Here is a 112,351-nt window from a genome sequence, read left to right as displayed (position 1 = left end):
CATGTAAAAAATAAGAAACATGTATATTTGTATATGTGTGTGGATGTATGTATATCTATAAATACTGTGGTACAGTATATATTTATATAGGAATACGACTGTAAAGTATATACACGGTATTAATGACATTGATTTTATTGATATTACAGTAATACTGACATCTAATAAGAGGAGTGTGACTTGTGTTGTCCTGTGTGATTTGAAACAATATCAATATTAACAAGATCCGAGTAAATGGGAAATAGGAGTCTGACTAAGTGAGTTTTATACTTCTTCCTACTTCCTTTTGAACATATAAACCTCATTGAACTGCAAGATATGCTGACAATTTATTTTACTTGTTTTAAAATTTTGAAATGTGCTTCTTACAGGTTCTATAAAATAATAAAATCAAATACTATGGGGTATGCTTGTCAACACCATGTGGTATGGGAACAAAAGCAAAGGTTTTAGCCTTTAGCCCACAAATTTGTTGTGTGCAAGTAGTTTCAAACGTATAGTATGTGAAAATGTTTGAACATATTTGAAAATGTTTTGAGTGTGTTTGTTCTTATAGTGTCATATTTGTATCTTACAAAAAAAGTAATGGCAACAAGGTATCAAAAGAATCATCTTTTAATAAAATCTCTGGCAGGTATTAGATGTATTAAATACATATGCTTCCAGTTTTTAAAACTTTCTTTTAACCAACTTAATTAGACCATTTAATATTAATTATTTACATGCTGTACAAAAATATATTTCACAATAGTGAGCAATAAATTCACAATATGAAGCTTTATAAAATTACAAATATATTCCTTTTTCACAAAAAAGCCCTGTCCCGTTATAGTTTTTCAGAGGGAGTGAACTGAAATATGCAACAAAAACAATAATAATGTTACGATAATAATAACATTCCAGTGTGGATAAAATATCCAGTCCCCCCAACTTCTAAATGTTTCTAATCACATGACCGGCAAGTGTTCCAACTGCAATGCTAGTTCGAATGAGTCCTTTGAGTGCCACTCGGCAGGTGACGTGGAGCAATCCGAGCGCCGACTCGACTGCAAGACAACCTGGAGCCATCGAGCAACTGAATCCTGTTGGGAGCGTGGGGGGCAGGTGCAGCTTGGCAGCGGGTTTATTGACGGGGGGGGGGTCCAGACTCCTTCTCCGTCTGTCTTCCATGGCTATGATCCAAGATGGCCGCGAGCCGCCCATGTCACATGCCTGAGACCAGACAGGAAAAGACAGACCTGATTCGACCCGGCTTCTTCTAAAAACGTCATTTTACTGGCGCTGCCCTCGTAAACACCCGTGGCCCCAGTAAACATACGCTACCCACCCACACTAACGAGGGCCTGGCCGCCTGCCTGCCCTTAGCGCCCCGGTCGTCCAAAGTCCAGCAGGCGCTATGAAAGAGCAACATTGAGCAAGGCAAACATAGACAACTCCCTCTTGCCGCCTCCTTAGCTTGTAGGGCGCACATTCCTCATGCACAAATGCAAGTTGTGACATTCACAAGCCTGCGGTAAAACGATTGAAAGCTGCCCGGCTATAGCTTCCAAGCTAGCCTGTCATGTCACACTTTATGCTACGCTGCTCCTCAAAGCCTCTTTTCACACAGCAATCATATAAAATCACATTGTTTTGCCTTCATACAATTGTTTTAAAAACACAAACTAGATCTAGTTATGCTAGATCAACCAAAATAGACTTTACACCTTAATGGATAGCAGCATATTAGCATTGCTAACGTTCAAGCGTGGTAACAAAGTCGTCACGCAGGGACAGCTGGATTGCATTGGTGCTTACTTTCCAATGTCTTGTCCAGGTCGGCGATAAAGTCCTCCAGTTCTTTGGTGTCGCCCAGTTTGGCTACCAAGAAAACACAGATGGTTTGCATTGGGTCATTTTTTTTAAACTTGTATATTCCAGTAAACTGGGAAGCAAAAGTTAGCCTTGTTTTTATGTGACGTAATTCTCTAGTCTATGTATATTTTTCAGCTGTAAAAATGCTACTATCATACTGCTGATGGGTTTAAATCTACCGAAATAAGGTAATATGACAAACCCTCGGGTAATTTGAGTGCTTTGGTTACGTTGGATACCGGCTTAATAGTGTACGTGCACATCAGGAAAAAATGTCAAGCCAACTGCAGCAAAGGTTGTTAATGCTCTCCGTGACAGTAAAACACCAAAGGAATGCAGAAGGTCAACTTAAAAATAAACCTTAGTTTACCAAAGAATGTATGGTGACAACGCTTTTATTTTAAAAATGTTCCCTGCATTTTGGCGAGGCATAACAGCGTGACAAATCTTTCTACTGCAACATTTGCTTAACTCCCAATCAACGCCACTTTCAGAGCTTTAACAAACGACTGAATTATGCTGACATTGACATACAACATATGTGTTGCCAATGTTTCCCAGTGCTTCAAGCTCCATTATTGCTGTGTCTGGCACAACGTAGCTGGGAGCTAGCAGCGTTGGTTGGAGCGCTCCATTTAGGCTGTCGTGAAGATTCCACCAATACCGTATAGCCGAGAGAGAAAGCTTTTGATTCATTTTCATTTGCCGGATGGAGGGTATTGATGATAAAAACATTGTTGAATCCTTGAATTTCAGAATAACCATGAGACCTTAATTCAATATGGACACATGAAAGCACACTCACGTTTTGGCGACATCAGTGAAGGTGAGGATGAAGTGGTGCTCATTGGGGACATCACCGTGGGTGAGTGGAGCCTCTCGTCGCTCAGGCTGAAGCTGTTTCTGTTGAGCGAGTCAGCACCTAAGATGACACAAATACATTTCCTGAAAACTAATTGGGCCAACTCCAGCTATATTTAGCTTCCCAGAGTCTTTGATGTGGCCCAACACAATTTCTGCAAACAAATAAAAACCTCAAAAGCATTTGAGCCCTCAAACGCTTATACACAATAATTTCATCAAAACTGAAGAAGTAGATCACATTTTCAGACCGTGCTGGGATGTTGGAGTACAATAGTAACATGTCATTGTGCTCCAAAAAAAGAGTGTGACCAGTTTTAGGCATGCTTAACAAAAAAGAAGAAAAAAACTTTTTTTTAACCCTCGAAGGTATCTTTAATGGCCTGGAGTCATGCATCTAGTTTTTCTCTCATACCACCAGAAAGCGCAAAGCTGACTCTTTGATGCTAAGGGATAACGTCACCACAAAACCACGTGAAAAAACATCAGGCAGAACAGGAATCCAACCACGCTCACTCCCCACGTCTTTGGGTAAATGTCCACCAGAACTTCTTCATAAATACGTCTTTAAATTATGTGAGTATGTTCATAGAAAGACATTTGTGTGTGACGCAAAAAGTCTATGACTATGATTCTTAGACTACTTCAGGGATGGGCACGTTAACACTTGACCACAATGAGCGTGCCTCTCCCAAAACACACTCAGACGAACACAAACACACATATATGCAGAAAAAGGAGAGACAAACTCGAGACGAAAATATTAAAATGTGTTGAAGAAATAAAAAAACTCAGCAAATTTGTGAGTCTTTGTGTACATAATCACAAGTATGCCAGGGTAAAGGGTCAACCTAGATTTCAGTTGTAATATCAACATTCACTACTAGATGACAGTATTTCTTTCTAATAATATGCAGGACAATTATATGCAGGGCAAACATAGTACCTCAATGATATACAAATTGAGTAAATTGATTTTTGTGCCCCCCCCCCCCCCCCCACACACACACACACACACGCACACACACACACAAAAGGCCCAGACTGAGTTATTTCACTTTATGTTGGTTTGCTGTTGAGCAGTTTTCTTTTTTTTCTTTGAGTCTTTTGTCAATGGGTTAGAATAGTGGATCTTATATATACACGCATTAAACTTTGAACACACTTAAAGCAGTTATGCCCATAGTTAGAATGGTATTCTTGCCATACATCTGGTTCATAACTTTGTGGTCCAATGTGGATCCCCAGTGGGACTGTTGAAAAATTGAGACCCCCTCCGGCAATTACCGTAAGTTTCCTGTCCATGCAAATGTTGTGTAACGCTCGTCTGAGTTCTTATTTAGTACTTATAGAGTTTGTCAATCATGCACTCATGCACTCATTTTGAAACGAACTATTTTCATTTAGAACAGTGGTTCTCGGGGTAGGGTCCGTGGTATAATTTGTGGTATTGATAAAAAATATATATATTGTGTTAATTTCATTTGATTTTAGATTAAATTGTGGAACGATTCGTGACTCTTTATTAAAGTAATCAATTCAAACCGTTTCTTTTTTTTTTTTTAGAACGTAACAATTTTGAAATTTTTCAAAATGTGTTTTGTGTCTAAAATTGCTTGCTAACGAGGCGATGAATCCAGCAAAGATAAAGCGACATTTTATTTTATATCACTGGTTTTGACTAAATAAATAAATAACTAAAGAAATTGTCCCAATTGCTTATAAGGAGGCATGTGATTTGCAAATTTACTTTCTAAACTTCAGTATAGCTGAACAGTAAAAAATATATCCGTTGTCAAATTGAATCTGTTGGGGAATGAAAAGGGCACTTATGTTTGGCTTAAGGTTTTTTGTTTGTTTGTTTTGTTTCTGCATTTGCAATGAGGTTCCTTGGAAAATTTACTTTCCTAAAGGGGTCCCTGACTGCAAAAGGTTTGAGAACCCCTGCTTTAAGTAACACCTGAGCTGATGACTATCCTCGCTGTCTTTAGGCAAGAGGCAAGACATCCTAATCCTTATAATCAAAACAGAATTTTTGAATAGTTAAAATACTTCGAAGTAGTTGTATTTGTCAGCCATCTCACTGATGCGGATGATGCTTCATGAGTTCACAGCTACGCGCATTAAGCTTGAATTTCTTGGAACTCTTTGGCACCAAATGAATTTAAAAGTGTTTGCCAACTTTTGACCGTTGCCGTAAGTGGAAAGCACAGCAGTTGGTTTTGAACTCACTCTCGGTGTCGCTGATGCCGCTGTCGCTGACGCTGGCGCTGCTCCGCCTCTTGACCGTGCGCAGGTGCTCATCGTAGCGAAAGTGACGCTTCTCCATCGGGGACGTGAAGTCCTCGATCACGGCGTCGAACTCGCATAGCACGTCGTCCAGGTCGTTCACGTCCACCACCAGCTTGGCTGCACGTTGGAAGAAAAGGTTAAAGTAAAGTTGAAAAGGACCAGGGAGAACTGGGCTAATGTACCTTTGCGCGTTAGTTTTGGAGACTTCATGGTTCCCTTGGTAATATCCAGAAGCTTGGGCTGTGTTACGCGCCTCTGTTTATATCCCGCGCAGCTTTGCCGTACTCGGACTCAAAGTTCTTGCACTCGTCGGAGTAAAGTGCGCGCTCCTGCTTTTGAAGAGTATTGCAGGGGATGGGCGGGGTCAAGTGTGCGCGCGTGTGCCACACACGGCTCAAGTATATTATGCTGACGTCTTCTACATGAAAAAAAGTGTTAGTAAACAAGTGGTGTGTCACACCGAGTGATGCTGCCAGATGTATTTATACTTATCAACTTGTCGCTGTGCAGATTTTAAGACCACGGGTCAGTAACAATAATAAATAAAACCAGGCTGATAAGAATAATGAAATCATTTGCTATAGTTGTGCACAATTCCGGTTCTTAACAGGATAGGAGTCAAACATAAGGTTTGTTTAACAGATTCAGCCCATCTTCATGTTTTTGTGACCCACAATAGACAATAGAATGTGCCGTATTTCATGTTTTTTCCCCAAATCGTTGTAGTTATTTTTTATCCCAAAATATAAATCACTCTTCATTGTCGACAAAACTATGTCAGCTTTTATAGATTGATTGAAATCACAGTGTTTAGACGTTTTTCGTCATTAATGATTACGAGATGGACCTTATATATATATATATATATATATATATATATATATATATATATATATATATATATATATATATATATATATATATATATATATATATATATATATACACACTGTACACGCACACACGCAATTACGGTAACTCTTGTATAAACTCATTCATTCATTCATGCAATGCCTGTCCATTCCCATACATACGCATGTCTATCAATTCTAACACACGTAAGAGTCTCCCATGTCTGTCATGCCACACGCATAATATAAACATGAAACTTGAATGATGAATACAAATTTGGATGTACGCTTGTTTCTCCTCGGGTTTCTGCCTTGTGGAATTCAGGCGCCTGCTAACTACAAGCCTGATAGTGTGACGTTAGCACGACATCTGCTGGTAGTTTGTAGTACCGCAGATTCAAGAACCTGGCCTCTCATCAACGTATACCTGGAGCAAACTCACCTTGAAGAGCTTGTCAACTATACACAGAACCGCAATTTTACACTAAGACCAATATTATTGTGTTGAATACCACACAAACAACCAAATGACTTACATGTAAGCTTTCAAGAAAGATTTTCGAGTAAAAGAGTGTTTCACTCCTTGACCCTGACCTTGTAACAATAGAAATCTAACTTCTCCACAAAACCTGGATGGCTTTTTACATTTCTACCAAGAAGGGATTCGAGGTGGCCAAATGCTTCTTTGCAGTCCAAGTGAGGTTCATTTTTCTCTCAAATCTTAAACCTTCATGCTCAGGCTTTCACACCTCTGGTGCTTCACACTACACCGCCAACAAGTGAATAAATGCGCCATCTGTTTGCAGTTGCATGGGACTTGCCTTCTTAAATGCTGAAGTGCTCAAAATTACACCAACAAAAAAGGGCTCACGGAAAGTCAGGGTTGGGTGTGTACTCAGGCTTTCACATTTTGCTCTCTTATTCAAATGTTGACATTTATTTGATAACATTTTTGCAGATGGAGTTTGCTGTGGTGTAAAATTACACTGCATCATTCAAAGAGCTGTTAATGTTTTGGTCACTATAATAAACTATTAGGGGGCTACATATTTTGATCATCAAAATTGAGACTTTATTTGTCATTGGAGAATCTTTGGACTTATTAGGCGGTGTCCTGTGACTGAGGATTGGTTGATGTCATTCGAAGTTGCAGCCCAACAGCTCTACCCGCAGTGTGATGGAGCCCATCCAGGTTCTAGGGATGATTCGGATGAAGCGAGAAAAAATGGGAGGGTAGATGAAATTCTTGACATGTTCGTTGTTGTCAGTGTTCCCAAAGAAGATCTTTGTTTGGGGAAAAAAGTAGATTAGACTTCTGTAGAGCTTTTGTCCACCACGTTGAGACGAAATACCTTTGCAGGTCGGTCATCATCTTCGGTGTAGTCCTGCCAGTGTATTCCATTGTCACTATACTTTAGCGTGTACGTAGTGACGTACATCTCTTTCCCCAGAGACTTGGCTCCTTGAGTGACAATACCTGTTATTTTCATAACATTGGGGAGCTCCACCTCAAGCCACTGTTTCATGTCTTTGTGCTGCATGAACAGAAATAGAACAGGTGTTACTATTTGAGGTTCTTGGGGGTCATTGAATTTTGGATGCCCCTTACTTTTGCTTGCCATGCATTGACGGCTCCTTGTTTGTTAAGGCGGGCAAAAAAGGGACTCCAGGGTCCAAAGTACCAATTGGAGTTCACGGAACTTGCCGTGATGCGCCGGTCTTCGATCAGTCCGTTCTCCATACCAAGGGGAACTGAACAGCCTGATCAATGAGTAGCATCCCACAAAAGTCACATTTACCTTACCCCAAAACATGTCAAATAGTATGTCTGAAAATCTTACCATCAAGTTCACATCCGTAATATTCCATGCGCACCGTAGCCATGTTGTACCAATGCACGGGATGAAGACGAATGAACCGTGCAATCAGCGGTGGGGAAAAGGTGTTTGTTTTTGTCACATAGGGTTCTTGGTTCCCAGGAAACACCTAGTGATACAGCAATGTTAAGATGTGACACCACTCTTTTCTTCTAGAATTGCAGTTTAAAAATGTTTGATAAAAAAAAAATGCACCAGGCTACTGCTGGGTGGCAGAAAAAGTGAGTGATGACTCAAGACCTGAGCTGAAACAATGACTAAAACTTGTTGTGCCTGGGGTTCTTAAAATATAAATTATGGCTGCATTTGAAAGCACTTTAAAAAGCCTGATGTAACAATACATTTCAGTCTTCATTCTAATCCATCACTGTACAGTCATGTCTGTCACCATCACCAGAATGGGTTATCACCCCATCAAGTTAAATCATCCAAACTTCTGAGGAATGTTTTAACTGCCATATACTTTTGAGCAAGGGTACTCATTGAGCCAATCGCGCTTGACTGGTGGCCCACCTAGCTATTGTTGGTCACCCGCATGACATCGCACTACATGGAAAAAAGCTCATCCGAAAAAAACAATGCCAATCGAGAAAAAAAAGAATACCACGCTGTTTATATTGAATGCTGCTTAAGATAGGAGTTAAAGATTATCAAGTAGTCGACCATTAGCACAACCTTGCTTCCTGGAGGAACTTCAAAATAAAAGCATACCAAGGCAGTTCATTTAATACATTACTTGATATCCTAAAATCTATTTTGAGGCATTGGATGGCTTTTTCCACAATGTGTGGCTACTTTACCATAATAAATTGTCTTGAGAGGCAGTGCATTCTCCATATGTGTCATGGCACTTTAACATGGCCCAACAAGCAAAAAAAAAAAAACAAAAAAAAACGGAGAAGCACTAAGTACTAAGCATGCTGAGAGAGTAAGACCCTGTCTCTCACTGCTGTTGGACAAATCTACACACATTAGTAACACACAAACCACATGTGTATTTTCATTCGTATAGTGTTTACTAAACTGTGATATAACTAAACATTGTTTGGTAATTTCACTACAAAAGCGGAAATATTAATTTATTATATTTTGGTGCTGAGCTGTACTTGCATCACTGGTTTCTGGGATACCAACAATAGCACCTTACAAAAATTCGGGAGTACCCCCCATGGGTATCATTTGCAATCCTTCCAACCTTTATTGGGAATTTGCTGTCTCCCTTGTAGATGATCCATCTTCTGCGGTCATTGCTGTAGGATATTGAGTAATTTGTGACAAATTGGGATTGGAAAAGCTGCTTGGCTCCTTGTGTGGCCACCTTGCTGATCACCACGGGACGCTGAAAGTCCACCTATACCCCAGCAAAACATAACCAAGCAGCAGATGGTATCTACAATCGCATGGACCGGGTCCCTTTGGGCTTACCTGAATAAAACTGTTACTTTGGTCTGTGCTCCAAGCATTGTATTTGCCTTTATTGTCCAATCTGGCAAGATGTGGCTCCCAATATCCTTTCAGGTTAAAAATATCGTGTGAGATCCCATTTTTGCTGTAAATCCAAAAGACTGCTGTAGATCAGCGGTCGATGTGAGTACCTCGAGTGTTGTTGGCCGTGATCTGCTCATCTTTCACACTGCCCGATTGTAAGCCCAGGGGGTGGGAACAATCTTGGAGAACACGTGAAAGAACCATGTCACAATCGACCAACAACATTCAGTGTACTGGATGAGGTTGAGCTTACTGAGTAGTTAGTACCGCTATCGAGGACTAGGAAAAGGGTCTGCATCCCTCGCTGCTGGTTGAAGCCAATTTCTGTCTCCAGCTGCCAAAGGCCAGGCTTGGATGCATTCATTTCCAGGGTAACAAAACTTCCTGAACATAGCAGTAATCATTCCACTTGTCTGATTCAAGATACTTCAGTAGAAAAATGTTGTGTACCAGGAAGCAGCGGATATACTGCGTGTCTGTTGCTGGTGGTCGTCCTGTGGAGGAATGTCTGGCCATGGAAGTGGATACTCTGGAAATCTTTTGGAGAGCCCATGTTAATCAGGTGCCAATGGACAAGCTGGTTTGTATACATCCTCAGGCCCTTAAGGCTGTATGTGATACCATTGATGGCTGTAGAAACATAATACATAGACATTTTCATGAAATATTCATTGAATTTACTGTATACTATTCGGAGGATTTGATTAATTGATTGACGGATTTGCAATTACAGTGAAATTGGAGGTTCTCTTTCAGGATAGGTTCTAAAGCTCCTCTTCGTCTTTTCCGCTGCATGATCTCAAGGTTCTCCTCATAGTACCAACTCTGAGACTCATCAAATGTCATGAAGAGCAGCGCAAACTCCCTTGTGTTAGTCACATTATCAAAAGTACCCTCTGGACACACTAACAAAGGTCCAATCAAGCCAGAGTGGATGTCTTTTTCCTAGGGAAAAATACATTTTTTAACATCCATCCATCCATCCATCCATCCATCCATCCATCCATTCTACCTCTACAGTTTCAACAATGTGTAATCTGCCTTAGGTACAAGATGATTGTTGGTGAAATACTTTGCATTAGTCACCATTCACTGGCATCGAAAACATGCAATAATTCACAATTTACATCCACACCTAAAATCGCTCTGTGGGAATAAAATTTACCCTTCACTATCATTTTCCCCTTCCTCCAGGAGCAACACATGCTATGAGGTACTCACGGGATTAACGCCAGAATAATAGGTCCAAGTCTGACAGTGAGGCTCATCTGGCCTATGTGCTGGCTTTCGGGGGACCTTCCAAATATATGTGAAGTTGCCATTGGGTGGAACCTCATTATCATCTCTGTACCAGGGCTTGGAGCTGTCCTCATAGGAGAGACCTTCTGTCCACTTGGTATAGGTAACCCCGTTTGGATGTAGCGAGAACGGACGTTTGGCTTTGTTTTTGAAAACCACCTACAGGCCGAATAATCATACATGAAAACATAAACAGCTGTAATGGATGCAAAACATCACAAGCACAACCACATAGCATTTAGTTTACCATGATGCTTTGTCCATATTCGGCCTTGATGATGGGCCCCAGGATACCAAGATGCTCTTCCTTCTCGCCTCGGATTTCAGGAGTTCTGAAGAGCCCGTCTGTGTAACCCCGGAATACCACCTTCTTGAACTTCGTGTTCCGAGTGCTTTGGTGTGATCTGTCCTGCCGTCTGTTGCAATAGAATTTGATTTTGAGCATTTGATTTTTATTGAAGATGTGCTACTAATTCTGAGTTTAGTACCTCTGTCCATTGCCGGCGTAATCCCACTCGACCTCCTCTGCAGCGATGAAGTACATCTTGAAATTTGTCCCAGAGTGCTTTAAGTAGTATTTAGCCATCTCTTCTATATTGAAGTTCTTGATGTCTTGATGACTGCTGTAAGGGTCTTTGTAGTTCACATACTCATATTCATCTGCCTTTAAGTCTTCCTTATCCAAAGCTAAATGGTCAGGATCATCTCCCGGAATATAAAACTCATAATCGCTGAAATCTGGCCGCGGCACGCCTATCACTACAGGCATGTTAATTAGCTCCTCTTCATCTACGATGACCTGTGTTGAACCCGGGCGTGATCCCCTTGGGGTCACATCGGGGTTGAATCCACGAGGAGTGAGGGGTAAACCGCTTGTGACCTCCGGCTTGTATTCTTTCCTCTTCCTCGTTTTCATACCTTGACCCCTCTGTGGCCGCTGTCGGAAGTTCACCTTTTTGATCTTTGTTGTCTTTTTAGGTGTCAGGATTCCCTTCATGTATTTCATCATATGGTCTGGGATCTCAATTGGTACCTTCTTATGAGTTCCCTCATAAGTCCAGTTTTCACTGCCTGTCCTCACAGAGGTGGTTTTAATCCCCTCTGTGTGGTTTTTGTTGAGGAATATGAACACTTCCTCAATGCTTTGTGAATCATTTAAATCATTCAAGGGGAGACCACCGATGGGCTGCGAAATACCCAAGATCTGAGTCTTGTTCAAGGGAGATGTGTAGTTTGAGTGCTCAAGAACAGAGTTGGCACTGTTTGCTAACTTGGATTTTGTTGAATCCATCAGACGTCCATACTTGAAGACACTAGTTACATTAACTTTGTGGGCAGTATCCATTACAGTCCTGTTCTGGCTTTCCAAGCTGGTTATGTTGCTTGTGTCAGAGAATGGAACTACATCTCCTTGTGTGAGTTTTTCTTTGGATTTTTCCTCCAAGCACAAAGAGGTCAGATTGTCATTTGTTAAAGATTTATTCAAGTTTTCAACTTCTAATGCTGACTTTACAAGTGTTGTTTCTGTTCCATTGATGACTTTAGTTGATATGTTCTGAGACATTAATGAAGCTGTTGCGTTACAAAGTATTGTTTTATCCGTCTTGGAAGCCTTTTTATTTTCAAGCCCTGAAGATAACCTAGAAGCATTCTTATTTAGGCCTTCATCTTGTGGCGCGCCTGTAGTATCGTATATTGAGTTTTTTGTCCTAATTGTCAATTTTCCACCTGGGACATCAACGGCATCATAGTCAAGAAAAGACAAATCAATCTTCTCCACACTCTCCACTGGTACTCGATTCTTCACTGACCTAAGGCCTAACTCAGCGGCAAACTTTTCTGTGTCGTAATCAGTTACCGTTGTACTTGGGTTAGGCTCTCTTGGTTTGTTAATTTCCTCCTCCTTATTTGGGATTTCCTTCCTGGTTGGGGGCTTCCACAAATCAAACTCCATTTTTCCCGGCTCGTCATAATCACTGTACTCATAGTGGTGGTCGCGGAAGCATTCAACATCCTGGAACTTCAAGCGCATTCCTTTGGTTGTCTCATGGGAATTCAATGAAGCCAGGAGCCAAACACCTGGTAGGAAAAAGAATAAGTATATATTTAGTGTATATTTTCCTACAAACTTATAGTAATTATTTAACAAACCAATGTTTTCCATCCTCATTGTAATAGTATCGCCTGTCATGGGGTAGAGGCTGAGGATGTCTTCCATTCGGTTATTCAGTTCAAATGTGTGGCCGTAGACTGTTGCTGTCTGGATGTAGTCCTGTGCGCCAACGCTGGACACGTGCCATGTTGCCACTTCCCCGTTGCAGAAGCCCAACAGTGGCCCACTCTCATACACATAGCCGTTAATAGCTGTTGGAAAATCAGTGTGAATCACCTAACATCGAACGCATCCGCTAAGCCTACACTTGACGTACTGTGCATGACATTGGACTTGTAAAACTTGGGATCTGCCTTGTTCACTCTGGACCGATCACAGAACTGTCGAATGTTGTCATCCAGGTACCAACTCTTGTTTTCATCAAACACAGCAAACATGGCTTGTTGCTCCTTATCTGATTTGACCTATAAGACACCAAATTTTTGCCAACACTTCATTTTTCGAATTTGACAAGTCTGAGTAGAGCTACACTTTAATGGAGCAGCACAGTGCATTTGGGTTTGGAAGAATGGTTTGAAACAGTAAATACTGATCTTGGATTTTTCTTTGCATTTAACCAGCTTTGAGCCAGGAGACCAAATCCAGATTCATTGGTTGATTGGACACATAAACACATTGCAAAATTTAAATACAAATATGAGACAAACAAATAAAGGAACAAACCAACAATGAAACGATCATGAATCCAATTAATTATGTTATATGTGCACCTAGTGAATGGAAGTAGCTGGAAATAAAATGAACCTTTCCAAATTCTCTGTTGACAAATTAATGCACTGTAATGAATTTAGCTACTGTATAACACTGGGTTTAGTAATGTGATGATACCCCTTTTCTGGAGCATGGTGGAAAATTGCTTCCTGCCTGTAAAACCTTCTCTGCTCAGACTCAAGGATTGACCACTCTTAACACCATAATTTGGGGAATTCTGTGTGGAATTTTAATGTTATCTCATTGCCTCCATGCACTTCATGACAGTGATGCTGGATTCAGTACCCAGTAGCTACTGTTTTTTGTTTTTGCGTTCAGGAGATGGGTTAAATGCAAAGAACAAATTCTCAAAAACAAGATAAGTTGTGAAAAACCTGGATTTGACAGAGAGTTTACCTGTACATTCCTGACATTGAGTGACTGACTCTTGCAGATGAGGAGGGGTCCTATTAGACCTGAGGCTATGTCACGTGGCGTGTCCACGGCACTGTGATACATGCGAGTAAGACACCTCGAGTCTCCTTTCAAAGGTCCGTCCTCCTCGGCCACTCGCCAAATGTACGTGTGCGTCTCGCCCGGCTGAACAGCATGCGTCTTGTTTCCTGGTAAACATGAGCAACTTTGAATTGCAATCGTCTCATAAACATCTCACTTTAACTGTGTAATCACCTCCTGTAGGGTAGTTCACGCCTTCCTCTGACTTCGCGATCGTCAGTCCATGTGGATAGATGCTGTACGGCCTGGAGGCCATGTTTTTGAATACTACCTGTCAAAGGAAGACTTTAGTGAGCTCCCAGTTGAGTTAAGGTCTTTGTTGTCCTACCTTGATGACGTCTCTGACTTGGGCTCTTATTACGGGACCCAAGATTCCAAGCTCGCTTTTCCTTTGCTTGTTTTCTATTCGTTCTGTGAAGGATTCATTGTACAGCGTGTACACCACCTTCTTGTACTTTCTGCCGATGCGGGTTGAAGACTGTTGCAGGTACTGGAACTTGTAGTCCCTACATAAAAATATTAGGAGATCAAAGAGGTTGACACTTAAATATGAATCCACTTTAAACAAATTGTAGTATATTCAGTAGTCGTTTTCTTCAATAAAGTCTATTTTCAAGAATAATTGTCACAAAGAAGACAAAGCTAAAGGGACAGTCCTCAAGTGTTTATCTTTTTTGTTACTTTTTTATCTTCTAAACTGATGCTCAAAAACATCAGGTTTGGTTTGAATTCAGTTTTTTTCAGTTCAATCTTGAATTGGACAATACTATGTTGTTTTTGTAGTGCTGGTGCCCTACGTACTCATCGATGTGTTCGGGCATATTTGGTGCGTAGTCCCAGACGACCTCCTCAGCAGCGATGTAATACTTCCACTCTCTGCTTTCACGTCTTTGCTCGAAGGTCATCCTCCGTTGTGGTGCTTTGATGCCCTCACACGTCTTCACATCCAAGAACGCATGCATGCCCTCTGCAATATGTTTGTTTGTCAAGCCGACATCACAAAAAGAAACAAAAAAAAAACAAAAAAACAATGCTAATTGTCATATTGACCTTCAATGTGCCTGAGCACGTGCGAGGATAGCATCCAGCGACCTATGTGGACAGGCACCATGCTGGCAGTGGTGGAGAAACCACTGATGAGGCCCAGGGATGACACCTTGTGGCGCATGTGTTGCAGCACCTGCCCCGTGATGTGTACCGAGAACAGCTCAGGCTTGGAGCTCATGGCCAGCAGGTAAAGGTTCACAGAGGAATAAGCGCAAACACTCAAACCTGCAGAACAAATGGTTTCATGCTGATGGTGTTTACAATCTCAAACAATTTGGAAATCAAAGATTTCAGGAAACGTGTCTCAAAAGATTAATCGACTCTTTTTTAGTAAACACCTACAGAAGAGGATTTCCAAAGTACAGTCTCGGAGTCCATCTATTGTTTTATTTACCTGCTGCAGATTCGAATACAGTACTAAGAGTTAAGGGAAGAAGTTAGAATTTTGACAAATAGATTTTTTTTTTACATAAAGATGACTAATTTAGCCATTTTTGAAAGTAATAGAAGTTTCTCTACCAGAGGTTAACAAAGTCATTGTTCACCAAATCCTACACAAAATATTGTTTTGACACTTTGACAATTTGTATTGTGTTGGATTTGAGTTTTTCCACTCTATTTACTGCAGTACATGTAATGCACTCTGATTGAATATCATACACTTATGGTTACCCCCATCAAAAAAATGATCTTGGACATTTAGTAGTGTGAACCTGTTTGTAGCAACACAATAACTATTTTATGGTGGATTTAGAACTGGTATATCTTACCAGGTAAGGATCCCTTAGTGTAGCCATTAATTGTGTAGTGAACATGATTTAAGGAATGGTCCTTTGGTTTATAAATGCTTTCTCGCTCGTCAAAGACTCCAAAAAGTAGAACCAGCTCTCGTTTGACGTCAGCTTGCATCCCTGAATCCTCCAAGGTCCCTGCAACAAAGAAGTCGTCCTTTGTGTACTTTTCCTTCAAAATTTGACTGTTCTCACCATTCTTGCAGATGAGTAAAGCGCCAACGAGGCCGGAGTTGAGGTCCTCCGCCAAGTTCATGTGGGAGATGTACGAGTAGGTGAGGCAAGTGGGGTCATCGGGCTTGGGTGAGACTTCAGCTGTCACCTCCCAGTAATATACATGCTCGCTGCCCGGTTTCACCACGTCATCCTCCTTTTCTTTTTGAGATGTGTTGTCAAAGTACTGTGCTCCTGCAATATCACATTGGTGTTACTCCTCCACGTCTCACCAATTTTGGGCAAGCAAAACCTTTTGTTCTGGACTAAACACTCTCAGAAGCATCGACCGACAAAGAGCTACTGGTATTTCATTCAAGTTGGGACAAGCAATGTACAATGATTTGGAAATCTTTTTCAAAGTATTTTGAACAGAATATACTAAATATACAAGATATTTAGAGTTCAAACTAAGGAGCATTGATGTTTTTGTTTATTTGTGTTTTAGGAATATTCTCTCATGTACAATTGTATGCTGGCAACACATTGCTTTAGAGTAATATTGCTGTCAAAAAGACGTATGCGTGTTTAACAATTCGTATGAGTATGACTCTAAATTGTGTTGAGTTTGAATTGTTTTCGTACGAGTACGATTTTAAATTGTGTTGAGGTTCTGAATTGAAGACTTGCGATTGCAAAGTATTTTGAATCCAACTCGCCTTTGTATCACCACAATGACCACGTGAGACACAAATGCGAGTGATCCGCACCGCCATTAGTCATGCACGCAGATGTCTTTTTGACAGTAACATTACCCCATACATCTACGGCTTTTAGTTTGCAACGTGAAAGTCCAATGTATTCATTAATTAGGGTTAGGGTGAAATTATGAATGAATTTAGCCTGACAGGCTTTTGACCATAGCTTGCAAGCTAATGACCTGTGCCTCCAAATTCATATATTGTTTAAAAATCATTCGTATAAATTATAAAATGGTCCATCACAATGTTTTTTCAGAGTTTAACAGCCACGTAACCACAATGACAAAGAAGTAAGCAATAACTAATATAAAAATCTTATATTTATTTATTTATAGTTAATTAATCTTTCTTTCTTGATGGAATTTAACTTCTGCGTCCTTGTGTGCAGTCGAGAGGAATGGATTTTTCCAAATCTTCAGCAAGTGCTTGTTTTCTGCTGGCAGAAGCTTTCTCGAATCTTCCCAAAATTACATGATTTTCCAAAAATTGGCCCTAAATGGCCACAAATGACCCACAAAAGTGTCATTTGCGCTTTAACTAAAATGAACATGCTTTATTCTTAAAATTGAAGACTGATAAGCTATTGAAAGCTTCTGTTTGGCGTTCAGTTTGTGTTTGAGGCGAATGACTCGCAGATCGACTGTCTTTGCCTGGTAGCTTGGCGTGACATCATCTTAATTTGGATATCCACATCCACAAATGCAGAAGCAGAGCCTCAAATCCAAAGGAGAGATTTGTGAATCCAATTTTCTATATTCTATTCTATTCTCTATTTTTATTTCTTTTATCAAACAGATGCATTTTATTTTTGTTTTATTTTATTTTATACTATAGAAGTTATACAGTTTAATGCTAGCTTCAAAGAGAAGCAGTTGTCCAAATGCTGTTTTTGCGAAAAAAGGCATGTTCCTTACAAATCAAAACTTAATGAATAGAAATATAGCCACACTGTCTCCTTTTGTTATCCTGTCTTGCAAAGCAGACTTGATAATTATGATAATGTATGATAATTCTTTGCAAAACTATGGGTTAAAGCAGGAATACCATTTAATTGAATGGTTATACAGCAATTTTGAATTGAAAATCATCCATCCACCCATTATCTGTAGTCGCTTATTCTCACAAGGGTCGCAAGCTTGCTGGTGCCTATCCCAGCTGACTTTGGGCAGTGTGTTTGGTACAAATTGTAAATCGCAGTGCGTCAGAAAAATACGTTATTTTTACGTTATTTACCTGCCCCTGCTTTGGTTTGTTTTAGCACTCTACTGACCGTAAAATTTGAACCAATTATATCTCAGGTTTCACATGTCATCTCCTTGGAATGTTTCACATGAATGCTTCGCTCGGTGAGCTGACATTAGGTTTAATTTCCTTCCCAGTGGCTCCCCAGTTTTGCGTGTTTGCTCAGGCTGCCTCATGTTGGACTTCAGTACTGCCTTGTCTGATCATTTGCCACAGGTTAATATTTTAAAACAAGACAAACAACTTTGTTTGTTGTGCTGATCAACTTTGCATGCTTTTTGGAACTATGACTTAACATCATGAGCAGCAGAGACACAAACACACATGCAAGCAAGCGCAATCCCGTCCGTCATAGTGGTCCACCACATTTGTTTCAACAGAAACTCACCCTCAGAGTTCTTCCCGTAAGCAATGCCGTGTGGGTGGAGATTGTGCGGCTCTGACGCCATATTTCGGAAAGTAACCACAAGGATCTCGCCCTGCTCGGCTCTCAGCGTGGGTCCAAGCAAACCTGCAGGCATGGAAATATTTAATGAGAAAGTTCATATTAATCCCATCCTATTCATTTTTCCTGCAATATAATTGCTGGCTCAGTGATGTCTCCTGAGACGCTTTCCTATCAGAGACCTCAGAGGGCTGCATTTAATTCATGAAAAAAATCATCCACTGGGCATCACAGGAAGAAATTTCACTTTAAATTTAGGATTTTGTGATGTGGTGAAATCAATAATAATAGCGTTCAGGAATGTTTATATGTGTTACCTAATGAGGGGTCGTGAACCTTCGGCCGTGCAAAGTCTTTCTCATACTCCCGGAAAACCACTTTCTTGTACGTGGGATTGAACCTGAGGAATAGTACAAACCAAAAAAAACTCAGTGGGAAAAAGTCATACTGTCCCCACATCTGGTATCAACAGAAGATACGGAATCAGCCACAGACAACATCGCACAATGAAATCTAACCAGGACAGAGTGTATTGTTTTCATCACTTACATAGTCATCATTGCAGGAGCCTATACGACAGTAGACCTTAAGCGAACTTTAAAAAGTTGATGATGATTAAACATTCTGTTTTGTATATACTGTATAAGGACAGATAATTGAAAATGCAGTGGAACGTTCAAATTGGAGATTGACAAGAGTTCTCTGGGGATTACGGTTTCTCAAAATATCAAGCATCATTATGATGGAAAATTTTTGAGACTTCAGTGAGTATCGAAAGGAAGGACAATAATGAAAAGAGGACCAGGATTAGTTCTTTAAATATTTTGTCAATTTTTCATTAGATTTGTAGCTTTCACTAAGACTTTGTTCGTTGCTCACTCCCATCATAATTGCTCCTCCTCCAAAAATTAAACCTCTGTCATATTACTAAAACAACAACAAGAAAAAAGATCTCTGCAGAAGGACTATGAAACAGTACTCTCTACAGTTTGGCATTAAACAAAAAGCAAAAAAACCAAAACAAAACATTACAGTCTGAACGTCAATCATTCATATTAAGTAGACATGCATAAATCAAAATAATCTAATCACACACACCACAACACCTTGAGTGTGTTTCCATAGCCTAGTCCTTCACAAATAGTGAAGGACTATTACGTACGTCGATGACCAGGGGAAAAGTCTATGTTTTTTCTATGTGAAGTACAATTGCACCTTTTTTTCTTTGCAGCCCCTTTGATGTACTTGTTTTCTTATTTCTGTTTTAGACTAACTTGTAAGCTGTATACTCACAGCAAATATATTGTTACGTTTTTGAAAGTTGATTTATTTTGCTTTTTTCTTTTGTTAATGTTAAAATGGATACAGTTTTCTGAATACTGATACCATTTTTATAGGTAATATTCTTATTTATAGTCGGCGCAACAAATTAGGGGGTGGGGGGCACAAAAGGTTTTCTCTGTCCCAAGGGGGGCTTTGCAAAATATAAATGAGCAGTGCCTTAGTCCTAGAATGGAATAGACAATCATGTCCGCTCAGAAACATCCACATTATACAGCACCTTCATTTTGTTCACTAGACTGCAATTAGTAATCATGTCCACTAAGGAGCAACCGCAAACCATTGTGATTCAGGCACACTTATCTATATCAAAAATGGTAACGTGAATTGAAAAGAAACGTGGATGATTTCAAATGTGACATACACACAGTATCTTCTGTCACAAACACTGCAAGTAAAAAGCAAAACAACTCAAACGTGGACGATTGTGCATTTCAGTTCATGAAATAATGACTGAAATGAAGCACAAACATTCACACCCACACATCTTAGCCGGATACCTTCATTCAGGAAAAAGTGTCGCTCAGTGAAATACATGAAGCACACTTTCTCTCTTGGCAGTAGCAACTACATACTGATGCTCTAGCACTCAGCAAGTCATTCTTGGGTGCATGCATCTATACTTGCTGCTATTTAGAATGTGTTTACACTTCCATGCGCCGAAGTATATGGCAGTTTAAACATTGCTCCAAAATTTGGAAAATTAAACTAGGTGAGGTGACAAACCCTTACCAACACTGACAGTTGACACGGGTGATAACGATGACAAAAATGGATTAAAATGACGGACAAAATCTACTCTTCCGTTTGTCTTGGACTCTTGGTCCACCGTTTTTAAAATGTTCTCGTCATTTGGTGGTCTGTCAGCAATTTGGGATGAAATATAAATCAAATATGAGATGTGAAAAGATGAAACTTGAAAGTGAAAAGATTATCACCATTGACATTCAAAGCCAGTTTCCCTGCCCAAGAATAAAAGCGGTGCATACAGTATTTGAGGCACTTGTAATCCCCACAATGTTGATGTGTCATATATGATATTGAGAAAAAAAAATCAAAATGTACTTTACTTTATATGGCCATATGCTTTATTATACGGGATATGACATCCATGATAAAAGGTTCTTGTTACAATGAGGTTACACAAAATGGCAGTTTCGATTGACAAAAAAAAAATATTCTACACAATACCCATCAATTTCCAGATTTGATATTTAAAAAAAGAACACTTACACGTCGCAAATACAAACCAAGCAGACTTTGACAGATGATGTGCCAGGAATTGAGTGTAAGCATAATGGGAAATTTATTTTGGGGTTGACAACAAAAAAACATTTTTACTGAGATGGTCTGAGATGTCAGATTTCCCCCAGATTTTGAAGTGTTCAAATCTCCAATGATGTATTTATCTGCTATTGGAATTTACTCTCTGGAATTCATTCAAAACATTTAAAAAGTTTCAGGTAAATATCTATTTCCTAAGGTACTGCTTGCTATGGACATATTTGAAAGATGAATTTGGCAAAACTTTAAACACGTTTTTTCCCAAAACTAGGGATTTCAACATGGCAACTTACAAACAACTGTAATATCATCCATTTTTGAGCTACCACCGTGTATTATACACCATTTTGAAGCAAATTTTGTGTAGAATTAGAATTTCCGTCGGCATTCGCTTCAAAGTCACAAACACACGCTTTAGAGGCACAGAAAAGGACGCTTTGGAAATTTGACTTTTTCCTAGATTTCTTTAGTAATGCATTGGAATTTCAAGTGTATATTGTGATTTTTACCATGTTTGATCAAGTGTGATAATGACCATAGAACAGAAGGTTCAAAATAAATGTCTGTAAAATAGATTTGAGGTGAAAGTGTCACTCTGCAGTAACCTTCGTCCCATGTCTATCAGATGATAAATAGTTCTACTTTATTTTTAGTTCATGTATTTAATTTTTCACTTCCATAGTTGTGGTTAATGTACTTTTAAACTTTCAGTAATTTAATACGGTTAAAGTTTTTATGACAGGGACACTATTTTTATCTGATGTCAATAATTGTCAACCAACATCATGGAAAAGTATGTGCTTTGCTTTGTATCTTCCAATATAATAGTGAAAAAATGTAATGATGACTTAGAAACAGTTGTTAGCACACCTACCTGCTCGTGTCATTGCCATTGTAGTTCCAGTTTATTTCCACAGCAGCTATATAGTGATGTCTTTTTCTGGCTTGACCCTGCTGGTTGGCTCCCACGTGGACAGAGGAGGAGGCAAGAAGACCTAGCAAGAGAATGGGAAGGACACTTGCATCTCCCGTCCGGATATCAAGCCTCATGTCTGATTGTGATCCTCTCAAAAGTGTGTCTGTTCCGTTCCAAAATTATCCAAACTGTGTCCCGTGTGTGAGTGTGTGTATATGTGTGTTAGTGTATGACACAAGAGTCCACCAGGGGTTTTATCACTCCCCACTGCACACACGCACACACATACACACACACGAATACACGCACACACACACGCACACACACAGACACACCAGGGCAATGAACTACATATGTATGTTTAGTCTCTTCTTCAATTGAAGATTTGTGTGCACTGCAGTGACTCCTATACTTTACATTTGTACATATATCCTAACAATTACTTACATTTTTTTTTTACCGCCTAATAATTCGTAAAAAAACGAATTTTAGGAGTGGACGTTTATTCTCATTTCCGAAATGAATTGGGAAAACAATCCTTCTTTATTTATTTAGCCATTGTCAACAGTAGAGAGTTAATATATTGTATTTTTCGGACTATAAGCCGTGACTTTTTCCTCATGATTTGAGCCCTGCGTCTTATAGTCCAGTGTGGCTTATATGTTGTTGTTTTGTTTGTTTGGTTGGTTGGTTGTTTGCCACCAGCAAGCAAATGTTGTTGGAGGTTCCAACTTATGGAACAACTATCAAATACAACTGAAAATATGTTATTTAATGGCTGTGTAAGTTTTGAAAAACATATTATTAAAAAAAATGTCTAAATTAAATAAGAGAATGTATAAAATTTGGGATAAATTTGTGACGTGTAAATTTTATATACAATAAACAGTATTATTTTATTTATTTATTTATGATTGTATATATAAATTACGTGCAATGTGTTTTTATGTTCACTAAAATTAACTATCAAACAAAGGGAGACAAAAAAGATCCTATTGAAGTATTGATTTCGATTTTGAACTGCTATTTAACTAACATATCCATCCATCCATCCATCCATTTTCTATAAATCCATTTTCTTTTTTTATTGGCAAATATTCACTGAATTTTTCTGCATGTGTATTATCTTCAACACATGCAGCGGCACTTAAATTGAATTTACGGTTGTTGTTTTTTTTTAGATCGCGACTGATAATGGGTAGCGCTAATGAGCTATTCCAGTTCACAAACTGCCGTTGGGCACCAAAGAAGAGTTCTCAAACGCGCATGCGCATGCGCATGAGGTGGCTGAGTACGAAGCAAGCAACATCTGTCGAGTCCACCATAACGATGCAGGCCGGTATAAATTGCAGCGAAACTGGTTAGTATAGTTCCATATAATTTTAATGTTCTGAAAAATGTGTCTCATTACACCTTACCACTACACCTAGCCATTAATTTTAGAAAGGCATCCTTTTTTTTCTGGCGCTTATTAGCTAAGTAGTCTCAGCGATAGTGTCTGATATGAATCACGACTGCAAAACTATATTTGTCATTGCACATCTAGATTTTCATGTTTTGCAGGCTGTACACCCGATATCGAATAATTATGAGTTTTGCATTTATATTTGCAACTCTGCAGTCAAAATACTGAAGGCACATTCACCCGGTCTGTGGGTTTGTTGTGCAATATTCGCTTGACTTTCAGGGACCATCTGCAAATAACACGTTTCATTGTGAAACTGTTTTCGCAAAAAAAAAAAAAAAAAAAATAATAATAATGATAATAAAATGACTTTTCACCATTCTTTTTGGACAACTGACCCCCTACAGTAAAAAAAAAAAAAAGTAGTTTTATTGATTTTTAGTGAATAGTTGTACTTAAATACATACAAAGTCCATATAAAGTGTTTTTTCACAATACCCTCACCTGTAGCAGTTCGGGCATTACAAGTATGCTCTACAACAGTATAAAGAATGGTAAAAAAATAATTTTATTTATTTTGTTGTGAATATTTTTATTAAGTAAATACTTTTTTTTTTTTTAACAATAACCTTACCTGTAGTATTTAGGGCATTAAAATGATGATCTACAACAGCAAAGAGAATGGTAAAAAGTCATTTTTTTGTGCGTGAATATTTTTATTTATGAATTACATACTATGTCCATATACAGTGTTTTTTTTTTCTTTTTTACAATAACCTCACCTGTAGTAGTTTGGGCATTACAAGTATGATCTGTAACAGCAAAAAGAATTGTAAAAGGTAATTTTATTGATTTTTTTTTGGTGAATATTTTATTTATTAAATACATACTATGTCCATGTGAAGTGTTTTTTCACAATACCCTCACCTGTAATAGTAGGGTATCACAAGTATGACCTACTATAGCAAAAGAATGGTAAAACATCATTTTATTGATTTTTAGTATATATTATTATTTATAAAATACATACTATGTCTGTATATACTGATTTCGTTTTTTCTTTTTTCCAAAAACCTCACCAGTAGTAGTTAGGGCACTACAAGTATGATCTACTACAGCCAAAAGAATGATAAAAAATTATTTTATTGATTTTTAGTGATATTTTTACTTATTAAATACACACTATGTCCAAATAAAATGTTTTTTTGTTGTTTTTGTTTTATTTTTATAATAACCTCACCTGTAGTAGTTAGAGCATTACAAGTATGATCTACTATAGCCAAAAGAACGGTATAAAGCCATTTTATTGATTTTTAGTAAACATTTTTCTTGACTAAATTCATATTGAAACGTGTAATTTGTTGATGGTCCCTATTATGGACCACTGTGAATGACGGTTGACCAAGTGGAGTCGCTGTTTTCTCGTAAAACTTGAAATCTTGAGGACAGTTAACAGTAATTCTATAGTATAAAAAAGTATGATGATTATGCTATAAACTACACTCTTTAATTACGCAGCCACTGCCGTGGTCTCCGATTAAAAGCACAGATGAAACCGAATGTCAAGCAAATATCGAACAAGAAAATAACTTTACCCCTGTCACCCACTCTTATGTTAAGAAGTTGAGAAGGAGGTCATTTGTTTCACATGTTTATTGAAGAACAGACAAGAGTTTGGCACTTGAACAATTTCAATGTGGCTTGTGACGAATCTGCAGTGAGGACACAAAAACATGTCAACAGTCGACCCACGTCTGGAATCGGGACCAATTTACTTTGGGAGCCAGTTGAGCTGTAACAGCATTCAACAGGTGTGTTACATACTATGTACTGTATTTATGAGTAAGAATTTGTAGTGTTTAATGTTCCTTCAAATTGTTGTATAGTTATATTTGCCTCGGGGAAAATGGGGAAACAATATTATGTTATTGTAATACTATGGCAATACCTGATGCATTTGAGGTCATATTTATTTTATTTATTTTTTTTTGGGGGGGTGGGGGTTAAAGTCGTGAAGACATTACTACATCAAAAATGTTCAACATAAATGTCTATTTGTGGGTATAGTTTGTTTACCACAGCTTTACGCCGGCATGGCGCGCTGCCCTTCTTGTCCCCGCCTGTGCTCCCGCTCGTCGGCCTACACACTGGCCCTGGGCTTAAGTTTTGTCGCACTCGGCAGTAGTCGGATCCTGCTGCTCAAATTTGCCTCTAATGCAGGTGATGAGACTGTTCTTTCGCATGTTCTTGAATCATTGAAATGGCCATTTAAAATACTGTATTTTCCGTGGTATATGCGCAGACAACAAATACGACTTCCTCCCAGCCTCTGTCAACATGCTGGCAGAGGCTCTCAAGCTACTCTTCTGCCTCATGATGTCTGTCAGAGTGTTTATCCAAGGTAAACATTATCTAATACACCCCAGCCCCCTAAACATGCTCTTTATTTTGGCATTCCTGCAGACAGTAAAAGTTAATTCCACTAGGGAAACCAGTTCTACCTCTGCTCATGTCATAATAAACTCTCGTGACTCTCATCTCAGAGGGACGGGATTTCCGCTGTTCCTCAGCCTCCTCGCTCCTCACCTCTTTGAAATGGGCCCTCCCAGCATTCCTCTACTTTCTTGACAACATCATCATTTTCTATGTGATGACCTACCTGCAGCCTGTAAGTCTTTATCTTACGTGGGTGGGTAGCTTCTAGGAGTGGGCCCAAAAATCTATTAACATTAGAATCAAGCTCCTCAAATTCTACGATCCAGAATGGATGTAAAATGACACAAAATTGATTTTATAAAACAATCAAATCAGTCAATCAATCAAACAAATGCACTTGCTGTTGCCTTCTGTGTAACTACGCCGAACACGCATTAACAAGGAAGAGACAACAAGCATGTCGGATGCCAACGGCGTGCTGTGAAGGTAAACTTCTCAGTCAAGTTTATTTGTACGGCCCTGACTCACCACAGTCTCAAAGGGCTTCAAAGGTGAAAAGAAATCACAGACAACTAAACATGACAATGTATATAAAACATATAAAGATAGTTAATAGCACCAGACAGAACATCTTAAACACACGACGGCATCTCCTAAACAAAGATTCCAAAAGAGGAAGAAAAAACTCAAACTTTCTTTATAATTCAAAACTTATTGAATGTAAAAAAAACCAAAAAAACTTGATACTTTGTCTCCATTTTTCATTCTGTCTTGCTAACGGATACGAGTAAATCCTGATGGTTCTTTGCACTTCTATGGACTGAAGCAGAAATCAATGTTCATCAAATCATTGTGAGTGAAAGAACATTTTTTAATCAAATATCACTTCTGAAAGGAATCATAGACCCAATCTCAGAATCAAAACCAAATTCTGAGACAGAGATTGCTACTGCCTCCACACACACACACACAATTCTGTGAAAACTAATACAAATCTTCGATATCTAAATTTCTTTTGGTAAAGTTGAATACTCATACGAGATTGTGCTGTCTTTTTCCACCTGATTATTTCACTTTATTCATACTTGCCCCATCAGGTATTTTTTTTCCGATAGAGAAGCTTAGGTTATACGTCATATTAATAGTTGAACAAGTTTTTTAAATGACTTCTCATCTCATTTTCTTTATATCATTCCACTGTATGTTGATTTTCTCCGTTGTTGCCTGATTTATGATGTTGTCTCCAGGCCATGGCAGTCCTGTTCTCCAACTTTGTCATCCTCACCACGGCTATTCTCTTCAGAGTTGTCCTTAAGTAAGCCACTCGTTCCATAACATCAGGCTGTTTTGGGTTTTTTCGCCACTGATATTTGTTCACACTGACTCAAGTTGTTAAGCGATAAGCAGGATACTGAATATAAGCTAGGCCAACTAAAACTAATAGGTAGAAACCAATGTATAGTACTCTGCATTTATGGCTATACTCATCTGGTTTATCTTTTTTTTTTTAAAAACAAAAACTTGCAGAAGCAACAAGCACAAATAATTTGAGCAACAATTCTTATCATAAAACACAGTGGTGTTTGTCACTCTTTTGCCACCAGGAGGCGCCTGTCCTGGGTGCAGTGGGCCGCCTTGGTCGTCCTTTTCCTGTCCATTGTCTCTCTGACTACGGGATCAGGCGGCGACCAGAAGCCAGGCAGCTTGGTACCCGGAGTCCGCTTGAAGCCCCTGTCCACGCCATCCAACTCCTGCCTGCTCTACACGCAACTGCTAGAACAGATGAAAAACAGCAGGTGGCGTAGTAGCATCATGGAAATATTTCTTCCAGTCTATCTGCCCTCTAATCGATTTATATGAATTCAAGCTTTCAATGTGAAAACTGGACTTCAAAATTATTGAGTGATAATTTTGAATGATTTTTTTTTACAGTCAAAAAGTAGTCAAAAATATAAAAAGTATAGTCCAATTTATTGAAATTACATTTGCACATATGCATATAAAAGAAGTTAATTTTTCTGGCACTAACTTTGATTAAAAAAATGAATAATAATTTATGAGGTCCAAAATCATACACATACATCATTTGTATATTTATTACTCGAAAAATCAGCAAAGATCACCACCATTCAAAATAAAAAGTCTGAAATTTAATGCATATTAAATATTACCAAAGAAATTAATTTCCCCATCTTACTCGATATACAGGAATTGCTTGAGACTAAAATAGCACAAAAATACCCTCCCAAAAAAGACTGACAATCCACAATTAGTGAGCCATAAATGCACAGGGAATTATATTTGATCATCTGCATGAATTTGCAGTTAAGTGTATTTTAAAATAAAAGCTGCATTATCATCTTTGCATGACATGACTACTTTGGGTTGAAAAGTAGCATTGTACATGACTTTTCAAAATAAGAGCTCAAAATCAGATCATTTTTGGAATTCTACATGTTATCTGTGACCTTGACTTTTCGAAGTAAGAGCTCAAAATCAGATCATCTTTGGAATTAGACATGTTATCTGTGACCTATGTAGAAAGTCACCGATCAGGATTAGATGGCAATCTCGTTAATTTACTTGATGTGTATATCCTCCCCCAGCGCCAACGACTCGTGGGTGTCCATGCTACCTGGCCAGGCCTGGCGGGACAGCCTGGTGGGAAAACTTCGCTCCCTGGGCGTGGGCCACATCCTGCTACTGCTGCAGTGCTTCATCTCAGCCATGGCCAACATTTACAATGAGAAGATCCTAAAGGAAGGAGACCAGCTCACTGAGAGCATCTTCATTCAGAACAGCAAATTGTGAGCCCGTCATCCGGTTAAAGCGACAGAAAGAACGCCGATGACGTCTTGACTCGATCTCCTTTGTAATGTCACAGGTATACATTTGGTGTGGTGTTTAATGGGCTGAGCCTCGTTACCGGACAGGAGTCTCGAGGCCTCACTGTCCATTGTGGCCTCTTTCATGGACACAACGTCTACTCTCTAGCCCTGGTGGTCGTCACTGGTCAGTACATGTGCACGTGTGCAGTACAGACAGGCTTGGGACTCACACCTCAATATTAATTCGGCCACACGAGCTAAAGAAATCCTAATGATTGACACTGCTCAATAAGTTCATTTTTGCAAAGCATTTTGATGTTTCTTGGAGTTAAAGTGATCAAAACAACTTTCGCAGTATAACATAAGTAGTAAAGACCTACATCTTGTTTTTGGGTCTTATTCAGTAGAAAAATGAAACTGACGTATGTAATTAAACTAGAAAGGTGCAGGGGTAGGCAACCCATCCCAACACACAAGTTTCAATGGGGATATTTTAAGGGATCGATATTAAAAAAATACTCAAAATTATTCACGCTTTCGAAACATAGTTAACGTGTGATTAATTAATTGAATTTTAATTGCGATCATGATATTGTTGATAATTGGCCCTCTTTCTGGGGCTAAAGATGGAAGGCCTTCACCCTAACTGGGAAGGCGCCATAACTCTTTCTAGAAAAATAGATTACTGATTGAAGCTTCCATGACTTCTCACATTAGAGCATGTCCGCGGACCCCACTTTGAGAACCACTGGTTTACAGCGTCGTAACACTTCAATAGATGCTGTTTGCTTTCCCGTCTATGTGTATGGTGTTTTTCATTGTTACCATTCAGCCAGGCAAACTCTTTTGACCAATGTAGTTATTTTTCATTATCTGTAACACTCAATTAGCTCAGCCTAGTTGAACTGGATCTATGCGTTAAACAACTTGAATTCTTCTTTTAGAGAATGCTGAATGTCACATGTTTGCTCACAAGTCAAAGTGAAAAATCAACCACTCAAAACATGTCGTGCCACTCGTATACTCAAGGCGTTTCTAAGACCCGAAATACTGAAATAGCCAGTGACGCTACAGGTGAAACGTTGACTAAAATGCATGTAAAATAATCTGTGTGTTGCAACAATCAAGGAAGGAAGGCCTTCAAAATAATGTTTTTAACCCCGCACTTCCTGCCCACCAGCGATCCTGGGCCTTTCCGTGGCCTTTATCTTGAAATTCCGGGACAACATGTTCCACGTGCTGACCAGCCAGATCACCACCGTCCTGGTGACCGCCCTCTCGCTCTTCCTTTTCGATTTCCGGCCTTCTCTGGACTTCTTCCTGCAGGCCCCCGTGGTGCTGCTGGCCATCTTTATCTACAATGCCAGCCGGCCCCGGGACCTGGAGTACAGCCTCCAACAGGAAAAGCTGCGGGTCATCAACGGAGAGGTGTTAAAAAGATCCAGAGGGGTAAGGGCATACATGCATGCACATGTCAAGGTCCCTGCAACGGCCGTGTTTTGTCTTTAAAGGTACACTGTGTAATACAGCGTTTTTCTTTAAAAAGGAATAAATGAAATGATTGTCCATTTCAAAAACTTGCAAATGAATGTGTTCTTAATGACTAACAGTCTTTTTTTTAAATATAATCGTAGGCCTAATTATCATTAAATTGTGTTACATGGGGGGGTGGCACTTCTCCAGAGGCAGCCATGTTTGTTATAGCTACAGGCAATGGTAAATGCAGCACCTCCTGCTGTCCGTAAAGAAAAATGTTTGAAATCTTACACACTGTCCCTTTAAGGAATAACACACACCCTGCACCGGTGCTGTTACTGATTGAATGCTTTACAAGCGTTCCCAATAATGTTATGATCATCACTTTCGGTTCTTGTTACCCATCTTCAAACTGTGCTTAAAAAAAAAGAATGATTGTTTTTTGTGTGTGTATTTTGTGTGTGTGTTTGTGCATTTTGCTGTATTTTTATTTTATTATAGTGGATCTCGCTGTGTAAACATTAATATTTTGAATAATTAGATTGATAATGTACATTGTAGATTGTTGGTTTTGATATATTTTGTAATTTTTTAATGAATTATTGCATTATATTTCAAAATAATTCCGTTATAAATTAAGGACTTTATTGCAACAAGTAAAGGAACTGAATTGTTTTTTTGGCTGGGAACATGGTGCAAATTCAGTACACTTTAAAACATTATTTATTCAACATAACTTTTCAATTATATTTTCCTTAGAGTTGGGCATTGTTTTATGAAAATGTAATTGTTTGATATTTTGAGTTATTACATTTAATTATCTAGTCTGTTTCTGCTCTGCATAATTATTTGTTTTTTATTTGCAATCAAATTTTAATGTATTTTTAATTTATTTTTTGCCTGTTGCAGAAGTGAATATTTGAAATTTTGTTGAGGGAAGGAAACATGCCATTTGAGCCATTTTCAGACTTTGATTTATGTCAATGATGTATTAAATATCCGTTACATTGTAATATTTGTTCTTCTACTTTCAATTGTTTTTGTTAGTGGTCGTTGTAGAAGTACTACAAATTATGTATTATTAGGTGTCAGTTATAATTCATCTTGTCTTAGCCCCTCAAGTGCAATGTTTCATCCACCATTTTATGTATTGTATGACTCGTGACTCGCCTTCTCCCATGTTTCAGGATGGTGAGGAGTTGGAGCTGCTAACCAAGACCAACACAGACAGCGACTCTGAGGAGTCGTCTTTGTAGTGCACAGGAAAGCCAGTTGCGCGCGGTGTTTACACAGGACGTACATTGTACATGCGCAAATGTTGTCTGCAAAAGGTTATTTTTTATTTTTATTTTTTTAGCCGCCCCTGGAAAACATAGTGACAACGTTGATGCTGTGTCTGCAAGTTGAGACTGAAGCGTTTGTTATTCCTGTGGTCAAATCTCAACACATCCTGAAAGCGTGGTTTATGTATGCACGGAATAAGTCCTGCTACTGTATTTTTTTCCTCTGGGTATCAAGTGAATTATTTTTCCCTTTTCAACGGCTGGAGGAAGAAGATTTAAATGAGTTTCATTAGCGAGTCAGTTTATCAGGATATTGAAGATTTACAGTATTTATGCAACTCAAAATTTGGGCTCCATTAAGTTGGACTCTTTAAAAGCACAATAATGTATCACTTACGCTTTGTCACGTTGTAAATATTTAGAAACTCTGTCATGTGTGTTTGACTGTAAATTGCAGGTGGTTGGAATGTGGTGCAAGAAAGGGAAATACAAAACCATGGAAAACAGAATGAAATCAGACATCATTGAAGTTTAAACTCCACCCAACTCATTTTTTAAAATAGTCTTACTGTGTTTTTCAGTACAACCTATAGATAAAATATAGATGTATATGCTCATAAGCTGGAACAATAGGTACACCGTTGAGATCTGCGCAGTTGAGATCCAGTCAAGGAGCTGGATTTAAGATGTAAATCTCTTTACAATTCATATACGGTAGATGGTGCATGTGTGCCTTTTTGTGTTAAATGTTATTCCTCTTTTTTATTCCGCCCATTTTTGACGTGTTTCAGTGTCAAAATCAGATTCACACTTTTCTAATTTCGCTGTTTTCATTTTAATTGGCCTTTATGAAGAACAAGGGGACTTAACTCACGTGTGTTGACGTTGAAGGACGTCAGACGTGGCGGCATATGTGGCACGAGGATAAAAGTGCGCTTGCTGGGGACAAAGCAAAATATGAGTTATAGCCAGCGCTCTATACAGCAGGTCCATGACCACGACCACGACCACGCTCTCTCTTACTTCAACTGCCGTCAGCTGGTTTTTCGGAAACATCTTGGGAGAACTCCTTGTTGAGCTTCTGGTTCAACCAGTAGATCACTGACGATAACAATGTGACGAGTCACGCAGCTGTGCACTTCAAACAAGCTGGACACTCCTCACCTTTCTCTTTTTCTGCGGCAGCTTGTCTCTCTCGGCAAGCTTCTGCATGTTTGAGTCCAGCTGCTCCTTTAGGGTTGCAAGCTGACAAACAAGATTTTGTGAGTAGGTGTGGCATCATAAGCAGGCCGTCCTGTTGCTTCAGCGTCTCACCTTCTGCTCCTTGTCGTGGAACTGTCGCTAAGCATCTCCTGCTTCTTCATAGGGTCGCTCCAGCTTGGCTGACGTCTCGCTTAACAACTCTTGCTGGTGCAGCACTGCTGCGCTCTTCAGTTTGTCCCTCTCTAGATGAACTCCCAGGTCGAGCTGATAGTTCTTGATGATCTCATTGCCGTTCAGCCGGCAACAAATGTCACATACACACCCTGTGACATACCAACTGTCTTCTAATATTAGCCCTTTTTTGCTATTTTCCCCCCAATTTTACACAAATCTCTGTAGTCTCATGAGACGGTAAATGCTGTTCATTGTTGGGAGTAACTCAGATATCCCAAGTGCACTGATAAAGCTCTGACTCCCATGTATGGCTCATGTGGAAATGAAGGACATGGGTAATACATCCACCATGTATTGACTGCTTTTTGTTGGCCTTTGCGTGATTGCGGAAAACCTTAACGTCCCCCAAATAAACTGCCACGTCGGCTTCAAATTTCCGTATCTCCTTGAGGGATTCCTGCACAAAGGAAGGCAGCGTGATGCAGCCTTCTCAGTTCGGAGTCGGGCGGCACCAACTTCCTTTTGCAATGCGGCCTTTTGCTCCTTCTGGACTTGATTTCTTGTGTGCCCCATTTCTTGGGAATCCTGCTCCATCTTGGCCATGCGCGTCTGCAGGTGCTTGTCCAAGCGTGCTGAATCTTGCTGCCCTGCATTGAGGGAGTCTTTCTGGCTATGCAGTGATGCCAGCTGCTGCTTGGCACGCTGGCGCTCCTACACACACACGTGCGGTGTGCACGCACACCCTGCATCAGCCGCAAGGACAACATGGTTATATCCTTGAAAGAGCTGGTCTCCATCACATTCAGGTGGGCGGGGCCATTCAGGGATGCCGAATCACACGTCAGCAGCAGCTGGAAGCTACAGATCAAAAAAAATAAATGCTTAGCTGTTCGTATGGGGCAGGAAGTTAAGACACGTTATTCCGGAAAGCAAGACAGCGGACGGCGTCAACCGTCTGCGTCGTTTTTGCAAAGCATGTCAAAATGATTCAAAACACCCAATGGTGGTGCGACTTCAGGGGAAAAATGAATTCAGACCTTTTGAAGTATTCTTGATTAATTTTCTCAAGTGAAGATAAACTACTGCTGTTGCACTTTCTTCAAAAGAAATAATTCCAGCTGCTACATGTCTTAATGCTACTTGCGCTCATTGGAATCCTGATTGCCTTGACTGTTTAAGCTCTCACTGTTGACTTGCCAGCATTGTTTTATGTTTTTAATAAAAACTAAAGATCATTTCCTCTGTTAAAGCTTTGAGGTGTTTTGGCATTATGATTGTGTGATTGTTGCATTTTATTCAAAAGCCAATCTACTGATGTTGCATTTTCCAAAACAGAAAACATTGAAGGAGCTGCCTACCTGACCACTTCTTTTTAAACTTTACTGTCTACATCCTCTTACTTAATTGAAAATCTTTTTGTCTCCAGATTTACTAAACACCCATTAATCTTTAGCCTAGTTTTACGACTGTTGTGCTATGTGGCGGTGGATCGAGACAAAGGTGCGGTGGTGAGTGCTAGGCAAGTGGAGTACCTGCAAGGGACAAGTGAAGCATCTCAGGGAAGGACGCACATTCAAATTGTAGTGCTTGCTGGGCTTTCAAACTGTAGCTACACCAAAATGAAAAAAAAATGTTCATTTTTTTTTTTTTTTTTTAAATCTGACAGTGTAATTGTGCGCCTTTCTATTTGGGCAAACCTTGGGAAGACGTCTTCGGATTATGTGAGGCAGAAAAGAAAATGTGGATCAGCATCATCCATGAGTCTCACCAGGATGTCCTGATAAGTAAAAAACATGGAAAATGGTTTTCAAATCACGTTAGTGACGCAGAGTATGGAGTCTTTTTTGTGTCACTTAAAAAGGGTGTTATACAACTCCCATTTCTAAACAGTGAAAGTGAAAGTCTAAAGTTTCTACGGGTTGTGCATGTAAAGGAAAAGGATAGTTAATATGTTGCTTCAACTGTGTGAAAGGGGCTAACTACAGACAGAAAGATAGGAAATATACTCACTCCCTTGCGGATGGCACTTGTGCCCGACTGGACCTCAATAGCTACACGGATGTGTTCCTTTCTTTAAAGTAAGAACAAACATCACTGTGCTTTACTTTCATGTTTACTTTATTAATCGAGGTTAAGGCTCTGAGAAAGGATTCTTTCCAATGCTGACATGACAGCTTTAAACAAAAGTAAATACAAGACAGATACAGCTAACTGTGCAGAAAATAAAACATATCCACACAAATAATAATATAATCAGAAATAACAGGACAAAAAATTCATAATAGCTCCATTCAGCCATGGTCTCCTTACAAACAATGATAACACCTTCAACCATATTTCACATCAATACTGGCATGACCAAATTAAGATTTTTTTTTAATTAATGGTGTCATTATAGATTTATATTAATCAAATAAACAAATTTACCTTTAACTCGTGTGATATTTTGTCAAATCATTTGATCTTTACCTCAAAAGGAATTCACTTCAAAGAGAAGGCGTCACTTAAAAGAGAAGGCGTTGAAAGAGGACACTACAGAGCTGAATTTTCCCCAGACAATGAGAGCATGTCAAAGTTCAATATGTATACTGTGAGAATGGTGTTGAAAAATATTACCCCAAAACGGTCAAGATACTGCAGGTTTAACTAAAAATTGATTTTGGTATACAACTCGAGCAACAACGCAGGCATACCAACGCACATGAGGACCACAGTCTGAAATGCAACTTTGTCAGTTAACCGTGAATCTTTCAAGCAGGACGCCGACGCGGCCATGACATTGTAAAACTGAAGCAAATACAACATATATAAAATAAAGTGTACAAAAAATAAAACATATACACACAATTATTAATAATATAATATCCGAAATAACCAGACCAAAAATTCACAACATAATTCTGTTCAGCCAAGGTCTCCTTACAAACAGTGGTTACACATTCAAATGTATATCACATCAATAATGGCATGACCAAATTACGATTTTTTTTAATTAATGATGGCTTTATAAATTAACATTCATTAACAACAATCATGGCTGATTATTAATTAATTTCCTTTTAAATTAACTTGTGCGCGATTTTGTTATATCGTTTGCTTTTTAAATTAAATTAAATTAATTTACTTCAAAGAGAAGGCTGAAATTTCCCCAGACGAAGAAAGCATTTCAAAGTTCAATATGGCACAGCTACTTAGCTGTCACATGTACATCACATCACTAACGGCATGACCAAATTACGATTTTTTTTAAATTAATGATGGCATTATACATTTACATTCATTAACAAAAATCCTGGCTGATTATTGATGAATTTCCCTTTAAATGAACTCTTGTGCGGTTTTTGTCAAATCATTTGCTCTTTACATCAAAGCCATTTTATTTCGAAGAGAAGGCGTTGAATGACAACACTAGAAGACTGAAATTTCCCCAGACGAAGAAAGCATTTCAAAGTTCGATATGGCACGGCCACTTAGTTATCACACTACCAGCTGTGTGCCATGTCTGGGCACAATAATGCAGGTTTAAGATCAAATTGATTTTGGCTTGCAACTCAAGCAACAACGCAGGCATATCAACGCACATGAGTACCATAGTCTGAAATGCAACTTTACCCGTGAATCTTTCAAAGAGGACGCCGACATGGTCGCATTACTAACTGCCAAAGAGGCAAATGTAAATAAAACAAAGAAATTTGTGCCTGTCCGACACCTTTCTTCGTTGTGTCGACATCTAACGATACCTCGAAATACTTGGTTGAAAATTGTCTCCATTGTGGACCACCGAAACAATTGTATTTCTTCTTCTTTGGTGAGGTTCTCTTCTTCGTCGTCCTGCTTCCTCGGCCGACTGTCGGAAAGATGTGCAATTTCGCTCTCTGTGGAGAGAGCCGGCGGTGCAACAAAAACGTCCTTTTGTAGTTGTACTGAATTTTCCGGTAACTGATTTAATGCGGGTTGTTCTTCTTCTTCAAATTCATATCCATATTTTGCAGTGTTGCCAATTTACCATATAACATATAGCCAAAAAATGACAAAAAAAATCTATACAAATATAGCTAACACGGTACAACTTTATATGTTAAAGATTGTTCTTTGCACGGCTATACACCCCCTTTCACCATTAATTGACACTTTTGCCATTAGAATACCCACACAATTTCCACTTTTTTCTGTTTTTACCCAGTATCATCTATTTTTTTGCCTATTCAAACCGTTCAAACCTTATATGTTAAAGATTGTTGTTTCCACTGCCTTCAGCTATTAATTCATGTTTTTGCAATTCGAATTCCCACACACAACTTCCACTTTTTTCAGGTTTTCCCTTGTATCTTCTACAGTATTTGGCCCATTCACACTGTTCCAACTTTTAATGTTAAAGATTGTTCTTTCCATTGCCACTCACTTCCTTTCACAAATTAATTTATCTTTTTGCAATTTGAATACTGACACAATTTACACTTTTTTTCAGTTTTTCCCTTATATCTTTTACATTATTTTGCCCTTATCAAATCGTTCCTACTTCATATATCAAAAGTTGTTCTTTCCACTGCCATACACTTCCTTTCACCGATTCGTTTATGTTTTTAGAATTTGAAAACCCACGTTATTTTTCAGTTTTTCCCTTGTATCTTCCACATTATTTGGCCTATTCAAACCGTTCAACTCATTTCCAGTTCATCCGATTTACACTGTTCCAATTTCATATTATTCCCCTTATTTGTGAGAAGTGTGCTTCAATTTCTTTCATTCCATTTATTTATCGTTCTTCCGCAATTCCTTGTTTTCCACCCCACAAATCCCTATGACTCAACATTGGGTGATTTTACATTTCATATTCACAGCGTTGACATTTCATATTTTCAATATTTAGCTCATTCATCTCACTTTAGGGATCATTCTCATCATTCGAGTAACTCATCATTTCCAATATTTTCCCATAATTCCATATTTTTCACCCTTTCAATAATGTGAAAGCTTCCCATTCATTCCCATAGGGAGATTTAACATTTCATATTTTGAGCTGTCCCATTTCATATTGACATTTAACCCATTCATTTCTGCTTAGGGACCGTTCCAATATTTCATACATATAATTATTTTCCCATAATTCCTTATTTTTACCCCAATATCCCAATATTCATATCCAATGGGAGATTTAACATTTCACATTTTGATCCTTCCCATTTCGCATTCACAACAATGAACCCATTCATTTCTTCTTAGGGATCATCCCCAGATGTATCAATATTTTCCCATAATCCCATATTACATACATGTATGTTGCTCAAACATTACTGGTTGTGTATCCTGGTAATAAGGTCATAGTGTGATAAAAGATTAAGCAAAAACACGTAACCGTTTCAGATTAGCACCGTTGGAGCATGTATGTTTTATAATTAAATTGTGTGTTTACAATATTAAAAAAAAGAAGAAAAAATTCACTATGAATCTATATAGACTTTAAGCAGTCTTAAAGTCTGCATCGATAAGAGTAGGAATAAATGAACCTGCAAAATTGTCTGAGGAGGATTTTCGGTAATTTATTTTATGTGCAGGATTGGTATTTAAACCCTGGAGAACCTATGGGGTCAAATTTGGCCACTTTAAATTCTGCTACTCAAATAACAAAGACATTTTTTTTTTAATTTATTGTATTTTTTTTTTCTTACAAATTTAACTTCAAAAATCTAGAGTGTCACTTTTGACCCCTGCAAGGGGCCATCTAGTGGATTAGTATTTCACTTACATGAGCCAGAGTGGCGGTGACAAGATGGCTGCCAACATGCTGTTTTGTTGAGCTGGAATTCAATCCAAACAAAACAATCTTATCAGAAAACCATCCGATGTGTCTTTTTTTTAAATCTATTTTATGACATTTTGCAGAATGCCAAGGAGTATGTTTTATTTATATATTTTGATAAATTAGCAACTCTGAGCTGCTAATAATTTCCCCATGATTCCATATTTTTCACTCATAACAATTCATAGTTGATTCCTAATGGCAGATTTAACATTTCTTTTTTGAAGCTTCCCCATTTCACACTCACATTCAGCTAATTCATTTCACATTGTCATCATCACTCATATTCACATATTCCAGTAATTCATAATTATTGTATTAATTTTACCCATAATTCCTCATTCCCCTTATTCTCACCAAAACTTTGTACCCTTCTACCTTCGCCATTCCTCATTTTCCCCCGCGATTTCCACTGTTCCAAATTTAATCGATTCCCCCAACTTCCGCCATTCCATTGGTGTATCCATTTTTTCTTCCCACAATTGTATTTTCCCATGATTCCACTTTTTTTAGTTTTCCCCTGTATCTTTTACATTATTTGACCACTTCAATCTGTTCCAACTTTAATCAATTCAGCCAATAACCGCCATTCCATGAATTGCATTTTCCTCTTCCCACAAATCAAAATTTTCCCACAGTTCAACTTTTTTCATTTTTTTCCTTGTATCTTCTACATTATTTGGCCTATTCAAACCGTTCCAACTTTGTATTATTCACATTTCTTCACATTGGTGAAACCATTCAAACATTCCACATAATTCTACCATTCAACACCTCTCCCTTCAGCGTTTTCGCCTTCACACACAATTTCTTCAGGAATTGCAAATTTTCTAGTGAAACTATAATATTGGATACTTTTTACCGTTGGAATTGTTAATGCTTTTTTTAATGACTAAATTGTAGTTTTACATTTTTTTTCTAAAGATTTAAATGTATTTTTTGTGTGAGGTTACAATTTATAATGGTGGAAGTCCAAAATGTAGTTCACCATCTTTATTGTGGAAATGTTATTTTTAAAACGTTATTTACATTTCTTTTTCTGTCAAATCTGCCTACAATAAAGCTAGCCTAACCACTATGACCACCGTGCTGCTTGTTTTTATTTTAATGAATTATTTGTTGTTGAATTGATGCAATAGGATGTTCATTTTAAGGTATTAACACACCATTTAGGTTTTGCTGATTATCAAAATGTACTTCTCTTTTTTGCATAACTTACAATCACACACACACACACACACACACACACACACACACACACGCACACACACACACATTAGCAGCTGGGTCTAACCGTACTCGTCATTTGAATCAGGTGTGAACCTAGCTTATGTATTGTCATTTTTATCATTTTTATTGAAGGCTTTTGTAAATTACAAATACATGACCACATAAAAGGCCACACTGTAAATTGTACTCGAATATTACCGTAGTCGGATTTTACTTGTATTTCAAATAACGAGAACCACAAAAACAAGCAGTAAAATCCAGAAAAAGAATTTATCATAAGGCACATAAGAGTTTAAACAATAAAATGTAACTTTCAAAAATGCAATCATGCTTCAACTGGTAAACAACAACAACATCTGGGAATGCAACAGAAGTCCAATAAATACATGTATGACATATTTGAGCAGGATTTGGTTCATTAAAAAAAAAAAAAAATGCTAACATGAAATATGTAAATTGGGTCTAAAATAAACCTCCCTTTCCTTTCGGGTCATCTACAGTATGTTTATATTGGCTGCAATTAAGATAGAGCCTCCTTCAAATTAGCATTAAGTGTTGCCATACTGGACTGTGTATGGAGGAAGTGGCTAGGTGAAAGCTATCATTTCAAAGCCTCCACTTATAGTGCTACAAAATTACCCAATGACCTAATCTGCTCAGATGGGAGGCAAAATTAGAGGACCGCTAACCTCTAACTGAAGGGGCGTTAGCTTGTGCGTCGCTAGCATTCACCCATTCATCAAGAAAGCTGCTAGTAACCGTAGCCCTGGTGATAACCGTCCTGATAGCCATGCTCATACCCGTGCTGGTGGTAGCCATATCCGCCGTACTCATCCTCGGGACAGCGCATTCCTAGTGACTGCTGGATAGCCATTTCCTGCCGACGCAGTTGCATGGAGTCCACCAGGTCGTAGATGATGGCCATGGACCACATGGGCGAGGGGTACCAGGACTTGACGTTGCCGTCTTTACCCACTAGCAGCATTGAGAAGTACTCGGGGCTAATTTGGAAGTAGTTCCTCATGTCCTTGACCAAGGTGGCTGACAGGCCTTCACGCTCTACTGTAGCGCTCCCTGGAAGTTACGCAACCGTAAAAATAAGGTTGTACTTTCCATCAGCTTTTGGTTCACTGCAGAATTAGGGGACATTTTCTGTTACCACCTTACATTTCAAGTAATCCAGAAACATACTGTACAGTTGTGTAAATCATAGTTATCCGGTGACAAAATGAACGCTAGCTGTAGCAATAGGCAACACTAAATGTTACAATACCAAAAAGATCTTTGTTGTTGGGTTTTATTTTTCTTGTGCCTCCTTTTGATAACTGATGTATGCATCAACTCTAACATAAAATATGTTTCTAATTTGCGAAAAGCATGACATTGGAACTGGAGGCTATATCATATACATGTGCTGCAAAGTCATTTTAACGTTGATAAATTATTTAAATCATAGTGGCAAACTCATTCAAATGCATTTGGTAAAGTTGTTCGAGCGCATTGGTCCAACATAGTCTAGATGCTAAATAAATAGTAGTTTTCCTCTAACACCCCATTGTATTGATTTGTGCATGTGCAATTGTGCATACAGGTTACTGAGTGCAAATTTGTACATGTCAATATCATGGCATTATTGGAAATAATGATGTGACATTCACCCTAAATTTTACAAGTACCCTCCAAGACTTTATCAATACGCTTAAATGACTAATACGTCTACTCCACGCTGGCGGTTCCATGCTTCCGTTGTTGCAGCCTTCTGTTGACATGACATGACAATGACATCTCCAGGTATAGAACGTTTACAGTACGTAATTTGTAATTCACTACGTAATGTTATGTAAATGCATTACGGGATAACATAACACTGCTGCTCATATTATCAGCTGTTTTTGTTTAGCATAGCAGCTAACACAACGCGCATAATATTGAGCATAAAACATATTGAGCTCCTAAAATGTAATTTGTTTTAAAATATTGTATAGCTGTATTCTATCATACTGTATGAAGTATTTTTTGTTAAATGAATCGTATAATGACCCTTATTTAATGGTGTGTTATAGAGAGAGGTTTTATGGAGTGAATCACAGCAGCTAAAGTGGGCCAACATCTGAGGGGGTTCTGTTTAGAGAGCCGGTCGAGCAGAAAGAATTACAAAAATAAAAAAGTAAAAGTAGCGGAAGAACAGCTTGATGGAAAAAAGTCATTCTAGGAAGTCAGCCACCTTGCTGGGAAGCATACCACAAGGTTTTAAACCGAGAATTGGTACAACAGTGCAACTTTTTAGTTTTACAGAGCTTTTTTTTTTTTTTTTTTTGCAGGTTAATTGCAGAGACATTAAGCAAGGGGTTTTAAAACAATAATAATGCAGTACGTATTACATTATTAACAATTGTTTACTTTGTATTCTATTTATAACATTTTTTTTCTTAAATTCACTCTATGTATTAAAGTAAAAATGTTCTTGCATAGAACAATATCTAAATTGTTAAAGAAATTATAATAATAACGATGTGTCAAGGGTATTGCTTCCTATTGAGTGGGGATACAGACGTTGCTTTTTTCCCTTTCCCAACTGTTTTTTTTTTTGTTTTGTTTTTTGTCCTTGCTACCCCAGCTCAATGCTCGAGATCGGGAAGCTGTGCATGCGCTTAAAAATTGAACACAAATAAACATTGACAAATTAAGTTTAAGACTTAACGAATTGTATGTTGTCCTTAAACATCGCCAACATCTCCTAATTTTTTGTCAAAAGGCTATATCTGATCTAAGGTGTATTATAAGGTCCTGTCAAAGTCCTTACCATTAAAAGGATAAAGTTCCAAAACTCCACCCATGTCTGACAGCTCTGTCCCAACCAGTTTTAGAATGGATATATGCCTTAAACCTGCAAAAAGAGAAAATACATTTACAAGACCCAAAAAGAAAATCACAAATTTTATAAAAACCTCATTGTGCCTGTTTAAACCTCAGTGCAGGGACTAAAGGATTGTGCGGAATGTTGGCCAAGGAGGTTTTTCATCCAAAATGAGAAAAGTATCTATACACATTGTTTGATAAATGTGAAAAACTGCTGAATACCAAGATGAATTCATTTTTTAGGCATTTAGTCTAATCAGCAGGGTAGGTCTTTGTTTGGAACCAGAAGGGAGGGGTGCAGTCTTGACCCCTAGCCAAGAACAACATGAAAATGTGTACAGAATATCTCAACATGCTGATGAGACGTTTTCCTCTTGAGCAACCAAATCTGATATTATTAACGGCCATAACTTTTCAGGGATATACCATGTAAGAATTACCCAGAGTATATTTATGTATTTTAAAGGATTTACATCATCATCTCGCAATGCTGAATCAATTGCTACATTACTAAATTGTGTTACAGTGACTTCTTTGCAAAAAATTGGATGCCTTTAGTTTGTTAAATTTTATATGAATGCTTGTTGTCTTTAGTGACGCAATTTTTGAGCATGAGAGTCAGAAATTAATCTATCTTCTAGATTTGCTGAATAAAATATGGATAAAAGATACCATAAAGATACCACTAGATATGTAATTCCAAAGTTTCATAAATAAGACATAGATTGCACAGCACTCGGTTTCAAATCTGTTGTTTCATGTTTTTTTAATACATAAAATAGGCTTTGTGCTGGGTTGGAAGCATAGAAAATAAGTAGTTCACATGGTGAATAGCTGAAAAAAAAGTTGGGAATCCACAAATATTTTCCCCGACAAGACTACCTGTCCTTTATGATAACTATTTTCACTTTCCAAAAGGTCTCGCAAAATGTTGGGGTAATGACAAATTTTGATACTACAGCTTATACGTTGATGGACCACAAAATTCAATCGACTTCAATTAAAATCAGTATAATGTAAGATACTCCTATAAATATACTGCAAGTCAAAAGAAACACCTTTGTGTGCGTGTGTGTTTGGGTTGGGCAATATGTGTGTCGCTGATTGGGCAACAGAATTGTAGACTTTCTCCATATAACAAAGGATATCATTTTGTATTGAATAAAATAGAGAATCCCACTTTATGTCATACACTGGCGGGCCATGCATATTGGTACTTTTGCCTGCAGTGAGGATTTAACTCTCGCCCATAAAAAAAAAAAAAAAAAAAAAAAAAAAAAAATCACCTGTGTACTGCTTCCTTGTCTTATATCACTTGTGGAGCTACTCAGTACTCACCCAGGTTGCAGGCCTGACTGCCCAGGCCGTAAAGCTGCTGCTGGTAGGCCCATTCCTCATCGTTGGGGGTCGAGATGATGAAGAGACGTCTTCTCCAGCGGAATCTGCGATCATGACAAAATTAGGTGCCATTTGAGGCCACGGATCATGCTCTGTGTCTGGTACTTGTCCACAACAAAGACTGTTAACAAGAGATATGATAGTTAGGAGATTGTTAGTTGATGTCTCATAAACCAGACAAAAACCTCAGGGGAGTCCAAGTTTCCATGGCAATCAAAGTCAGGAAAACGCATAACCTCGATACTTTAGTTTAAATGACTTTAAATCGGCAGAACATAAACAGGAAGCTGTCCCAATCTGCCAATTGTGGCTTTATTGTAAATTGTGGTTGAGTTCATTGCACTGCACAAATACACACTCATGAAAAGAGGAGACAGGCTCTTGGGGCCACCCAAGTAAGAGCGGAATCATCTCAAATCTACTCTTAAATTCTGACCTTGAGAGGAAGTTTTCCAACGATCTGGGCTTGTCCTCTTTCTTGCAAACGACACCGTCTCGCTTCTGCTGTTCCATCTCGCGGATGCGGGAGGAGAATGTGTCGATGTAGTTGAACACGGCCTTCATAGCAATGGGCACCTCGTAGGATTGCTGGCAAAAGAAGCCAAGGAACTGATCAGTCATGCTCTTTCAAAGGACTACTTAATTCATGACAATTCATTATAAATGACTACTTTGTGGGAATGGGCTATTGGTCATAGAGTGGATGGCAAACTGTAGTTGACTTTCATACAGATGGAAGGGATCGGATGGATGTAAACCACTTTTCACACTGATGGGGCTGGGAAACAGAATCTCGCTGCTGGCGGAGTGGTTCACATACTGCAGATTACTTGGTGGAGAGTCAATTCCTTTTCAAAGTCACATTGACATTTTCCATTCCAAAGTGTCATCCACCAATTACAGACAATCATGTGTATAATATCCCATTAGCAATAAATGGTTTTAGTATGATTGTGGCATGTCACATAAGGTGTCACGTCCCAACCACCACTGATAGCCCTGTTACTTTTTCACTTGTAGAGTTGTACAGGTGGTGCTGTTTGCACCTTGGAAGTTCTTAGCTCAGGTCAAAGCCCCATACTGAGGTCTACCCTGCATGATTTTGAACAAGAAAAGAGGAAAAGAAACTGAACTGACACAGCTGGAAAGCAAAATGTTTCCAAAAAGCCCCTGAAAGAAGTTTCTGATAGGTTTTTTTTTTTTGGTATTTTCCCTATAATTGTGGTCTGGCCTTTCACATATCTGACATTCTTGATCGGCACGTTTGGGAAGCAACACCCAGAATGCTGAGCGTTGCATCCAGTACTTCCAAACCACATCCAGCACTCATTCCTCAGGCTAGGGTGAATCCGCTACACTCCCACCGAGCCACCCACATCCTCGCAGGTCTACAGACGCCCCTGTCAGCAGAGCGAGCGAACACTAGCCTCTTTGATGAACACGTTCAAAAACAACCCACTGACATTTTCTTTTCCTGGCAAGTTTGCTCACATGTAGTATACAAGTAGCCGCCAAGCAAAAGTTATGTGTTGTTTGAATTAATAGTGTTTTCGTCAAAGTGGTGTTTTAGGCAGTACTGAGGTAGTACTTGACAGTCATCCACCCGACGGAGGAATTGAGTTGTTATTTTTGAAAAATGCAGATCAGGGTGATGACTTTGCAAAGCATTTATCACCATTTTTGTGTGGGTGAGGAAAAACATTTTTTGGCCTGTTTGCTTTGTATGCCACTTCCCCTCAATTTATTTTGTTGTTGATTTTTATATTGCTGTGCCGGGTGGTTTTGAGGAAATATTGGTACTTTATTTGAAAACTCCTGCTTTCCAATTTTCACTTTTGTGTTTATGTGATTTTTTGGAGGGTGCTTGTCTTATTTGGATTCAAAATGTTTTCTTTTTATGTATGTTTATTTTTACTCTTCTGTGTTACATTTGGAGTCACAAAGAACAGCTCATATGCAGATTTTATACAGTACATACATGTACAATATAAAAGCTTGCTTGCTGTTGCAAGGTTATTCTACTCAGCCTGGTAACTACATATCTTGGTCTATCAAAGAAATATTTCCTCTTTCTGGACCCACCAATTCTGGAACCACCACAGTATCAGATTTTGCATGGTTGGAATGTACGGTGCATGCAAATAATCACATGCGTCATCCTATACAATGGAAAATTTATCGCTCTACTCCCACTCTAATAGTATGAGTTGTATTGGGTATGTGTGGATTGGAAAAGACAGCAATTTAAGATGTTGTTTACAACCACAGGCAACAATGACTGTCCCAGGCCGTTTGCCAACACTCAGGAATATGATTTAAATATCCTTCGTCTGGTCAGGCCTTCAAAATAAAGGCACCTGAGTACACTGAATAAATATGAATGGTTGTTTCTGTAACAATCGTTCAAGGGTAAATCACGCCTCTTGCCCAGACATTTGGGATGGACTTCAGCTCACCCTAATGAGGTGGTTACATTTAAAAAAAAAAAAAAAAAAAAAAACACTAACTCAAGCAGCACCCTACAAAACATAAAACCACACAAAAATAAGTTAGCATGTGAGTAGGGGTGTACATGATGTAGAGTTTTGCATTTCTCAGCAAAAGTTGATTCAAAATGGTTTTGGATATGTGAGGTGCACATATACAGGGTAAACGTTCTCAGATGATATTTGTGCCCATGCTAGTTGGATTATATTAAAGTTTTAGCTTTTTTGAATTAGTTTTTGCATTTACTACGATTGGGAATTGGGACTTGCTTTGGTCCAAGCAGCTCACCTTGACTCTCATGTCAGTGTCAGTGAGGACCATGTGGAAGTCATCGTGGATCATGTTGAACTCCTTCCTCAACTCGGTGATCAGATCCTGGTTTACTAAGTCCTCCTGACGAAGTCCCTTCATCGGTTTGTCATTCTCTGAAGAAGAAAAACGGACATTTCTAAAGTTGGAGGAAGGCAAGTGAGTATTTGATGGACAGCAATAAAGTCAATCAGGGACAAACTCAACAAAGAGCTACTTTTACTGCTTGGTGAAGTAGGAATTGACTTTAAGTAGCTGGCATTTGGAGACGCGAAAGCTTTTAATCATCATTCCCTCCCACAAAGAGCTCATTAAGTCAAAGGCGAACCAAGTGAGTCAACTTGTGGACATTGCAGAGTGCAAAACATCCTTCTCATGGAAAAAAAAAATACGTGTAAATATGTCCAAAGACCTCAGTTACAGGGTATTGGAAGTCCAGACCAGGAAATTACATGTAACCGGCCAGAAGCTATTTTAATGTTCGTACTTGAAGCAATAGTACATACGATTCGGACTGGAGTTCAAGGCTTGGAATCGAAAAACCTTTGGAGTCATTGAATGTAACCTACTGGAAATGGACTGCATTTAATAGATACGGTTAAACCAGTGTGGGCCATTTAGATTTGCTAAAAAAAAAAAAAAACATTGATAATTGGCTTTGGTGTAAATATGTTGGTCAGGCAAAGTTTGACTGACTTTTGCTCAGAAATGTTTGCAATTAAGCCACTGATTCCCAACCACTGTATGACTTCACTCCACTGTGCTGCGGCAAAACAGATTTTTCAATTTCACCAATTCGGATTAAACATAGAACATATTTTAATGCAAATATAATCTTTGCACCTCTCTCTATGTTATCAATGTATAGAGGCAGGCAGAGCAATTACATATGCCAGAAGGTACAATTAACCCGTGCATCCAGTCACACAGCAGAACACCATTGGCACCTATATGCTATATACTGTATTCGGGTGCACCTTTACATTTTGACACTTTGACTTATTTGCTGTACTGGGTTCTGTCCTTCAATGTACAGTAATCTACCTTATATTCTGATGCGCCTTATAACCCACCTGTACTGTATACACTGGTATGAAAAAGTATCTGAACCTTTTGAAATTTCTCAAAATTCCTGAAGGAATTGCGTGTGAAGGCGAAAACGTTAAAGGGAGAGGTGTTGAATGGCGGAATGATGTGGAATGTTTGAATGGTTTGAATATGTGAAAACATGTGAATAATACAAAGTTGGAATGGTTTGAATAGGCCCAATAATGTAGATGATACGAGGAAAACTGAAAAAAGTGGAATTGTGGGAAAATTTTGAATTGTGGGAAGAGGAAAATGGATACACCCATGGAATGGCGGAATCCGGGGAATCAAAGTTGGATTGGTGTAAATCGGTTTTCGCCTTCACATAATGAGTTTAATTTTTTTCTCAAAAATCATCATTAAATGTGATTTCACTTTTTCTGGATGAAAAAAAGTGCTTAATCCAAAAAAAAAACAACATTTAAAGTTTTTGATATTTTTTTATGGAAATAACATACAAACATGAGAAAAAAAAGGGAGAGAAAGTGTGCGACTGAACTACCACACTTAATATCAGGTTGCTTCCCCATTGGCAGCAATAACTTGAACCAGACACATGTTATCGCTAGAGATAAGTTTGGCACGTCGAGCAGGATCAATCTTGAACCAATCTCTGCAATATCGCTACAGTTCACTCAGATTCTTGGGATGTCTGACATGAATCATTGTGCTGAAGTCTTGCCACAGCTTCTCAGTGGAGTTCAAGTCAGAACTTATACTTGGCCACTCCATAATGAGTATTTTTATCTTCTGAAACCATTCTGAAGTTGAATTACTTTGTGTTTTGAATCATTGTCCAATTGCAACATCCATCCTCTTTTTAGATTTGTCTGACTGATGACCTCAGACTTTCCTGCGAAGCATCTTGATAAATATTTGAATTCATGTTTTCATAAATGACAACAAGGTGTCCAGGCCCTGAGGTAGTAAAACAGACCCAAACAATGCTGTTTCTTCCTCCATGCATCATGGTGGGAATGAAGTGTTGATCTTGGTGAGCCGTTCTATTTTTGTTCCACACATTTTGTTGTGTTTTTCTCCCAAACATTTCAACTATAGTTTCATCATTTCACAAAATATTTTGCCAGACGTTTTGCGGGGTGTCTCAGTGCCTTTTTGCAAATATTAAATTTGCAGCAGTGGGTTTTGTTGACTCCACTAGTTTCTTCCATTTCGTCCACCCATGAACACCATTTTTTTCTGCCAGTGTTTTCCATGTAGTTGATATTGGAACTGCTTCAATGATTACTCTAAGTCTTTAGCAGACAGTCTTGAACTCTCATTCTGAGCTGACCTATTGGCATCCTTTTTGATGGAAGCCACTCCTTGGGAGTGAAGCAACAATTCTAAACTCTCTCCATTTGTAGATCATTTCTGTACCTGGGGATCGATGTACATCCAGACTTGGAGAGATTTTTTTTTTAAATGTACGGCAGAGTTAAACAAGCCAACAATTTATCGCTGGTTGCAAGGCCTGATGCACTTCAGGTAATGCTTTTCAACAAGACAATTCCTACCAAGTCTATGTTTAAAGAGAAGCTTTAAATGACTCCACAGTGATTGGACACATCCTGACTTAAATTATTTGAAAAAAAAGCAAACCTTGGTATTAATTGCTCTCAACGTCTCTTTTGACAGAAAGTTTAGTTATTTATTCCTACCTTTTAGATAAAACAGTCCAGTGACAAATTCCAAAATGTACAGATATTTTCTCATGTCGCTGTACTGTATATGGAAATGTCCTTAATACAACCGCTAGACAAAATAGAAGGCCCAGATATCACGTTAATAAATAATGTTTTGTGAGTGGGTACTTTAATGAAGATGTCACTACTTTATTTGCATTGTTTTAGTTAAGTTGGTTTAAGTTGCCATAGCCAATACCAGGTTGGCTTGATTCACTTTGTTTAGATGAATGTGACACTTAGGAGTTAAATACAGTACATTCTAATATACTTGGGTTTCCTTTGCTAGTGATGTTTTTTTGTTTGTTTTTTTCATTTGACAACACATAGTTAGAAGTAGACTCTGACAAAGCAAACTGTAATCAGTGAGGTCATCTTCATACTACAGGGAGCGGAGCCACGAAAAAAATCACTTGTATGTACACATAGTTTTTTTTTTTTTTTTTGTGCAAGTGGAAAAACAGCCTGTGGCATGGAAGAGTGACATCACCTTCCAGCTTTTCAACCCAAATTTCCATGTGGATGGAACCTTGTCCTGTGGTCGGACATGCAGACTCATAAAGTTTTACAGGTCCACACACTAACCCAAGCTTTGAGACCAATTTAAAATGTAGATTAGTAATAGGCAAGCATGGCATGTTTGTCGCCAATGCTTGTAAATTCTATCTCAATTTGTCTTTTTTAACACGTTTAGGTTGGTGGTTAATATGAACCTACATGTCAGATTTAACAAATCGCTTTTCGAGAGTATGTCCAGGTTTAAAAATGTAGGTATGGTTGACTAAATTGTCTTCAGTTAATAGCAATTTTCTTCAATGTTGTATGCAACTTTGTAAATTGTTTATACGTTCTTTTGAGCTTTGACATCTGCTTGTGGTCAAAAGCAAATGATTTTATTTTTATTCACACAGGAAATGCCAGATGGTTATTAGTTATCTGAAACCATGCTTTTGATCCAGCTCAATGTCGTATCAACATAAAAACATTAACAAAAACATTGTTACAGATACTCCTTTTATGACAATGAAACAGATTTTTTATTATATTCAGAATAGGACAATGAATTTGACTTGTCTGTTCACAAGCTACGTGCTAAATTTGAGATCCATTTATAACTTATTGAGCTATGCTCATGTTTAAACTTTTATACTTGCAGCAATTTGCACATGTCAATGTTTTTTGATGCAAAAATTACTTGATTAGGTCGTTATAGAGAGGCTAAACCATATGTTTGAAATCCTGCCAGAACCTTTTGAGTTGAAGCTCTTGTTACATGATCAAGCTCTTAAAAACAAATCTTGACTAAATGTTATTGCTTTAATCTTTGGTAAATAAATGATACATGCCAAATATTCTGTACACATCTAAAGTACATTACAGTTTTATTTTTAAATTTTAAATGTGGAACAATAATCAGCATCCAGATATAGAATTAAAACAAAGTTCATCAGATCAAAGACAGAATGTCTTCCGTCAAAAGCGTTTTTTGCCAAAAAATGTTCGGATTCAAAAAGTTATCTAAACTTCAGTTGGTTAATTAATTTGTAATTAAGTTTTTGCGCTGTTGTGGGATTAAAGAAATGAGCGATTAATTAAGGTTCATCATTAATTGATCAAATTAATCAAATTTTAATCTTACCTAAAAATCCATACGAAAAACCTACATTCATTGTGGCAGAAAAAAAGACTGATAATACAACAACAAATAAACAACATGTATTTCCTTTGACAGATGCAGTTGTAACCATTTACCTTTTGCAAGATTTGACTAGCCCCAAATGCTGACTGCAACCTTTAGTTTCAACCTGCAGGAAGAATGGTGCTGTTTTCTTTTGTCATTTGCCAAATAAATCAGCAAAAATAAAACACCGTCCACACTGCCCATCACATACTTTCTCAAATGCAGGGCGCGCTACATGGGCGTCTTTGTTGGTGTCGTTAGCTGCGGCTGCAGTCACAGCTTGGCGTTAAACTTGAGATGCTTATGTGGTAAGCCTTCTTGCCAAGAATGCACATCAGACTACCGTTATCAAGGGTACAATCAGGGCATTATTAAAAGCGAAATTTAGCATCCGTTGGAACGACAACTCTTGCATGCTTACGAACTGACCCTCTCACCATCAGGTTATGCCAAACATAATGACAGCCAATCAGTGGCTACCCCAGGGTCTGATTGACCTACAGTATGTTTTCCAACCCCAAAAACTAAAGAACAAAAAGCCTACTGCATACAATTTTTCTGATCATCATACACAAAGCATAAAGTTAGAGATGAAAAATTTTGATATACGATTAAAAAAAAACACTTTAACAATGACTGTAGTTAATAGATCACAATTAATCTGTTATTTTGAAACCCCATAACGACAATACCATTTGCACCCTAATAAGTAAACATTGCTGCAGCCTGTTTGACTAATCTTTACCTGAAACACAACAACGTTTCATCATCTTTTAGATAATGTTACATTTGGCAAATAAATGTTTTCTATTGGACAGTGATGGTTTCTAAGTTGTTTTAAGTTTCCAAGAGGTTTGAATGCCTTAAAAAGTTTTAGCAAAGTTCCAACCCCCTTCAACATGTTCACTACAAGTCTGGAAAACATTCACCGAGTGGGCGTATGACTCAGCAACAGCAAGAACCCACTGGCTGTCGCCCAAAAAAAAAAAAAAAGTCGTGGGAAGACTTTAGTGCATAGTTTGGCCAGACGCGACACACGTGTGCGTTCCTTACCCAACTGGTAGTGGTCGATTTTCATGGTGGAGTTGATGAGTGAGCCAAAGATGGTGATGATGGAGACTTTCCGGATAGCCATCTCACACACAGACTCCAAGTACTCATCCCTTTGCTGGGCATACATCTTGTCATCTTCGCTGGGTGAGGTCACCAGCTGCGGTGGTGGGAGGGGGGGATGAGAAAGAAAGAGGGAGTTGGGTTGGGAGTTCATACGTAGAGGTCACACGCTGCAGAGTTGGTGTTTACATTAACCTGCAAGTGGAGGATGGGCCATATTTTCTCAGCCTGCCTGTGTGATAACAATCTATAGTGGCTGCAAAACAGAGACGCACAGTCTGTTCGCACACAGCTGCACGTAGCTGGCAGCTACGCTTGAACTTTAAAAACCAAACACTGAAAACTAGTGTGCTGTATCAAGGGTTACTCTAGTTTATGCTTGTAGAACAAAAATGACTTGAATTTGAAAATAAAGTTACATTATTTTAAAAGGAGTGACATTCAGATTAGTTTGCTTTTTACTTCAGTTTATTTCGCTTGATTGTGCGGAGCTGGTTATTGAATCATCATGTTTTGAAGCAACTGATGCAAAGTGGACTACTGTGGCAGAAATGGTCATTTTTGGCTGTGCTCAAGTTTGTTGGCTAAAGATGGACAACGTTATACAAACCATAGGAAGTTGAGTTACATCCGCAAGCTCCTGCATAATCAGCATTGCCATTTGGCATTCATCTTCAGTTTCCTCAAAGTAGGAGTTCTGAACATTCAGAGAAACCTTCTCCTGTTATGTAATATTTAAGGAGAAGCCAAGTTGAAAATACCCTTCACAATAGTATGTTTGATAGGGGCCTACTTCTCTAAGTACATTCTGATAAGCATGTTTTTGAAGGAGCATTTACAATCAGCTGCACATTATGTAAGTATGTCCAATTTGTTGTCGTCTAATTTGTTCTTAAAGATTTCACAAAATTAAAAAGATAATTCTTTTCAATGGGTCTTATTATGTAAACCTGATTGTTTTATTAAACAAACTTTATGGTATATGAGCGAATATTATGAATACTTGGAAGATTACTTAACCACTTGGTGATCATCTAGTATAAGTGTCGAACTCCAGTCATCGATGGCCGGTATCCTGCGTGTTTTATGGTTTCAAATGATTAGCTTATTAGCAAGCTGTGCAGGAGCTCGAAAATGATACTAATCATTTGAATGAGTGGTGTTTGAGAGAGATGGATCGAAAACATGCAGGATACCGGCCCTCATAACTAGAGTTTGACACCTGTGATCGATGGGCAAGGATTCCTAATTTTGTTTCATTTTGTTACAACCAACCTTTCAGCTGGCAATACTTATGTCAGTGTTTCCCACACTTTAAACCGAGGCACAAATTTTACTTTAAAAAATCACACCACAGGCAGTTAGTTGGACGAGCGGTTAGCATGTCTGCGGATTTGATTCCGGCTTTCCTGTAAGATGTCTCCCCTGGTACTCCAGTTTCTCCCCATATTCCCAAAAAACATGTATGGCAGGTAAATTGGACTCTCCAAATTGTGTTTGTGTGAATGGTTGTTTGTGTGCCCTGCAATTGGGTGGTAACCAGTTCAGGGTGTACCCTGCCTACTGCCCAAAGAGAGCTTGGATAGGCACTAGCACACTTGCGACCCGAAGGAGGAAAAATGGCTATGAAAACGGATGGAATGCTGCATTCACAGACATTAATCTTGCTGGGTGTTTTCGGTTTTCGGTTACACAGATTTTGTGACGTCCCATAGGTTATAGGGAATGTAGCCTGATGCGAATGAGTTTAATCTTCCAGAGGGTAATACATTACTTGGATCCAGATGTTACTAATGTTGTGTTTCAAAGCAAACCTTAACAATAGACTTGATCTCCTCACCTTTGTGTGACGGGCATGTATGTATGAAATAAGACGATGCGTGAGGTTTAAGGTTTCACTCACCAGAAGCCGCCTCCGATTCTCAAAGTAGTCCAAAAAGGAGGCAAGCGATCCCTTCGGAGGCGGCGTGGGCTTCTTGGTGGGCTTCGGGTATTCCTCTTTTTCCGGATACTTTGACAGCTTTTTTCCATTCTTCTTTCCTCCGCTCTTGCCTTCTTTGCCGGCTTTTCCTCCCCGCCGTTCTCCCTTCTTGGCAGCCTTTTCGTTCTTCTTCTTCCTGTCATGTTTGGCCTTCGCCTTCCTGGTGGGAATGACATCAGCGAAGCCGTCGGCCTCCTCGGGATACACGCCGGTGGGCTTGCCTGCTTCGTACTTGTCGTCATACTCGTTAGTGAGCATCTGCACAAATATAAAACAAATAAGGATAAGTGCTAGAGAAAGTGGATCGATGGTTGGATCAACTGATCACAAACAACCGATGATGTCAAAGATTTTTCTCTAACAATTGATGACCCAGTTAAAATGGCCCTACAACACATTCTGGTTCAATTAGGGAGACCATAGTAGTCTAAAAATGTATAATATTTTTGCTTTTAGTATATGCAGAAACCATTGAAAATTGTGTAAACTATTTAAAACTCAGTAAACGTTTTACATCACAAACAAAACCGCAGAGGAGGATGTACTGTAAATCAGAGGCAGTGCAACAGGTGACATGTCAAGCTATGCCACAGCTCCATGGAGAATTTTGTCATTTCTATCCACCGTTAATGGGAATTTGCTTAACACTGACTTTGTAAGCTTCCCGTTCAAACAAAATTGTTCCACTTTGAAATACAGTATTGTTTATCAAATATTTGTATGTCTTTTCTTAGAGAGATGAATGGGTGACCCCGGATGGGTCATCTTGCCATAATATACCTTATAAGGAAACCGCTCATTTACAGTACAGACAAGTTTATTAAAATGTTTGTAAAATGACGACAAAAAAGTAATTGCATCAAACCCTCTCGGATTGAGCTATATCATATCAAATCGAATCGCCATCCCACTTCCACTTAAAAAAAAAATAAATCCTTGAATCAATTGCCCTTTATATATCAACAATTGTATCGGATTGTGTTTTATGGCGTAATGCACATCATAAGTACAGTAAAAACCTATAATTATCTGCTAAATAGAGGGGAACAAGGGAACAATGTACCGACAATGACACAGTGACTGACCCTTCTAACCCTTTTCCAGTATATGACCTACCCTGACTTAATTGGGCACATGCTTGACCTTTAACAGTGATTTTAAAAGCTAAGCCAGTGCAGCTTATTGAGAAATTGAACATTATCACTGTTTTTAAACACATGAAGGTACAAAATTAAATTAAACAATGATTCACTTAAATTGCAGTGCAAAATACAAATTTCAATAAAGAGATAAATTATGCATTATTAATAAATTCAGAGATTATTGAAAGACTAAATATGCACAGTTGGAAAATTTAATCACGGTAACTTTTTTTTTTTCTACGTACTGCACTTTGGAAATTGAAAGACTGCAAAATACTACTCACCCTCTCCCCTCCATTCTTTTTTCTGGTTGGTTTGATCTTGGACGGTTTCCTTGTGACGGGTAATAACTTATGGCTGCGTGGATCTTTGTTGTCCTTGGTTGTGTGATTGTCTCCGGACGGTGTAGTTTTGTCTGGGTAGGGATCCCTCTCCCTTTGGTTGTAGTAATACGGGCCCTCTGTGGTTCTCGGGGCAGGGAGCAGCATGGCTTGAGTATTGGCTTTGGTTGGTGTGAGCGTGGTGGTGGTGGTTCGTTTGGTGGTGGTTCTTCGAGTAGTTGTGGTGGCTTTGGTGGTCGTGGCTTTGGTCGTTGTGGTGGTTGTGGCTTTTGTCGTCGTGGTTGTTGGCTGGGACGTTGTTGTTGTCGGACGAGTAGTAGACGTCGTGTATGTATTTGGGGGCTTTCGCAGGATTTTCTTTGCTGGTTTTCTTTCTACAGGTGTGCTCGCTGTCCATACGCACAATACATTAATCACGTGCCGAAAAATCTGGTTACAGTTCATGAACATTGGTTTGATGCCGCTTACCCGCAAGCGTGCCCTCCTCCACTTGACCCTCAACACCGGCACCTTTACACTTCTGGACAAAGCCTTTTTGGCGAATCTTCTCCAATCTCCTCATGGGCGACTGGTCGATGACTTCATACATGGCCTCCAGCCTCACAGGGTACGGGTACCTCTCTTCCACCTGCAGGGTCTTTTTCAGCAGCACCATACCAAATTTACCTATAGAATATATGGGTACAATACTCAGGTTGAGCTTATCGACTAATCTTGATCATTAAAAGACAATTTAATCTTCAGTGAATCCAACATATAACAACAAAACATTGAACACACGTTAATCCAATGTGTCTGTTTTTGTCATCTTCTGTCAAAAGCAAACATCATTATTTAGAAACAGACACTGGAGAAAATATTGGGCAAAAATGACATATTGTGATGCATTTTGAAATTAGCAATTGTTTGAAATTAGACAATTGTCTTCAAGCAACCTAATCATATACCTTTTTGGAAACTCAAAAGACAAATTGTCAGTTTGATGTCATTGTAGTTTTAAGAAAAAATATTGCCATCTATGAAGCTAATGTTGGGTTTTGTGAACACAAAAGACGATTTAGCATCTTCAGGTAACGACACTTGTTTTTGTGAACATCAAAGACAATTTACATTACTCACTGAGCCTAAGTTTGACGATTTTGGCGTCTAAGATCCTAACATACGTTTGCTTTTTCTTTAAGCATTAGTCTTCAATAAACCCAACATAGATGGGTTTTTTTTTTGGGGGGGGGGGTGACAAAATTTCGTTCGTTTGTGAAACCAGTGCACAATACAAAAAAGCAAGTCTTGAGGAACCCTTATACACATTTTCATAACAATCGACCTACCCTAGATGTTTATTTAAGTATTATGCAGTTTAGTTTTGAATAAAACCAACATGTGTTTTAAAATTGTGCTGTCTGTTTTTAGTTTCACTTTATAAAATCCAATATTGCAATCAATCAAGATTAACTACTGTTGACTTTAAATCTTTATGTGTGAGGTTGAAAAAGTTATTTTAACAAAAATACAGAATAGAAAGAACATGTTTTAAATGTAGTTAGTGTGAATAGGAAATATTGAGGTTAAGCATATCTGCCTAAAAATCCCCAAAGACTGAAAGAAGGTATGTAGTAAAACGATTCACTGGAAAATGACGTCTTGCAAAGGTTTATAGTTGCCTATAGATGGCAACTGATGGCAGTTTTTGTCAAAATGGAGCTCCTCAGCTCCAACACAGTTCCTTGGCACTAAGATGCCTCAAGGTGGTGCATAAGTAACTTTTTTGAGGGGGTGGGAGGGCAGAGGACAAAAACAGTGAACTATTCAGCAAATTATGAAAGATCCATTAAAAAAATGATAATCAAATCCAACGTGTACCTTTCTCCAGTTTGAGGAAGCTCATGAGTCTCGGGATGAGGGCAATGTCCAGTGGTTCCTCCATCACTTTGCCTTCAGTGGTGATCCTCCGCACCTTGCCGCCCATCTCGCCCTCTTGGTGGAACATGAAAATCTGCTGGACGTGCCTCTCGGCCAGCTCACAGTACACGTCCGATTTCAGCAAGGACATCATTAGCCGGAAGTAGCCATCAGAATCGTGAGGCGCAGAGATCACCAGGACTCGGTTTTTCCCTGCGAAACTGGCCAGCAGGTTGGGCGAACTGGCGCTGCTGGGCATCCGCGTCACCCTGGCCCTCACTCGGGGGGCACCCTCATCTTGCAGCATCCCCGCCTGAGGGCGCCCCCCGACTCCTCTTCTTCCTCCAAGTACTCTTCTACTTTGTGCCCTCCTAATTGTTGGCGTGCCCTCGTCTGCCTGTACGCCTTCACCTTTCTTGTAGCTGTGCACAGATATGGCAGAACCAAATCCTGGGCGCACACGCGTGACTTGGCGTCCCCTACCTTCTGTGCCCACCTGCGGTCGGCCCAGCCTAGGTCTTCGGCGTAACTGCGCCCGAATGCGATGACTATACCTGTCGACCTCGGCTGCCCACGTCAGTATACACATCAGCGCCAAAGTGAGCGCAAATAGCCGCCACATTGTGCCAAAATGTCGTTAATCTCTCCCAGTGGAAGTCACAGATTCCGCACACCTTCTAGAGCATTTGAGGTGTAATAAAGAAGAAATCTATACATTCCAGATGAATTTCATCTGACTGTGAGTTTCTCACAGGATGCCGTCCACAGTTGGACGTCGATTTCTTATAAAACTACAAGAAATTGCAATGTATTTCGTGCGTAAAAAAAGTGGCGACTACACCCAAAAATGCACCACAAGCAATAAAAACACGAAATTGTTGGTGCTATTCATCATTTCTGACAGACATCAATTCAAACCTGTTCAAGAGCCACACAGCAGAGTGATAAATATCTTGCTTTACACAAAAATAAAAGAAAAAAGAAAACTGTAGTCCACGTCACATCTCCGAGATTGACTCGCGCTTGGTTTCAACGTAGCAATAAATCATCGCACCGATGGAGCATTTCATTCCCAATTCTAATAAATATTCTCCAGGTGAAGAGTAGAAGTGGAAGGAATTCGGCAGCTCACTGCCTTCCGTTCCCGGGTCCTTCACAAATGTCCACATGAAACTTTCTCAGTATGCGCACTTCTCCGACAGTTCGGTGCGAAACTCCCCTTTTCCGGAGCGTTTGAACTCAACACCACCTCTTAACGCTCCTCTTGAAAAAGTATAGTGGGCATATTGCATGTATGTATTTCCCTGTTGCCCACAGTAGATCTATCGGTGTCAATTAAGTTCCTCCTTTTTAAACCAACATAGAAACGCCCCTAAAATGACCACCATCTCGGCTCCACGCAGTTTGTTTTTTTAAACAGATGTGCATCTGGAAAAAGAAGCAAAGGAAAACTATTATTATTATTATTATTATTATTATTATTATTATTATTATTATTATTATTATTACCTTTAACAACATAATTAATTATACATTTCTTATTTATTACCGTTATTGAAAGTATATTTGGAAAACACTATTGGTTCTTCACTTCCTTACTAATTTATTCAAAAACAGAAAAAAAAAAATGTCTAGCTGCTTATCCTCACAAGGGTCACAATTTCACCTTGTGTGTGGGACACCTTGGATTGGTTGCCAGTCAATCATAGGGAACAAAGGGACAACCATTCACACTTCAAATCACACCTAAGGGCAATTCAGAGTGTCCAATACGCCAGGCACACATGTTTTGGAGGAAAACAGAGTGCAGAGAGAGAACCGATCCGGGTTCGGGGAGAACGTGCCAACTCCACACAGGAAGGCCAAAGCGAGCTGAAATTGAACTCAAGACTCTGAGCTGTGAGGCGGATGTACTAAAACCAACACCACCAACATTTCTTGACACTGAAAACTACTTCTTGGTACTGTAATGAAGTCATTACTTTATATTAAAATTGACATATGATCATAATAGTTTACAAATATAATCAATTTTGAAAACACCCTGTTATTCATGATTTTTTATTTTTTTTACATTTATTATTCATACATTTTCTAAATTGTAGATTACTACTATGAAGACATACTTATGGAATTATTTGGTAAACAAAAGAATGTTGATCAAAACAGAATGTTTTATAATTCAGATTCTTTTGGCCAGAGAACAGCTTTGCAAATTTGGGTATTTTCTCAGTAAGTTTTATGATTGGAATGATGCTTTATGGCTTGGAATGACTCTCAGTTCACATCTGTGCATCTTCAGTTAGTTATTGTCTTGAATTTCTTGAACTGTGTACAGCAAATGCCTATATGTGTTCTGCAACTTTTGACTGGTGCTAGATGTTTACTTTATGTGAAGAAGACACTGAACATAACGGTTTCTCACATAAAACATGTTTCGGAAACAAATTTCACAATGCAACACTAGTTCTATACTTTTCACATTTTCAGATGATCAACAATAATCTTAAGAAATCACAATGTCCAATGTCCGATACGTTATTAAATTATTTGTATCATGTAAAAAGACAGATTCATTAATCTTGTGATGGAATCTAGATGGCACATTGTTAGCTTTGTAAGATAGGTGTATTTGCGCCTCTAAACTTGCTGCCATGAGCCAGCTCATCACACTTTATTACCAGGATACGTGGAATTCCTCTACTTCCCGGATGGTAAAAAAAAAGAATATGTCTGCTGACATTTAGGATGACGGGAAGCAGCCAATGTGCCTGGAGCATCCTGTGTGGATTCTCCTGATGCTGATAGATAAGAGCAAGCTGCACCACTGAGAAAGATTCCTACTGGGAGTGCAGAGCCCCCCCCTTCCTGAAAAGCAAGGTCAAAACCCTCAGGTGGGTGGCTGTCAGAACTGACTCCCACAGTGTTTTGGCATCCAGAACATTTTATTTCTGTATGTGTCAGGTGTCAAGCACAATGTGCAAGTCTGACAGGAATAAACTAGATCACAAAACCCACTGCAGAGAAGCCAAAATGTCACATGCTAAGCTGAAAGATTTTTTGTTGTTGTTGATGCACTGTGTCCACAAAGAGCTGTCTTCATAAACACCATGACCTTGGCCCTTGAACTTTGAACTCTTGTCTGCACATCAGCCCACTGACAGTCCAGTCCAAGGTGAACAAATGATTTCATTAAATGAATGATTTCTGTTTCACACGTATTTATTTTTCGTAAATGTTGCTGTGCATGTGAATCCGCATCAATTCTAGTTCATATTCTTCTCATGTTTATTTTTTATTAACAAGACTCTTTTTATATTAACTATATTTTGTTTAAATGTATTTATGATGATTCTTTATTTTTTCCATTTTTGATGAACATGCAAACCCACCTGTAGTCCAGAGATTACATTACAATGTACTGTTTGATGTTTTTCCTTCAGAAATGTTTGTAAAACGCAACATTCAAAACTGACTCCTCTCATCGGGCTCAACGGTTCACACCTCCTGCCTCGTATGTTGCCTGGTGTAAATATAAGCAAAGTTTGACCCTCATCTAGATTGTCTTCATGCATGTCAGTGTCTTTTGTTAACCTAGCATAATGCTACATTAGCAGGCTAACAATACATGTGGGCGCACTCACCTGTCCAATAGTGGTGGGACAACTCCACGTCGCTCTTCATCTTAAGCACTCGCTGTAACGGCTTGCAGATATTCAACGTGGATTTTGAACATCCACAAACGGCAGGAAATTTAGTAGATGAACATTTCCTCTTTTTTCACATTATCGGTCATTCTTGGTGAGCAACCGAGCCAGTCACTCTGGTCATATACCGTCAGTGTTGTGTATGCGCACTTGGGCGTTTCAGTATTACCGTAGAGCAGTGTGTATAACACTGTACATCACTGGTTTTCAAAGCAGTACTTATGACACGTACTTCAATAGCACTGTCACGCTCAGTCTTGCGTCGACTCCAAACCAGTCTAAAGGCCTGTTAATATTCATTATTATTCAGCCGCAAATAAAGACACTTTTACTTAAAACAAATCATTTCTAGCCATTCTACTGAGTCATATATAAGGGCATTTTGGCCCAAAATAATCAACGGGGGGGCACATGAACCATGCATGCCACAATACACAATAAATAATCTTTTTTTTTTTTCTGACTATGGGATTTGGTTTGCGATGGCTGCTACCCCAAGGGCAACTTCTGCTTTGGAGAGAAAGTCTTCTGCCCACAGTCAGGCAACAGGAATGAACAACACAGGTTAAATCCGTCCCTTAAAGAAGTTCAGTATGGTGGCAGGAGGTGAGGCTTGGGGCAGTGGAGACTCTGGGAGAGGTACTGGTGCGCTTTGGCACAATTTTGTAGGTTGTAAAAGAAAATAAAGTTTGTGTCGAAAAAAGAAAAATATGCCTGTTCAGTCTCTGTACTATTGTTTAGGAATCACTGGGCATGGGGAAGAAAGGTTGGGCAAGGTTTTATTTAACACATTTCACAAACTTTATTTATGTAAGTTTAATGTCTATGAGGTGTCAAGGTCGGGCGGGGCAGGGAGAAAGGCGGTGGCGGAGGATCCAAATGCAGAAAGGCTCAGAGGCGGAAGATGCTTGTGATAGTCCATTTTATTTCATGGCAGGGCAGGCAGGAACAAAGGCAGGAAACGGCAAAAAATACAAACAAGGTGCAGGCTGACGAAACAGAAAGAGACTACGGGAGGTGGGCACAGGGATACACAGACTTGCAACACACATGAATTGTGACAAGGATCCGACACTAGCTGTAAAAAAATTCTGCTTGAATACACACACGAACTAATGACCGACGCGCAACAGGTGGGGAGGTAACAATAAGCAGGGGAAGCGGATTGGTGGACAAACGAGGGGCAGGTAAACGCAGACAGGTGGACAAAATCAAAACTAACGCAGGGTGACACAAGCTTAACAGAAACTATGCAAATGAAAGAACAGAACTCCTCAAAATAAACCTACCACGCAAAATCCAACAGACCATGACATCGGGGGGTAAATCCTACTTCGCAGAACTCACTCATTGCGGGGATTTCCTGGTCTCCATTAACTACAAAAAATAAAAAAATAAAATAGTGAACACTGCATGTTCTTTCAGTAATTGCAAGAGCCTTTTTTTCCCGGTGTTCCATCTTCCTCCCACATTCCAGAAACATGCTTCTTAAGTGAACATTCAAGATAGTCTTTAAGTGTCAATGTGGATGTCTTTAGAGTCCCTTCAATTGATTGGTTCATCAGTTCAGGGTGTATTGCCCCACCTCTCACCCGCTTGGGACAGGCTTCATCACAGCTCTTTAAATTATTATTTTTGCTGAGCATGTGGACTGTATTGGGATTGGTGCTTCCCCTTCCCTTCCCAGATGACCTCATCATTCCACGGAGGTGAGCTGCAAAGCACCAGAAAATTCTTCAAGTCAGTTTACTTTGTCACCTTTACACCATTGTTTCTTTTCAGGTTTGGGTTGTGAACTCGTTGACTGTAATTTGCAGTGATTTTATTTTCTTTCCATTTTAGTAGACCTCAAACATGTGTGGAGCATGTGTGCGAGCTGTTTAATATAAAGGTGTTGCTTCAAAGTTAAAGTTGGAGTTAATTAGTCAGCAACTGTATGAGTGATTGTATAGGCGTGCTTGTGCGTGTGAGTGTGTGTGTGTGTGTGTGTGTGTGTGTGGGGGGGGGGGGGGGGGGGGGTCATATAAAAATGTCACAGTAACCGACGTTCACTTGAATTGTTTTTTTTTTAAAATTGATGACCCAAAAGGTCCAGTCAGAAAAGCAAAACCGTACACAAATTTACAGTGTATTCGCACGACACGTGGAGATAGCATTCGTTGAAACTAGAAAATACAATCTTTTATAATGCATAATAACAAAAAATAATGTTTAAAATCGTCAGGTATGATCATTAGCGATGCAGTTACAGTAAGTGTTGTCTTAGTGGAAGCAGGAGAACAGGCACTCTTGTTTTATTACCAAATGCTCCAGTTCCAGAGAGTAACACAAAACCGTTTCTCCCTCACCCCACCCTAATACTTACACAAATAAGAAATGAAATACATCCTTTATTGTGTATCAGTTTGAGTGTCATTAGTAGCTTTTGAAAATAGCAATTAATGTTGTACATTACATTTTACTCAAGATTTGTTCTGACCATAATTCCTTTCCAGCTCAAATTTATTTTATTAGATATATATAATTAGGTAAAGGCTGTATGCAGATATACAATTTGAACATATCTAAAAAAAAATTAAGATACTGTATTAATACGGGCTATAGTCTACATTAGTTATTAAGGCATAAATTAATATTGACTTTACACAATAACAAATAATTGCTGAGCTGTATGTCTACTAAAATAAATTGCTTATTTATTGCTTATAAATTGTTATACGGTATCATATATATCAACTAAAATCGGTACATAATATCTTAAAAAAAAAACAAAAAGGCAGGCCATAGTTTAACAATTTTTGCCAAGCCCCAAACTGACAGAAATGAACCAGTAAAAACATCAATGACCTCTAGTGTTGTGTTTTGCCAAGGATGTTGGGTATGAGGACCCACATTCAGGGAAATGGAAAGACGGGGCATTTTGACAAATTGACAAATTTAAACCAAGTCCAAAACAACAAACTAACAATCCAAAACCAGGAATAAACTTACTACAAAAAGAAACCCAACAAGACTTGAGAAAAACTGGAGAGCAACCATTATTTCTTGCTGTGCAAATTACATTACAGCTGATCACTTATGTTGCATAAAATGGCAAATATTGATCAATCACAATTAAGCCGATCAGATCGGTGTAGTCTACTATCGTAATAGTAATCAATTCTAGACTTAATACTTCCAATGAGGTCTGGACAAGACCAAAATTGTTATGTGAACCCCTGTACAAGACTCATGATGGAATTAGTGTTGTAATACAACGTGTTCATTGACATACCTGAACAGATTCTTCAGTAGCGTTTGCTCAGTTAAGTAGCCTCTTAACGTGTTCGCCTGCTGATGCGTATGTATGTGCATTAAGATGATTATGTGTAAACCAACCCCATAACTTCCATTGCGGGTCATTCATTGAATCAATAGGGAGCTTTTTAATGTCATACAAGCCGTGTGGTGAGCAAGGAGAGGCTCAAAACCTAACCAAATGTTTGGTCACGCTAATGACTCAAAAAAAAAAAAAAAAAGGTTTGCTAATCCTATTTTCCTCTTTCCCGTTACTCCACAAGGCAAAAGTTTCAACTTCCTGTGGTCTGCAGTCCATGGGTCCATGAAGCTTTGCATCATACCCAAGTTGTAGGGAAGGGGTGAGATTTTGGACAACAAAACTATGAACACCATGAGATTTCTCATGTTTTTATTTATTTATTTATTTGCAATGCAGAACACAGGAGAATTGGTTCATTGTTCAAAACGTATGGGGACTGTTGCTTAAAATCTCACATTATATTCACATAACAAAAAAAGTATTCAAGTTGGTCATTCACAGAGTAAAACTGTGTTTTATGATTTTCTGTGTTTTACGTTTGTTGATTGTTTTTAATTATTATTATTTTTAATCCAAATACAAAATAACTCCATATCTGTACTACAGGAGGAATACAGGATGTGCCGATTGCTTTTAAATCACCTATGGTGCTATTTTGGTTTTGAAGAAGTTGAAGTAAAGGATGGTAAACTACTGGAAGTTAAGACAAACACAGTTTGTAAACTTTGAAAAAAAAAAAAAAACACCACTACTCAGTAAGAAGAAAGATCTCAGCTGCAGAAGCTACCTCATTTTTCTTGCAGTCTGCTCAGTAAAAAGAAAACATTTGGAAATTGAAAAATTAAACTCAAGGTTTTCTTTTTTTAACACTTTTGTGATAATCACATCTCATCTCGTGAACTCAATCTCGCAAGACATTTTGTCCTCTGGGATTTGTGTCAATATTTGTGTGACAACTGAAGGTATTGAGACATGACAAATTATGGCTAATGATAGACAAAAGCCAAGGTATGGTGTCTTCCCACGAGTTCCAAATGAATATTTTGTTAAAAAAAATCATGTTACAAAAAAGGGATACAGCGGAAAAGAAAATAATGCATTTGACTCAAACCATAAGTTAACACAAAACGATTTGGCTTGGACGCCAACTCCGGATGGATGACAACAGAATCCCAAAGATAGCACATAAGTGGAAACCAACAGACAAAAAGCAGAACACCGCATGCAAAAGAGAAATAAACAAGGACTTAAAAGAGAAAAACAGTTCACGGGAGCAAACAAAGACCCAGAAGGAGACAGAAATCAGTAAAACTGGGACATGACTGAATTCACATACACTGCAATAAAGCACATAAAAATGGTTCTTAAATGACCACCAGAGGTTGTTGTTTGGTGAGATTTGTCTCAAAATTATTCACACATTTTCACATTTTTCATATCCTAGAACATATTTGTGATGTTTATGTCTTTGTGATCCCCAAATACATTCAGCATGACTTGTAAATATCACTTATAAACATTTAATCTTGTTTGAATCTGTCTTTGTGAATTGGCAGTCCAGCGCGTTTATTTTTGAGACAAACGCCACACAGTTTCTAGAGGCACCAGTTTCAAACTCGTGTCCCAAGGCCCATTATGGTGAAACCCTGAAACAGTTTAACATTTCACAAAACACTTTTAACAATAGATGAAACGAATTTACATTTCAAGAAACAAATTACCAAAAGCCGAAAAACATTACAATTAAGAAAATTCCAAACGGGTATGGCCCATATAGCTGATTGACTGGAAGTGATGATTAAATTAATAATAGCAATTATCATTTGATATGTATTTAAATAGCACATCATGTCGACACATGGTTTTGGAGAGCGTCCTAGAGAAAATCGGGGTCCCCAACATTTTTATCACCACGGAACAGTCAACACTTGAGATTAATATCGTGGACTGGGTATAATCTAAAATGCACATAAAAGATGAGCTCACCATTAACGGGAAACTAATGGAAGCCCTCAGCTTGTTTAATTCTCGAAAATACTTTTGGGGTTGCCTCCACAAAATGTACAGGTGTACACAAATTACATTGATTAAATCAATAATATAACTGACAAATGGTATTCATTTCAATACAGAACGTTAAATGTATGTAAAAGAAATGCAAAATCATTACATTTGCTAACATATACCAAAGGGAAATATCTGGTACAAATGAAAATGCTAACGACCTCAACGCATACACATGATATAACAGGCTGAAGATTAAGAACTAACATTCGTGAGCATGTTATCTACAATCACAAGTTGTTGGATCAACAAACAAACACATTTTATGGCATATTATCATAAATTACAACATTCGTATAAAGAATGTACAACTTACAGACACTCGTGGGCTGGATTTTGCAGAGAGAGAGAGATCAACGTGTGACCGCTCTCAATTGACGCCACATCGTCCTTCCTCATTACAAAATGTAATATCAATGGTGGCCTGAGGTGGCGCCAAAAAGCAAATATAAAGTCAAACAAGGAACAAATAAATTAAAATTTAAATAATAAACTAAATCAGTTCCAAAACATCATTATTTCGGGTACGGCCCATGACGCCCGGTACTAGTTGATCCAGGGACTGGCGAATGGGCCACGGACCGGGGGTTGCAGAACTGTGGAGTAAATGATGTGTTTAGGGCTCGATATTGATGTTGAGTCGCAGTGTGCTGTCTAAATATGTGCTCGAAGGGCCGTTTTCTCTCTTTTAGTAATTTGCTAGACTTTGCGCATGTTATATATTTGTATATAACAGCGCGTTTTCACCTCTTTGTGCAACCGTTGGACAGAATTAGCTGAATCCCGGTTGATCCTGGTGCTATCACTCATTCTCATTCGGAATCGGGGCGTGGAAAGCGGACCCCGAGTTCGTCATTGCGCTGGTCCGTCCACAACACGATGTGGCACGTGCGCACAGATGTACGTAGATGATGACTGTGTATGTGACGTGTGACGTGTGACGCTTTGAAGACTGCTTTGTAAACACAACCGTGCGATCATGGCATGCCATTCAAATATTTCTGAGTTCAATAAACTGATTTGTACAGGTTGTTTTTGTTTAATTAGGGTGATAGATTTACATACATTTACTGGCTGCACACTGCGCCAGACCTGCACTGAGCACCAAAACGGTGCAATGGTGTTTAACCCAATTGTGTAATGAAAAACAGCATTGGTCAATGTTGTCGAAATGGTGGTGATGCAGTATTAGATAAATTGATTACCAACATCACCACCATTAACAATTGCTGCTCATACACAAAACAGGCCACTTGTTAGCTTCAGTGCGATAAAGGTTGAATAATGACTTACAGACTTCCATGCTAAGAAATGCTGAGACTATTAACCTTGAAACAAAGCATATACATCTCAACATTTCTCATCATCATGACCAAAACAACGCCTTCAAGGTCTCCAGATTGATAATGGCAGTTGTACGGCAAAGTGTAATGGAGCACAGATGAAAATGCTAATTTAATCTTGGAAACAACGTTTTGTTTTTTCCTAAGGGTGTTTGATATGTGTCTTGTGTTGATGTTAGCCTCATAAACTTGTTTTGTTTCGTGAGATTAATTTACTTTTAGTTCTCTAAAGATTCCCTCATGCAATCAACTTTTTGGCTACAAAATTTATAACAAATGCTCATTAATTCCTGTGCAACAAACAGAAACTGTGTGTGTGAAAGATACTCGCACATATGTTTGAATGTGCTTATAGGCTAAATGCTAAAAACATAGTATTTTTTCATATAATAGCACAGGGCATTCATTTTTTTGCACATGCACATATTTAGCCATTATTTTACAAACATGTTTGAAATTTAGGTGAGTAAAAATTATCATTTTATTTTCATCATTTTATTACTATGCCCACTCTGTATTTTTCTCCTTCATAATTTTACTGGCTATGCACATGTGCATGTGGATATCTTGCGGTAATGTGTTCTTGCACATAATTTGGAATATGTTTGCCCGTCAAAAATGTTTACTCCAAAATGGCAGCTCTGCACTTATGACACTCCATGCCAAATAGTTCTAATGTGACGTAACAAAAAACAAAAAAAGTTAGGACCTTATTGGCACCATGTAAAAATGGTACAGAAATACACTACATGTATGGAAGCCATAACTGGGTCTAGAAAGTCCATCAGAACCGACACCGACACAAGGTCTGCACAGTACGGACTCCATTGCCAAAATCCAACACTTCTACACATTTTCTACATGAAAACAGAACTCTTAGCAGTCAAGCAGAATGTGGGGCAGCGATCCAAGCACACGAGAATTAACAACAGGCAACAACAGTGCATTCAGCGGCCTGCGTGTGATACAAAGAAGCTACAGCTGCTTCTTGTTGTTTTGCAATGTCTTCACAAGCGTTTTCTTTTGTGTTTGGTGGCTGAACTCAAATGCGTAGAACAACTAGTCAACCTAACTCCAAAAAGCGATCGTTGTGCACAACCGTGAAACTTGCACTGTGTGGAGCAGGACACCCCCCCTTTTATTTCCACGTATTTTTCCGTTTTATTTGCAATTGGCATACAAACCAGTTCTCGCTCATCTGCACACAAGACACAAACTAACATCCAAAACTGATAACTAAAAAGGTCTATGATATTCTGTCAAAATACCCCCCCACCCTAAAAAAAAGATAACAATTACAGCATTACTTATATTACCATGTTCAAGCCACTTTTCTTTTTTTCAGGTATATATCCACTGCTAACTCAAACCACACAAATCTAATATAAATCAAACCATCATAAAGATTCAAATGCATTTAATTGTGGATGCAGTATTTTAGATCTAAGAAGCCACTCTGTGTAGTCTACAACATGATATCACCAAGCACAAATACACACCACTGGACATAACAGTTAGCTAACTCGTTCTAACAATTGCATCTCAGGCCACCTTTCAGTTTTGACGTGATAGTGCTTCTGTTTTGTTTGGTAACTGTTGCTTGACAGTGGCCCAACGACCATGGCATGGCCAGAAAAAACTTGTGTCCCCTGCCTACTACGCAAAGACAACTGGGATAGGCACCAGCAAGCCAGTGATCCTTTTGAGGATAAGTGGGTATAGAATGAATGGCAGGATTTGCAAAATCCAGTTTGACTTGTATGACTATACTTAGTTAATATCACATCAGTTAATCAAAACAAAAATGCAAAATGTATGGCCATGAAATTTTAGATTTTTTTTTCGGTGAATATCTCTCTCCTAATAACACTAATGAGGAATTCAACTGCAGAAATGGCTTGAATGATGTTTATTTCTCCATTATGAAAGCAGCGTCTACCCATCTTTCTGTTGCCATGACAACATTTTCATTACACCATTTAGACCTGCAGATTAATGACGAAACGATTCAGCGCCAAAAACAGAAAACAAAACACCTCTTAAGTGAGGAAGGTCTTCAGAAAGTTAAAGCGTTTTGCGGCCAAAGACATATTTAAGTTGTTATTTTCCTGCTTTAACAAAGCCATGAAAGTTACATTCAATCATGCAGTTTGCCAAGCTGCAGCTCTGTATAAAACGTGAGTATTTCACAGTAAAATACATCCATCGCTGCTTTTATGCAGAACCCCATGATGTCCTTATACTGTATGAAATATGAGGTCACCCATAAAAGCTTTTCTATAGAGTAACACTTTAAAGGTATTCTCTTACTATAGTACTGAATTAATAAAATAAAAGTTTGCAGGCCTTTGGATGCACCCGAGGTCCCTCATTTTTTTTTTTTTTAAGTTTGATTCTGCATATGTGCGCAGTGTTTTCTCTCTGCATGTGAGTTGAACAAAGTGTAGTGTGAGGGCAGGTCTATACAGTGTTTGACTAGTACATTCCACAGTGGGCTTTTAGAACAACATTCCCTTCATGCACCTCCTGGCATAAAAAAAAAAAAAAAAACGGCAAGTGCCCTCAGCCACTACTCCGTGATGCAAACGTGTGTGCCCTCATTTTGCACCTGCAAATGTTGCAAGAACCCCATTTGGAGATGTCACGTTGTGAAAGGACGTACTTCACTCCTCTAGGTTTGGCCAAGAGCAAACATGACAGAATACCTCTATTAAATCTAAAAAAAGAAAATGGAAGATTTTGCGTTTTGTTTTTAACTTATGTCTATATTTTCAAACTTTTTTTTTTTTTATCAAATCACTGCAATGCCCACAGTGTTGCAAAAATGATACAGATATGATACGGATACAGATACAGATATGATATATGATTATATATAAAATAGGAAGTGTTATGCAATGTATCTCAGAACTACAGTATCTTATGCAAACATCTGCCATAAAGGTAGTCACTATTAAAAGCAGGTAGGAGGAAGGATGTTCAAATGTATACAATAATTTGCATTTCTTGCTGTATATTGTCACATTTTTTTTCCTTTTGACTTTACTGGCATCGATGTGTATCACGTGCATTGTATACACAATGTAAATTAAAAAAAAGAAAAAAAAACTAGCTTGTGGGGTTTATCTTTTTAGCTGCTTAGGAGGCTTATATTTACCAAATTGGTTTAATTTCAAACAAATATGATTGGCTCTTTGTTAAGCTTCACATGTTTCCTTTTTGCCCTTTAGTGGTTGCATCTTTGCAGTGGTTGCAACTTTTTGGAGTCAGGGACTGCAAAGATTGTTAAAAGATAAAATTCAATCAGTTTCAAAACACCCATATAATTTCACAGACCCCTGCAGACAGACACCCCGGCGGTCCACGAACCCCACATTGAGAACCACTGTTGTTTTACAATATTTGAAACGATAAGTCACAGTAACACATTCAAAAGTCAACACACACAGTACACTTGCCTTGTTGAGTAGGCTTGAGTCGAAATAATTTGTAATGAGTCACAGTCATTAACTCTTACAGCATGTGTGTGTGCCTTTGAAATAAACATCTAAAAGCATAACAAAGAACAAATCAATTAAAATGACATTTACACCACCTACCCGCGCAGCACATGTGGTCTCAGATGCAAGCTAATGTACAACTCCAATAAATCAGCATGTTTTGAAACTAATAGCTATTTGACATTGTGAAAGGAAAATTTAAACCCTAATTGTCAAAATGAGGGGATTAACTGTGTTTTGTTTGTCTGGGTTAAGTTACACAAGAGGTTCTCTTGATTATCTACTGAGAAAGTTCATGCTGGAGAATTTCCTTTTATTGCTTTTTCGAAGGCAGGAAAGATACACTCCTACAAACATCTGCTAAATCTCAAGTTTCTATCAATGCTGAAAAAAGAAGATTTTCACTGACTCTTCCCACATTTTTTCTGTGTACTATTGAAGGGGAAGTTAACCCAAAAGTTTTCTTTACTAAAATGTTTTCTATGTGTCTATGCATATACTGTATATATATATATATATATATATATATATATATATATATATATATATATATATATATATATATATATATATATATATATATATATATATATATATATATATAAACTTTCAATGTATATTCTGTATTTTTATATATTGTGTTTTGGAACATGAATTAAAAAGCAAAATCCTCCTCTTTTGCTCTTTAGCTATCTCATTTTGTCTCTGGCTGTTACATGAAAATGACCACCATTTCTCACGAGTCTGTTAACAACCAATCGCAGCTCAGCTGTTTTCTGAGTTAGGTCATGTGAGTCATCGGTTGGTTGTTTCCTGAACACTGAGCAACTGTAATGGTCATTTTCGATCAACGGCAAGAGGCAAAACAACCACCGCCTGAGATGAATAAAAAAACAAGTAGATTTTGCTGCTTCCTGCTTCAAAATTAATATACATCTCAGTATATTAATATTATTATATTAGCATTATTATTATATTCGCATATTATTAAAGTAACCTGGCCTGTATACAATGATGTCAGAACTTTGTTCTTTTATTAGTTTCACATACAATAAAATTCTTATTTTCTAAATCAAACACCCGCTTCATTTGGCTCGCAACGTGGCCGCCATCTTGGCTTCATTTAAGTGAGTGCGAGTATCTGTTGCCCATGAAGATTGGTTGTGCTTTATTATTCCATTGGTTATCTGCATGAATAATGGCCAACAATTGTTACGGGTATGTTGCTTCACCGTATCAAAGATAGGCTGAATAACTGTACAGGATTTGTTCAATATTTATTTACAGAGAGATTCGATAAGATAATTTTGGCCACTCATTTAGGTCATTCCCCCGCCACCTTGTTTGGGCAAACAACTTAGGCAAGCAAACTTCCGTTGACAGGCAACTGCTCCAGGTGTTGGTATTACATGGGGATACCCAGACAGACATTAAAGAGTCCAGATATCATGCTAAAAAAAAACAATCCTCAAAGTTATTTATATGATCACATATGATTTTAAAAACAATTTTCAAGTGTTCATTATTTTTGTAAAATTCTATGCACATTTGAGGTGGCACCATGGCAAAATGATAAGCATGTGCACCTCGCCTGTAGAGGTTGTGCCCATGTGGGTTTTCTCTGGATACGTCTCCGATTTCCTCCCAACATACAGGGTATCTAATGGGTACTTTAAATTATCCTTAAGTGTGTTTGTGCATGCGAACGTTTGTTTGTTTTAGTGTGTGCTGTGACTGGATGGCAAGCAGTTTGTATACCTTATAACGATTAGACACTCAGTGACACAGTGATAAGAAAAAAAATGAGTTCCTTACAATTATGTTATGCCAGATCTGTTTTTGTTTCTCTCAAAAATATACTCAAACACAATGTGCTCTGAGAGGAGAGTTTAATCTTTAAGTATTTGCTGAACATTGACTCATTCAGACGTTACTGCCGCCTCGGGACTCGGCATGCTTGTAAGTGAATTAAACCGCACTGTGCTGGATTCGACTAGATGCGATTTCTTCAAATGAACAAACAACAATGACAAGGAGGTTTACATAATTAGTGAGCTCACATTTACTTGTCAATAAAACCCCTCAAATGGTGATGATCGTTTTTGTACGCTTACAGGTTGAAGTGGATGTGATTAGCATTGTGTGTATGAATTTTGCTCACAAGGTGACAACTGGATGTGACAAACCAAGCCAGCAAAGAATATTACCAATCATATTTTCTGTCTTAGCTGCTATCATGTGCCAATCAAGCATTCCAGAATTTGTGGAAAGTTAACACAAGCAAACAGGGTGTTCAGTCAGTCCAAGTGTACCTTTAAAATATTTGCTCGTATTGGATAGCAGTACAATGTGCAGGTATACATAATGCTATGGTGACAGAGTTATTTTAGAGGTTTTTGAAGCTTCTGATTGCTGCTTAGGGTTTAGAAGCAGAACACACATACATAATACCGATCAGAGCCAAACTAAGCTTTCCCAAGTGTTCTGACTCAGACTAGTGCGACGTTGTGTCAACAATGCTTTTGTAGCATACAGACACAGACAGTCCATGCTGTCCCACTGTTGACATTTCACAGAGACAGTCATGGTGTCATCACACAACTTTCTCACACCAATAATCATATAAGAGCCTGCTGATGATGACAAAACATAAGTGTTATGCAATGTATTTATAGTGGAGTGTCTGTTCACTCATTAAGTTGTCACCCTGTGTATTCCTAGCTGAAAAATCTGTCTTTTGGGTGATACGGGGAAGGACTGAAAGCGAACACTGTATTGTGGTCAATGCTATTGAGACATTTTAATTGTGTGCAATTACAGGGTTTAAAAATATGACATATTTCCATTGCTCTTAATGAAGATGTTTTATGAAAATAAAACCATTAAAATTGCAATAGAAAGGACTTATTTGAACATGGACAGCTCTTAAAAGATCGATTGAGGTCATACTCAGCAGATAGTTTCATATTGAATCTTGGATGTGTCTCTGAACAGCTTTAAAAACAAAGATACAATTTGAGTTTTCATGATGTCACTCTATGCCACCCAAGATGTGCTTGTGCTAATGCAGTTAGACTATTTGTAAATATGAAAGGGTCAATATTTCTTGTTAAAAAGGGTCAGAAAGTATATTCATTCTCTTCTCTGCACCTTCTCATTCAAATTTTCCAGTGTGATTTAAATATCTATTTTTTCTATTTCTTTTGTGATGAAAACTAACCTAAAAAATGCCAATACCTGAGTAAAGCTGGCTCAGTCCAGGTTTTTTTTTTGGACAAAATGTGACTAATGTGAAATATGTTACTTTGTGGCCGAATGGTTAACACGTCCACCTCACAGTTCAGGAACCCAAGTTAAAATCCATCTCCCTCTGCCCCCCCCCCCCCCCCCCCCCCGTGTTTGCATGTTCTCCCCGAGCCTGTGTGTGTTCTCTTCGGGCACTCTGGCCTACTCAGGGAGTTTGCATGAATGCTCAGACAAATCGAGAATTCAAGGGAACATTCCCTGGGATATATATTGTCCTGCAAATTTAACCCAAAATATGACTTTTGATCCGTATCACCCAGAACTAGTTGGAACAGGTGGAAGTGGACAAACCATTAATGGCCATGAGGGCCCCTCTCAATGTAAAATACATATAAGCTCATTTAAGAAACCACATCAACAGTTTTTTTTTCCCTTTGGTGTTAGTATTGTGTTCAAAACGTTTTGCTAACTCAAGTGTAATGTGTAGAAGCATCTGCCTGACAATGTTCCCTATGAAAAAAAAAAAAGTAATCAAGTGTAATTGATGGAATAATCTGTTGCAAATAGATTCCAAAAAATCAATTTGTGGCAGCCCTTCTCACAATTTTTGACTAAACTGCATCTCGCGAGCTTCTCAGAGCTTTAAAACACACTAGGGCAACTTTCTGCTATGAAGTTCTAAGCTCAGCATCTGGTAAAGGACTTTAGTTTTTCATTGGTGTCTTAAAAATATGAAGGGCATATTTGAAACATCAACAATTAATGAGTGGCTATTTTCAGCTAGTTTTCAGTATGACCATAATTGATAGTTGGAGTATTGGGCCACAAGGGAGGTCACATTTCTAGCTGGCAAATGCTTTTCAAGACATCTGTATCATTGGGAAGTAGAGAAGGAGTCAGCGGCACAGATGGTTAAGCAAATGAGAGCCATAAGTCCTCTTCAATGGCGGGCCTGTGCTTTGTGGGCTCACAGATGCAGCCAAGCAGGCTGAAAATGCATCTCACTGTGGCTTGTCTGATCCATAAATGGCACAGATGGTCCATGTGAGCAACTGCTTGCATTTAGGCTTGCTATAGCAGTGACAATGTTGTCAGTCTCTTGGTAGGGCTTCTCACATGGGAATGTGTATTATAATGCAATACATTGCAAAGCCATGAATACCATTCTAACAAATTTTGCTATGGATTTCCTAAATAGTAGAACAGATATAGTCAACTGCACTACACACATTCGATTTGAGTAGGCTTTGACTCCAAATTTGACTTACTATCTCCATGGAGCCGTCACATTGACAAAACGCATTTCCTAGCCATCAAAATTGATTGCCTCACCCCAGCACTTAACTGAGCCAAAATCCAATTTAAAATTACTCTAAAACCAAGTCTTGACCCTCTAAATAATATCTGGACTAGTGCGGCCCATCAAAATGGCCTCACAAGAACAAGAGGTCCTTACAGAGATACATAAACCTGGAATATAGTTAAAACAAACACTTATATATATATACACGTAAGCGCGTGGTGGCAAGATATTGGTGCCACTGTGTGCTCTTTGACAGAGATGATTAAAAATCAACAATTTATGTTTGAATATAGTATCAGAAAGCTGCTTTTGACACATCTCTGAACAAATTCTTGGATGTTAAACTTAGTAGCCCTGTCTGGTTGTTACTGTATACCTTGAGACATGGGGACATACCACACGACAACAAAAAATTCTAATACGAGGGAGAATCTGGCTTTTTAAAATAATGAAATTGAATAACCTACCGACATTTAAAAAAAGAACTAATATTTTCCTGAAACCTTTCATTCTTTCATTCAAAAATTATTTATAAAGGACTTTTGTGAAATATGTTTTTTGGGCTCATTAAATTTTGGGAAACACCACTTTCGTTGATAAACACTTTAGATGTGGTAAACAGTTCGGCTAGCTCCAGACCAAATGTCTGATCAAGCGATTATTCATATTAAGCAATATAGTAACAGGGCCAAAGAGCTGTGAGGTCCAACTGCAAAACAAGGGCCTACAAATACTGTAAGCCACCCATCCACTCATTTATTTCTTAAGTGGTGGTTCTCAAAAGACTTGCTGGTGCCTATTCCAGCTGAGTAGCTGAACACACCAAAGGTGAATTTGGAGTGACCAATATACATACCATGCATGCTTTGAGGAATGTGAGAGGAAACTGGAGTACCCAGAGAAAACCCATGCAGGCACCAGGAGAACATGCAAACACCACACAGGAAGGCTGGCGCTGGAATCGAACACACAACCTCCATGTGTGAGGTACAAACCAGTTTTCCATGAACAAAATAATACATGAACAAAAATGCCTGCTTAGTTTTATTTATTTATTTTTTTTTTGATTGGGCCTCACATCACATTGGGTAGGTTACCTTAATGTATAAAAAGAAGACTTGTGGCAGTTCACTCGATTTTGATTAGGCTAATCTGTGTGATATAACTTATTTTTAAGTTATATCACACAGATTAGCCTACAATCAAAATCAAATGAACTGCCACAAGTGTTCACAAATTTATATCATTAATGCAAAACAAACAAAACAAAAGAAGGAACCAAAAAGGGGTTTATTTACTCTAACGCCTGTATTTGCCAGCATTTGCCAGTTGTCTATTTGCCAAACATCCAGGAATCCTTCAAAACATCCTTCGTGTGAATACTAGTACTTTTGCTCAAAAAGTTGTGAGATCACAAGTCCAAAAAATATTAACACAGCACACCACAGGATAATTTTTCCAATCATTTTTAAAATTTGGAAAGATGTCTTAATCTGACCTTTGTTGAAATGTGAAGCAAAAACCTGCGTACCTCACTTTGGTAGAACCCTGCTGATGTGCTAACAGCGGATGTTCTAACGCTTGGAACTGTTATTACATTTTGTCAGCATCCAGCAGTTGCTTGGTGTCTGAAACTCCAAGATCTTTTGGTAGTCCATCAGCTAAATTTAATCTGCAGAACCAACAAAACCTGCACCACGTGTGTTAAAGCTACACAAACAAACAAACGTGTACAGACTGCTTACTATACTCACACAGTTGCTGTATGTGTCGAAAACAAACACAGGCCAAACTTGGGCAAACGTCTATTTCTCTATTGTGAAACAGGCCTTTGTCCAAACACACACTCTCTGTCTCTCACGGTACTTTTCCAAGACGTCTGGAAGTTTGGAGGAAGCCAAGGAATTTAGGGTGGACTGTTTGTGTCATCAACAGTCAGTCTTGAACCTGGAAAACATGCTGTACATGCAAAAAACGGCACGACAGGGAGACATCCCTGTAGTCAAAGATGTTTTCTTTTTCCTTTAACGGCGACATGTAATGTGAATAGCAGATATCCCGCTTTCAAGCCAGGAACTGACATAGAGGTTCCACACCAAGGGAGCAGTTTTCAACCCCCAGCTGAGGTAGAATTCAATCAATTTAAGTGATGCCGAATGAGTTAATCATTGTGGCAAGAGCGATTCAGTGCTTCTAACACAATGTAATACTTTGTGTCAAGGCAGTGTACTCACTCAAAATTCCTCAAAGGTTACTCAATTTAGAAGCCAAACAAAAATGTGCTTTAAAGGTCTCGTACAAATATAAGAGTAGACAGAAAACTTAACTTGAGGTTATCAAACTTTAATGACTTAACTCATCAATAATAAATTCCACACAATTCATCAGATTCTTATTAAAATAAAATCATAGAATACGACTTCCTGCTAGGTTACCAAATAGATAGTATTAGCCTACATGATAACTAATATTTAAAGACAGACACACAAAGGAATTCATTGAGATTTAAAAATTCGATAGTAAAAAAAAGTTTTATTTGCATGTGTTTGACATGCTTTTTCAAAATGATACCCAAATGATCAAAGAATTGTATACACATCCTTTGCCCTGTCTAGTTGAAATCAAATCATCCTGCCTCAGAGCATTTTGCTACCACGATGACTGGGAACAGAACTATGAGTTCTGATTTGGTTCATACATTTATATTTTTACATACATTTATATTTTTACAAATGGTCATATTCGCTTGCTTGTTTGATCTCAAACTTGATGGACGAGCACACGTCGCAGAGACCAAATGAGTTGTAAACAAACAATCAGAAGTCCATATTTTACATTGCATTTACATTCCCTTTTAAACCGCAGAACAAATACTATCGCTTCATGGAACATTTAGAACGGTAAATATATCACTGTCAAATATACCTTACAAATTGTGCTTTTAATTTGCTTTGGCATATCACCAAATATACAACTGGCCATCACAGCACTGAACGGATGAACCTCAGGCCAATGGGTATAATGATGACTTAAACAATACTGCCATCTACTGGCCAACATTGCCAGCACTTTTTGCACGCTGGCTGATGTTGCACCATCGACGTGACTGTTTTCGTCTTGTTTCCGCGCCTCCTAAAACTACGGATTGATTTGACCTAAGGAGGGCGCTATTACACAATTATCATTTCACTATGACCCGAAGTGACCCCATTATTTGGCGGTGCAGGCTCAAGGACATTATGTATTTAAGATGATGTTCAGATCTTAAAAATTTTAGAGTGATAAATTCTCTAGATTCCTTTTTTCTATCCAACAGCTGTGTTTGTCAAGTATTTTATGTCTCTGTATTCCTCCAATCTATCTTCCATCAATCTGCCCACAAAGATCAACCAAATAAATGTTTTACTTGAACAGATTTTAAGACAAAGCAATATGTTTATAGACATAATTAATCATTTACAAGTGGGGAAGGAAGATGTTTTTTCAATACTGATCTGTTGTATGATAAGTATAAGTACCGTTGAAATCGATAGCCATGTTATCTATAACTTTTTTGTTTAATTCCAAAACTGCTTTGACGAGATAAAACATGCCTCGTCTCCCTTGAAGCCATGACGATGATGTTTTATGACTTGAAGTTATTCGCATGCCTTCCATTGTGCAAGTGTTCTCAGAGGGCTTCAGGACGACATTGTGAATGGCGCTCATGAGGGCTACAAGCCATCCGTGGTGTCAGTTCAAGATTTATCTCCTACACATTCTCTCCTTTTTTTTCCTGAGGGGGCCTGTTGTCAACTTTGACCCGCACAAAGAGCTTGTTATAAATGCCTGTGTAAGCCCCGTGTCTATGTTTGCCAGTGTACTGTGGGAAGATTAAAAGAAAACAAAAAAAGTCTGGTTGGTCCGAGCCCCCGTGAGCTCCAAGTGCGTCCTGAAAGAAGATAGATGGTCCAGGGTGTTCTGACACTCTGACCCATCCGTCTGTCTCTTCACCTCAAAACCACCATGTTCACCTCAGCGTGGAATGCAAAGGAATGCTCTTTGGTTCTCATGGAAAACGAGACAGGATAGGAACCAACTCGTCTCATGGAGAGGGTGCGGGAACGTGCGTGTTCTGCCAAGCTCGTTATAGGTAGAATGTTTTTGAGATCTCATTCGAACGCAGAAAAATGGCAAGACATTGCTTGTGCTGTCAATGCAAATCATTTATTTTGGGATGCGTTCCTGTGTGCACACCAATGTGTGTAAGAGTTTCATGAAGCTCATCTCTGTCTTAGATAGCCTGATAAGCTTTTTTGTTTTGGATGCACGGATTATTTTGGAGATGACCCAGATAAGATCAGCCATTGGTGCCAATTCTGCCTTACCTCACTGTGGAGACAAGGAATGCGGCATGGTGCTGTGGATGGGCTGCCTCTGAGGCGTAATACTTCAAGACCACTATGCATATTGACCAGACAGACACTTGTTAATCCACAAAAAGGCTTCCTGCACAATTGGAGCTGCTCACGATGATGAAGCCTTCATGAACTCCAGGCAGGCATCTCAGGTCAGAGTTCAAGCTACCAACTTGGCCCCTGCTCCGCCCCAGGGCTCTCCAAACATGGATTCCTTCGTACTCACCGTACTTCAGAGAGAGAAGCGAGTGTATCGTGACCCAACGGAGCCATTTAACACGGTGTGGGGTGCAGACACAAGGTGCATGAAGGAGGACGCCCTCACACCACATCAAACACCCGTCTTCAACCAATTTATGTGTTTTCTCTTCCAAGAAAGAGCGATCAGAACAAACTGTACAGCGGAATGTAATTTTAAAGTATGGATTTGTCCAATTCATGTTATACCAGTCCTTCTCAAATGGTGGGGGGAGGAGGATGTGATGCGATGCCAGGGGAGCATGTATGACCCCGGGGAGCAGGCTTTGTTTTTTGTTTTTTTTCATGATGTAATTGCACCCGGTGCACGCATTGTCAAGGTCTGTGTGGGAGTTTCTAACATTCTAAATTGCTGTCAACAAGCCCCTCAAGAAACACTATGGAGAAATATTTACAAAAGCAAGGCAAACAGCTCACTGTCAAAGTGCTCGTTGTAGCCATTGACGATTTATTCATGTGATTTAGAAAAAAAAAAGAACCTCACAATGTTTTTACCTTTTTCTTCAGGTTAAAATGTTTCAGATATTGACACTATATTTTCTATACATTATGAGCTTCTTGATAGTCACCACTGAGTGGGGGGGTGAAATGTTTTGTGTTAAAATTCATTGAGAAGCACTGTTAAACCAGTGCAACACTCTTTAATGTTAGTATATTTATCACCGCATCATCAACTGCCACTTGTATGTGTATAGAAAAAAAAATCAACGGCTTACTGTATGTTGGTTAAAGGTAAATGAAACAATCACAAATCTAAGCATCTTCATATCTTTGGATTGTAAGTGACAAGCAAAAGGGAGTTATAGCCAGTCGAAATGAAAGCAAATGAAAGCAAAGTGCTCGGTTTTACTAAAGCTATTCATTATTACTGCCATTATTGCGCTATTATGGTTGTTGTTGTTGTTGTGTTTTATTTGCTGACCTTATTTACTTGATTATGAAATGTAATCTGCTCAGGGGAGTGAACAAAATAAGAATTTCATCGTGTGGTATTACTATGCATAAGACAATGAAACTCTTGAATCCTGAATCTTTTACCAGCAGCTGCACCCGAGTGGTTGAGCGCAGACAGACGGATCTTGCTTTCATTCCGGCCAAAGGCAGCGGGCAAATCAGGCTATTGATCCCGAAGCCACGGTGTGCAATGGGTCTCAAGCGGGATTTTAGAATTTGTCATTGAGTAATTAAGTCTAGTGAGTCACAACGCATTAAGACGAATGCACTTCTAATAATCATTTGTCATATTTGAAGAAAAATTCTCAATTTTTTTTGACAAGTTTTCAGATGAGAGTTTCTCTCCTTTTTGCTCGTTCTTCCTCTTGTTTGCCCCCACCTCCTTTTCCCCATGTAGCATGCGGAATCTCAGCCCCATCCACCTAAAGTGTCACTTAAGAATGTTCCATTATTTAAACAGGGGGAGAATGCTCCGCTAATATATAACCAATTACACTGGTCACATTTCCTGTGTCTCCTTTGAGTTCTCTGCGGGCTCAAAGTGCCAATCAGGCTTGGAATGCCAGAACATGGCTCTTATTTGCCAGGGGTCAGCGCACCAGTAACCTCACATTCTAAAGGACCATTGTTCCCAGGGCCAGAAAACTGGGTGAGACACACACACCCACATCCAGGGTAAAAGACACACATACACACACAAACTGTGGCCCCCAGAGACCCCACATCAAGGGCCCGCTATGTTTAAACAGCATCCGTCTGCACAGCTAGCCGCCATGAGAGGGATTGAACAAGGTGTGCGTGCACTTATATCTGCAAAATAAAAGGCCGCATTTAGGACTTGCATGGACAGGTATTAGGCTCATTAACTAAATCCTACATTTGCCTTTCTCACATGACACCTCTGCATTTCGGACTCATTTGTTAGTCTCAATTCATTTAGTGTTTGTTGGCATTTTTTATACTTTTGAGAAGAAATTTCCCCTCGGGTTTGTGTGAGGAATAATTGTTCTTGAGCTCCCGGGCTCTCACTATTGTTTAGTGGAACCTCAAGAGACACAGCGTGTAAGGACAAATAAACAGTGGCGAGCGGTGAGTTTCAGACCTGGGTCACCACTGGGTATTTAGTGAGCTAATCCACCTCTTAATAATGTCATTGTTAAGGGCGCCTTATCAAGTTGTTACTAAAAACAACTTTGCAGATCCACAGACGATTCTCAGTTGGCTCTCTCCCTCCCAATTATTCGTGTCTCTCCTGCACCCGCAAATTTTTTGTAGTGGTTATCTTATGTTGGTGTAACAGTTCAAGCCTTCTACTCACCAACCGCATAATGGGCCTTCATGGCCCTGTGTAGCGTCGCACACCACTGCGGTGCCAACTACTATGTACCTTTTGCGCAATGCGTTGTGGGATGCCCGGCGTCAAGTTCGTAGCTTTATTTATACGCAAATAAAAAGAGTGCTTTCATTTTTGACCCACGATGGATCTCCTTAAGCTTTTCTGCTCAGGTAGCTATTATGTCGAACATTAAAGTTGGGATGTTTAGATGTTTTGATTTGAGAAATTAGGCTGTGAAGGTGTGCATTATAGGTTTTGTCTCCCCTTCGCTTGTTTATTTTTGTATCCTTCACTTCCAGTTCTGGTCTCTTCTTGTGCTTCAATTCACTAGCTAGACAGCCACTCTGAGTAAAGATTGTTCCAAAGTCCCTGACCCGATTCAACATGCTGAATAAACCCGAAACCGTTTTACAACACCCCGTGATGAACCCCGACATTCCGATGGTATTTTGCCAAACCAAGCTGACGTCACTTGACAAGTTCTGACCGCTGACGTTGGCTAATGGCGAGGGTCTAATGTTAAAAATTTGAGATGTTTGTGGTGATGTTTTGTTTTTTTACAGTTTTGAAGTGGATAACTTGTGCTAATACATCTTATGATTTACATAAACAAATCACTCATATATAGTTGAGCAAGGCATTCTCGGATGCCTTTCAACAGACAAGGACGTGACAGTGTTCAAGTAACCAACAGAGCAGCAAATTCCTAGATGAAAAGATGGCGGACTGACAATAAAGGAAGAGCGGGCGGCGCACTAAAATGTGCAAAAAAATCTAAAGTGCCCACCTCTGGTCCTTGCAAACATTTTGATCCTGGGATGCATTCTCAGTAGATTTGAGATTTGTTTTTACTTTACACTTGGCTGGGTTGTCAAGTGAAAGTACGTGTTCCAAGGTTGCCATAGCAACAACCGAGATGCCATTTTCTTCAGTCCAAGCAAGTGCGACATCAATGCAATGTTTTTAAGCTGTGTGGTTTTCTTTATTTTGTGACTGCATTATGTTTTTAATTGAAGATATTTTTTTAATGTATTTTGACAATGTGAGAGGTTTTCATCACATCTCTGCCTGCACAGTGCTTGCACAAAGAATTACAGTGGGAAAAAGATGCTCTTGAATGCATGGCATATATATATATATATATATATATATATATATATATATATATATATATATATATATATATATGTATATATATATATATATATATATATATATATATATATATATATATATATATATATATATATATATATATATATGAGTTAATTTAATTTAAATTGTGAAGGTTTTCATGACTCTTCAAAAAAGCAGCCAATACAACCAGTTTAATCTATTTTTAAAAAAATAATAATTTTGAAATTTGTCAAAATGCGTTTTGTGTCTACTATCGCTTGCTAACAAGGCAATGAAGGCAGCAAAGCGGCATTTTATTTTATAATGCGGTTTTTGACTAGATAATTGGCAGCAACCTGTTTGAGTCAAATTGACCTAGTTTGTTATAATGAGGCGTGCAATTTGCATTTTTTTTTAATCTTCAGTATAGCTGAAAATTAACAAATATACTTGTCAAATTGAATCAGTTGGTGGATAAAAAGGACCCTTATTGTTGCTTTTCTCAAAGGTGTCCCTGACCCCAAAAAGTTTGAGAACCCTTACCTTACGGTAATCTGCGCCCCCCCTGGTATCGCCTCACGCCACTATCCGTCCCACTATTGGAGAAGGACTGCTTTAGTTATATGGAATGTTACCTTTCTGGCAGGGAAGAAGTCCGACCTGGTATGCCTGCGAGGTTGAGAATTTCTGCCAAGAAATAGTGGGACTCAACTCAACGCACAACTTGGGCTCTGGGACCAGTCCTTTTGAGAGGAGTTGAACTTTCTCCCACTCTGGAGTTGTCCAGTGCCATGAGAGGCACCGAACTGGTGTTGGCATTCTTTTTGCCTCCCAGCTTGGTGCCTGTACGTTTTCTGGGGATTTTGAGGTGAGCTATATCTGGTTATCAAGGTGGTTAAAAAACTCATTGGTTATAAAACCCTGGGGCTAGGTTAGTTCGATTTAGACTACCTCTGGATCAGAGAGAGGAGGGTTGCGCATCTCGTTATGACGCTTCCTCAATGCATCCCTGGTGACGTGCTCTCGGACATATCTCCATGAGAGCGCCTTGTGGATTTATAATGTTGAAAATGTGTATATTTGTCAATAATTCAAAACTAATCTCTGTGACATAAGCCTGCTTTTGTGAAAATGCGTCACATGTATTAAATCAAAACATGCATTTGCTATACTTTCATAATTTCATTTTTAAATACATTTTTTGCTTCAGGTTTGCATTTTAGGAGCTGCCTGAAATTATATCAACTGTCCAAGTTGAAACCAGGTAGAACTACAGTTGGCTCGATTTTTTACATTTGGTCGATTTCAGACTCTGGTTGTTCAATTAGATTCGGGTTCCAACTGATTCCCAGTTTTGGTTCTTTGAAAAAAAAAAGGGGGGGGTGACTAACCAATCAAACATGGATGGGCTCTAATAGTGTTCTTTACGTATAAAAAAATAATAAATAGGTATAAAAAATTATATATATATATATATATATATATATATATATATATATATATATATATATATATATATATATACTTCATGAAACCATATACTGAACATATGCTGCTTCTGCGTATGCTATAAGCTAAATATTAGCTGTGTATATGTATGTTGTGTGTGTGTTGTTCACCATCTTTGTTGTAAATTTCTCATTGCTGCTACATTTATGCAGGCATTGATATTCAATATGTGTATTTTATGTTAGGCATGATTGATGGGCAGCTATGGGATCTTTTGGCGCACTAAATTACGTATGTTAGGGATGTTAGGGATAGCTAAGCAGATCCTGAGAGTTGACGTGTTGTTGAGCTCATTTGTGAGGTATGGGTGGGAGTTATTGCCGCTGTTCTTGGTCGGCCCTGCCGTCTGCGCGTTCCTAGCGCCAGCGCCCCGTGGAGAGTGGGAGCGAGATGAGCGGAAAGCGGGTACTCGCTCTGCCTGTTCAAGGCGGGTGCACTGCAGAGAGGGGCTATGGAAAAGATGGTCTTCATTCATCCGTGCTTCTTTCTTTCACCCGACTAACTTGGAATCCAAATTTAACAGTGACATTTTTAAATCTGAACGTATTTGCGAGAACCAAAATTATTGTCCTGGTTTCAGTCGATTCCGGATTCACGGTGCCCAACCATTGGTAGAACTGTCATTTGAAATACTGAGTTGAATATGACTTTGCACTGTTAAGGAAAAAAGAAAATTGGTGACAGTGATGGAATGTGATTTCATAGACAGAAAGTAAAGATGATGCCAAGGAGCCAAGATCTGAAAGTGGGGACCTTTAATATTCGGGCTATGACGGGAAAAGCAAGGATTACGGATTTTGAAAAGTAAATACGGTGTATTGAATACATTGTGTGTCCAGGAGATCAGACAGACAGACAGTAATGCAAAACTCTTAGTGGCAGGTTTCAAATTCGTGTGCCGTGGTGTAAATGCGAAGGGAAATGGCAAGGGAAGTAGAATGTCTTGAATGTGATAAGAGTGTCAGATCCAGTTATCAGGTGGAAATCGAAAGTCTTGGGTATCATGTTTATCAATTGTAAAGCTCTGGTTTTGAGTTAGATGTTTTGCATTATAGTTTGGTTCATGGTATCATGCTTGTTGTTATCTTGTTTAGTTTGATTGTGTCCAGCTGTGCTCGTCAAATTATTCCCTTGTGTCAGCCAATCAGCACCATGTACCACTTGTGTGTTGTCCAGGAGTTCACTGGTGTCTTGTCAGTTTGCCTTGTATTTGGGTATTATATTTACCAGTACTTTAATTCCCTGCTTCCTTTCACTTCTTGTTGGGTCCTTGTTATTACTCCCTTGGTTGCTCTTCATATGGCCGGCAGAAATAAAACAATGAAACTATCGAAGAATTTGGTGCAATTAATTCCAGAAATGGCTGGATCTTTTGGGATGTTCGAAACATCTCCCACAGCAACATGTGGTGGCTCAATATAAACTATCACATTCAAACAGAACAGTGTTGCCAAGTCCCACAAAGGAGAGTATGACTTTTATAGATGCAGTTGATCTATCTATATCAACTTGTTTTAATTCAGACATATACAAAAACTACAAAAGAGAGAAAAGCTCTTGTTGCTGTCAATTTTGTCTTTCTATCCCCCCATCCCGACACGTTTATATTTAATTGGCATTTCCAAAGGGTGTACGAATGAATGTATTTATTATTCAATTTTAGAAAAGGGATCATGTGATCATTGCTGATTTTCAGAGAAAACTACCGTTTCGAAACAATTGGGGGCATAATACAATGCAAAATAGAACAGTCATGTGACCCCATCCTTGTGATACAAACCCTAGTACAGTGTTTTGAACCAGATGTTCCGCTTGGGTTTTTCTATATACTAAAACACTGTTTTGATTCTTCCATCATTTATTATTTTGAGCTCATCCTGCCTTCTGATTTTGGGTCTACAACCACAACATCCATGCCAACATATGACAGTAATTAATGGTTATGCTCCAAAGGTAGGATATGAACCATAAGAGAAAGAGAAATTCAGGACGGAGCTAGATGAAATATTTCTGTCTGAGCATCCCAGACTTTATCGTGTAACAGACATGTTGGTGAAGGAAATTGAGAGGTGATGATGACATGATGGCTAAATGTTGTATCCAGGAAAGGAAGATGGACAGGTAGCAGGTGGCATTCAATGGACATGTTTGTTGTGAAGCCTTTCTTCTCAAAGAGGCCAGAATTTAGGGTGACCTAAAAAAGTGAATGTAGAAGCACACAGCTGACATAAATCTTGTACAGTACTTAGCTGCATATAAATAATCACAGTTGTTGATTTAGATCAACAACTGCCTGTTTAGTTGTTTCATAAACCTTACCAGTAGGCTGGGCAATCTTGCCTAAAAACAAAAACAAAAAAAGGATTTCTGATTTTTTTTTCTCTTTTCCACTTTTTAAAGAAAACAAGAACAATAACAGAAATTTCGAAACTAGTTTTGCTTTTATTTTAGCTAGCATTTAACATACCCTCCCTCCTCACTCCCTCCTAGAATTAAGGTGCAAAACGTCTGCCTTGAATAAAATACACGACACCTAAAGAGCTGTCAAATTCACCAAATAACACCAGTAATTTGACAAATCATTTGGACCGGTGCCATACTAATGTGAAGTTAGCAAAAAGAAAACGTGGAGGAATGAGAAAAGGGATAAAACTAAGCAGACAAAATTATCGTTCTCTCGCTCAGACATGCCACTTCCACATCAAGAGGTTAGGAAACTTGTGGCGAAGCATGTTATACATCAAAGGTATGCCACCACTTTCCACAGTAGCTTCGCCAGCATTTCAAAACCGAGTCAGCGAGATCCTTTGTCGCAGCTCGCAATAATGACAAGGTAAGCTAACACTACTAACTGTACAATTGCTATTACAAATAGCCTATAAATAGTTGTGGTCAAGATGAAGCATACAAAAACTCATGTTAAACACAATAACGATGATGTAGGCTAGCTGCTAACGTTAGCCGCAACGAAACCAACTATTTTTGAAACTTCTGTCCCTAACCTAGCTCACTGAACTTGAATTTGAATATTCACATTGAAATTGTGGAATGCACTCACTGTTTCTGCATCACTATGCAGTGAAGCGAAGTAATAAAGGGATTAAAATACAAAAAAAGATGTTTTTTCTTGTCATGTCTTTAAAGATTTACAACACAATACAGATTCAGTGATGTGTACCTACTGTTTTTCAGCTAAAGCCAACCTTCTACTGGATGTGTGAAGAGGGTAATGATTTAAATGGCATTTTAAATTGCAAATCCATATTTCCATTTATGTTGGTGAGCGCAATACCAAATTAATCCAATAGTAGCGTAATACCTCCGAATATAGTAATATTGTAATGTAACTAATTACATTGAAATGACAGCATTATGAATTATATAACGCATTACAATTTTAAGGTAACTTGCCCAACACTGCTTAAGATATAAATAAAAGTATTTGGATCAGGTGCGACCAGTTATACAATAAGAATAAAGCCATTCTACATGTATTGTATTTTAACCAGCTTGTCCACTGTTTCTGGCTAGAGGCATTCCTTACTGCGTTTGACATTCTTCCCCCCACAGTCTTTTCCACTATATATATGGGTGCTTAATCTTTAGCAATGCCCAATGCAACTGTTTCAGTGATCACTCTCCATTGTGTATATTTCTTATCATGAATGATTTCTTGTTTAAATAATACTTCCAAATGAAGTCCCGTCACAAAGCTTGACATTTTACATACAGTACTTGGGTTGGTGCCTCTACTTTTTTGTTTTATTTTTTGTACTTCTGCCTTTTCTCGCAATGTCTGTCTGTCTTTAAACAAATGTTGCAGTGTGGTTACTTGTTCCACGTTTGTCACCCAAACCACTGACGATACAACTCCTGTCTTAAGAAGATTAAGAGATTTGATTTATTTAGCCATAGCCATATTGCTCTAGTTTTCTCTTTAGCGTGTGAAGAAAAGGAGAGGAAGTTGGAAGCTACGGAAACTCATGAGAGCCGAAATCGTCTACAACAAAAAAAAACAAAAAAAATCAATAGCTCACCCAGGCCCTATAAGTGCTGTGCACAATTGTTTTCTGACTGCAGCTATATAATCCTTTTTTCATTAACTGTCAAGTTGTCATTGATTCACTTGATGTTATAACTTAAAAAAATAATAGCGCTTTACAATTTCCAACAAAATTCTTGTTGAAAACATGTCGAAGTCTCTGAGCGCGCCATCCTGGAAAGTGATTTGATTGCTCTACATGTCCTCCATGCAGGAACGCAAACGCATCCGCTCAACCTCTCATCGTCACAGCCGCATATGCACTCGCACAGGTATGCAGCAATGTTAAGAGAAACCTGACCTACCTGATTGGTCGAAACTACTCCTACGCTGACATTAACTCCTCAATGTTCGGTGTGGGAAACAATGCTTCGATCTTCGGCGCTAATTCTTGCCCAAATAGCTGACAGGAATGGATAGATGGCGAATTGTCACATGGCTACGCGGCCTTGAGAGCCGTTGCGCAGAAGACAAGAAGTAGAATGTAGGCTCTAAAAAAAGAATGGAGAGGAAAAAAAGTGAAAAGGAAGGCAAAGGTTGAAAACATACTTTTTATGAGTTTCCTTCCTTCTCTTGCCTATAAGAGATATGCAAGGGCAAAGGTTGGCAGCCTTTTCAGAGAGACATGATTGCAGCCTTGTTGCTTTTTATTCACAAGTATGTGACTTTTATGTTTGAGGGAGGAAAAGCTGCAACATCTCTTTTCTATTCCAGCTTTTCTCTGCTGCGGCGAGACCTTGTCTCTGTGAAAAGCGGGCTCCTGAAATGCTTGTGTGCTTTCAAGGTCCCCCTGCCTTGAAAGGCTTTTGACTGATAAAGTTTAAGCAGAATATTTTCTTTTCATTCATGTACCTGAGCCCTTTTAATTTAAATATTCTTAAAGCAGTGGATGTGTGTGTGAATTTCCCGCTGAAAAGCTGTGTCATGCTTTCATCGCCGCACAGGTTGTTATTTGGTGTACTCTTGGAGGTCACGAAGCTCGGGTCGATGCCATTGACGCGGGATGCCACGTGACTTGCCAAAGTTCTCTTTGATGTCGGCAATTAGACGGCCAACGTCAAGGGCCACGGCTCCCGGCTCATGGGTCACGTTTGCCAATGAACAACATTTGTCGTCTGGAGCCTTATCAGCAAACCTGCACCATCAGTGGAACAAAATCCAAGTTATCATTTCCCGTCGTTGAAAGGCTGCATGAGTGTCGCTAAATCCATGCGAAGCTATGACATACCCGCACAACACTTCGATCTGTGGGCTCGTTTAAAATCCGCTGGATTTAATTTTCAGGCCTAAGTGTCCTAGTCCAACTAATTCCAATTTTGGGACCATCTATTTCTATGTATATATCAAGTGTGATGCGGCTGTTTCCAATCACATAACACAGAACGCGACTCTAATGTGTATATGACAAATATATATACTGTACATATACTGTATATAAATACACACTATTTCAAGGTCCCATTGATGGTGGTTATCCAGTCTCTGCACACTGGTCTTGTATTTCGTGGTATTTTTTTTTTTTAATGTAAATACAGATTGGATTTTTACTTTATAAACTTTTGGTGGAGGCTTCATTAACCTCTGGGGTAAAATTTCCATCTGCAAAATTGAATTGAATAGCTCAATAGCAATAGCATTGAATAGCTGTTCATGTTTGTTTTGTTTTGTTTTTCTCACAAAATGAAAATTCTTTGAAACCAAACAGCTTTGGACCATATATGTGTAAATACACATTATTGTGGATAGGGCCACTGAACATTTTGAGGCATTGAATGTAAAACTGTATTTATATTTAATGATGTTACGAGCCTTTCAAAGTCTGCCCAAATTGGGTGATAATAAAGCCAAGTTAGTGAATAATCCCTGGAGACCCAGAGGTTAAATAGATAGCAGCGATCCTGTAAAATAACCACATCAGAACTTGGGAATCATATTTCTTGATCAAATCAGGACTTGTCGGTGGAGTTAGCATTTTTGCCGCGTGAAAGTTTAAGCCATAGGTGTCAAAATCTAGTCCTCGAGGGCTGGTATCCTGCATGTTTTTGATCTTCCCCTCTCACACCTGATTTGAAAAATAGGATATATTTCAAGCTCCTGCAGAGCTTGTTGATGAGTAATCATTAGAATCAGGTGTTTTGGAGAGAGACACTTCGAAAAAATGAAGGATACCGGCCCTCAAGGACCAGAGTTTGACACCTATGCAGTAAGCATTTTACTAGTGAATCCTAATGAAACTTTAGACATTACTACTGTTCTAGAATCATTACCACTATGTTTAATATGTGACTCCTGTGAGTCTGATGTAAAATTAAAAAAGAGTGGTCAGATGACTGCATGTTTAGACAACAAAGATGATATTTCTACACAAAAACATGGTCAGGTTAATACGCGTCAGATCAGATTTGAAAATAAAACTCATTCTCAATAGCATCAGCCGGTTAAATAAAAGTTAAATGAAAAATGAGAAGATAGTGACAGTGAGCAAGTTCATGATTGTGCCTTTGCTATGAGGCAAATTGCGGGCATATGTGTGAATGTATTCATTTTAATTCTTGTATATTGCATCACATCAATGGAAAAAACAGCAATAGAATACCAATTATAATTGCACGTACTGTACAGTATACCAATTTTCAGCTTATTTGAATACTGCAACAGTATTGACAGCTGTGAACATTTTGGGCTCAGTTATCATGAAATTACATTTTAATAACCTTTTCATGGCTGTGCCTGCCAGTATTGTAGAATTAATTCATTGTTGGTTCATGCCTTCTTGAAGCAATGGAGGCCAAATGGAGTGCACTACTAGTAAGCAACTAGCAGAGGCGCTGTTGATCTGGTCTCAATGAGTTTACGGTTCAATGCAGTACTATGTGACATCAGCTAATTGAAATTGAATTTCTTTTTAACTATAATGACTTTATTGTACTGCACTCAATAGAATTTAGTAGGGAAACAGAAGTTCAGAAGAAGTGGAAGGAAGATTCTCCCAGTTTCTTGAAATAGGAGAAGTAAAAACATTTAATTGAGCAGAACAATTGGAAGGAAATGTCTCAAATTCTTGATGTGCGAAGTAAAACCAATTAATTTAGCAACAATGTTCCGATTGTAAGTGAAGGTTATTGTGTGAGAGGCCCGCGTCTCATTTAACACCCTTAATATTATTTAAAAATATATTAATATAAGTATCATAAATTTGTTATATGTAAGTGCGTTTAAAAATTTTACACAACAAATTGGTTGTAGTTCAAATTTTAATTAAAACCATAACTGGAATCCACGCAGTTAAGATAAGAAAGTGCAAACGAATAGTCCAAATAACAATGCAGTATTTCTGTGTGACGCAGCAAGGACTCTGACCTACTACATGAGGGAAATCCCAAATATGGAAAGCGGACATTTCTACCGCTGGCAGGAAAATTAAGTGCAAAGGTGAAACAGTGGGTTTAAGTCCAACAGGGCAGAGGCGCGACCACACGGGTTACCACGCAGCAAAATTACATCGGAGGGTAGCTTTGATGGGCCGGCAGTGAAACTGTATCAAAGTGCACACAGGTGATAAAAGTGATACACAGTCACACTCAAACAACCCTCGCCACTGGCTTGCTCACCTTTTGTCCATATCTGTGTCACAAACATCACAAGCCAAGCCTATGCGCTTTTAAGTAGGACAGGAAATGACAGTGATAAAAATCTTTCAATTACACTGAAAAGTCCTTTGATGCTCTATAGCTAATCGAATGCACCTGATTGCAAAGCAGACCTTAAAGCTGAAGTCAAATTGAAAACTTTGTATTTAGTCAGTGACAATCTAAGCATTGTGTTCTCATTAATATCCTTTATGGGCACTTAGGCACTGGGATGTCATTTACAATTCACAGCAAGAGGCAGTACAGGACAAAGCAGTTGAACTCTGAGATGGATAGACTTTTTTTCCAGCCTAATTAATATTCAAAATATATAGTTTAAGACAGACTACACTGATTTGACTTGTGGGAATGAATAGAAAATATAGGTGGCTTTCACGAGTCGTCAGTCCTGCTTTGTTTTCATGTCGGAGTTACATTCAACTGAACATTACCTTGGAGTACATGGATCTTTTAAAATTGTGCACACTGAGTCTGTCATTGTAACAATGCATTGTAACAATCCCAGGGTAGGTATTGAAAAGCTGTTACCGGAGAAGTCACTTTATTATTTATGATATATAGGTCTGACTAGCCATTCATATTTGTAATTCCCGTATTTGGACTATAAACCACATCGGTATATAAGCCGCAGCAGCAAAAATTGAGAAAAAATAAAATAACAACCAATTTTTTGTCAAGCATAAGCCGCACAGGACTATAAGTCGTCGGCCATAACATCAAATACGTTTTTTTGATTGCCTGCTTACATCAACATTCTATTTTCGACTGAACGTCCTTGCATGTCTAGCACCAATACATATGTTGAAAACATATGGACGGATGGATATTTTGAATGTAACATCAAGTTCAAACGTATGGTGGTGGGAATAATGCCTCACTTGAATAAGCAAAACAAGTGTCTTTCACTGCACTGTCGCTGTTAAGGCGAAGGACTGAGAAGTGCCTTGGCAGCACAATGAGTCAAATAGGTTGACAAAACCCGGAAAGATTAAACAAAACTTAATCCCTATATTATTATAAACCATAATGTGATGGTAAGCACAGCAAAATCACATGATCATTTTCAGTTATATAGGCCAAACATTCCCACATTTGTGCCCTCTGTGCGTCGCGTGTTTTTTTTTTTTTTTTCAATAGATGTGCTGTGAAGGTTTCCTGCTTCCAAACAGATAAGTTGACTATAATCGCACATGCCATGGGCACTCCTCGGAAATTAACCTAGTGGAGCCGTTAGCTGACCAAACATGAAAACCTGGAAGCATAGTTTATACTCGGAATTCCAATTTATTACAACAGCGCTCTGTTTTATTCTCACCATATTCCTCCTGCTGCACGTTCTCATTTGCGTGTGAGGCCGAGACTGCTTCCAGAGGTAAAGTCAACAGCTTGGACAATACTGGCCAGTCAGTCAGTTCATGGGCGCTCCTTCAAGACATGTGACTGACTACCGGCACAACATCGAATAATGTGGGCAGGAGCGGATTACAACTTTTACTGTCACGTGATTTGATTTCTATTTTCGGGACTCCATTTTTATTCAGAATTGATTTTTGATTCAAAACAACTTAATTTGATTCAATTAAAAAATTGATTCTCATTCAACCTATCAATTTGCAAAAAATAATAACACTGTTTCAGTCTGCTTTGTGTTTTTTTGCATCACATTTATTAAGTTTTGATTTGGAAGGAACATGCCTTTTTCCAAAAAAGCAGCATGTGGACAACGGCTACTCTTTGAAGCAAGCTATACATTTTATAGTTTTTCTAGTATAAAAAAAAGTACATCTGTAAAATAAGAAAAAAAGGTAAAACAACATACATTGTCATTTCACAGGAAATTACAGTACCAATATTTTTTTGTAAAAAAAACTATTATAATTTTCAGTACATTTATGATTAACAAAACATCCAAAACAAATGACAGAACACTCAAATATTGAGCAAGAAGATGGCAGAAATATTTATCACAGCGTCAGCGTGATTGGGACCCACTTTAGTGTCTCCCTGGAGATCGGGAAAAGAGACTTTTAAAGGCTTACACAAACCCCAGATCCATGACGGTCAAACTCCATTCGGTAGCTGTGAAGTGAAATGTTGCATTCACATCCGCAACCATATGGCTTTTGCGAGTCACACGATTTTACCAAATGCATTGCTTTTGCTGTTCTTGCATCACGTTAGTGGCACTCCCCTCGTTTCGGTCAAGGCACAGGCGACTTTTCTTTCAGTCTCTTGGTAAAGCTGTGTGGCACTGCTGTCTCAATTGAAAAAGTTTTGGAATGGTATCGATTCCCTTGGCTCTACTGTCTACAATATTTTCCACCAGTCTGTATGGGCGTGAATCTTAGCCACCAATGACTGGCTGGTTGAATTTCCTCCACTGTTTATTTTTGTGCGTACTGCCATGTAAGCTTGATTTTCCAGAACGGACTGCATGCCGAAATCGTGACACCGCATGCCTCCGATGTAGTTCGGAAGCTGGCTGCAAGTGGATCCATTTATTCTCATCTACAATATCAATTAAGGGACATTTTAAGTCAGTTCTGAATTGCAGTAAATGAGAATCCTGATTTTATATCAATGGAACTTTAATTTTGGCTCACACCAGATGGATGGATGCATGGGCGGATATGAATGTCAAAAATGTCCCAGGAAAATTTATTAAAATAAGAGAATGAACTTACATGAATAATCCATCCTCATCTTCTTTATATCGCAACCATTACCGGAACTTATTATGGTAGAAAAGTTCACTTTTTCCCTTGAGTGTTTGTTTGTTTGGCAACTACAGTATATGTCTGTTTTGTACCTGTTCTTGAATGTCTGAAGCATTTCGTTTTCGCTTTTTACATTCTGGCTCATTGTTACCCCATTGTGTAGAATTTGACTTGTCACAGATACAAAAATAATACAGACTTTTTGTTGATTCTGGCCTAAAGATAGCACTTTTAGACAAAATCACACAGCAACGAAATTTTGGGTAAAAAATGAGACAATGTGATCCGCGAGCTAAAAAAAAATACACGGACGACAAAGTTGATGAAAATGTTCATAAGTGGGTTCATTTTGCTGAATAAGAGAGTAAATGGACAATGATTCATGTTTCGATGTCAAAATATGATGCATCCAATGGACGCACATTGATTTGTCATAAAATATGGGTATAGGATGCAGGGGTGCAGGGAAACTACAGCACTGGTAAAGATAGGATATCGTCGTCACCAACCACCCACAACCACAATGTTTTAATATGAAAATATTTGACAACTGACCTCAAAGTAGAAGTTTCCAAAAACAGCGTTACAATTCACCTCTATAGGGAGGGAAAACTGAGTGCATAACATGCATTGGAAAACAACATTTGCACTTATGTTTCGTCCATAAAGTACATTTATTTAAACAGTTGATGTATGCTTCAGTTGTGTCACTTCCCAAAGTATTCACATATGATGACCGGATGGAGGGTGTTGATATCAAAAGCAACAATTTGGAGTTTTTGCTTATCTGGGAATGGAGCTAGTTTTAAAATGGTCAACATCGACCTTTTGAAAATGTAACATGTAATGTTTGGGAGAGCACATTTATATCACATGGATTTTGAGAAAGGTGTTGCTTACTGCAGCATTTATCTGCTTGCACGCTTCTGTCAAGCCTCCCTTCCCAGCTGGAGCACCATTTGTGAGAACATTTGCTACCCAATGACTGACACAGTTTGAGACTTTTAATTTATTGGATGAAAATGTATTTACCCTAAAAGATGAGGGAAAACCCAGTGCCTTATTTCTCACTAATGGGTATACTGGGGCTTTTCTACCTTTAATGTGTCATTAAAAAAGATATACATCTCTAGCTTATTCCCTAACAGAGTGACACACCGGTCGTAAAAACGAAAGCATTTCCACCAACATGGAACATGAGTTTTTATTTTTTTAATTTTCTGATGGCTCACCGTGACACACTGTGGTGACTCACGGCATGTGTCAGATTTTTTTTTCAGTCGCAAAAGCAAAAGAAAAATACCCAAGTCGGGCCAACTGACCTATTTTTTTTTTTTTTGACGGGGGGCACCAGCTGTCAAATGTACCGGCTGCTTTGCTTTTTGAAAACTTTGTGCATGTAGGCACACAAGTCATCACACACAGACTGAAGTGAATTCAAGAGTAGCCTGCCTTGTAAGGTAGGCGAGGTGTGAAACGGGACATGGTACCACATGACTTGCAAGATGGACCACCTGTTCAGCCAAACACCTGACCCAAGCGGCGGAACCGTAAAACAGGTTATCAAATCTTTTATAACGCGCCCAAAGGAAAATATATGGGCTCAAAGTCCAAGCCCATACATTGAAACAAATCCTGAATTTGCATTTCTACCATCCAAAATAGTTTTGAAATGGCGCCTTGGTTGTTGTAGTTGTTTATCAATATTCTTTCTCAGACTATCCAGGATAATCAGTGAAATGTCCAACTCAATTAAGAGACGTAAAACGTCTCTATTCTGTTGACTTATGCCATGGGAATAAATATCCCTTTTTCACACTGCAATATTTTCTTTTACATTTTGCCATGCTACAGTACTGTATCACTTGATTTATTTTTTTTATTTGATTAATATTAGCACACAAAATGGGGAGACGGGGTCACGAGAGCCATATCTGAGGCAGGATAACACCTGTGTGAAAGGGTGGCAATTAAAGCAATTGTGCCATCAGAAAACTATTTTACCGTACACGTCACATTGAACGCTAGCGCCAGCGCCAATGTTTTGTTAATTCATGCATGAAAGATGCATATGGCTCTGCTGCTTTAAATTTTTGAAGGAGCCTAATGATTTTGTTGATTCCTTTAGCTGTACTTCTTCATCAGAAATGCTGATAATAGGAAATGAAGTGCTCTCCTTTTGGGGCATCGTTTTGTTTTGACAAGGCAAAACATAGACCGAAAGGGGTGCCAGATATTAAGGAAATGTGAGACATTTTTTGAAGGTATTCCGTACAAGTCGAGGCGGATCTGCCTTGTCAGCGTCGTTCTGGTCTGTCTCACAGCCAGTTTTGGACCGGTCCAGGATTATCCTCTGATGAAACCTCTGCCAACAGATTGCTTTGGTGTAAGTCTATTTGTAGTGGCTGTGTTTACTCCACGTGTTCTGATGAAAGTTGATCATGAGGATGTGGAGAAAGGTTTACAACAAAGAAAGCTTCTTAATCACATGACACACACACAAAAAAAAAAAATAAATCAAAACTTTTGTGCAAGCATTCTGGTAGATGTGTTATTACTTGAGCACATTAATGTTGTTAAGGTGAGCTCATCCAATTAACTACTGTGGTTAAATATTGTTTTGTTTTGTTATGTTTTTGAGGTGGGGTTTTTGGCGATGGATAACCTTTTCCTTCTGTGTCTCTCCATCTTTCCCTCTTCTTTCTTCCTCACCATGTGTGGCTTAAATTACAAAGCTTTCACTGAGAGGTGACTCATGTCGGGAGAATGCACTTCTTTCTCTTTCCTATTTTTTTCAACCGTCTCAATCCCACTCTCTTCAGACCTCAGAGTATTCTGTTCTCCTCAGTTCCCAAGGCCATGCAGGCACTGGTCTCCTGGGCTTTTGTCTGTTTCTCTGTGAACCATTGCGAGAATGAAATAACACACATTTTTCACATTACAGAGAAAAGTACATCATTGTGCCTTTTAAAGGCTACAATGTCTCAACACTGGGCTGGTGCGTTCCAAGATACTGCTTATGCACCCTGAACAAGACCACTTCATTGATTTTAATTATTTTCGTGCAGAATGTCATCTCTTTAAAACCATGTATATAAGGCGATCTACTTGTCACGGGTGGACATCTAACAAATGTGATTATGTGACTTACTGAAGACAGTTTATTAGCTATTTATTCCGTGTTCTGTGAACTTGTGTTTTGCTTCTATGTGGTAATGAATGGAATAACCATTGCCTTAATAGTTATCTACAGCTGATGCCATTTTTTGTGTATTATGACACTTAAAATCCAAAATCCAAAATGGAAAAGCTCACTTGAAATGTTCTGCACTCCTATTTCAACTTGAACGTCCTATTGCGCATAATGATGCTACCTCATAGGTTTTCTATTGTGGTGGTTATCGGGATAATGGTACATCCGTATTGCGAAAATGTGAAGTAAATTTCATCTGGTGTTGACCAACCAGATACAACCTAAAAAAATTGGTGCAAGTTGCACCCAAGTAGTGGTCTCCATCTTTCCTTGGTAAATTAACAAATTGATTCCACACAACTGACAGAATTCTTAACAATAACTTAGCAGATTTATTCTTTATTGTGTATGCATGCACCACCATCCCCCCAAAATAATGCAATTTACAGAAGCTATGCAATTAAGTGGTGTTGGAGAACCCTCCAAAAAATGGACCGTCATTACACCTTCAATGCAAATCCTACAGGGCACTGTGCATGCACTATAGTTTGTGCATCATCAGACCCCTCAATATACATAATATGGACTCTGACAGCACTTCCTATTTTAAAAGTTGCTATTCATTTTGTGGCTTGTCCTTTTTGCACATTGCAACAGCGACATGTGGGAGAAATAAGTGCAGGGATTGGAGAGCAATTGGAAATAGAAGGACAGAAAAAAATGGAGCACAATTAGTCATCGATTTCAAAGACGGCATGTGATAAAACATTTCCCCCTTAGGTAAACCCGCTGAATGCAAACACGAATTAACCGCCCACGCTCGTCGAATGAATAAGGCAAAAAGAATGCACAGCAACCCACTCATGGAGCGCTATGGAGCCACTCTCACTCGCTTTTGCTCATTTTCTCCCTCCGCCAACACATCTTCATAATGGCTCACCTCTGCCGCCACTCAAACGCGTGCTTTTGGGGGAAAAAAAAATGTTTAAAAGTAAAAGTGAATTGTTTTAAAAGAGAGGCGGCTGTCAGATGGATTCATCAACAAATAGTAGCACAATGGCCAGGGCGTGACAACCTGGTGAAAAGCACTGTCGCTTTTGAATTATGACAGAAACAGAAAAAAAAGCAAAATTATAATAATTTCTAAAGAAAGGCCTGTTCTAAATACAAATAAAAGATGCGATGACAGAAGAGGCCACTAATGCCGCACGAGCTCTTAAACATGAGCACAAATAAAAGAAGCGTGGCAGCATTAGGAAGAATGAAAAGAATGGCATGAATGAGGCTAAGCTGACTGGGATCGTGTCAAAACATTGGAAGAATGTTCCGCAGGAACATGTCGGAGAGTGTCGGCCATCGGTAGCTGCATTTTGAGCGAGAGCAAAATGCGTTCAAGTGCACCTCGCGTAGATACCTTTAAGTCTGCACCATTAACAGAGCGATGTTTGGAGTGTCGCAAAAGTTGCCCCGGGCAAGAAGCGTAGCGCGCCATCAAAGTCATCTTTGCTTGACAATCGACAGCTGTTGCTGGAAGGGTGGGAGGAAACCTATCAAGGAAAGGGTAAGCAATTCAAAAGGGGCATATTTTCCCACAAAACCAAAACTTTTGGCAATGGTTGGAAAGAATGCAAAGAATTCCAGATTCTATTGTTAAGGTTACGCATATGTCTTTTTTATTTTATAGGGGTCTAAAAAATATATAATTTGGATTCTTAAATCAAAATTGAGATTTTATTACCCCATCCCACATGCATTTTTTTCATTTGGCCTGTACTTCTCTTTTGTAGCCACCTTTTTTCAAGACAACAGAATAACAGGAGAAACCCTCGGTTTCCCACAGTTCAGTCCTACAGTAACGTTTTTCGTGGTTGCAAATGGTGCATAAACAAGCTGGCGCCTGTTTCAGTAAGCAAGTCATATACTACTGCTATATATGAGCTGCCTTAGATAAATCATCAATATGTGTAGGAACAGAATTTTGCAGTAGAAAGACCCTCAGTAACAACATTGCTTTTATCCTTCCCTATCACTGTCCCAGAAGTCATTGTCTGGGCTATATGAAAACCGACACACATACTTAAAAAAAAAAAAAAAAAAAAAAAAATACAGTATTGCACATATGACAGTTCTTGCACAGTATATAGCTTGATGGCAGCAGGAAAGAAAGTGATATTATTGTAGCGTTCGGTTTTGCATCTCAGTGGAATCAGCCTACCGCTGAAGCTGCTCTGCGGAATTACTGCCAGGGCATGAAATGGGTGACTATCAATGTCATTTTACTGTGTTCTGTTTTGATTTGGTTCTAAAGTGAACGTGGTCGAGTTTTGTTTTAGGGCAAACGTACAATACAAAAGTAGTCTAAATTTGGTTTATATTTCACTGGTATATACGGTATTTGGTAATAAAATTGATTTCATTACTTCCATGAGCCAATATATCACCACACAGACGGGGAATCCACTTTGAGTCAAAGACCAAGTGCAAACAGCAGTCATGGGGAAGCCCTGTGACATTCACACATTAAATATGCTGATGAGTGCAAGTGTGTACACATGCACACACTAACACACATGCAGCTGTGTGCCTGTGCTGTATTCAGGGCGTCAGAGACAAAATACACACTCTTGTATGTAAATCCAATGTTGTCCTCAACACCTTCGAGGAAATGTTCAAGTCTATCTTTCGAATTTCACCTTGTTTTGAACTATTAACTAATTTCCTGTTTCCCTGTCAAACTTTAGATTCATGTAAGCCAATTGCCATGTGTCACCTCTAAACCGTCCTTCTGCCACTGCATCCTGTTGGATTGCCATCTCATGTGAATCCTCCACATGCGTTTCTAGAGTGGGAGTGTGCGTGCGTGCTGGTGTGTGCTTTGCATGGCCTCCTACAGCGAGCACCTGGCAGCGAGTCAAGCACATAGGTAATTGCTCTGACATTCAGTTCTAAAGGACATCAGTAATGTAATGGTAAAGGTTGGCTTTGAAACGCACACACCCATCCTAAAAAAGAAGTTTTTCGATCCTAAAAAAAGGCAATGATCCTAAAAAACGCAAGATGGAAGATGCTGAGGCAGAATACATACACACAGACACACACCTACACACACAGACACACACATGCAGGGGGTCCTCGACTTACGACGTGGATTTGTTATTTACAAAATAAGTAGATAACTCTATACGTACTGTACTGTACTGTATTGTTCTATTGCTCTGCCCCTTTTTGCCCCCGTTTACCTTAACAACAACCTTTGTTCTTGCACCACATTTTATTTTGTAGAGAACTCTTGTTTTGACAGCGCGGCGGTCATTTTCGCCCCGGCGCACGCGCCATTCTGTTACAAGCCATGCAGATGTGGCCACGGAGGCAAGGTCAATCTCAACCGTCATTTTCATCACATCAACAAAACCCAAAAACGAAACATAGCACTCGAATAGTCTCTTTTCCGCGCAACAACTTCATTGGTGTTTCACCGTTTTTAGACCGCCTAATAATATCTTATTTACCTTACATGGTGATGGCCAATTGTTAACTGCGCGTTCTTAACCTCGAGGGAACGTAAGTCGAGACCGTCGTAACCCAAGGACCATCTGTATACACACACAGTCAGCCGGTCTCACCATGGCAATACTGGTGACCATTTGTCTTACCTAAAAACCGAATTGGAGATGCCGTTAGCTCACAGGCAGTGTGAAGGCCATCTTCTTTTGTGTTGTCATTCTCACCAGTGTGACGGTTCTCCCATTTTCCGAAACTTTGTACTTTCTGTTAATGTTTTACATTTGGTGGGACCCCAAACTTGATGCATCTGGGTCCAATTCCCTGAGGCCAATATTACTTAGTACCATGAAATTTGGTATATCTATCATGAGCAGACTTCCACATAGGTATCAAGAATGAATGCCCTAAAAAACACAAACAAACCAAAAAAAAACATTTAAACAAATTTAACATGGATATTGCTGAATGTTTGCTTGTGAGTTGCAAGCTATTGCACAGCACGTAGCGTGTGTGACTGCCTCCTTGCGAAAAAAGCTCAGACCAAGTCGGCAGATAATCGAGTCTGACCTTCACACCGAACCAGGAGGTCGGGCAACAAAGGAAGAAAAAATAAAAACTCACACTCTCCTCTTGGTTTGCTCCAAATCCGTGCTCTCAAAGACCGAACCATTGAGAAGAGAAGCGTGTGTGTCAGTGACTGCACAACCGTGTATACAAACAGGAACACAAAGGTCCCAAATTGAGGTCTTGGTGCGTAAAGGGAGCAATGTTGTAAAGTTTGATAAATATCTGGTGTTGCAATTTTTGTCTCGTCCTGTATATGCCACAACAGTTTGCCCGAAATCACCCTGGTTAGTTTTAATGAGAAAGAACGCTAGTTCGTCTTTTTGTGTACTCAGGGTGTACTCCGCCTGAGGGAAGAAAAGGAAGAGAAGAAGTAGTAGAAGAAGAAGATTATGTATTGTAACACTACACAATGAGATTTTAACCCCAGACTCACATTCCACACAATGGAACAAATAATAAAGTAGCCAATAGTAGGTAATAAAAAAGTAATAGGGCAATAAGGGTGATGAAAATGAAGCACTAATATGAGAATAAGATTCACATTCTGAACAGTACGGGGTCAATATAAAAAAAGTGTTTATCTACACATTTTTAACAGTAGCTTGATAGCATGCAATCATTAGTTGAATTTTAAACTATATTACCCCCGTTGAGATTGACCGCTCATCACTGACAGAAAATTATTCATGGTTTTTTTTGTTTGTTTGTTTTTTTAGTTCATCATCCGTTTGCATTAGCAACATTATTCCAACGGATTCTGAAAAATAAAAATAGTCTATTAATAGTTCTGGTCAATATGTATCAAGATGAAGCATACAAAACTCATGTTCGCCAGTACATTAAACACAATAACAAAGATGTAGACTCGCTTCTAATGTCCAACCTAACCTAGAGAACTGAAATTGAATTTGAATATTAACATTGCAATTGCGAAATGCACTGTTTTTGCCTACAGCATAAACAATGCGTGACTATGTTGTGAAGCTAAATTTGAAAGGGATTAAAATACAAAAAAAGATTTTGTATCTTGCCTTCAAATGTTTACAATACAATACAGATTAAATGATTTGTACTAGTTTGAGGATTAAGCCAACCTTTCACTGGATTTGTAATGAGCGTAATGAGCGACATTTAGAATAGCAAATCATAATTTCCGGTTATGGTGGTGAGAGTAATATCAAAGAAATGCAATAGAAGTGTAATGCATTACATTTCAAATACAGTAATATTTTAATGGAACTAATTACTTCTAAATTACAGTAATAGAATTTTGAAAGATGAGGTTAATTCTGTTTTGCTACAGTTTTTACGTTGTCGCCAGACTGTTGAACAGTATCATTGGACACTAAAATTAAGGATGTGTTCAATATACAGGCACATTCTATATTTGGGGAATTACGGTATTTTTGGAATTTGTTGCACTGGTGCCATGCATCCAAAGATAAGAGGAATACTTGTCATGTGACTCCCCATGAACTGAGAAGGGAACATTTTTTGGTGATTATATGAAGGTTTTTTTTTTCTTTTCAAGATTTCATTTAATTTAAACGGTCAGCAAGCAACAAAAAAATACCCACAAATAATGCGCAGACCTCCAGCATGGTCGTTGCAGCTGTGTCCAACAGTGCATGACATCATATAAAATCTGTCAGTGCTCACCTTTTGCACAATTGCCAACTGGTGATACAAACAAAGACAAGGACGATGCAAAATGAATAAAGATAATTGAAAACCTACAGAGCACAAATGTAAGCAACAATGACAAAAAAAAAAAAAATCACCAAAGAAAAGCAGAACTCATCATCTTATGTGTCCGACCCAGCAGCATCTCTGCTCCTACACATGACACCAAATGAACCCCCCTCTGGGAGTTTATTATTATTATGGAATACGTGGCGGTAGAGGGCAATGTGACAAGAATTTAAACCGAGCCGATATTTGGCTGAAAGCAAGAGGGAAAAAAAGTGTCAGCATAGACGTCCAGGTAATTGACCATCTCCAGTAGTCATGCGGTTAATGCGTCCCTCCTGGATGCTGAGCGCCGCCACGCCGCCGCTCAGCCCATCCGCCCACACGCCGTCGCTGCCTGGTGCTCTCCGATCCGACCTTGAGCGTCTCAATTCAATGCGCAATGGCTTTTAGACTGTGTTTTCTCTCTGAGGCATTACACTCTCTGAGACACGTGCACACGCACGCACACGCACACACACTTACACACACATAAGTGTGAGTTAAGTGACATCTGATAATCAAGAACATTAGGCGTCAAAGCTGAGAGAAACTGCGATCTTGAGAGTTCTGGCAACAGAAATGAGGCAGAAAGATGTCTTGATTTTAATGTTGATTAAAAACTCTAATTGCATTAAGAGTTCACCTTTGCTTTTAATTGAATAGTTTTCACCTTGGTACATACACCCTTTGACATTTAAGACAACATTTTATCCTGTAGTATATTCATTTTTTAGGTGCTGAAAATGGTTTTGATACTGATACTGATGTCAAGAAATGGAGTACAAATAACAGTTATTTTAGCTTAAGTAGAAATTTGGAGCATTTGAAAACAGTCTTGCTTTTTTCTCTTAATTGTCAAAATTGGCTCTTTATTTTCAACTTCACATAAAGATGATACAATAAAAAAGACATACAGTAAAATAGACACAATGTCAACTATGGTTTAAAATATTGTTCGGTGAAAATTTTGCAAAAATTTCATATCTAGAGTTAAATTTAGAAACAGACTCATTAAATACACACAAATGCCATTGGCGCACTGAGCAAACTGTTCGGCATTGCAGTCGGAGATGCACTTCACCATTTGCGCATGCTTTGTGAATTAGCTATCTGTTTGCTCCATTTATATGTTGCGCTCATTAACATCTCAAGCCTTTCGGTGAATTTGTCCCACTGTTTCTCTGGACCTCATCATCCAATATTCAAAGTTCGTACTCAGGTTGATATTACCAGATTTGGGGAAATCTTGCCACATTGATCTTAAAGTAAAGCACTGGCTGCTTTCGCTAGCTAATATGATAAATTGCGGGTTTCACATGGCGACTGTTTGACTTTCACATTTTGTGCAAATTGATAGAATTGTTAGAATGTGTTTGCCTCACTAGTATTTGTTGATTATGTTTAACGTAACATCGTTTGGGCATTATTAACCTGAGTAAAAGTGTTCACGCTGTAAAAGATTATTTTTCTTGGTTCAGCTTGTCTTCTTGGAGCTGCTGATAGTCAAAGCAGGAAAATGTGTCTCCACCCACACCTCTTTTTGGGCCTCATCCACAAAGACCAGCCAAAACATTTGCATATTCAGAACAAATGTTTATTGTTCATATTCATCAAATCTCCAATCTTACTTGGATCGATCATCATTTCATGCAAACCTATCATCATTAGCAAGGCAGAATCACCTGTTCCAAGTCTTTTCTTTTATTCCCTCCCTCCTCGTTGAAGGGCACCACAGCACTTGAGCGGCGCTGCCGACTCTGATGGCAAGCTGAATAGGAAACGAAGACTATAACAAAAGATTCATAAATGCGTGCTACTGGAAGCTCTGTCGAAAAGCAAGTGCACCACACGCCTACACGTAACCGCCCCCGCACACACACACACACAAAACCACACACTAATGCACAAAGTCAGATGGCGAGGCACAAAGAGGAACAAACATGTGAGTCCATAGACAATGATGGCCAGGGGCTGGTGTGGAGTTTTTCTTCAGTAGAAGCATATGGAGGGCAGCAAAAAAAAGTGCAGCAGAGGTCCGGGTTATCTTCATATTTATTCATCTCGCTCTGTATGAGGAGCATCACACTGCCTGCTATTCTCGGCCACAGCCTGCAGCCTGTAAACTGGCTCCCAAAAGGTGGGCCCGGTAAAATCATCTTCACCTTAGAGAGGAAAAAAACAAAACAAAACAAAAGAAATGTGGGCACCTTTCGGGATTTGTAGAATCAGTTGCAACTACTGTATCATGAGGAAGAAAATACTGCCTGTTCATCTACCAAACATATTGGTGGATGAGGAGAAATTACCCAAGTCACCAATACCAAGCGAACGACCGACCTGCCTACAAACTACACATCCAAAGTTAATGTAGGAAACTCACAGATTTGTGAAACCTGTTGGTTCTAACATAGGATCAAAATATTGCCCAGTCTCCTTCCAATATGTAGGTAGACGAAAAGGAATACTTACTTGCACTGCTAAAAACTGACCAAACCTACCAACCATAAATTGACAAAATAAGCAGGGGTATTTGAGCACCGTTTGTGTCTTTTAGAGTCAGTTTGAATGGGGAGGAAAGACATCCGTCTGTTCTCCTAATACCTACCTACCTACAAACCAACCAACCAGACTGTGTCTGCCAAATGCACTAATTGTTACACAGTTCGATTTGCACGTTCTGGAAGGAGTACTGCTGTATCTTGAGTATGACATTCGTCCGAATCTATCTTGAACATGTATTTATGCTCCTTGTACGTCCTCATATTTTGCCAAACATACCTACAGTACCTTTCCCTCTCAATGAAGTCCTCCAAAATTGGCTTTACTTTACATTGGCTAACTTCTATGTCCAGATTTTTTAAGCATTCCTTTAAATGTGACTAAGATTTCAAATTTCAAATATTTGACCCTGCAATGGATTTCTGATTTTTCAATTGAAAGAAATAGGACCAGATTTCTATATATTCATCAGGAGCGGTCCATGGCTTTCACACGTACGCATTCTGTGATGCCAGACTCTCGAATAAATACCATAAGCACACATACGCATTACTGGGCTACACAGGCTTTTCAGAAGCTTTTAAACATCAATAAACCCGCATCAGCCATTAAAACTTGTCATTAGACAGGATGCTGTCAAAATTTTAAAAAATTCATCATGATTTAAAATAAATATCTATAATATATTACAAATGGCAGTTTAATATAAGAAGAACATTATTTTATTTCTTTATTATTAACTGAATATGAATGAAATAAAACAACACAAATATATTAAAAATGAAACAATAAATAAAGTAAAAGGCTTGCACTCACCAAAACAAATAGTGGTTACAATCGATCAGTCTGTTCAATATCTCCTGATTTTTCTTGACCTCTTCATGCTCTTTCTCTTGGCACTGAGATGCACTGTGTATCCACTCGGGTGTTCCCAAAAGTTTTTTAAAAGCGCCGTAGCACATTGAGGAGCTCTCTTTACCTTCGAATCGAGATGTACAACACCGCATATCCACTCGGGTGACCCCATAAGTTTTTAAAAGCACTGTAGCGCGTGTGTCCAGCCATGCTTTGGTGTCTCATTGTTGCCTTGGTTAAACAATTGAAGTTTGCAGCTCCAAACACCAAATTGATCCTTTGCAAACAAAAGACATTGCCAGCAGAACTATTTGCCAGGGTTAGTTCATGCCCGGTCAGAAATATGGCCAAGTCAGGACAGGTTAGCTAATAGCTACCGCAGAAGCCTGCAACTGTTGAAACAAATGCCCTACTGCCTCCGGGAGAAGGCAGATTACATATAGCCTAATGACACAATTTAGCTGAATTTTAATTTGGTTAAAAAATCCAACTTAAAACTACAAGACTAGAAGGAGCATAACCATATGGATTTGACACGAAAAGAACAAAATATGGAGAGTAATTTTATATAAAAAAATATCTATCATATATGTTTAGTAAAAATGAATTTAAAATGAAACTGTCTTTCATTATAGTTATTGTTATTATTATAGTTATGACAATGACGTCAGGTTATGTTAGGCCAGCAGAAAAGGCCTTGCTGCCCCTGACTCCACACCACTGATATTTATACATATTTGTCTTTAGTCTGTTTGTCTCTTGATAGAAGAAAAATGGTTTCATGTAAAATGTGTGTAAGCATGTTGTATTGATCAACTGAAACAGTAAAATGAATGAATAAATAAATAAATAAATAATATTGCTGTTTTTCCTACTGCACACCCTACTTGGAAAATCTTCACCCTAGCTGGAGTTTAACAAAAATTCCCATTTACTTGTAATTTCAGGCCCAAGTGCATTTAACTCTTTCCTTGCCATAGACAAAAATGTAAAATGTTGTTGTTTGCCAGCGATGAGCATTGTCGTCACTTTCGTTTTTTTCCTATGAATGAGTGGATGACATTTTTGGCCAGCGCTCCTCTGAATATTAAGCCAGTTTCGCATTGTTGTGATGAACTGTGACCATTCAATGGCAGTTTTGCTCTTGCTGGGTAAGAAAGATGTGATCAGCCAGGCCAAGAAGAAGAACTGGAGCCTCAAAGGGGGACCGAAGAGAAGGGCGAAACGCAAGCGATCGAGTTTAAATCAGCTCACAATCAGACAAAGCCTGTCTCGTGGTTTGCCAAACGATGACGACAAAGATGAAGGGGCTCCGTAGGAAGGTGCGGTGAATAGAAAAAAACAGATGTGTGCATCTATATCATCAAAAACGACTGCTGGCTCCACCTAATGCGGGGCATGCGCCGTAGAATGCGCAAACAAGATTGCGTCAACAGGGACTTGGGTGGGAGAAGGTGGACTTCTTTGGAAACAATGTATTATTATTATTATTATTATTATTATTATTATTATTATTACTCTATTGTCTCATATAGAACTACCATTTTAGTTTTTGTACTTTAATGATATAAGTCCACCTTCCGCCCAAGTTAGCTTGATGCTATCTTATTTGCTCTTGTGAGCACAACAAGCAATCTAAACAGTCAATCAATGTATTTATACAAGCTCTGATTGGCTGGAGCTGTGGCGCAGTCTTAACATGTGTGCCACACTGAGCGCGTAGAGACGACACCACGAGCGAGCGGAGAGCTCAATGTTCGAGCAAAGGAGGGAGAGCTATCATGAGCGAGCAATGAGAGATTTTCAGTGAGCAGAGTTTTTCTGTGCTCAAAATCCATCATCGCTTGCTCAAACGCTTATCATTGCTTGCTCAATATAGTTTGCTGTGCTCAAAATCTATTCTTGCTCGCTCAAAAGCTTTCATTGCTCACTCGCGATGCTGGCACAAAAATAATTCCATAAGGTGAACATCACTAAAGACCTAGGTGTGAAATTCACAGACCGCTGCTACTAGACTTATAGTTGTGTTTTTGTCAAATTCACCCTAATTGAAGTAAAACAGGGGGTTGACTTTTGCACAGGGACGAATTGTTCACGGATAAACACAGTCGTCAAAAATCTGAAATATTTTGTCAAATATGAAAACATTCCTGTTTGCATACTTTCTCAAATATGTACATAAATTGTTATTCTGTTTTAGTTCATTATATAGAACGGCTGTTGAGATGTTTCAGATGCCACTAACCCGAAAATATATGTCAAAATCAGTGCAGAAAACAGCTTTTCAAAGAAAGCTAATTTCTCCTTTTTTTGTCCAAAATAGCTTGGCATAACTAAAATGACTTATATTCAAATAGTGACCTCTAACGAATGGAGTAAGATAGATGCATGCTTTCTTGTTCTCATTAAAGAACGGAATCCAATTTTTCATATGGCACCATCCATGTTTACATGTACAAAGCACACAATATTTTGTCGTTTTTTTTAAAGATGAGTGAAAAAATTGGCTGGCACGAAAGCTAGCCGTTTTGAATAGTGCTTGGCATTAATAATATATTTTCTTGAGAAGATATGTGGACTTGGCATGACATATTTAACATTTTTTGACACCTTTCATGCTGCTCTCCATCAAATGAATACATTTTTCACAATTGCGTTATTCATTGTTACAAGTGCAGAGTAAAAGTTTGTACAGTACCTAATGTACATAACCACATACAGTGAATGTGTCTGTATAGGTGTTTGCGCGTGTGCATGTGTGTGTGTTTGTGCGTGTGTGTGCGTGTGTGTGTTTGCGTGTGAGGGTAAGTGTGCACGCGCGCATGTGAAGCGCATTGCAACAAGTCGTGACAGTTGAGGCGTCTGTAGGAGGATGCGAGTGACGTTCACTGCTGTTGCTCCCTTTAATTCTTATGTAACTCTCACGAACGAGCATCAACAGTTTGCAAGGGTCGAAGGTCAATTTGCTCAACACCTCTGCATGTGTGAGTTTGCAGGATTTCAGGCGAGGGTACGGTTTGTTTAGCTAGCGCATGTAAAAACAACCTAACACCTATTTCAGGATTAATTTGCATATATTGAAAAAACTTAGAGAAAAAAAATCGACTCACATGCTGATTTTGAACCTCATCAAGGAAATATTGGGGTATAGTTTTACACGTCAATAACAATGTTTTTTTGGTCTTGATTCATCTGTGTGTTGTTTTTCTCCTTTTTCTTCTACTTCTCTTTCCTCCTCTTTTTTGTTCACACTCTGCTCACAGTGAGTGTGTATCCAGATGGAGTGTGTATCGTGGCCTTCTGTCTCATCGTCCTCCGTACACCTCCATGTTGCACCCCACTGCAGGCGGCCCGTGAGCCAGCACTCACTGTCGCTTATTTCTCTGAGACTCAATAAACACGCTTGATGTGAGAAATCGACAGATACTGACACTCACGGACCACAGCATTAGGTACACGTGCACGATTATTTCTAAATATAATGACAAAAATCTTGCATTAGTTACCATCATTAGGAAAAGAAAAGCGTTAGCTTTATTAAATTTTGTTATCGATTGTGTTGAAATAGTGTACAGTATATTAATTATAACAATCAATAGTCATCATACATTATAGGCCATGTAAAGTGTTGCTACAGATCTGTTTCCAGATATATGATGCATTTTTCAAGCTCCGAATGTGCCAAGACTGCTGAAAACTTCGTACAGAAGTAAACATTTGTGGGGATATAAAAAATTTTGTTTTCATAAAATTTACCATTTTTTTGGAGGCATGGCTAAAGCAGTGCCAAGTGATGCGTCTCCCACCCAGGGAGAGAGGGACTCAATAAGTTGGTTTGTGT

General features: G+C 38.7%; 4 protein-coding genes and 1 long non-coding RNA gene across 8 annotated transcripts; 1 reads left to right on the top strand and 4 right to left on the bottom strand.

The window, feature by feature from the left end:
• Window positions 1-597: 597 nt before the first annotated feature.
• On the bottom strand, window positions 598-5,414 carry LOC148423121 (regulator of cell cycle RGCC-like). Its single transcript, XM_088416167.1, has 5 exons — window positions 5,190-5,414; window positions 4,948-5,124; window positions 2,660-2,776; window positions 1,798-1,860; window positions 598-1,212 (listed from the first exon to the last, which is right to left on the bottom strand). Exons 1-5 carry the CDS (start codon window positions 5,215-5,217, stop codon window positions 1,205-1,207), a joined length of 393 nt encoding a protein of 130 aa, XP_088272293.1. The 5' UTR covers window positions 5,218-5,414; the 3' UTR covers window positions 598-1,204.
• A 1,352-nt stretch (window positions 5,415-6,766) lies between these two features.
• LOC148423120 (coagulation factor V-like) lies at window positions 6,767-22,088 on the bottom strand. The gene is made up of 25 exons (XM_088415507.1): window positions 21,840-22,088; window positions 18,658-18,740; window positions 18,284-18,406; window positions 15,935-16,147; window positions 15,719-15,877; window positions 14,952-15,173; window positions 14,703-14,868; window positions 14,230-14,407; window positions 14,076-14,172; window positions 13,803-14,008; window positions 12,952-13,099; window positions 12,674-12,886; window positions 11,011-12,601; window positions 10,770-10,938; window positions 10,445-10,681; window positions 9,955-10,168; window positions 9,674-9,853; window positions 9,491-9,607; window positions 9,331-9,402; window positions 9,161-9,246; window positions 8,931-9,086; window positions 7,700-7,844; window positions 7,468-7,619; window positions 7,211-7,393; window positions 6,767-7,142 (listed from the first exon to the last, which is right to left on the bottom strand). The coding sequence occupies exons 1-25, from the start codon at window positions 22,013-22,015 to the stop codon at window positions 6,996-6,998; spliced, it is 5,433 nt and encodes a 1,810-aa protein (XP_088271633.1). The 5' UTR covers window positions 22,016-22,088; the 3' UTR covers window positions 6,767-6,995.
• Window positions 22,089-23,149: 1,061 nt separating this feature from the next.
• LOC148423119 (UDP-sugar transporter protein SLC35A5-like) lies at window positions 23,150-33,935 on the top strand. Its single transcript, XM_088415541.1, has 11 exons — window positions 23,150-23,241; window positions 25,005-25,097; window positions 25,354-25,506; window positions 25,589-25,687; window positions 25,830-25,954; window positions 26,970-27,037; window positions 27,327-27,518; window positions 28,329-28,529; window positions 28,607-28,734; window positions 29,731-29,999; window positions 31,214-33,935. Exons 3-11 carry the CDS (start codon window positions 25,380-25,382, stop codon window positions 31,280-31,282), a joined length of 1,278 nt encoding a protein of 425 aa, XP_088271667.1. The 5' UTR covers window positions 23,150-23,241; window positions 25,005-25,097; window positions 25,354-25,379; the 3' UTR covers window positions 31,283-33,935.
• On the bottom strand, window positions 26,188-36,287 carry LOC148423118 (uncharacterized). 4 transcript variants are annotated; one of them, XR_015865694.1, is made up of 7 exons: window positions 34,384-36,287; window positions 34,219-34,295; window positions 32,624-33,544; window positions 32,333-32,554; window positions 32,184-32,248; window positions 28,358-29,957; window positions 26,188-27,495 (listed from the first exon to the last, which is right to left on the bottom strand). It is a non-coding gene; the product is annotated as an uncharacterized LOC148423118 (long non-coding RNA). The 4 variants fall into 4 exon arrangements; XR_015865693.1 differs by having other exon boundaries at window positions 26,188-28,476; window positions 29,728-29,957; XR_015865691.1 differs by having other exon boundaries at window positions 26,188-29,957; window positions 32,333-32,410; window positions 32,474-32,554.
• Window positions 36,288-39,967: 3,680 nt separating this feature from the next.
• LOC148423117 (coiled-coil domain-containing protein 80-like) lies at window positions 39,968-59,007 on the bottom strand. Its single transcript, XM_088415979.1, has 10 exons — window positions 57,662-59,007; window positions 56,270-56,467; window positions 55,745-56,190; window positions 54,241-54,576; window positions 52,278-52,434; window positions 46,749-46,885; window positions 44,410-44,561; window positions 43,914-44,017; window positions 42,520-42,603; window positions 39,968-40,790 (listed from the first exon to the last, which is right to left on the bottom strand). Exons 1-10 carry the CDS (start codon window positions 58,320-58,322, stop codon window positions 40,468-40,470), a joined length of 2,598 nt encoding a protein of 865 aa, XP_088272105.1. The 5' UTR covers window positions 58,323-59,007; the 3' UTR covers window positions 39,968-40,467.
• Between the last annotated feature and the right edge of the window lie 53,344 nt (window positions 59,008-112,351).

This window comes from Hippichthys cyanospilos, chromosome 5, assembly GCF_059441005.1.
Source record: "Hippichthys cyanospilos isolate Australia breed blue-spotted pipefish chromosome 5, RoL_Hcya_1.0, whole genome shotgun sequence".
NCBI lineage: Eukaryota > Metazoa > Chordata > Actinopteri > Syngnathiformes > Syngnathidae > Hippichthys > Hippichthys cyanospilos.
Note: the sequence above shows the minus strand (reverse complement) of the source record. Positions and strands in the feature narration are given on the sequence as shown.

Excerpts from the sequence above, each read along its gene's own strand:
- LOC148423119 (XM_088415541.1), top strand. The coding sequence starts at position 25,380 with ATGGCGCGCTGCCCTTCTTGTCCCCGCCTGTGCTCCCGCTCGTCGGCC. Across the intron at positions 25,955-26,969 it reads TGATGACCTACCTGCAGCCT|GCCATGGCAGTCCTGTTCTC; the intron begins GTAAGTCTTTAT and ends TGTTGTCTCCAG. Across the intron at positions 27,519-28,328 it reads GAACAGATGAAAAACAGCAG|CGCCAACGACTCGTGGGTGT; the intron begins GTGGCGTAGTAG and ends ATCCTCCCCCAG.
- LOC148423117 (XM_088415979.1), bottom strand. The coding sequence starts at position 58,322 with ATGTGGCGGCTATTTGCGCTCACTTTGGCGCTGATGTGTATACTGACG. Across the intron at positions 54,577-55,744 it reads AAAAGAATGGAGGGGAGAGG|ATGCTCACTAACGAGTATGA; the intron begins GTGAGTAGTATT and ends ATATTTGTGCAG. Across the intron at positions 44,018-44,409 it reads TTGGAAAACTTCCTCTCAAG|ATTCCGCTGGAGAAGACGTC; the intron begins GTCAGAATTTAA and ends TCATGATCGCAG.
- LOC148423120 (XM_088415507.1), bottom strand. The coding sequence starts at position 22,015 with ATGAGGCTTGATATCCGGACGGGAGATGCAAGTGTCCTTCCCATTCTC. Across the intron at positions 18,407-18,657 it reads GGTTCACGACCCCTCATTAG|GTTTGCTTGGACCCACGCTG; the intron begins GTAACACATATA and ends CCATGCCTGCAG. Across the intron at positions 16,148-18,283 it reads TTACGGGAAGAACTCTGAGG|GAGCACAGTACTTTGACAAC; the intron begins GTGAGTTTCTGT and ends GTGATATTGCAG.
- LOC148423121 (XM_088416167.1), bottom strand. The coding sequence starts at position 5,217 with ATGAAGTCTCCAAAACTAACGCGCAAAG. Across the intron at positions 2,777-4,947 it reads CGGCATCAGCGACACCGAGA|GTGCTGACTCGCTCAACAGA; the intron begins GTGAGTTCAAAA and ends GTGTCATCTTAG. Across the intron at positions 1,861-2,659 it reads TTCACTGATGTCGCCAAAAC|CCAAACTGGGCGACACCAAA; the intron begins GTGAGTGTGCTT and ends TTTTCTTGGTAG.